This window comes from Dama dama, chromosome 17, assembly GCF_033118175.1.
Source record: "Dama dama isolate Ldn47 chromosome 17, ASM3311817v1, whole genome shotgun sequence".
NCBI classification, from domain to species: Eukaryota; Metazoa; Chordata; class Mammalia; order Artiodactyla; family Cervidae; genus Dama; species Dama dama.
The window spans coordinates 18170331-18285134 of record NC_083697.1 but is presented as its reverse complement, the minus strand read 5'-3'; the positions used below and the strand labels follow the sequence as shown (position 1 = coordinate 18285134).

Here is a 114804-nt window from a genome sequence, read left to right as displayed (position 1 = left end):
ATCTTTGTCTTTTGGTTGGGGCATTCAACCCATTTACATTTAGGGTAATTATTGATAGGTGTGGTCCCGTTGCCATTTACTTTGTTGTTTTGGGTTCACGTTTATACAACCTTTCTGCATTTCCTGTCTAGAGAAGATCCTTTAGCATTTGTTGAAGAGCTGGTTTGGTGGTGCTGAATTCTCTCAGCTTTTGCTTATCTGTAAAGCTTTTGAATTCTCCTTCATATCTGAATGAGATCCTTGCTGGATACAGTAATCTAGGTTGTAGGTTATTCTCTTTCATTACTTTCAGTACGTCCTGCCATTCCCTTCTGGCCTGGAGGGTTTCTATTGATAGATCAACTGTTATCCTTATGGGAATCCCTTTGTGTGTTATTTGTTGTTTTTCCCTTGCTGCTTTTAATATTTGTTCTTTGTGTTTGATCTTTGTTAATTTGATTAATATGTGTCTTGGGGTGTTTCGCCTTGGGTTTATCCTGTTTGGGACTCTCTGGGTTTCTTGGACTTGGGTGGCTATTTCCTTCCCCATTTTAGGGAAGTTTTCAGCTATTATCTCCTCGAGTATTTTCTCATGGCCTTTCTTTTTGTCTTCTTCTTCTGGAACTCCTATGATTCGAATGTTGGGGCGTTTCACAGTGTCCCAGAGGTCCCTGAGGTTGTCCTCATTTCTTTTGATCCTTTTTTCGTTTTTCTTCTCTGCTTCATTTATTTCCACCATTTTATCTTCTACCTCACTTATCCTGTCTTCTGCCTCTGTTATTCTACTCTTGGTTCCCTCCAAAGTGTTTTTGATCTCATTCATTGCATTATTCATTTTTAATTGACTCTTTTTTATTTCTTCTAGGTCTTTATTAAACATTTCTTGTATCTTTTCAATCTTTGTTTCCAGGCTATTTATCTGTAACTCCATTTTGTTTTCAAGATTTTGGATCATTTTTATTATCATTATTCTAAATTCTTTTTCAGGTAGATTCCCTATCTCCTCCTCTTTTGTTTGACTTGGTGGGCATTTTTCATGTTCCTTTACCTGTTGGGTATTTCTTTGCCTTTTCATCTTGTTTAGATTGCTGTGTCTGGAGTGGGCTTTCTGTATTCTGGAGGTCTGTGGTTCCTTTTTATTGTGGAGGATTAACCCAGTGGGTGGGGTTAGACGATTGGCTTGTCAAGGTTTCCTGGTTAGGGAAGCTTGCGTCAGTGTTCTGGTGCATGGAACTTGATTTCTTCTCTTTGGAGAGCAATGGAGTGCCCAGTAATGAGTTTTGAGATGGGTCTATGTGTTAGGTGTGACCTTGGGCAGCCTGTATGTTGATGTTCAGGGCTATGTTCCTGCGTTGCTGGAGAACTTGCGTGGTATGTCTTGCTCTAAAACTTATTGGCTCTTGGGTGGCGGTTGGTTTCAGTGTAGGTATGAAGGCTTTTGGACAGTCACTTATTACTTAAAGTTCCATGTAGTCAGGAGTTTTCTGGTGTTCTCAGGTTTTGGGCTTAAGTCTCCTGCCTCTGGATTTCAGTTTTATTCTTCCGGTAATCTCAGGACTTCTCCAACTATATAGCCCTGATAAGAAAACTTCTAGGTTAATGGCTAAAAGATTCTCCCCCATTAGGGACACCCAGAGAGGTTCACAGAGTTACATGAAGAAGAGGAGAGGGAGGAGGGAGATAGAGATGAGCAGGAGGAGAAAAAGGGGGACTCAAGAGGAGAGAGACAGATCTACGCAGCTGTCTGTTCCCAGAGTGTTCTCCATAGCCCAGTCACCTACAAAGATTCACAGAATTGGATTGGGAAGAGAAGGGGAAAGGAGGAAATAGAGGTGTTCTGAGGTAGAAAACAGAGAGTCAAGATTGGGAGAGATTAATCTTCGGTTTAAAAATAGGGCTTCTCTTCTTTTTTTTTTTTTTTTTTTTTGGTAAGGTTATAGTGTATTGAAAATGAAAATTAAGGAGTAGTAGAGGAGTACTAGAGGACTTTAAAAGAAATAAGAGAAAAAGAAAAATAGAAAATAGAAGAGAAAAAAAAGAAGAAAAAAGAAAAAAAAGAAAGAAAAAGAAACAAAAAAAAGAAACAAAAAAAAATTTCTTTTTTTTCCCCTAATTAAAAAAATCGTAAAAAATCTATGGAAATGAAAGTTAAGGAGTAATGGGGGAGTAATAGGGGATTTTAAAGGAAAATAAAAGAGAAAAAAGAAAAAAGAAAATAAAGAGAAAAATGTAAAATTATATCTGAGTTTCTCTGGAGCTGTTGCGGTCAGTGTGGGTTCGGCTCAGTTTCAGATAGCTCCTCGTTCCAGCTTACGCTTCTCGATATCTACGGGCCCCTTCCGGTGTAGTCGGTGTTTTCTAGAGGGATTTTAATCTGTTGCACCAGTCCCTTCTGAAGCGGTTCCCTTTGTTTATTTGGCTTCTGTTTGCCGGTCTCTTCAGAGCCTCATTTCCGCCCTGACACAGGCGGGCGGAGGTGGACTCTTATTCAGGTAGCTAGTTCCGTCGCTCTGCGGGGAGGGGCTTGCGCCGTGGGGCTTGCGCCGCGAGGATGGGCTGGGGCTGCCAGGAGGGGCTGACGCTGCTCTCTCCTCTGCGCTGCTCAGGCTCCCGGCTGTTCTATATGGAGCGCGCCCCGCGCTGCGCGAGGTTCCAGCCCTCGGGTGTTCCACAAAAGCGCGGAACGAAAAGCTGCGCCTGCTCTCTGTGCCTTCCCCATCAGAGCGGTCCAGGCAGCCAGGGGCTCGGTGGGCGCACTCTCCCCAGGTGTGGCGCGCCCACTCCCTTCCACGGACCCAGTCTCAGTTTCCGCTGGCGCCAGTCGGATGCCTGCGCCTTCCGCCCTCCGGGTCCCCAGCCCGAGTCCCCGCCCAAGCCGGTCGGTTGCCTGCGCCCTGTGTCTCGCCGCGACCTTCCCCTCCCCCCTGCCTCCGGCGGGGCTGGGCCCGTCTGCAGCCTGTGAGCTCTTCCCTGGATTTTCTCGGTCTCTTTGTTCTGCGAACAGCCGGCAGTGTGTTCGAGCCGGTTAATTTACTCTCTCTCTTTCGGTCTCCCACAGTTCAAGTTGGCAACTCACAGAAGCTCCCTCCGATTGTCCTCAGGGCACTCAGGCCCGGACCCTACCCCAAGCAATGCCGCCTAAGACTTCCCGGGACGGATCTCCGTCCTTAGCTCTTTTGTCTCACTTTTTATCTTTTTATATTTTGTCCTACCTCCTTTCGAAGACAATGGGCTGCTTTTCTGGGCGCCTGATGACCTCAGCTAGCGATCAGAAGTTGTTTTGCGAAGTTTGCTCTGCATTCAGTTATTCTTTTGATGAATTTGTAGGAGAGAAAGTGGTCTCCCCGTCCTACTCCTCCGTCATCTTGGCTCCTCCCTCCTAGACCATTATTTCTTTACAAAATACGTGTGATGTTTATCATCAACTACCTCTAAGAATTCTACAAATGATTAGTGAAACAATGATTTCAAAGATGTCTAGTGTTCTCTGGGGGGAAAGTACCTTGCATGAAATTAGCATTAAATAGAAGAACGCATCCACATACAAATGAGAAATAATGATAATCCTTACATTTTGTGTATTCAAACTTTATTTAGAGTCATCAGACTACTTTTATAATATTCTCTATCGATAGGGAAAGGATAATGATATGTAAATGTCTCTATATGTGTGTGTATGTGTGTTTTGAGGAGAAACTCTCTCCAGGGAGAATAATTGGAAAACACAGAGATTCTTGATGCCTTAATTTCAGTAGAGAGTACACACATGCAAAATGACACTGATTATAGGATACACAGAATAACCATACATTGTTCAATAATCAAATGAGGAAAAAAGACTCAGAAGGGGAAAGTTATTTTTACGGTCACACAAATAGACGGCCAAGAGAACACACTTTTCTCCCCTTCCAGATTAAATCAATAAATAATAAGCATGTGCCAAGCATCCTTTTTGAGAAATGTAGGAGTAAAGAACAGTTCCTCAGGGATATACAATTTAGTATGGTTTCTAGCTCTTCATACATTTATATGGTATTAAATGTATTGTGTTAAGCAATTTGAAGAAAGGCATGAACTGGGCGGGGTGGGGGGCCCTTGTGTTAAAAATACATCACTTTGACACATCCAGAGTGATGTGTTTTATATATATTATATATATATATATATATGTAGTCCTGCAGATGATACCACTCTAATGGTAGTGAAGAGAAACTGAAGAGCCTCTTGATGAGGGTGAAAGAAGAGAGTGAAAAAGTTGGCTTAAAACTCAACATGCAAAAAACTAAGATCATGGCATCCGGTTCCATCACTTCATGACAAATAGGTAGGGAAAAAGTGAAAGAAGTGACAGATTTTATTTTCTTGGGCTCTAAAATCATTGAGGACAGTGATTGCAGCCATGAAAGTAAAAACCACTTATCCTTGGAAGAAAAGCTATGACAAACCGAGACAGTGTATTAAAAGCAGCAATGTCACTTTGCAAAGTCTGTAGAGTCAAAGCTATGGTGTTTCCGGTAGTCATGTACAGATGCGAGAGTTGGACCATAAAGAAGGCTGAGCAGCAAAGAACTAATGCTTTTGGACTGTGGTGCTAGAGAAGACTCTTGTAGAGTTCTTTGGACAGCAAGGAGATCAAGCCAGTCAATCCTAAAGGACATAAATTCAGCTTTATACATATGATTAAGTTTTGCCTGGTTGCTCAGTGGTGAAAGAACCTGCCTGCAATGCAGGACATGCAAGTTTGCAGGTTTGATCCCTCAGCTGCGAAGAGCCCCTGGAGAAGGAAATGGCACCCTACTCCAGTATTCTTGCCTGGGAAATCCCATGGACAGAGGAGCCTGGCGGGCTACAGTCCATGGGGTCGTAAAGAATTGGACATGACATCAACTAAACCACCACCACACATATGATTAAAATAAACATCAGCAGAGCTCTGTGCAATACACTTAAAGGTTATTAGTTTTCACGTATGGATATTCTCCTATGTCCATTCTTTCAGATGGACTTTAGAATAATTTTCTTGAGTGCCAACACTCCTAAAAAAGGATAATATGCATCTGTTGTAATTAGCTACAATTATTATATTGCTACTGTTTCATTTTAACTACAGAATTCAAATCAAGGTTAATCTAAGATATTTCATAGAAACTTGTAATTACAATTTATAATAATTTTAAACATTCTATTATCTATAAAATTACTAGAACTATACAAATGCCTACAATCAACTTGCCTCAGTTTTCTCATTTGTACTATAAAACAATAAAATAATTGAATAATTCTCAATCTAGCTGGTGATCAAAATAAAATTGAGGTACTTCCTTGATGGTCCAGTGGTTAAGACTTCACCTTCCAATGAAGCAGGTGCAGGTTTGATCCCTGGTCAGCTGAGATCCCACATGCCTGTGGCCAAAAAACCAAAACATAAAACAGAAACAATACTGTAAAAAATTCAATAGAGGCTTTAAAAATGATTCACATCAAAATTAATCTTTAAAATAATAAAACTGAAATCTTTTAAAATTTTCTTGTTTTTTATCTAATGTCCTTCTTCTGTTTCAGGACTCTATCCAGCACACCTTATATTTAATCATTATAGTTTCATAGGCTCCTCTCTACTATAGTAGTTTCTTAGGTTATTTTTTCCAAGACCTTTATAGTTTTGAGAAATGCCAAGTATTTTGTAGAATGTCCCTCTGTTGGAGGTTACTTCATGATGATTACTAATGTGTTATACCTGATTAAACTGGGGTTGTAAGCTTTGAAAATAAGACTGAAGAATTTCTAGAATATACATTTCTGTATTTATTTATAATTTTGTGGATCGTACATGAGAATTTTTCAAAACCTCTTCAGGATTCAATCACTGCTTAAGTTGTCCTTCTGCCAGGTGCTATTTGCTCTGTTTAGTAACAATCAGACACCAGTTAAGGATTAAGATCTGAGAATCTATTTTCTTCAGTTTTTTGAAAAATTTGAGTATATTATTTCTTATTTCTTTTGATTGTCCCTCCTTTCTTTTCTTCTGAAACTCCAGTTACATGTAAAATTAAGTTAATATATTCCCCCGGACTCTTAACGTTGGTATGCACGTTATATGTGTCAGTCTGTCTCTCCTCCATCCTGAATTTCTCAGAACAATCTTTAGATTTACTAATTTCTCTTCACAAATGTGTAGAATGTATTCCTCACAATGAACTTTCAAGATTTCTTTTCCTTTTTCATGTTCAAACTTTTCTTGAGATGTTTTTGCCTTATAAATTTGAAATGAATTTATAATTTTGATTTTAAAAGGTTTGTCAAGTAATTCCATAAAATTAATATTATAATGTAATTAATATAATTTACAAAGAATCCATGCTTGGAGCACTGAGGTTTTTGTTTGTTTGCTTTTCTTAACTTTAGAGTTCTTCCTGTGACTTTAGTATACATTTTATCTTGACTGGAGAAGGACAGCTTTTTCCCCTGGTCTGGCCTTTCTTGTCTATAAGTTTTCAGGCGCCTGTGATTGCCTTCACCTGGCACTCCTGAACCACCAATCCAGAACCAAGTTTGATAACAGCATTTTAAGGTTCTTGCTCTGGGGAGATATTGGGGGTACAAACTTTATGCAACTAGAGTTAGGGAGCAGCTTGATTTGATTCCTAGTTTGGAGTCCACACCCGCTTTAGCTATCATTTTCTATGTAGCCAGGTTTTCAGCCTTTTATTCAGATTCCATTCATTCATTCCATCCACTCAGATTTCATTCAGTACTATATTAGTTATCTATTGCTGGATCACACATGACCACAAACTCAGCAGACTGAAACAAGACACTTATTATCTAACAGTCGTGGGTCAGGAATGTGAGTACCAATTACCTGGGGCTTTATGACCAGGGATTCTCAAGGCTATACACCAGGTGCCTTGGCCAGGTGGCCTTATGCCTGGGGAAGAAGACTTTAAAGTGCATTCAAAAGCAAGTATACTCCAATTAAAATAATCTAAAATAAATAAACAGGTACAATCACTTTCTTTAGACTGCATTAAAAAACGATGGGGGCATTAGGTTGTTTGCACAGCTCATTCCCCGCAGCCATATGACTGAGGACCCTGTTTCCTCGCTGGCTGTTGGCTGGAAGTCCTTGAAGGGCCGCAAAGCTGCCCTCAATTGTTTGCCACAAGGAATTCCTCCACGTGGCCGGTTATTTCATCAAGTTTGCAGGGAGAGTCTCTCCTCTCAAAAGGACCTTCTACTTCTTTTAAGAGTTTTCTCCTGATACCCTTAAAGTCATACACAGAATAATCTCCCTTTTGATTAATTCAACGTCACCAGATTTGGGACCTAAACTACATTTTAAAAATCCCTTTACATTTGCCACTTATGGGCTTGCCTTGTGGCTCAGATGGTAAAGAATCTGCCTGCAATGCAGGAGACCTGGGTTCTATCCCTGGGTTGGGAAGATCCCCTGGAGAAGGGAAAGGCTACCCACTCAAGTATTCTGGCCTGCAGAATTCCATGGACTGTATAGTCCATGGGGTCGCAAAGAGTTGGACACGACTGAGCATCTTTCACTTTCTTTGCCATATTATAGGGACCAGAAGCAAGTCAAGGTCCCACCCATACACAAAAGGAAAGAATTACAGACAGCATGATGTCAGGAGGTGAGAATCATGGGTCACCCTGGAGTGTATTTACTACAAGCACCTTCAGCTCCCAAAGCACCATTGATGTCCGGTCCCAGAAAACACAACTCTTGGCCCCAGCTTGGCTCTCTGCTTTGCATTTCTGTTCTTCCCCTAGCTCAGGAAGATGTTCACCTTGCTCCTTACTTCCTCTATGTCTATCAACTATTTTATCCTTTTATAGTCTATCAGGTGTAAGTTTTTGTTTGTAACAGAGAGGTTTTGCAAAAGAATAAACATACAAAGCCAACTTACCCCATCAAAAATGTTTACATTATCAGGGTTAGGACGGGTTTTTGAAACCTTGGTGTGTTTTAATGGTAAGGAAGTATTTAGCTAAATGACTTGGGGAAGATGGTTTGATGGAGAGGATTATTTTTAGTGTGAAAGGATAGGGAATTGGTCAATACAACTGGGGGCATTTAAAACTTTGCCATCACATTTCATTAAAAACAATTTTAAAAGTGGTCTATATCTGCTTTATAGCAACAACCTCAATTTCTAATTATACTCTGGAAAGACCCACACAATGTTGATATCTTCACACTATAGAAATAGCACTGTCAGTGACTAGGTTTTTTCCTACCTGGCTTTGTATGGGATACTTCATCAGACAATTTATTACACTACAGTTCTTTATGACACAAAAGTAAGGGAGGCAATGAATGAAAAATAAGGCAAAAAAAGAGATACTCAGAACAGGATTCCAAACATAAAATAAAATACACACTATAATGTAATGATCTGAACACTAGAGGAAAAGTCCTTAGTGCTTCTTGTTTTTCATTGATACAGAAACCGTCTTTCTTTGCAGACCTTGGGAGAGTTAGACTTAGGGCTGACACTTACAAACAAAAATATACTTAATAGTTTCACCTGGAAGTTAAAGCCTGACCTGAGTAAGTGACAATTTAAACACCATGATTTGAAGATAACCGTATGAAGTAAGGGTCACAAAATATTGCTTATATCAATCTGCCAGGGCAAGTCCCTTATTTCTTTTCTGAAAATAATTGGTTCTTTATGTTAAAAGGCAGAGGATATAATCCTAAAAAAAATGTTGATTCTGGGGATCTTTAACTCTCTCAATAAATGCAAGTTGACTAGGCAAGTAAATTAATGTTTACTTTGGGAAGCTCACAGACCATGGTACCAGGGGGATATATTTTAGACATATTCAAAATGGGTGTAAAAACTAATCCTTGCAAGATGAATGGGGAAGGAAGCTGCTGCGGCACGGGCTTAGCTTTGCTGTCATGTAGTACCACCCGATTCTCTCTCTTAAATCTTGGTTGGTGTAACTGACAGAGACTCAGTACAGGGCTCCATCGGAATACAGAATAACAAACTTCCCAGTTCTGAAAAGCCAAAGGCCTTAAAAGAGATATTCTGTCTCCATACATTTTCCACAACTAACTTTGAATAGAGTTTATCACAAAGTGTTAGAAATTATTTTAAAAGATTTTAACTGACTGGTATAGATTAGAGGGGGCTTCCCTGGTGGCTCAGTAGTAAAGAACCCACCTGCCGATGCAGGAGATGTGGGTTCTATCCCGGGGTCAGGAGGATCCCCTGGAGAAGGAAATGACAACCCACTCCAGTATTCTTGCCTGGGGAGTCCTATGCACAGAGTTCATGGGCTCGCAAAAGAGTCAGATACAACTGAACGACTAAAACAACAATAAACATAGATGAGAAAGCAAAGTTTTATTGAAGGCATTTTCTACTCATGAAAATAAATATTGCTTTAGAAAGACATAGAATAAACAATAAATAAATAAGGACATACAGAATAAGTTACATGATGTCTATCATGTAACCAAAATTACTAAAAGTATAAGCTTTTTTTTTTGACTTGCCCTATATATCGGATATTCCTTTAGACAATTTAAAGATATATTTTTTTATGAGAATAGAAGTTCCCCATGACTTCCACAGTTCTAGAAATCTCTGTTCCTCCAATCATTCTTTGTTACAATTTGACCCTCAGATCAGCATTTTTTAAAGAAGCCTATAATGCATAATAAAACAGAATTAAGATGAAAATTGCATGTATTAAGCTTATAAAAAATGAAAAAAATGTACATATTTTAAATGTGGGATACGACACTAAGTAGACTGTATAGTTAAACCTGAAAGCAGGAAGCAGATATTTGCAAGAAAATAAGAGATGATGAGAAAGGAAAGAGCCAAAAGGAGAAGGTGAAGATGTGATAGTGTGCCTGTTTTTATCATATGGACTCTGCATGATCTTCATTCTGTTTGCCCTCAGGTTTAGCGTTTTTACAGCAAGTCGAGTCCATAGGAAATAGGAATTAAACAAAATAATGGCCACAATTTTAAAGTAGATACACAGAAAATTAAGTGTCTCTCACTAGGTATGTTTGTAGTGTGATTGCCTATTAGCAGCTGTTTTGGGGTAAAACAGAAGATGCAGCTAGACAGACTGGGTTTACCTGTTTTTTGAATTCTGAGATTTCCCCAAATGGCCAGGCTGCCTTTGTGTACCTCAACATTTTCTCCAACCAAGTCTTAAAACCGCACTATGAGATCGTCTGAGTAGACATAGAGACTCAGGGCATGGTCTTTGACTCAGAATTCAGTTCCCAGTTTTGTCAATTTCCCTCTGTGAGCTTGCATGTTTGACTCCCCAGTGTTCTGCTACTCTACCTTCCACAGGGAAAATGATAGTATCTACCTCCAGGATTTTTATGAGGATTACATGAGATCACTCTTGTTAACTTCGCATTGTGCCTGAAATTACACTTTAGAAACTCAAGTAGAAACCATAATAATCATTATTATTAATAATATTATGGAGTGCAGGATCAAATTAAGCCTAAAGAGTTTTTATGTACCTTCAGACTCTCTGAGTACCTTAGAGCTCTAAAATACATAGTCACATTTCTCAGGAACTCAGCAGAGCTCAAGCATCTAATTTTCGAAGTCAGTGATGTTTTCACTCATATGATACCCCACTGTGATATATTCAGATATTTGGGACAATTAGCAAGGGAGTGTTGGAATGTACAGCCATCATATTTCTCCCCATGATTAAACTTAATTCCATTCTTTTATAATCTATATCATATGGTCTACATTACAAGGACAAATGATATAAAACTGTACCATTCATAACTGATTAAAATTCCATAGTTCATGGTTAATAATCACCAGGCTAAGCTAGCATCCCTCATAAGTTATTTTTTTTTAATCTCCCAATAAAATCATATGGACCCAAATGGTTGAAGAATCATGAAAAAAAATTAACATTAAAAAAAATTAACAACTGAGTATACTGATACACTTGATCTACTGAAATAATGAGGGAATTTTAATATTATTAAAAAAATTAACATCAAAAAAACATGAACAACTGAGTATACTAATACACTTGGTCTACTGAAATAATGAGGGAGTTTAAATATCATACTTCAGGGCGGCTGGAACTTATTTACTACAGATGTGCTATTCAACATTCTATAAACTAAAGCTAATGGGCGGAATTTCATGTGAATCTGGATGGGAACTTGGAAAATGGATTAAATATGAGAAATATGCATTCATCCTTCAAGAGAAGTAGCAAATGCTTTCATCATTTACTTTATCCAGCCATTCAGTCAATAATATTAAGTGTTAAATGCTGGTAGATCCTTAAAAAGGAGAGAAAGAGACTCACTGATTTTTTTGAATAATTTCAAGCTCCAAAAATGCAATTCAAGTATTTGTACAATGACTGACTTAATGTATTTTAGGTTATGGGATGTCCTTTGTGTGCAGAGAAACTCAATAATCATTATATAAAATTATTATATTATTATATAAAGAGTGTGGTAGGCAATGCAGAAAACAAACACAAACATGGATATATATATATATATATTCCCACATACTAGAGCAACACATTTTCTTTCCAAAAGTCTGACAAAAATGTTACTTGACAGTCAGTTTACATGACTTTATCAAGCAAAGGATTGTGACACAAATTTTTAAAATTTTTTCATGAAGTAAAATTGAGTATTTTTGCTTAATTTCTAGTAATCTTTTTTTGTACAAGAATTTACAAATGCATTATCCAAAAAGTAGCTTGCAACTGCTTGAACAATTTCTTAAAGCTTGACAGTTGAGAGAGTGGAATAAATTTTAAAGTAAATGCTTGAATTCTCTTATGTCGGATTGTTGTCCGTGTTTACATTATAGGTTTTTCTAATGAAATTAAATAGAAAATGATTATAGAGGTCAGTGATCTCCTTTGGTCAGGTACAAAGGCTGAAAAAATATCCCCTGTGTTTTCACAATATTGCAAATTTCTAATCTGCAAAGAAGGTAAACACATTTTTTTTGAAACCCACGTTTAGAAGTCTATCAGTGAACACTCTTTCAAATATGGACTTTGGACCCTGGTACTTAAACATAGAAACATAAATAAAATGCTAATAGCAGTGTATGCTAGTTTTGGTTTTTTTTTTTCTTTCCTCCTTTTAATGTTAAGTAATACTATGCACAATAAAACATAATTTCCGTTTTCTTTTCTAAGGGCACAAAGCCCCAACCTATTTCTGAAATTCGGTTTGGAGCAAGCAAAGAACGGCTTGACTTGGCATTTTTTAAAATTCCCGTGTTTGGCGTTTAAACGTAAAACGTTTATGTGCAGGGGCGGCATCTTGCCTTCTGCAGCTTACACCCTACATGATTTTTAGCTTTTCTGAAAGCTCTGTCGTATATATACACATTGAATACATAGCCAATCTCGCTCAGAGGAAAAGCGAACAACTATTAGATTTTCCAGGTTCCCAGGAGGACAGCACTCTAAGATCAGACTCTTAAAGGTCCTTGGCCTCTGACTGAGGAAGAGGGGGGGAAGGTGAGGTACCACAGCAGGCCTGGGTATGCAAAGCTGCTTCCTGGCTTTCTGGCCTGGACGCCAACTTGGCAAAGATCTGCTGCTGGCAAACACCGATCAGTCAGGATAAAGTCGCCACAGACTTAACCAAGCAAAGCATAAATGGCTCTTTTCAGCACGAGTCTGCGAGGAGGGATGTTCCTAAGCGCAGCAACCCAATTCCCTTTCTCCAAGATTCCCAAACTCGCCTTTTCTAAACCCTTTCTGACTTACAAGAAAGGTGGCTGATCACCTAAGCAACCCCCACGCCCTTTCCTTCACTTGTCTCCTTCACCTCCTAGCAAAAGTTCAACTTTTTAGTGGGTTCGGGAGTTCGGGAAGGAGGCAGACTAGCAGGCTGGGCAGGCGCGCTCCCACCACACCACGCAGATTCGAGCGGCGCTGGTGTGACGGAAAAGGCGGGCACGGGGACCAGTCGGGAGGTGGCCGCGAGGGCATAGGGCACGCCTCGCGGGGGCCGGGGGCGGGGCCACGTGCCAGTCCCAGGGTTCGCAGCTCCGGCGCCCGACGGCTCGCGCGCCCCAGCCCGCCCGCGAGCATCCCGGTCCCAGGACTCCGCGCTTCGCTCAGCCCGCGAGCGCGCGGCACGAAGGCGCGTCGGCATCCATGCCCCGGCCGCGGGAGCAGGAGGCGCTCGCAGCCCCAGGCGTGTAACGCGAGGCTGAGCGCGTGGCGGCCCGCGTCGTGCCCTGCGGAGCCAGGCGCGGGAGGTGAGGGGCGCACTCCGGCGCAGCTCGCAGCGCGCGGGGCGGGGCGCGGCTGCTGGGGGGGCCCGGCCGCCTGCGGGGAGCCGCGGAGGAGCAGGCGCGCTGCGGGCCCGAGGGAGGGCACGGTTAAAGCTTTGCCATCAATTCCGAGTCCAGAAAGTCCGTCCTAAGCTGACGCGCTAACTCTGCAGCCTCCCTCACGACCCCTAGCCACCGAAGGCGGCGACACCTGATCCGGTACACAAACACGGGTCCCTTCTGTCCCCGGATACAATTACGCGGCGGAGACACACTCAAGCTCACGCGCAGCAGCCAAGAGCCGAGGTAAGCGGACGGACCACGCGGTCGCAGCGGGCGGAAGGGGGTCGGGTTGGCCAGAGGAGAGGGGCGTTGTTTGATCCCGAAGGTGAGTGCTGGGCGGATGGCTGCGATCCCGGGCTGGGGGTTAGGGATCCGAAAGTGCAGTTGCGGTTGGGCTGAGGGAGTTAAGGGTTGGGGGTGGGTGGGGAGGAAGACCGCGAGCTGGGCGGAGGGGTGTGAAGGGGCGCTTTCCAAGCTGCCTCAGCCGCGCCTGTGCGCCCTTCCCTCCCATATGGCCCTCGATTGAGGGTCCTCTCGCGTTCGCGCCTGCAGGCTGAGAGGGCATAACCCGGCGCGGATCTGGCCAAGGACTTTGCACTTGACCCTGGAGGGATGGGCACCGCCGAACCCCAAGGCCACAGCCCGCTGCCAGCCAGGGATGGGGGCCCCAGGAGGTGCTTCTTCGGAAACTCTCCAACTCTCCTCTACTTCGTCCTCTCCTTGAGGGGGAGCTAGACCTGGGCGCGCTGGGGGCAGGGCGTGGCTGGGGGCTGCGCGCGCTCCGACCCAGGGACCTCTCAGTGTCCGCTGGCCTGTGCGACCCTGGGGAATGGACAGTAGTGGCCGGGTCTCCGCGCGGATGCGGGGACCATATGGCGTGCCCTTGCTCCAGGGAAGCGTGTGCGGTTGAGAGAGGAGTCGAGAGAAAGGACGCGCTGCAGGAAGTAGGGCGCCTTCCATGGACCGGAGGAGCGGCCAGGGGGCCTGGGATCTGCGGTTGGGAGTTGTACCGGGCAAACCGCACAGGGGGGCGCAAGATTAAGTCGTGCGACCCGGCAGAAGGACGGTCACGGGTGGAGAGGGGTTTATTCAGTCTGTTTGTGTAAATTCACTGGTTTAATTGAGGGTTTATTAAGTTGAGTACCGGAACGTGCCACTCTGCAGCACTTCCTTGAGAAAGGACCACCTCTCTACCTGTATGCTGGTTCCCATCACCTGAATTTAACTCTGGGGGCGAGGAGGGAATAAGTGAGAGAACTTGTGAAAGTCTGCAGACTAACTCAGTAGGCTGGGCTGTGTTAACTAGTCATCCTCAAGGGGAAGAGGGCGTATCACAAGAGTGAGGAGTGGGTAGCATTTTCATTTTCAACTAGGCATGACCCAAGAGTCACCTCTGTTATGAATCAGTGTTAGTGATAGAGGCAGCCTTTTATTTCAGGTGGATTCTATCCAGAAAAGGTAGAAAAAAACGCTACCCTGAACCTTCCGTTTCCCTCAGGCTGTCATCTTGTATAATGAGTTTTTCAAGATTAATGACATGAAGATGTGGTAGTTTGGCTAGATGCCAAGTGTGCTGTTGTTTCTATATCTGATAATTTCGTGTTCAAAGAAAAACATCTCCACTCAGAATTGGTGTAATTGGTGTGCTTTATTTCCACTTATTCCCAGAAAAAAAAATGCCACTTGAAGAAAGGAGGGAAAGTGCTTTTAAATGTTATTTTAATAGTATTAGAAGTAATCACTTTTATTCCCCGGAGATTTTTAAATTAATTGTAGAGTCACACACATCAATATTGTATAGTGAGGGAATCCGCACTTTGCATTCATTGGATCAGATCATAAATCGGTCTATGTTTTTTTCTCTCTCAGAGAAACAGTGGACTAGTTTTCTTCTATAGAAACATATCTCCAGCCAGTTTGAGGTTTGCTTTTGGAATGTCTCTGTTCAACTATTGTAGATAATTCCAGAAAAAAACACTGGAGTATTATTTGTTTTGCCTGCCACCCACAAGGTAAAATTGTGTTTTGTGATTTACTGCTATAGGAGTGTTTAAAAACTACAGCTGAAGCATAGTGCCCTGACATTTAGTAATAGCTTGATAGTATATTAGTAGCTTGGGTGTAATTGAGTAAAAACTGTACTTGTGACTTTCTCTTGATGATACTACTATAGATTATACTACTATAGAGATCAAACTCTTATATCTAAAGTTTCCAGAGCTTTCTGCTTATGGTGTTAATGCCTGGTGCACATATTAGAATAAGTAAAGCAATGCAGTAAATAAAAATACTTATAACAGAATTTGTCTTTTGTAAAGTCTTTTTTTGTGTGTTAAGAGTTTGATAGTTCACATTTGACTTAAATTGCTTAAAACATTTCATGGTATCTTATAAATAACCATCAGCTTTTTTACTATGTAAATATTGATGGCAAAGGAGCAAAATAACCACACTGTCAATTCTTAGACTCCTTTTCAAGGTTTTTATATACCTGTTTATCAGATAATATTGACTTGATGCTATTTAATTCACAGTAAGTTTCCAAAGTACACCGAGAGTAAGACACTTTGGATTGTTTTTGCAATATGTAATGAAACCTCATTTATTTGACACCATCTGGATTTTTGCTTATTTACATAAGCACATTTACTAAATAGCTGACCCCTCACACCATTCATTACTGAAACTTTAAATATTTAGCTATTAAAACAAGCAGTGTCTAAATGTTCCCCTCTTAGTTGGTCCCCAGGATGTAAGCTAAATTTTTTGTTGAATTGTCTTTATGAACATGAATTCATAAAGAATTGAATAGCGCTATTCCTTGAGGTGTATAGAGCTGTTTTTGTTTATGGTAAATGGTCTCAGCCTGCCCAGTTGAAATACTAGAATGGAGACATAAGTACTATTCTCTTTCTCTCTCTTTTTTTTTTTTGTGGTTTTTCTGGGTCTTCTTTCTGTTATCAGCTATCACTTTCTCCTGCTGTCAGACTGTAAGCGGGCCCTGCTGCTGTATTAGCTGTATTATCTGTTGTCTTTTTTTTTTTTTTCCTCCTGAAATGATGTGGGCTATTGCTCAAGTATAAAGCCTGTGTGATTTGTGACAGATAGATGCTGTTCTCATCCTCTGTTTCTGGGCTATATAGCAAGCTCAGTTGCTGAGGTTCCTAGATGGGTAGCTTCTATATAAGTGGATTTAAAGTGTTTTTTTAATAGAAAATTTGTGTATGAGATCTTTAGAAGAGTGTCTTAATTTCAGACATTCCGTCTTCTGGGAGATCTTTGCTTTTCTGAGAAATCGAAGTAACCCTTTAATAAAAGAGTTTACTTTTCTTATGGTAGCCCCAGGTTATCTTTGTGTAAGGATACTTATATGATGATATTTTACATCCTACTTCCTGCCACTGACATTGACTAGCTGTTCACAATGTTGACAATATTTCTCTTCTCTGAAAGCCAGGAGTAAAAAGTGTGATTTGATAATCCTGGTTCCCATACTTGAAGCTGGGTGAATCATTTCAATACTGTTTTGCATACCCATGTACAGAGGGGCTGCATAATCATATGAATTTGGATAAAGTTGTTTTAGTTAGTCTTGAAAACAGTGGTAATCATATCTTCCTAATTTAAAGCATTTTACAAACATCCTTCTTTTTTTCAATGAGTACTTATTACTTTCAATAAACGCTTATTAAATACACACTATGCGTTGGGCACTGTGGTCTTGTCCACTGGGGATGTGCAGACATAAAGACCATGGGAGGACTCTGGGTTTAAGAGAATTAGATAGACAGAAAACAAGTTAGTTTCAATATAGTTTTAATATAGTGCTGTGTGTTCTGAGAGTGTTGTGATAGAGGTACCCAAAGCGCCCTGAATAGGCATTTGGACGTGGCTAGTTCTCCATGGGGACAGAACACTAGAGAGGCTTCATAGGGAAGGTAACAGCAGAGGTTAACCAGATAAGGTAGTCAGAAGGTAACCAGTTATGGGCAAGATCATGGAAGACTGTTTGTCATCCTAAGATGCATAGACCATTTTCTCCTCAGTGTTGTTTTAAACTAAAGAATGATGAAAAGACAGCTCTCACAGCTGTCTAGCAGGATTGATCTGAGGTGGGAGACAAGAATAACAAGTCAGAAGGTATTGAGGTGATCTTGTTAAGAGAAGTTGAGGACCTTACACCAATATGGTGGCGGTGAGAAGGGCGTGGTCACACAGTATAATCTCTTGGATTAGATGACTGGTTAGATGGCGGGTGGTATGGGAGGACAGGATAGGGACTTTAAAGGAGAAGCAGGTTTGAGGACCAAGGATGGTAGGGTTCAGTTTTGGAAATGTAGAATAAGAAGTGCTTATAGAAAATCCAGCTGGAAATGAGTGTCCAATGGATCATTGCACAGAAGTTCGGAGCTGAGAGGTCTGGGCTGCATTTGTTGTTGTTCAGTCACTCAGCCATGTCTGACTCTTTGTGACCCCATGGACTGCAGCACACCAGGCTTCCCTGTCCTTCACCATCTCCTGGAGCTTGCTCAAACTCATGTCCATTGTGTTGGTGATGCCATCCAACCATCTCATCCTCTGTCGTCCCCTTCTCCTCCTGCCTTCAATCTTTCCCAGCATTAGGGTATTTTCTAATTAGTCAGCTCTTCATATCAGGTGGCCAAAGTATTGGAACTTCAGCTTCAGCATAAGTCCTTATAGTGAATATTCAGGATTGATTTCCTTTAGGATTGACTGGTTTGATCTTGCAGTCCAAGGGACTCTCAAGAGTCTTCTGGCTGGGTAGGTAGGTATGTAAATGGGTGGACTACTTTAGCCATTTTCAACATACAGGTTGTTGCCAAAACAAAGGAAGTCAGTGGATCTTCTAGGGCAGGTTCAGAGAGTAAGAGGGAATTAGAGGCCTGGGGAGATCCTAAAATCTAAGAGTTGGTAAAGATATAGGGAGTAGTAAAGAAAGAGAAGGTAAAATGCAAGTTGGGAGGAAAATTAAGGGAAAGTTGTTTTTAGCAACTGAAGGAAGGAAGAATTTCAAGATATTAGAAGCTGAGTACTAAGATAGGGGGGTATTAGACAGTCCTGGTTCTGCCCCTGACTATATCTGTGACCTTGAATTCAGAGCTTAGTTCCCTTTCCTCATTTACATAATGAAGATCAAAGTGTGACTTCCCAGGGCTACTGTGAGGATCAAATGAGGTAAATCAGGCTCAGTGACTGGAAGGTTACTGATTTGTGTTCAGTAAGTGCTAGCTGATTTTATGGAAAGCTCAGTCATGTTGGACTCTTTGCGATTCCATGGACTGTGGCCCCCCAGGTTCCTTTGTCCATGAAATTTTGCAGGCAAGAATACTGGAGTGGGCTGCAGGAAGATTCTCCAGGGACTCTTCCTGACCCAGGAATCGAACCCAGGTCTCCTGCATTGCAGGCCAGTTGTTTACCATCTGAGCCACCAGGAAAGCCCTTTATGGAAGCAGAACTTGGATTTGGTGGTTGAGCAGTCTGAAGATACTATTGCTTTTAGCAGTACTCCTTTTCAAGGTTTAGGGAGGTTGATTAAGAGATCTATTTAAAGGGGCTTCCCTGGTGGCTCAGATGGTAAAGAATCTGCCTGCAATGCCGGAAACCAGGGTTCAGTCCCTTGATTGGGAGATCCGCTGGAGAAGCGCATGGCAACCCACTCCAGCATTCCTGCCTGGAGAATCCCATGGACAGAGGAGCCTGGGGGCTACCGGCCTGGCGTCACAAAGAACCAGACCCGGCTGAGTGAAAACTCTTTCAGTTTATGATGGAAACGTGATTATATTTATAACCTTTGGGGAAGAAGCCAGTACAATAGGGGCAATTGAAAATTTTGAAGGGAGAAGAGAGAACTTTGGAACCTGTTCCTGAAGGGGTGTGGGTGGGGTTGGGTCAGGAGCTCTGGAGAGAAGTCAGTGTCCTCAGGGAAGGTCATGCTCCCACCAGCCTGCAGGGTCCATAGCAACTTTGCTGCTTTTTAAAAGCATCTGGTAATCAAGTCATAAACATTTTTAACATTCTCTTTAAAGTTTCTTGATATTTAAGTGAATTTAAGTGAGTTCTAATTTCTCAGGTAATCCAGTAAGGCCAACGATTATTCATTTTAAAAGACTCTGAAAACAAAAACAAACAAACAAAAAAGATAGGTGGCATTAAAGCAAGAAAATATAATTTAATGTTTGATTCAGAAGGCGCTTCCATGTCAAATGGTGGCTTAAAAATCAACATTGTGGAAAGCAGGTATTAACCTGTGTAGTAGAGAAAGGACTAATTTGTAGATTTCTCAAAAAATTGAGCTGACCATAGTAATATTTTAAAATATCTACTTTTTTCCTTAGGATTTTTTCTATTTGGATGAAGTAGTGCTCTATATTAGAAACATCTGAAATTAGATTTCTATTTTAATATGTATATGTATTTCTTTACCATGTATTTAGTGGGTATTTTGAAAAAAAAATTTACATATATGAACTGGTTTGGGAACCAATCATCAATAATGTAGTGCATACTGTTTACTAAGTGATTGTTAGGCATATTGGTGATTAATTAATTATCTATTATTCTTTTTTAGTTCAAATTAAGTCTGTTTCAAAACATACTTATCAATATTTACTCCTTATCATTTGTTTATATAGCATGTAGAATAGTACATTGTTTTGGGGACACCCAATAAATGGCTTTTGAGTAAAATGAAATTAAATGTTCAGTGTTTTTAAGATGAACTGAAGTCTATTATGTATGTAGTTTTTCACCTGTGATGACCTTCTTTCCCTGGAATTCTTTACCTACATTTTTGTTGTCGGGACCTCTGTGTTTTGGAGTTCAGTTCTGGTCTGTTGTGCTAACTCCGTCAGTGTATGGTCCTGCTCTTGCAAACCATAGTGGCCTATGCAGGTGATTTTCAAAGACTTCTGAAAGTTCTGTATTGTACATTCACAAACTCAACTTTGAACTCTATACTGTCCCGTTCAGGACTCCCTTACAGAGATGACAGATGCCACATTGAAATTGACTTAGATATGAGGTCAGCATTTGGGGGTTCAGAGCCCAAATGAAAATGGAACTTTTGCGTTTGTGAATGGCGGGGTGTATAGGACAGCCGGGTCAGTTCTCAGTCTCTGGCTATAAGTAGTAGAACATTTGGATTAGGTAGAAAGAATATGTGGTTAGGAACATTTCAGAGATACTGTGTACTTTTGCTAATAACTCTCTTCTGTTTGTCTGAATTTTTAATAATGGAAACAATCACTGTATTGAAGGTGTAACTTCCCTTGACTTGATTAAGATAACAGAAATGCACCTAGAGGTATTCCCTTTCACTAAATAAATTTATATTGTAACTGCTTTGGTAAATGTTTGCCTGATTTGAGAATATTATGAATACAAACGTGTGTAAAATCACTTCACACCTTTCAGTTAGGTTTAAAGAAATTTAATACTTGAAACGTTTTCAAGACACCAAGTTATACTTTTTTAGCTGTATATTGGCCATAACTTGCTTTAATAATAACCATGGGGCTGATTTTACTCCACGTGAGATGTTTTAGCTTAAACAAAATGTTCTCATGGATTAAGAAAAATTTTAAGCAATGGAATCAAGTGTGCAGATATGCCTTGTTTTTTATAATATGTTCCTGAAAAGTTATATAAAATTTAGTTTTTATAACTTGAATCATATTTATAGAATTTAAAATTTTCAAAACACTTGAAAGTGAGGCATGTATATGGAATTTAGAAAGATGGTAACGAAAGTAAGGCAGAATTTAAACTCTTAAAATTCAGGTGATGGGTATACAGATTTTTTTATATTAATCTTTATACCTTTTCATGTTTGAAATAGTTGACAGTCCAAAAAAATATGGACAATTATTTTAAAGCATATCATATTTAAAATGTACCCATTTAAAACAATCTCAGATTCCCTGATGGTTCAGTGGTAAAGAATCTGCCTGCCAATGAGGGAGATGTAGGATTTATGGGTTCGATCCCTGCATCGGGAAGATCCTCTGAAACAGGAAATACAATCCACTCCAGTATTCTTGCCATGAAAACTCCATGGAGAGAGGAGCCTGGCAGGTTACAGTCTGTGGGGTCGCAAAGAGTCGGACACAACTGGGCAACTAACACACACACACCCCAAGCAATTTCAAAGTACATCTCTCTCTAAAAAAAATCTCATTCTGATTAATCTGCTCTGCAAACTCAAACTTTCCTAATGGACTTGAGCGAACACACACAACAGCAACAAATCGTGAGGACACCTCTGTGCCACACTGTAAATAATATGGTCATATTGGCCATCTTAAACTTGTAAGATGAAGGCTTAATCTGATTCTCAGTCGTAACCACATTGTAATATCCCTTGTTCAGAAGAGAATGCATAACAGGATTTTTTTTTTTTTTAACTAGCAGTAGAGTGAGCCCTTCAGTGATGTTGCCTTCCCGCTTTGAGAGAGCTTCCCCGAGACTGGGTGGGTGGCACAGACCCTTAGCTGTGGCTTCTCCTCCTGAAGGCCATGTGCTTTACATAGCCTTTGCATTTGTGCTGCTGAACCTCTGGTTCATTTGTACTGTCGTCCAATTGGGAGAGCTGGACTTAGAGGAAAACTAGTCAGACAGGTTTGCCTGTCTGTTTAGAAAGGGGCGGGGGGAGCCAGGGGTGGCAGCGAAATTTGTGCATAAAGTCAAGGGTGAAGCTATTTTAAGGAATATTAATGCTAATCACTGGCTGTTTTTTCCTGGTTTTGAAAATACTTCAGTGGCATTTGTGAGACTATGTTAATACCTTAATGGAGCTAAAGTGATCAGAAGAGAAACTGGAAGGAGAAGTAGATAAGAAACAGGGAATTAGAGCAAGATGGAGAGTGGGACAGGAGACTATGTTGGAGGGGAAGGAAAAAAAAAAAAAAGCAGAAGAGAATGAGTGCTTCATTGGCCTATGTGGGCTTTGTGTGAACCTGGAGCATCGTAGCAGGAAACCATAGTATTGATCTGAGCATGAGTTTAATTAAAACCAATGCCTGTGATCCTTCACATTCAAAAGAAGGAACACCAGTGGCTCAGGGCTGAGGTTTACTAGGAACATTGGTGGGCAGATGCAGCTACCATCTTGGACACTATCTTTTGTTGAAATACTCACTTCCTTTGAGCAGTAGTAAAATCTTATGCTCATACAGCTTTTTTGTACCTTGCAAATTGCTTACTCATACATTCTATCATTTTTTACTCATTCCGTCCCTGAGCATTGCCTGTCCAGTAGCGTTAGTCACTCAGTCGTGTCTGACTCTTTGTAACTCCATGGGCTGTAGCCCACCAGGCTCCTCTGTCCATGGAATTTTCCAGGCAAGAATACTGGAGTGGATTGCCATTCCCTTCTCCGGGGGATCCCTACCCAGGGATCGAACCTGGGTCTCTGGCATTGCAGGCAGATTCTTCACCACGGTGCTGTGTAGGGAAGCCTGTCCAGCAGGTCTTCACATCTTCCAAACCATGGAGGTAAAGCGCTCTGAGGTCACCAGGACAGGCGTAATGTTTGAACCTGGCTCCTGGCCCGTGATTCTCACATGAGAATGCTGGCTCCCAGAGCTCTCCATCATCGGGCTCCCCCGGGCCCCCCTTGTCTCCTTCCCCCTGCCCCCGCACGGCTCTGTTCCCTGGGCTGCCTTTATCTCTCTGGGCGTTGGCTTCAGGATATCCTGCACCTGAACAGCTCTGCTTGCAAACTGCCGTCCTTCATGGTTTCCATACTCAAGTCCCAACTCAGACTGTTGTGTCCCAGTTTCTATTACTTCCCTTTGACTTTCATTTCTGTATTTGGCTGTGATAGTTGAACACTTGGTTATGTTCATTCTCCCTCTGAGAAGAGTATGTGCAGTTGGAGGGTGGACTTTCACTCTGGGTTTCCCCATAAGGCCTTGGGCAAACATACTAATCAGAGATAAGATATTTAAACATGGTTGAATGATACCTTCTGTGACTCAGAGCAGGAAAGGAGGTCAATTCCCTAAAATGCTGTATGCATATTGATACTTTTTTTCCTGTTTTTTAAAAAAAAACCACATCATTCAAACTAGAAACATTCTCTTTCTCTGTAAATGAACTGTTCTGCATAAACTGCTGTATCATTTAGTTATGACAGCAAAAAAAAAGGTTTGGTCTGTAGAAAGATCATATTATAGGTCTTTGAGCTCTTTATTATAAAATATATAATGGTTTGGTAGATTTTTCTTTTAAAATTTACCTGGGGCTTCTAATGGATGGAAGTACATTCACAGCTAATTTTAGGAAAGACTAATAAGAAGAAATAATGACATAGATAATTAAGTGTATTTAGTTTTTAATTTGTATTTATATTTGAATATGGACTTCCATGGTGGCTCAGATGGTAAAGAGTCTGCCTGCGATGCAGGAGACTCAGGTTGGATCCTTGGGTCAGGAAGATCTTCTGGAGGTGGAAATGGCAACCCACTCCAGTCTTCTTTCCTGGGAAATCCCATAGACAGAGGAGCCTGGTGGGCTACAGTCCATGGGTCACAAAGAGTCAGACATAACCGAGTCAGACATGTCAAGAAACAGTAGTTGGAGAAAATGATTACACATACTAGGAAGCTCTGACTTGAAGCAGTCAAATTGTTTCCTCTCTCTCTGACCCCCTGATAAGACCTTTTATATCAATTAACCAGAAGCACAGGGTGAGTTCTTTTCCCTCATACAAAAGTTTCTGGTTCAAAGTGTCTCCTCTTCATGTCATTACGGGCAGGGCAGTAGGAGTAGGAATAGGAATAAGACTAGATCTTAAGAAATCTCCTCGGCAACAACAAAAAAGGAAATTGACAGGTTAAGTAAGACTGTTAATAAGGACTGATGGCTGACTCTGTTATTTGCCAGTTTTAAATAATTCATGTGAGCTTTAAGAAGTAATTTTGTTTTGATCAGTTAGACTTTATCTGAACATATAGGCTTCCCCTGTGGCTCAGCTGGTAAAGAATCTGCCTGCAATGCAGGAGACCTGGGTTCGATCCCAGGATTGGGAAGATCCCCTGGAGAAGGGGAAGTCTACCCATTCCAGTGTTCTGGCCTGGAGAATTCCATGGATTGTGGTCGCAAAGAGTTGGACACGACTGAGTGACTTTCACTTTCACTGAGCATATGCCTGAAAATAGAATGTACTTTTTGTTCAAATTTCTAAATAATGAAGAGCATGCAGAAACAAAGTCCTCTGGCTGTCGTGCATCTTCTTTTTGCTGTCCCACTCTTTCTTTCTGCCCGCTTACATTGTCTTCCTTTCTGAAGATGATGTCCCTGCCTTTGTGTTGAGCTCAGGAGAGTGATCCCAGTGATTGGCTTACAAACTGTCAGGTAAGGATGCGGATAGAGGTGTGTGTGGAGAGGGGAGGGCTGTGGAGTCTGCCCGTTTCTAGAGTAGGATCTGGTCATTTTATTCAAATCATCCTGTATAGCAGTTACCCAGCCTCTGTATAAGCCCAGATGCTTTATGCTTTCTCATCAGTATTTTTACCAGTAAAGATCACTCAGCTTGCCATTTTGATACTAAGCAAATGCAGCCCTATTCCTATATCCCTACTCTGCTCACAAGAGCACGGAAGGGGAGAGACATTTTGAACCAGACATATTGAATTCCAGGAGGTTTGTGAGATGAGCGTCTGTAACAGAGAAGAATTGATCCAACCATTCATTCACAAGCAGCCTATTATGTGTTAGATGTCTCCTGCCTTAGAGCCAAAATACACAGCGTTTCTTTTAAATCTAGTATGACATTGAAAGGCTTTTTGAGTATTGCTGATTTGCTTTGTGTACCCCAGAATTTTTTTTTTAAAAAAGCCTATTATCTGACATGTGGCAGTGGCAACTTCGGAGAGTCTTTTTATGGTACAGGTAAGAGATACTGAATTAGGACCCAGGAAACCTGAGTGCTAGTTCCGACTCTGCCAATGAGTAACTAGGAACTAGCCAAGTGATGCTTGGCAACCACTGCCTGAGACCTTGTTCCTTTCTCTACAAATGAAAGGGTTTGGACTCAGTTATCTTTAGTTTTGAAATTGGGACTTTGATTTATTTTATAAAATATGAAATACATATTTAAAAAACATATTTGGCATCATTTCATAACAAATGTATTAGGTACCAGTGTTTAAGCATATTTATGTTTACAAGGCTGTCAGCAATGGCAGTGATATACAAAAGCCTTCTCTGGCCTTGCTTCATTCTGTTGAACGTCAGGTCTAATCCTAGATTCTTAGAAGCCACAAAATTACATTTTCACTCTCAGAGAATGCATTCTGTGTTTCTGTAGAACCTACTGAAATCTGCCTCGTCTGGGGACTAATACAGCTTTGCAGTTTTATCTGATACTCAATAACAAACTTCTCTTTGTGACTTCACTAGCGTTTTATGAGACTACAGTTGGGAAATGTGTTATTTGCTCACTCTCCAGGACTTTCAAGGAATTAAATAGGGAAATATCCAGAGTTATTTTAAATTGGTTTTTTGGTTATATTTGGTCAGAGATTTTTTATTTGAAAACATGTTAAAAATATCAATGGGGATTTATCTTTTGACTCTTAATAATGTTAATGTAGATAATGTTTACAATTTACTTAAACTAGTGATATTAAAGAAAGGATATTATTAATAAGTAGGAGGAAAAAATCCCATGATCTTTTGTGAACCTAGTACATTTCTGAAACTTTAAGATTCTCTAGGTGATGGTGTATTGAAAAGCTATCTTCCCCCACATGTGATTTTGTCCCATTGTGGCAGGAGATGAAAACTTGATCTGAATTTCCTCCATATTGACTGTGGTATTCTGCTAATTAAAATCCCAGTGAATGAGAGTTAATAAAAGCCCTAATGAAACATTTTAAAACATGAATCAAACGTCAGTCTTTTTAAGAAAGCAAATACCTATCAGAACTTACAGCCTCACACAGAACCAGTTGTATGATATATGAAGCTTTTCTCATTTGTTTAAGGATGAGATCAGCGTCAGAACAGAGCGTTTCCTTATTGCTGGCTGAGTGTTGAGCGCATGATACAGAAGCACAGAGATGACTGTGCCAACCTAGCAGCAAAAGATACCCCCGCTGCATCTGTGTGTATGTGTGAGAGTGCAAACTTTCTTCTCTGTTAATGATTCTCAAAATGATCTTTGGGCCACTGGAAACATCACCTGAAAATTTGTCAGATGTGCATCCCAGATCTCTGGAAACAGAAACTGTGGATAGGCCTCTAAGTCTGTTACAACAAGTTCTTCAGATGATTCTGCTCCTTGCTAAAGTTTGAGAACCGCTGATCTATGATAATAAATATAATCGTTTCCAATTTTCTCATGTAATGACAAATTTCTAGTCATTTTAGGGACAAAAGAAAAATCCAATATGAATTTCAAAATGTTTTCCTGCTTAACACTTCCTGGCTAGTTTTTATAACCTAAATTCATGATATTGTATTTTATATACTAATTAGTTATTTAGGAATAGTCAAGTATTCTTAGTTCTGCCAGCACACACATGTACATACACATACACACACACACAAGCTCCTCAGTTTATTAAAAAAAAAACAACAGAAAGTGGCTTGGTGGGAATGTAAATTGATATCGCCGTTATGGAGAGTAGTATGGAAATTCCTTAAAAAAACTAGAAATAAAGCTACCATATGACACACCAATCCCTCTATTAGGCTTATACCCTGGGGAAACCATGATTGAAAAAGACACGCATACCCCAATGTTCATTGCAGCCCCATTTACAATAGCTAGGACATGGAAGCAACCTAGATGTCTATTGACAGATGAGTGGATAAAGAAGTTGCAGAACATATACACAATGGAATATTACTCAGCCATAAAAAGGAATGCATTTGAGTCAGTTCTAATGAGGTAGATGAACCTAGAGCCTATTATACAGAGTGAAGTGAGTCAGAAAGAGAAAAGTATCTATTAATGTATATATATGGAATCTGGAAAGATGGTCCTGATGAACCTGTTTGCAGGACAACGATGGGGATGCAGACGTAGAACACACCCTTGTGGCCACAGTAGGTGAAGGAGAGGGTGGGACGAATTGAGAGAGTATCGCTGAAACATACATATTACCATATTTAAAATAGATAGCTGGTAGGAATTTGCCCTGTGGCACAGGGAGCCCAAAGCTCTGTGCCAATCTAGAGTGGTGGGATGGGTGTGAGGTCGGAGGGAGGCTCTGGAGGGAGGGGCCTGTGTATGCCCATGACTGATTCATCCTGGTACATGGCAGACACCAACACAATATTATACAGCAATTACTTTCCAATTAAAAATTAATTAAAAAAAGTGGGTTGGATTAGTTTACTTTTGTGTATTTTACTGTGACTTTGTGTAAATGTAACCCAGTGGTTCGCAATAGCATAATCCCCTGGGGAGTGTTAAAAAGAAAACAAAAGATGCTAAGACCTGGGTAGGCCTCGTCTCCAGAAATTCTAATTGATGTAGGTTGGGGGTGGCAGTTTTCAGGTGTCTCTAGTTTTCATGGGCTCCCCTGGGACTATAATGTGCATTCACATCTGAGAGCCACTGGAGGGTCACCCTGTGCTGGAAGATTGGCTCCCTCCCACCCATATCAGTTCCTTAAAAATAAAAAAATGTATATTAGGTTGCTGCTGCTAAGTCGCTTCAGTCGTGTCCGACTCTCTGCGACCCCATAGACGGCAGCCCACCAGGCTCCGCCGTCCCTGGGATTCTCCAGGCAAGGAGAATCCCAGAACACTGGAGTGGGTTGCCTTCTCCAATGCATGAAAGTGAAAAGGGAAAGTGAAGTCACCAGTCGTATCCGACTCTTCGCGACCCCATGGACTGCAGCCTACCAGGCTCCTCCAGTCCTTTAATTGTTTTAAGCAAATTGTGTTTTGTGTGTGATTAAAAAATAATTTGTTTTCCAGTAGGTTACATGTTTATTACTCTTCATTCTGCCTCTTGTCTTCACTCTACATCCTTGCTTGCTCACCGTGCATTGCACATAACCTGTAGCATCTCGTGTCACCAGAGAGCTTGTCAGAGATAAATCATCTGGGGCCCCACACCAGACGTGCTGAATCATAATTGCATCTTAACAGTATCCCTATGAAATTTGTCTTCACAGTAAAGATCCTCTAGAACATAAAGTTTAAAGTCAGGATAGATTTCATTCTTCTTTGTTTTTTCCTCAGCATCCATTGATCTGGTCTTAACTATTTTTATGATTCAAATCATTTCAATCTCATTAAGCCTAGTCTTAACCTCATTTTTCAATAAGCTTTAGACTATAAGCGATTTTCCAGACCATCTAATTTAATATCTTCACTGGCAGGTGAAGGAAATTAGGTGCAGAGAAATTAAATGACATGGCCTAAATTACCAAGACTGTGGATTTGGGCATCCATAGTTGCTTGCCCTGTGTGTGTGTATGTGTGTGTGTATTTTTTCCTTTAATTGTAGGGACATCATGATAGGGTCACTTATAACAATTTTAGTATCATAATATAAACAACTTTAAATGTGAACTACCTGAAAAGACAATCAGGTTACTCCAATATGACACATATCCAAAACACCAAAATTTTAAATACATGTTGACATTTATTTAAATTATATATCTAAAGTGACATTGAAATACTTTACTAATAAACTAATATTTCAAATTATAATTTGTGTAATTCAGTGGTAATGGGAAAGTAGAATATGTGATATTAAACTTAATGAAAATTGAAAGGTACATGTCCTTTTATAAGGCATGTCCTTATAAATTACTAAAACTGTATCCATGAGTTCCTGAGATATTGCAGGCACTTTATCACGAGACATTTAAAATATTTGGAAAGTGTTTATTTGTTTATTCTGGGTTCCTCAGGAACAGGGGATGGGCCTTATTCTTTTTCACATCCCCAGGAGAGTTAAGCTTTATCCGATCTTTAGATTTCAGATCCACACATCCACTGCATCACTTGTGTATCTCTTATTGCAAATAAGGATTAAGTGTGAGATCCTTGTCTCTCAATCTGATGGCTGAATTCGTGAAAATCCCCAGGGCATCTTACAATTGGCAGATTTGGGGATTTCTCCCAGACTTCATAACAGCCTGTGCGTTGAAAAGGTTGTGGAATCTACTTTTTTAGTTAGCACAGTAGGTGTTTCATTTGGATGCAAACATTTTGAGAATCGTTTCATTAGGGGATTGAATTTGTGTTTAATATAGTTAAATTTAATTGCCATCATTGAGCATTGAATACATATATTATACTAGGTACTGAGTGCCATGTCTGTTGGCATCTGTATTACCCTGTTTTTCTTTTCTATTTTCTTGCTGTTTTTAATCTTACTTTCCCACCTGATGATTTCAGAGAAGGATCCCAGGTGCATCTGGGCCAGCTGTCACTGATAAGCGAACAGCATTGAGTTTCTCCTGACAGCTTCCCCACCTGTACTGTAGATGTCTGCAAAGAGATAACTGCAGGCACTGGCAGTGTAGGAAAGTGGTAAGTGCAGCCAGCTTGGAGTGCTGTAACAGCAACAAGAACGATAAAGGACCACAAAAGCATTCCTTATGACTTCCCCTTCAAGAGGAGGTTTCCGCTGTACCCCTTGTGCTCATCAGAGTCTCAAGGGCAGACTTGATTTTTTTGAATGGTATTGCTAATGTTTTATTTCCTTGAGTAGTTTGCATTTCTCTGGTTGAGCTGTGTGTGTCCAGACAAATAAATGTCTTTAATTTTTCTGAGTGAATCAAAACTATAAATTAGATAAAGTAGCAGACTTTGGAAATCTGAAAATTACCTCTCTTTATTAAATGCCAGTTGCCAATCATATATAGGATTTTCACCCAGATTGCACTCTTAATTAATTAAAGATGCCAGATTGTCACCAGATCACTGCTTTATCTTTGGGGGGGTGGTGTGTGGTGGGGGTGGGAGGGAACATTCACCAAGAGTAAGTGACCTTAATTTTCTGAATTATCTCCCCACTAGCCCCCACCCCAAGTCATGGTGTTCCCATTTCATAGTGTGATTTTAGGAGTCTCCTTGCTTTAGTAGTTTACTTGCAAATCACAGTTCAATTCAGTCACTCAGTCGTGTCTGACTCTTTGTGACCCCATGAACTGCAGCACTCCAGGCCTCCCTGTCCATCACCAACTCCCAGAGTTTACTCAAACTCATGTCCATTGAGTCAGTGATGCCATCCAACCATTTCATCCCTTGCCATCCCTTTCTCCTCCCGCCTTCAGTCTTTCCCAGCATCAGGGTCTTTTCCAATGAGTCAGCTCTTCGCATCAGGTGGCCAAAGTATTGGAGTTTCAGCTTCAGCATCAGTCCTTCCAATGAGTATTCAGGACTGATTTCCTTTAGGATGGACTGGTTGGATCTCCTTGCAGTCCAAGGGGACTCTCAAGAGTCTTCTCCAACACCACAGTTCAAATCATCAATTTTTGGCACTCAGCTTTCTTTATAGTTCAACTCTCACATCCATACATGACTACTGGAAAAACCATAGCCTTGACTAGACGGACCTTTGTTGGCAAAGTAATGTTTCTGCTTTTTAATATGCTATCTAGGTTGGTCATAACTTTCCTTCCAAGGAGTAAGCGTCTTTTAATTTCATGGCTGTAGTCAACATCTGCAGTGATTTTGGAGCCCAAAAATATAAAGTCTACCACTGTTTCCACTGTTTCCCCATCTACTTGCCATGAAGTGATGGGACTGGATGCCATGATCTTAGTTTTCTGTATGTTGAACTTTAAGCCAACTTTTTCACTCTCCTCTTTCACTTTCATCAAGAGGCTCTTTAGTTCTTCTTCGCTTTCTGCTGTAAGGATGGTGTCATCTGCATATCTGAGGTTATTGATATTTCTCCTGGCAATCTTGATTCCAGCTTGTGCTTCATCCAGCCCAGCATTTCTCGTGATGTACTCTGCATATAAGTTAAATAAGCAGGTTGACAATGTACACTCTTGACGTACTTTTTTTCCTATTGGGAACCAGTCTGCAATAGATGGTCATAATTGACTTCAGAACACAAAATATTGTTTACATATGAGAGAGAAATGTTCAAACCTGGACTGTTTAACAACTCTATAGCAATAAAGCTGAGTATTCCCCCACTTTGTCCACAGTCACAATATGTTTTTTTAGCTTTGCTTTCTTCCTGTCTTCGAATGGTGGGATGAAAGTGGATTAAAAATGGATATGAAGCTCTGCAATATACTAGGTAATTTCTTGTCTCAGTCTTATTCTCCTCATCTGTAAATGGGAACAACTATTTTTGTCCTTATCTCAGTATAAAATGAGATAACGCTCATAAAGCCTGTGATGCAGAGAAGGTACATAGTACACAGTACAACTCTCTTTACAAGCTGCTGTTTACTGAGTTTTATGTTAAGATGTAGATTTTAAGCTGTGTCATGACCAGCTCCTTCCGGTTTGCCCAAGACATTCCCAGTTTTAGTGCTGAAAGTCCCACATCCTGGAAATGCCCTCAGTTCTGGGATGGTTGGTCACCCTACTGCTGGAAACAGTCTGCAAATAATAATGACTTCAGAAAGGTATCAGGAGTTTCTTCGTGGATGATGGTTACAGTGGGCAGAACAGACAGGGCCGATGCTCTGGTGGCACAGTGCTAACTGTCTTTGTTCCGACACGTTTCCTGGTTTGTGCTTCTGTTCTATGGTCCAGGATGTTAATCATTACCAAGTCCTCATTCCATCGGGCAAAAGAGCAAAAGTGAAAGCTCTAAGGGCGTAAATGAGAAATTGCACGTACTGCTCTGCTTCTATCCCATCCTGTTTACTAGAACTAACTTTTGTGGCTAAACTGGCTCCTAGAGAGGCTGGGAAATGGCTTTAGTCTTTTTGGCCATGAGCCAAGCTAAAGTAGAGGATTCCATTACTAGAAAAGAGAAGAAAAATATATGCCATGGCTATCTCTTATATGCCTATTTATGACATCCAGTTTCCTTTCATATTGTGATTATTTAATAAATGGTCATTTTCTTGGCCACTACAACATTGCTGTGAATGTGTAGGAAGTTAACAAATAACATGAAAAAAAGACCCCTAGACTTAAGGAAAAGCTGTAATGAAATCTATTCTTTGACTTGATAACTTTTTCCAATTGCAGTACACATTAGCCTAGAAATTCTCTCCGTAATTGAAGTGGGTAGCTAACTCCAGTGCCTCGGGCAAAGCTTTTGATTTAGAATTTTGTTCAGAAATAAGGCAACAGGTATAATTACAAGTTCATTCATTTCAGATTAAAGGACGAAAAAGAGTCCATTGGTGGAGGTGTATGTGATCCAACTATGTATCCTGGTTCAGAATCACAAGCACAGTCTTTCATTTAATAAATCTTTATTGAGTGCCACATGGTCACGCCATAGGGATAAAACAGTTGTCAACTTCTACTACAATTTCTACCCTTTGGGAACTTAAATTATGCTACAGGAAAATATATTTTTAAAATAAATTTGCATTTATTTAAAAGCACTGTTAATGATCCCCAATTAGTTTTTACTTTGCTGGATTTATTTTTCTTATTTTTGTTTTACTGGATGGCATTTTCTGAGGCTTAACTTGTAGAAGGTGCTTAGAAGAGAGGTGAAATTACTCGACAGTATTTCATATAGTACCAAGGTGAACCTGTGGTGGCAGTCATGATTGATATATTTTCTCTTCTTATTGCCATCCACATAATCCTCAATGCCAAGGAAACGTAAAAGCATGAAGAAATTCTGCTATGCAGCTTACTAGACTATATGATCTGTTTTGAGGACCAAATCACTCACTTTGTTTTTCTAAATAGCCCAATTCACCACGTACAGACATGATCTTAAATTTCCCATAAGCCCTGTTTTTCCTTTATCACTAAAAGATTTTGATTAATTCTTGTTTAGAATGTTAGACTATGAATTGCTGAGCTGCTGGGATGGTAGGCTGTCCAAACCTGAGTTCTAATTTTGTTTTGTGTTTTTCATATATTTTTCCTACATAATTCATCCTCGTGTATGTTTAGTTCAGAGTTATTAATGATTCAACTTTAAACAGAAAAAAAAAAAAAAACAGAAATGATTCTTTCAAGTGGTGGTCAAAAGTGATGCACCCTCCTTTTTTCTTTTTAAATAAGTAGATGGAAATAGAAAGGTTGCTGGAGGTCTAGCATGGTGTTACACTCTGATATTTGAGAAAATGGGATCTATCTGGATTCATAAAGTCTCTTGCTTATCTTTTAAAATCTTAGTGTTATGATGGGGTGTTCTTGTGTTGAATTTCTGCCTTTATTAACCATTGTTGCTTAGGAGCAGGAACAAAAGTTAGCTATTGATAATTAATCTTTTCTGGTACTCTTAAGGGGTTTACAAACATTTATGGAGTCTTGCAGGGATCACTTTTGCAAATGAGTGTCTTGTAGAGGCGACATGTAGGAGAATTCCGTGGGCAGAGGAGCCTGATGGGCTACAGTCCATGGGGTCACAAAGAGTTGGGACACAGCTGAGCGACTGACACACACATAGGTACACCCAGATATTCTTGTTGCTTTGCCCAAATTAATTCATACTTAAATGTTGGATGGTTTTCATATGGTGAGGGGTGGGCACACTTACTAAGACTAGCACTGTTTCTTATCTTGCATACGGCCCTAGAAATAATTTTTATATAACAAAATTTATGTAAAGAAGGAAGGGTGGATTGCTAGGCAACAGGAAATTTGTTTTGTTGTGTTCAGTCGCTAAGTCGTGTCCAACTCTTTGTGACCCCGTGGACTGCAGCACACCAGACTCCTCTTCTTCACTCTCTCCAAGAGTTTGCTCAAACTCTTGTCTATCGGGGCTTCCCTCGTGGCTCAGATGGTAAAGAATTTGCCTGCAGTGTGGTAGACCTGGGTTCCATCCCTGGGTTGGGGATTGAGAATTTGTTTAAAGACTTTGAATTTGGGATTTTCATCAGTATTCTGGCAGGGTGGTACAGTCAAGTAATAGTTGCATCTCAGAAGCCAGGAGAAAATTCGGAGCAGGTCGGGGATCAGTAGTATCTCATGTGAAAGAGAAGTCCAGTCAGATAAGTACTGGGGAAGAAAGGTATTTCAGTGAATATTAGGAGATATTTTGGCTTCCCTGGTGGTGCAGTGATAAAGAATCTGCCTGCCCATCCAGGAGACATGGGAGATGAGGTTTCTATCCCTGGTTCGGGAAGATTCCCTGGAGGGGGAAATGGCAACCCGGTATTCTTGCTTGAAAAATTTCACGGACAGAGGAGCCTGGCAGACTACAGTCCATGGAGTCACAAAGAATTTGGACACAGCTGAGCAACTGAGTACACATGTAGAAGGTATTTAGTGCCCTCGACAATGAGTGATCCGGCAGAGCTGGGGTGGAGTCAGTGGCAGACTGTAATCATTTGGGAAATAAGTGGGGCCCAATAAATAGAGACTGATGTTTTAAGACACTTGACTCTCCAAGGGGAAAATGAGAGTAAGACATGCTCAAGTGGCATGTACGTTGAATGAGTGTGTTATAAATACAATGTATTTTTGGTAGAAACCTTCAGAAGTCTGGAAATATATAACTAAGAAAGTAAGACAAAATCACTCAATCTGGCAATCCAAATTGACTACTGATAAGAGTTTTGATATTTACTTTCTTGTTACTATAATCATTTTGAAAGTGAAAGTAAAAGTGGTTGTTGCTCAGTCGTGTCTGATTCTTTCCGACCCCATGGACCTCATTGCCCACCGAGCTCCTCTGTTCATGGAATTCTCCAGGCAATACTGGAGTAGGTTACCGTTCTCTTCTCCAGGGGATCTTCCCGACCAAGGAATCAAACTTAGGTCTTCTGCAATGCAGGCAGATCCTTCACCTTCTGAGTCACCAGGGAAGCCCTATAATCATGTTATGTTTACATATACATGTGTATGTATGCCTGTGTGCGCTCAGTCGTGTCCAGCTCCTTGTGACTCCATGGACTGTAGCATGCCTGGTTCCTCTGTCCATGGTATTTTCTAGGCAAGGATACTCCAGTGGGTTGCCATTTCCTATTCCAGGGGATCTTCCCAACCCAGGGATTGAATCTGTGTCTCTTCCATCTCCTGCATTGGCAAACAGATTCTTTACCACTGCAATACCTGGAAAGTCCATATATATATATATAAAAATATATATCACATTGTGTTTCTTGCTTTCTTTTTTTTGTTTGTTTCTTGCGTTCTTATGTTATAAGCATTTTCTCAAATTAAAATTGTTTCTGAAAGCATGGTTTTTGATGGTGCTAGAGTTTTCCATAGTAAAATATGCTATACTTTTTCAAATTAATTTATTTTTAATTGAAGGATACTTGCTTTACAAAACTGTGATGGTTTCTGCCATACATCAGCATGAATGAGCCATAGGTATGCATCTGTCTCCTCCCTCTTGAACCTCCGTCCTACCTCCCACCCCATCCCATCCCTCTGTAAATGCACTATGCTTTCATCAGTCCTTTGCTGCTGGCTTCTTAGTGGTTTCTGGCTGTTAGCTATCAGAAGTGAATGCAGAGAATATCTCTGTAGATGCGTGTTGGCAATTCTGATTTAGGATCATTTCATAAATGTAAAATAATGCGGCAGTTGTTTTTCAGAACATTTGTGCCGATTTACATTTTTACATGGCGCTAGTATTACAGGACTGGAAAAGGTCAGTTTTCATTCCAATCCCAAAGAAAGGCAATGCCAAAGAATGCTCAAACTACCACACAATTGCACTCATCTCACACGCTAATAAAACAATGCTCAACATTCTCCAAGCCAGGCTTCAACAGTACGTGAACCGTGAACTTCCAGATGTTCAAGCTGGTTTTGGAAAAGGCAGAGGAACCAGAGATCAAATTACCTACATCTGTTGGATCATCGAAAAAGAAAGAGAGCTCCAGAAAAATATCTACTTCTGCTTTATTGACTATGCCAAAGACTTTGACTGTGTGGATGACAGTAAACTGTGGAAAATTCTGAAAAAGATGGGAATACCAGATTGCCTGACCTGCCTCTTGAGAAATCTGTATGCAGGTCAGGAAGCAACAGTTAGAACTGGACCGGAAACAACAGACTGGTTCCAAATAGGAAACAGAGTACATCAAGGCTGTATACTGTCACCCTGCTTATTTAACTTATATGCAGAGTACATCATGAGAAACGCTGGGCTGGAGGAAGCACAAGCTGGAGTCAAGATTGCCAGGAGAAATATCAATAACCTTAGATATGCAGATGACACCATCCTTACAGCAGAAAGCGAAGAAGAACTAAAGAGCCTCTTGATGAAAGTGAAAGAGGAGAGTGAAAAAGTTGGCTTAAAGCTTAACATTCAGAAAACTAAGATTATGGCATCTAGTCCCATCACTTCTTGGCAAATAGATGGGGAAACAGTGGAAACAGTGGCAGACTTTAATTTTTGGGCTCCAAAATCACTGCAGATAGTGACTACAGCCATGAAATTAAAAGACGCTTACTCCTTGGAAGGAAAGTTATGACCAACCTAGATAGCATATTAAAAAGCAGAGACATTACTTTGCCAACAAAGGTCCATCTAGCCAAGGCTATGGTTTTTCCAGTGGTCATGTATGGATGTGAGTTGGACTATAAAGAAAGCTGAGCATCGAAGAATTGGTGCTTTTGAACTGTGGTGTTGGAGAAGACTCTTGAGAGTCCCTTGGACTGCAAGGAGATCCAACCAGTCCATCCTAAAGGAGATCAGTCCTGAATACTCATTGGAAGGACTGATGCTGAAGCTGAAACTCCAATACTTTGGCCACCTGATGTGAAGAGCTGACTCACTTGAAAAGACCCTGATGCTGGGAAAGTTTGAAGGTAGGAGGAGAAGGGGACAACAGAGGATGAGATGGCTGGATGGCATCACTGACTCAATGGACATGAGTTTGAGTAAACTCCGGGAGTTGGTGATGGACAGGGAGGCCTGGCGTGCTGTGATTCATGGGGTCGCAAAGAGTTGGACACGACTGAGCGACTGAACTGAACTGAGTAGTAAAAAATTTGCCTGACAGTGCAGGAGACGTGGGTTCAGTCCCTGGGTTGAGAAGGTCCCCTGGAGAAGGAAATGGCAACCCACTCCAGTATTCTTTCCTGGGAAATGCCATGGACAGAGGAGCCTGGCGGGCTACAGTTCATAAGGTCACAGAGAGTTGGACACGACTGGAGCTCTGAGCAGGAAGCACATTTTTGCCAACTGCGTTTAACTACTTTGTACCTTTGCAGGGACTGAGCCTTATCTTTAAAAGTGACATCCTTGCTAATTTCATGAAGGAAAAAGCCTCGTTTTTTCAGTCATTCAGCAAGTTTTGAGCTCCTTAAGACTAACTGGGAGGCTGCAGTCCAGACTGCATGTGGCGGGGTGGCGTGTCTAGCGCCTGGTGCTGCCTCTGGGGTACATGGGTGTGGAGCCCTCTGCCACCTCCACAGGCCAGCATTAGGAGAGCTTCACCCTAGGTCACCAGTTCTAACTCCTCGTTGGGCAGATGATCCACTTTTCTGGAGAACTGGCCTTCGCTTTTACTTTTGGGGGTAAGTGCACCATCCCCTGCTTTTCCCTGAGAGCGCTTCCCCATCATCTCCTGCGCTGCCCCCTGCTCTTGCTCTTAGAGCGTCCTCTTCAGCTCTCAGCCATCTGGAAGCAATTTTCATCTCTACTGCAGTCTCCTCTGTGTGTTTTGGGCTGCGACGTCTTTCATCCTTTTGTATCCCTCAATAAGCGTTTCTCAAATTACTGACACAGACAGTGTCCACACTCCATTCCACTGTTGACGGTCGTCTTGCCCACGCCTCACTTCTTCATGTCCGTTCTCGGGGATTTGGGGTATTCATTCCGTTTAATAGACTTTACTGTCATTCCAAAGGCACTTTAGGAAGAAAGGACTAGAGACACCTGTGTTCACTTAGCCGTCCTGGACTGGAAGCCTCTGCTCCAGATGTTTTAAACATTCCAAAAATAGTTAATGATAGAGTAATAAAATCTAATAATAGTGGCTTTTTTTCCCCTTTGCTTTATACTCAGAATTATGTTTTTCCTTCCAGATATCATTTAAGGCTCAACACTCTTAATGACTTTATTAGAAAAAAAATTTTTTTGACACTCTTCAGTCTAATTTACTTTGGGGAAAGTCTAAGGTAAAAATTTTAGTGATTTTCTTTCTCCAATATAGAGCCATTTTATAACACTTCACAGGGAGTGCGTTCTTTCTTCATTTACTTGTGGTACTTCCTTCGTCTCATGTTATATTCAAGAAATTCTTATAGGCTACCATTGATTTGAATTAAGATTCTTGGACGAGTTCCATAGTGTTTTTTTTTTTTTTAATTTTTAATTGAAGTATAGTTGAGTTACAACATTGTATTAATTTTTGCTGTACAGAAAGTGATTCAGTTATATATATATATATATATATATATATATATATATGTACACACACATTCTTTTACATATTCTTTTCCATTGTGGTTATCTCAGGATATTAAATATAATTTCCTGTGCTATACAGTAGGACCTTGTTTATCGTTCAGTATGTAATAGCTTACATCTGCTAACCCCAGCCTCCCATTCCATCCCTCCCGCCACCCCTCCCCTTGGGAACCACAGATCTGTTCTCTATGTGTGTGAGTCTGTTTCTGCTTTATAGGTAGGTTGCTTGGTGTCAAAATTTAAATTCTACATATGAATAATATCATATGGTACTTGTCTTTCTGATTTACTTCACTTAGTATGATAATGTCTAGCTATATGCATGTTGCTGCAAATGGCATTATTTTGTGTTTCTCTTATGGCAGAGTACCATTCCATTATGTATATATGTACTACATATATATATATAATATATGTATATTATATATATATTTGTTTCTTTGTTTCTTTCTTTTTTTTTTAACAGCTCAGTTACAGCTCAGAATTTTATTTGGTCAACAAAAGATGGTACACCCCTGAGGCATGAGGGTGGGCCGACCCTGAAGGAGAGGCCAAGATAGTGTTTTAATTACAGAATTTTTACCTTTCCGTCCCAGGTCATTACTGTTTCATTTTCAAAAGTGAAATCTCCCTTTTCAAGTAAACATGGATATAGTTTGGTCAAATTCCAGACAAAACAAAGCCATCCATTGGAATTTTGAGATGACTTTATTCAGTCTATTTATCTTATGGAAAGGATTGACTTTTTTAGAATATTGTGTTCCATTGAAATAATATGGTACTGTGGTACACTTAGTATTCCTTTCATGTATATCTTTAGGGAAAAACTTGCCTTACTTAGAATAACCAACATATATGTTTTTTAGTTAACTTTAAAGGTATTTTATGTACTTTATTGTTACTGTGAATGAGATCTTTTTTATCACATTATTTAAAAATAACACTCATTATTTTTATTAAGAGAAGAGTAAGGTGACCAACGTAGAAAAAGTTAAATTAAAATCTCTAATAATTTGTACTATCCAGAAAAAACCGCTGCTGTTTGTGCGTATCACTCCTCTGTATGATATTTATATGTATATATCTTATATAAAGTGATAGTTCACATGGCGGGCTTCCCCAGTGGCTCAGCAATAAAGAATTTGCCTGCAATGCAAGAGACTTGGGTTTGATCCCTGAGTCAGGAAGATCCCCTGGAGGAGGAAATGGTAACCCACTCCAGCATTCTTTCCTGGAAAATCCTATGGACAGAGGAGCCTGGTGGGCTACGGTCCATGGAGTGGCAGAGTAGGACACGGCTGAGCAGCTAAGTGTGAGCCCATTACATGATCATGCTTAGTAACCTCATTTTTAATCGATAGTAAATCTTGAATGTCTTTTCATGCCATTAAATATTCTTTTACAAGATTATTTTAGGGGCTATTGTATGAATGAATCACAGTTTATTTTAACCAGTTTCCAACTGTTGGAGATTTAACATATCTGCAAATGTCTGCAATTAGTAGCAGTCTTCTCCTGCCTTAAACAGTGGCTTCATGAAAACGCTTATAGAGGTTAAATGTCTATTATGTATGTTGCAGGTTGTTTTTCTAGGGTATAATTTTCCCTTTAATTATGTTTACATTACATTTGATGCATCCACATCCCTCTTTTTAAATTGTCTGGTTGATTTTCTTTTCATTTTTTCAGGCTGCTTTACATTGTTCCCTAAAATAATAAACCTTACTTTTTAGAGCAGTTTTGGGTTCACAGCAGGAAGTACACAGAGCCCCCATATCCTCCCCTTACACCCATGCATACCGTCCTCCACCATCAACATCTTGCACCACAGTGGTCCGTTGTTAATGATCAATGAACCTGTCCTGACACATTAGCATCCCTTCAAGTCCATACTTAGAGCAGTGGTCCCCAGCCTTCTTGGCACCAGGCGCTGGTTTCCTGGAAGACATGTTTTCAGGAACTGAGGGTGGGGAGAAATGATTCAGGTGGTTATGTGTGCAATGGGGAGCAGCAGGTGAGGCTTCACTTGCTCACCGGTCCGCCACTCCCCTCCTGCTGTGTGGCCCGGTCCCTAACAGGCCATGGACTGGTACCAGTCCTCGGCCCGGGGCTTGGGGAGCCCTGCTTCACAGGGTTCACCCTTGGGGTTTGGATAGTCTCTGGGTTTGGGTAAATGTGTAATGACATTTATACACCATTGTAGAGTCTTACAGAATAATTTCACTGCCCTAAAGATCCTCTGTGCTCCACCTGTTCATCCTTCCCTCCTTTGCAACCATCGGCAATGACCAATATCTTTACTGTCTTCATAGATTTGCCTTTTACAGAAGGTTATATAATTGGAATCATACTGTATGTAGCCTTTTCAGATAGGCTTATTTCATTTAGTAAATATACATTTTAATTTCTTCCTTCTCTTTTCATGGCTTGATAGCTCATTTCTTTTTAGTGCTGAATAATATTCCACCATAGCGATGTACCACAGTTTTTTTTATTTATTCAACTAACTTTAGGTGCTGTACTTGGATACCCCCAAGTTTAGTCAATTATAAATAAAGCTGTTATAAACATTCATGTGCAGATTTTTGTGCAGACATCTGTTTTCATCTTTCTTCTGTAAATGCCAAGGAGCACAATTGCTGGGTCACATGGTAAGAGTATGTTTAGTTTATAAGAAACCTCCGATTTGTCTTCCAAAGTGTCTGTACTATTTTGCATCTCCACCAGCAATGTATGAATGTTCCTGTTGTTCCATACCCTCTCCAGCATTTGGTGTTGTCAGTGTTCTGGATATTGACCACTTTAATAGATATATAGTGGTATCATTATTTTTTTATTGCAGTATAGTTGCTTTGTTTTTTTTTAATAATTTTAGTTATTTATTTATGTTTGGGAGTGCTGGGTTCTCGTTGCTGCATGGACTTTGCTCTAGTTGTGGTGAGCAGCGCTGCTCTCTAGCTGTGGTGTGTGGGCTTCTTATTGGGATCGCCTCTCCTGTTGGGAAGCACAGGCCTTATTAGGGCTTCATTTGTTGTGGCTCCTGGGCTCCGGAGCACGGGCTCAATAGTTGTGATGCACGGCCTTAGTTGTTCTGATCTTTTCGGACCAGGGTTGACCCCACATCTCCTGCATTGGCAGGCAGATTCTTTACCACTGAGTCACCAAGGAAGTCCTCATTATTGTTTTAGTTTGCATTGCCCTCATGACATATGAGGGAGAAGGCAATGGCACCCCACTCCAGTACCCTTGCCTGGAAAATCCCATGGATGGAGGAGCCTGGTAGGCTGCCGTCCTTGGGGTCGCTAAGAGTCAGACATGACTGAGCGACTTCACTTTCACTTTTCACTTTCCTGCATTGGAAAAGGAGATGGCAACCCACTCCAGTGTTCTTGCCTGGAGAATCCCAGGGACGGGGGAGCCTGGTGGGCTGCCGTCTATGGGGTCGCACAGAGTCAGACACAGACTGAAGCAACTTAGCAGCAGCAGCAGCAGTGACATATGATGTGGAGCATCTTCTCATCTGTTTACTTCATATCTGGATTTTCTTTGGTGAGATGTCTGTTAAGATCTTTAACCCCTTTTAAATCAGGTTGTTTGTTTTTTTATTGTTGAGATTTGAGTTCCTTCCTTACATGTCTTGGTAGCAATCCTTTTTTTTTTTTTGCAATCCTTTTTTATATATATATTTTGCAAATGTTTCTTCCAGTCTGTTGCTTATCTTTTCATTCTCTTGACATTATCTTCTCAGAGAAGAAGATTTTAATATTAATGAAGTCCAACTTTTCAACTGATACATTGTGATTCTTCTGGACTAGCAAGGATCATACCATTTATTGGTAGTTGTGTTAGTCATTCTGTTATCCATAATGGTGATGTTTATGAGATTTAAGTGCTGTTGTAATGCTTCATAATTAACTTTGTATTTTAATAGTGAATAACGCACTTGTGCAAATGATGCTTCTTTGTTGGTAACCATTTCTTTTTCATGAAGACATATGACGACCTAGTAGGCATTATTTTTAGAAGATATTTTATCATATGAATATTGGTATTTCTTAATAATTTTATAATTTACATGTACAGAATGTATGTACATTTTCTAACCTCATTTTGTTATACGACAGCCACTGGTGGCTGAGATGGTCAGGTATCTGCCTGCAGTGCAGGAGACCCAGGTTCAATTTCTGGGTCAGAAAGAGCCCTTGGAGAAGGGAATGGCTATCCACTAAAGTATTCTTGCCTGGGAAATCCCATGGACAGAAGAGCCTGCTGGGCTACAATCCATGAGGTTGCAAAGAGTTGGATATGACTAAGTGACTAACACACATACATATTCAGTACAATACTAGTTTAGAAGTTCCTTAGTCACACTAATCACATTGGAATTGCTCACCAGAGGCTACCATATTGGATGGTAAGGAGATGGAACATTTTCATTATCACAGGTAGTTCTGTTGGACAGTGTGGTTCTAGAACATAAGCAGTTGTGATTAAACAGTCATTTTGTGTGATTTCTTTTTACTTTGCAGTAATTACTAAAATACTAAAAGAAAAAATTAAGAAATGCAGTGAAAGCATTTGTTTCCCTACTGTTATCTTTTGTTTCTTAGTGATTTATGTTAAAGTAACAGTTATAACTACAGCTGAAGGAGCTGAGTATGCTCACCATCTGCTCAGCTAAATGTGAAATACAATTGGCAGAGCAGTTGCCTAACATTGGTCCATCATGATGTTGGTCTTCTTGGACTTGCCAGCAGTAGCAGGCACCAGTAGTCACAGCAATGGGCGGTTCAGCTGAAATAACTTTTCTGCATAGTTCTCATTCTTAGAATTAATAACTTGTCTACTCAAAATTCCTAATTCTTTTCTTCCTTGGCAAGGGCAGAAGGCTGGGGTTCACTGGTGGCTCAGTTGGTAAAGAATCTGCCTGCAATGCAGGAGGGCCGGGTGTGATCCCTGGGTTGGGAAAATAAGCTGGAGAAGGAAATGGCAACCCACTCCAGTATTCTTGCCTGGGAAAGCCCATGGACAGAGGAGCCTGATGGCCTGCAGTCCATGGGTCACGAGAGTTAGATGCAACTTAGCAACTAAACCACCACCACCATTGGTGGAAGGCTACACCAGAGAGGCACATTTGGAGAGAGAACACAGAATAAAGGCCTGGAAGGTTTACTCCAAGATTGGCTACTTAATTTTCTTCTTTCATTGACATTGTAATTATAGAATGAACTTCATTGCTATAGAAACAGTGTTTGCTCCAAATTATTTTTTTAAAGGTCTCACATTAATTCAGGCAACATTTAACATAAGCTTTCATATGTTTATAACACATGTTACTTCAGTTTACTGTTATAGTAATGATAACTTAATGATATTGTATCATTTGGAATTGGTTTGAAAAGCATCTGGAAATATATTTTATAGTTTAATTTTGGTATTGGAAGAATCTATCATTTGTCTGCTATTGATTTCTTCTTTTTTTTTTTTTAGGTTTCTTGCAGTGTTTGAATGTTGAGAAGGTATAGTTGTTTAAACTGTGTTTAGATGGCAGGAATTTGTATAAGCAGGATGGTTAATATATGATGGGTAAACACATATTGATTTGGTGATTGCATATAAATCTATTTTGAGTTGTTCTTTGAAGTAGAAAAGTCCAGTTCTCATGGGTAATTATTGTTTAGGTCTTTCCCTATTTGGAGGCTAATTTAGAATCCAAGTGTAAATTATACTGGGTAGGTAGGGCAAGTTTCCATATTCAGTGGCCCACATAGATATTTCTTAAAAAATGGTAGAAGGTGACTCTAACTATTGTATATACTTTATTAAAGCAGAAGAGCAGAAGAAAGATTAGCCATCCTGTGCACAAGTGCACCTTTGCACCTGAGTTACAAGTACAACATGGGAAGTATAATCAAGGACGTAGTCACTCATCAGCCATCTCTTTCACAAGGATTTACTGAGATCCAGTTAACCCTCTTGAACTTTTGTATCAAAGGTTTCTCTTTTAGATAATGCCCTGAAATGAGTCAGCAAATTGATATAAATTACATAAACAGAGTTGGCCAGGATACTTAAGGGTATTTAGATAAAGGAGAAAGTCACACTAAAGGTCATTTTTTTCTCCTGTGGAAAAACATATTTTCTATAGAATTACTACTTGAAAGAATGATTTTCTGATACATAATCTTTCTTTGGTATGCTTTAGTCATAATTGGGGAGTGTTACTGCTGTGATAAAATGATTTAAAAAGAGACATACAGACTGATACACCCCCAAAAAAGAAGCCTTGGCTCTTCTTCCTGGGATTAACATTGATGTTCCCTTAAAAGATAAACAAATGTTTCATAGATGGCTTATAGCTCTTATTCAAAGAAGAGAGATCTTTTTTCAAATTCAGTCTTACAGGTTTTATTTCAAATTGAAAAAAAAAAGATGAGTTCTCTATTGTTGTTCCAAAGCTGATACATTTTAAATCTATTTCAGTTTATGCCAGTCTTACTGTCAATTCTGTATTTTAAGAGACACCTTTCAGAAATGAAGAGACAGAACATATACTGGGATAATTTTTTAAAGCCATCCTTAGGCAAAGTACTGGATCATCAGATCCTGTGAAAAAGCACCTTTGTGATGGTTTTGAATGGTGAGGATTACAGTCTGTTTTAAGTAGTTTTCTGGTTGTCATTTCAGCTATGAAGTCTTACACTCCGTATTTCATGCTCCTGTGGAGTGCTGTTGGGATAGCCAAGGCTGCCAAAATCATCATCGTGCCGCCAATTATGTTTGAAAGCCATATGTACATTTTCAAGACACTAGCCTCGGCCTTGCACGAGAGAGGCCACCACACAGTGTTCCTCCTCTCTGAAGGCAGAGACATCGCGCCATCTAATCACTACAGCCTCCAGCGCTACCCAGGGATCTTTAACAGTACCACCTCGGATGCTTTCCTGCAGTCCAAAATGCGGAATATTTTCTCTGGGAGATTGACAGCAGTCGAACTGTTTGACATACTGGATCACTATACCAAGAACTGTGACATGATGGTTGGCAACCACGCCCTGATTCAGGGTCTAAAAAAGGAGAAGTTTGACCTGCTGCTGGTCGACCCTAATGACATGTGTGGATTTGTGATAGCTCATCTCTTGGGGGTTAAATATGCTGTATTTTCAACCGGCCTTTGGTATCCTGCTGAAGTGGGTGCTCCTGCCCCCTTGGCTTACGTCCCAGAGTTTAACTCACTCCTCACAGACCACATGAACCTGCTGCAAAGGATGAAAAACACCGGTGTTTACCTCATTTCCAGAATAGGGATCAGCTTTCTGGTTCTTCCCAAATATGAAAGGATCATGCAGAAGTACAACCTGTTGCCGGGGAAGTCCATGTATGACTTGGTCCACGGGTCCAGCTTGTGGATGCTGTGTACAGACGTAGCCCTGGAGTTCCCGAGACCCACCCTGCCTAATGTGGTTTATGTAGGAGGAATCCTAACCAAGCCGGCCGGCCCGCTACCAGAAGTAAGGTTTGCTGAACTCCTTGGTAATCTTTTCTTAATATAAATGTCCATTTGTCAGCTTGGATTTTTAGAAGAGCGGGGATTGGGTATTGCTGGATACTAGATGCTATTCTAAAAAGTGGTTAAGACACAGAGCCTGCCAAGGTCCTTTTATTTGTGGGTGCCCCACTCCTCTGGAACACATTCCTGCTTTGAATGAGCATTTCCGTAACACCAAGAGGCCACTGTGCCATATGGTCAGTAGACTGTCTGAGAAGTAGATTTTTGATTAAGTTATGACTCTGAGAGGAATGGAGTTAGATAGTTCATTTTAATGAGTGTAAGTGATTTCACTTTTAATTAAATGCAGAGCTCCTTCTGATCTCCCCCAGAAAACACAAGCACATGTCTCTGCATCCAGGTTAGGTCCTGTGAACTCAAATAAGTAGGACAATGTTAGTAGTGATTCTTTCAGCAGTCGTGACCACTTAAAGTTTATGTCCAACAATGAAAATGAGGTAGTAACTTCCATCAGACTCGGATGCTGATTTAAAGTTAGTAAAATTATTTAAAGACATCATGCCTCACTGTGATTTCATGTCAAAGATGGAATTAATTACATTTAAACAAAACCTGTTTAGTCTCTGAGTCAAACCTAATTTCTTCTTTCTGGCTGAGCTGTCAGCAAATACACTTGGGTTCTATTCTTCATCCTAGTTTGGCTTTTTTTTTTTTTTTTTTCAATTAGGTATCTCAAAACCTGTAGATAAAAAACCTGTAGGAGCTATATTGCATATCTGTTGTAGGGGAATTTCTAGCCTCAGGTTGACTCTGGATTCAAACTCAACCTCTGATGGCATTTATCAGAAGTGTAGGGCCTGTACTGTTTTTCTCTACTGCAGCCGTTTCTACTCTTAAAATTCTTAAAGCAGCCACTCACAGCAATAGTCAAAGTCTTCATTTCTAACTCTGGTCACTACATTTAAAGAAATCTGCCAGAGTCTTGATGAAGAGTCAGTCTAGATTTTCTCCTATAGGTGTCAGATAAGTGCAATCTCTGGGCAGAATTTTCTCATGGGAAAATAAGGTGATTGGAATATATAGCCTGTAGATTCCTCTCACACCTCCATTAGAAACATATTTAATAAATAACACTTTATATATTTCATGTAACATGAAGAAATAGAACTTGCCAGAACTTTGACCCATAAACCCTAGATTGCTGTGAAGACTGTGAGAGAGAGTGGTGGTTCTTTCTGACATCAGCTGTGAAGGATAAAGGTTAATCTCAGGCTGTCTCAGCCATTATCAAGCCCACTTTGAAAATTTGATTAGTCTCTTTCAGAGTCATTGTGTGATGTATTACCCCCTTCCTAAAAGTATCTAAAAATCAAACTTCAGAAATAGCTTCTAAAAGTCCCAGAAGCAAGTTTATCTCTACCTGAACTGAGCCATTCCTGATGTCAGGCATATCAGCCCTGCTCCCCTCAAGTCTTCATCTTTTCCCAACCAGAGCTCTGCCATTTTGCCTGTTCCTTTGAATTTTTGTTTGAATACTGTCTCCCCTGGTTATACGGAAGAAGGAATTATTGACATTCATTTTTCCTGTACTGTAGCAGCTTGAACTATAAGCACAGAACACTATTGTATGCTTAGTAAAATAGCATGGGTCCTTGTGGTTTCATTACAGTAGTCCCTCCTTATCTGCAGCTGAGTTATCCTCGATCAACCATAGTATGAAAATATTAATTGGAACATTCCATAAATCAACGATTTGTGAGTTTTAAATTGTACATTGTTTTGAGTAGTGAAGTGTGATATCTTACATGGTCCAGCTCGGTCCTGCTCCACGCTGCCCCGAATCCCCATCCATCCACGTGGTCCGCTTCTGACCTACAACCGATGATGTCATCACGGCTCTGTATTGTAATGCCTGTGTTATTCACCTTATTCCATCTGATCATGTCTCATCTCATGTCATCACAAGAAGGGAGAGTAAGAGCCCAATAAGATATTGAGAGAAACCACATCACATAATGTCTCTTGCAGTGTATTGTGATCTATTTTATTTTTAGTTATGATTTTTGATACCCTACTGTGCCTGATTTGAAAATTAAACTTCTTCGTAGGTATGTATAGGAAAGAGCATGGTATATATAGGGTTCAGTATTATTCAAGATTTCAAGGATCCACCAGGGGTCTTGGAACATACACCATGTGGATAAACTGGGTTACTGTATACTTTGTTTTACTTTAAAAGCAGCTTTTGCATGTTTTTATCTATATGTTATTACCTATAATGTTATTACCCAGGATGTTTTCTGAGATGCCATGATTTCTAGTTTGGCACTGGGTTGACCCACTTTGTGGGCCTGTTCTTCTTTTCCTCTCTGGGCATTTTGTAATTATTCTTTTGAATATGTGCTCCTTATCTACAATTATTGCTTTGGCTCTGACGGTTAGATGCCACACTCAGAAATATCACATCTGGCATGAGTATGTGTTATGTATGTGAACCTAGATAAGTATATTGTGTGTGTGTGCTCAGTCGTGTCTGACTTTTTGCATCCTCTTGGACTACGGCCCATCAGACTCCTCTATTGCTGGGATTCTCCAGACAAGAATATTGGAGTGGGTTGCCATTTCCTCCTCCAGGAGATCTTTCCAACCCAAGGATCAAACCCGTTTCTCCTGTGTCTCCTGCATTCAGGCAGGTTCTTTACCCACTGAAGCATGAGGGATAAGTATATCATTATCATTGAAAATCTGTGAGGTTATAAAGTGTGAAGGGCCATTTTCACTTCAGTGTTCCATTTACAAAGTTCTTCAATAGGGAGAATTTTGAAGAATGGTGGGTCTTATTCATTCATATATTCCCTACCCTAGTGAGGTTTTATGTGCTTTGGAACACGTGCATTTCTATTGAGATTTCTCTAGTAGATTTGATAAAATAAACTGTACCTCAGCATACTAAAAGTTAATGAGTTTCTGAAATGCCTGTATTATTTACAGGTCATAGTTGTGATGGTAAGATAACAGAGACCAGCGAGTGGCCTCTTAGAACACACCATTCACTAATAACGGCTTAACTGTTAACTGCCTTGGTGTCTTACACTGGTAGGGGATTAAGTTTTCCAGATGTCTAGAAATGATTTGACAGTGAGATTTCTTTTCACAACCTGGGATAAAAAGGTAGAGAAAAATGTCTAAAGGACATTTTTCCGAAGCATTCACAATGTCTGAGCCTAAACAAACTCTAGAGAGCATCTAGTTCAGCTGCACTTTTCCACCTCAAAATACAGGAAGTGACCCATTCATTTGTCACATATGAGAGTAAAAGAATTTGAGTGTCTCATCCAGGCCACAAAGCCAGGTGAAACATGGATTGTTTTGCCATGAATTAGATATTTTGTCAAGATGCCTGTATCTCTCGTTACTCATTTACGCATTTATAGCTTATTCAAGGAACTTCCCTGTAGCTCATACCATAAAGAATCTGCCTGCAGTGCAGGAGACCTGGGTTCAGTCTGTGGGTCGGGAAGTTCCTCTGGAGAAGGGCATGGCAGCCCACTCCAGTATTCTTGCCTGGAGAAGCCGGTGGACAGAGGAGCCTGGCGGGCTACAGTCCTCGGGCTTGCGAAGAGTTGGACACGACTGAGCGACGAAGCATAATTTATTCAAAATTATGCAGAGACAATTTCACTAATCTTTATTTGATAGCTCAAAGATTGTGAGGACTTAATATGGGAGTCAGATCACGCCATTTGTACCCATCCTTGGAGAAAGAAATGGCAACGCACTCCAGTATTCTTGCCTAGGAAAACCAGCGGACAGAGGAGCCTGGCGGGCTACGGTCGGTGGATTGCAAAGAGTCAAAGAGTCGTGCGTGACTGAGAGACTTGCATTTGTGTTTCAGAGGTTTAATGATAGAAATCAGCCAAAATCCAAATCCTTTTGATTACAAAATGTTGTCTTGGTGTAGAGTGAAGAAATTGTCTGCACTCATAACATAATGATTTCTAAACGTATGTGCCTGACTCATCACACCACTTCTGCAGGCGGTATGGGCAGGGAGTCACGGTGAGGCGGAGTGCCGGCCGCCGAGCGGCTTCCTTGGGGGGCACCGGCGGGAGTCGGGGGGCCTCGGGGCCTGGCCTGGCTAGCGCGACCCCGCGTGTGGCCAGCGCTGCCCGCGGCTGCTGGAGGGGCTGGGGGACCTCTGCTGAGGGGCTGGCTGCACCTGGGTACGCGTAGGCACGGGGTTCCCCTGCTCTGCCGTCGGCCGGTTCGAGCCCCTGGAGCGGGAATACCTCTCCAGGACTTGTAAGAGATCCCGCCGTTTCCACGGAGCTTACCCAGATCTCCTCATTCAGTGGCGATTCCAAGTGAATTTCTCACCACTTCGCCTTTGGACCGTATCTTTGATCTGAATCGCTCCTTTAGTTCTTTGTGAGCGCGGGATATTTTCCTAAGTTAATTGAAAGGAGCGTGTGGTCAAACATTTTAACAAGACCCATGGCAGCCCACTCCAGTGCTCTTGCCTGGAAAATCCCGTGGACAGAGGAGCCTGGTGGGCTGCAGTCCATGGGGCTGAGAGTCAGACACGACTGAGTGTCTTCACTTTCACTTTTCACCTTCATGCATCGGAGAAGGACATGGCAACCCACTCCAGTGTTCTTGCCTGGAGAGTCCCAGGGACGGGGGGCCTGGTGGGCTGCCGTCTGTGGGGTCGCACAGAGTCGGACAGGACTGAAGCGACTTCGCAGCAGCAGCGGTCTACAGTAGGAGTGATGCCCTTTAGAGGAAGAGGTTTAGAGTGGACTGTATCCATATTGTGGCTTATCTCTATCGTTACAGTGTGGTAGAGAACACAGGAACAATTTTTTTTTTTTTAAAGGTTTACTTCCTCCAGGAAGGAAGTCTGTAAATAGTTCCACATTTGACTAGATCCTTCAAGTATTAAATGTGGATGAAATAAATAATAACATCTAATAGGGGGTGACTGTAGCTTTTAGTAGTTTGACTAGGAAGTAATAACAATACTACTACCAAAGAATTGTACATTTACTAAGGGAGTCTTTTGATTATTAAAATTGACCTGTTTGAGGTGATAATTTTTAGATGATTTCCCATTGGCAGAAAGTGGTCTAGCCCTGCTAAACTGCTGATCTCTGCCACTTTTCGGCTTCTACAGCCCTGAACTATCATTGCACCTAACAGATTGTATCTTAATTATTGGTTTTTCACATGTTTTTCTCCCCTGCTAGGGTGTGGATGCCTTAAAGGGTGGACAGCAAGGTGGATAACCTTTGTACCCTGAGTGGCTGGAAAATGATAGTCATTCAATAACTGTTTAAAATTAAGCAAAATGCATCAAATAGAAATAGTTGCCAAAAAATAGGTGATTCAGTTAGTATAACAATATTGTTAATATTATAACCATTATTTGTTTATTCCAAATTTATGTTCAGATGCCATTGAAGCCATTAAAGCCATTAAGTAACCTGACATTCCAGATTATTGTAATGAATTAAGATAGCTACTTAATGATACTGATATTGAGAAAAGGCGATCACCTCATTGTTCATTACCCAGTTGGTGAGCTAAATGATCCCCACTGTGTTCCAGATGCACATGGGCAGGGCCAGCAGTGCTCAGGCACTATTGCTGTGTTAAGATGGCTTGGGAGGGTATGACCCTCATTTGGTTGGACTGCAGAGGGGCTTTATTGCCAGGCTAGGGGTATGAAAGGCATTTTCATTGCACCATTTGTACAGACATTTTTTTAAAATTAGGGAAACAGTCCTGGGGAGAGATACAGATGAGATAAAAAGATGAACAGAGATAAGAAAGAGCCAGAGAGCAAGGACAGGGTCATGAGATACTCACTGCTGTTCATTTTGTCATTTGCCAGAACTTCCTCACAGAGAAAGGCTTGGGCGGGGGAAAGAGACATTGTGCAACAGATTCATTAGATTAACCCACTTGTGAGCAGATCAGGTTATGAGAAGAATAAAACTGAGGAACAAAACAGTGGCTTTTTACATGTAGTTTTCTTTGAGTCACCTAGAAGCCTTTTCTTATTATTACATATGGAAATGAAAAGCTGACTTCCTCAAGAGTGAATGAATGTCTAGACTGAGTTATGGGACCACAGTCCCTGGGGCTAACAGACTGATCCAGGGTTGCAGCAAATATGAAAAATCATGGAGATGGACAGGGAAGCCTGGCATGCTGAAGTCCATGGGTCACAAAGAGTCAGACATGACTGAGCGACTGAACTGAACTGAAGGCTATTTAAATAGTATGTTGCTTATAAATTATTTATTGAAATATAAAGCTAGACATAGGATGATAACTATTATATTGATTAAATTGTCCTCTTTTAAGTAAGTATAATTTAATCTCTTTCTCTCTCTCTATATATATATATTTTATAGTTGGTTCTTAATTTTGGATACTGTTGCTTACAAATAATTTTTTAGGGTGTCTTTATTCCTGTGCTATATTGGTAGCTATGCAGGGATCAGAAGATTGAGAACTATAACATTTGGAAGAGATGGATGATTTAGTTTCAACTACTAATTCTTAGAGGAAAGATTCACCACAGCATGATATTTGGGCATAAATAATAGATTCCCTATGGGAATTCATAGGCTTCCTAGGTGGCTCAGTGGTAAAGAATTTACCTGCCAAATACTGGAGATGCAGAAGACGCAGGTTCAGTCCCTGGGTTGGGAAGATCCCCTGGAGGAGAAAATGGCAACCCACTCCAGTATCCTTGCCTGGAAAAATCCCATGAACAGGGAAGCCTGGTGAGTTAGGTTCATAGGTTCACCAAAGAGTCGGACACAACTGCGTGAAAGAGTACTCTGCACCACCACGGTAATTCATTAATGTAAAATGTTGCAGATACTTCTTGCAGAAGTGGATCATATATTTTGTCTTTATTTTGTAGTGAGAAAGCAGATTACCTGACTAAGTGAATATATCCAGGAAGTGAATTGGGCAGTGTTGCAACTATCAACAAGTTACTGTTTAGTTCACTGATACGGTGGTTTTCTAAGCAGCACTGTAGTTTTGAATAGCTTATCAGTTGCTTCTGTAAGCATTTTAGGCTTGCAAGAGTTTCCTGATACTTTTAGAGACCCAAATATAATGGAATGTGCACTCTGACATAATTTTTAAACACCTTTCTTCCTCTGCTGTTGAGTATTTAAGCTTTAAGATGCCCAGCAGAGTTGTTCATTTAGATGTTAAACAGTGGCGACGTCAAGGAAAATATTTTTTAACTGATCATTTTTACAAATGGCAATTCTCACAATTAAATAGTTGCACCAGTTTTTAGAATAATATTTTTCACAGATACTCTCATTCCATGCCAAACAGTTCTAGTTTGGAAATGAAAATCGCTACTGTCCATGAGTTTGTCAGATCTATTCCTGAGTGCAGATTTTGACACAAAGGACTGAGTGAGCCTGAGCTTCTGAGAAAGTGGTGGCTCTGGAGACAAGCTACCTATTTCATGGTATTGTTTACAGAATTTTTTATACCAAAATGTCCAGGGGCTGTGGCAAAGTAGCCGGATGGAAAAACATGGGCTTTTTCAGCCAAATGGCCCTGGGCTTTAATCTTGGCCTTAAGACTGTTGGAGAGGGAGGGTGTCAGCCTCCTTAAAGTGAGGATGGCAGTGCTTACTTCAGAGTGTTTCGGGGAATGAGAGCCGTGCAATGCCTGGTAGGGATAGTTCTTGTGCTTATTATTATTCTGTTAACTCTCATTACTGAAGATGAGCGCTAGTTACTTATCACTCTCACCCGCTGTCTTCCACCTGGCAAATAGAAAAATGGTTTCAGAGTTGGAGGACGTGTCTGGCATCACCCCATCTCATTTCAGGGGTTGGCCCTTGGTCCTTCTGCCTCCATCTTGGGGATGTTTATTTCCCTTTCCTTCATCCTTTCTCACTGAAGTAGAAGGAAAAGAGCATGTGAACTATATGGGATTAGACATCCGAGCTTTAAGAAACAGCAGAGGCTGACAAGCTTGTCCTGTTAGGGAGTGCCCTCCTGGTGCTTCCAGATGCTGGCTTCTTTAAGCTCATGATGTTATCTGTGGTTTTTCAGTCCTTTAGACGGAGGAGTAGCGACTCCAAACCCTGTTCTGCGGGCTCCATCCTTGTTCCTTCTCCTCCTCTGTGCTTCTCATTCCTGTCGGACCTAAGGAGACGCTCCAAACAAATAAATACCTGCCTCCTAGCCAGAGATTGTATACAGCATTGGATCAAAGCAGGCTGTGATTTTAAAGTCATATTACATAAACGCCTTTTTCTAAAATTCTAAAAAGTCATGTGCTAAGATACTTTTAGCTTTTATGTGCAATCTTTTGTCCAAAATCTAGTAACAAGTAGAGTGTTGTTTACTATATAGCATTCTGTAAATTCTCACTACCCATCAAACATTTTTTTGTATTTATAATATGTCAGTATATCTCTTATAAATACAACAAAATGAGAGTTTGGTTTTTAGAGTCAGTCTTTATATTAGCTTGCTTATTCAGAAAATACAGCTGACCATTGACAACCCAGGGGTTGGGATGTTGACCCTCTGTGCCCTCAAAATCCACGTGTAATTTATAGTAGTATCTGTATACACAGTTCCTCTTTATTCAGAGTTCCTCATTTGTGGATTCAACATGGATCAGCGTGGATCATGTACTATGATAGTATTTAGTATTGAAAAATATCAGTGTATAAGTGGATCCATGTAGTTCAAACCCATGTTGTTCAAGGGATAGCTGTATTTTTTATACTGTGACAACCACTTTTATCTTTTTACTTTGAAGGCATCTCTCTCATAAATCAGCAAACCCTGAGCATGCACATAAGCCAGAACTGGTCCCTGCCTGATAAACCCAGTGTTGTCCTGGGCCAAGAGTGGCTTTATAATGGGTATTTTTGTAGCAAGCAAACAGGACAGATAGCCAAAGAGAGATCGGCACTGAAGTAGTGGGGTGGACTTTTCCAGGTCCTTCTTAACCCAGAATATACTCTTATTCCCCTGAAATCGTAGAGTCTAGAAAACTCCCCGCACAGTGTGGATGAAGCGTCCGTTCACGGGGCACAAGGAAGAAGGTGGCAGGAGCGCTCCCAGTGCCCGTACCCGGGGGTGGGAGCCGGGCACCAAGGAAGAAAGGATAAAACCGTATAGACCAGAAGCCTGCGTGCTGGTGCTGGAAGGCCTGTTCTTTAAACCCCGAGAATGAAGCAGGTGCGGCCCAAGAGGCCTTCTGCACAGTTGAACACCAGTGCTGCTAGCCGCACACTGCAGGGACCGAACAGGGTGCACATTCCTCCGCCTTGTCTTTCGGCTTTCTCTCAAGGTATATTTTACAGCGCCATTTATCACTGTTGCAGGAATCACTGTTAGGAGGAGAGTCAAGATTTCTGATTCTGTCAGTATAAATGCAGTCAGTTAATTAGCCTTTTAGCAGGGCATTTGTTTTAGAAAGTGCTGAGAGAGAGAGAGAGAGAGAGAGAGAGAGGCATGAGATAGAAAGCATGTCTGCCTTTTTCCTAAAAATGTTTGTCCACCTGAAACAGAAGAGTGCCTGTTAAAACGGTTATTTTCTTAGATTATCTCATATGGATGACTTTTTGTCAGAGTGGCTTTTGGAAGAGTTACAGTGTTCAAACGCAAGAGGGGCAAACTTAATGTCATGAATATTTTCCCTCAATGTGTGTCTCTCTTTTCCCCCCTGGATATATGATACAGTAAGACTAAACCTGGCAAAGTAAGCTGACCTGATTTTATACTTCTTTGAATATAGTAACTACTTAATAATTGTCTGCTGCTTTGAATTGCTTTATGCTCAATTAGATCTAGAGAAAAGTCCTTTTGATAGTATCTGAAAAGATTTCAGCTGCAGAGATCTCTAAGAAAATCACTAGGTTCTGAAAAACTGAAGACCTTTCAGAAAGAGTAGTGGGAGAAATTCTCTGAGAACAGGGTTCCCAGTTTAGTGATCATTTATATCTCACCCACTTTCATACCTAGTTCTGCAGCGCTTTGCAGAGCATAGGCCCTTATACATATATTTTGAATTAATATAATTTCAAGTTGTAAAAGCTGGTGCATTTGCCCAGGTTATTTAGCAAAACTGGGATAAAATGTTTTTAAATGGTTAAATTGCCAGAGCTTTTATCAGTAAAAAGCAGCTCAAATGGCTTGATAAATATTGTTAAAATCCTGAGGCTAATAATTAGTTTCCTTGCCTACCATTGTCAGCCCAGTGTGAGGAACAGTGAAAACAGCTTACAGTTTTCTTTCTCAATGGAAAGTCCATTGAGAACTTCTTCTTGTGTGTGGCAGGGCAAACGATATGCGAAACACAAAGGGATGGCCACTCATAGAAAGAGTAGATAGCTCTTTAGTTATATATTTAGTGTATGTGCCTGGCACCAGGTTAGCAATGTTAAATGCAAATCATACTTTCTTCATTTGTGCTTCTTGTTGTTCAGTCGCTAAGTCATGTCCAGCTCTTTGCAACCCCATGGACTGCAACATGCCAGGCTTCCCTGTCCTTAACTGTCTCCCTGAGTTAGCTCAAACTCATATCCATTGAATCAGTGATGCCATCCAACCATCTCATCCTCTGTCACCTCCTTCTCCTCCTGCCCTCCATTCTTCCCAGTATCAGAGTCTTTTCCAATGAGTCGTCCCCTTGCATTAGGTGGCCAATGTGTTGAAGCTTTATTTTCAGCCTCAGTCCTTCCAATGAATATTCAGGGTTTATTTCCTTTAGGTTTGACTGGTTTGATCTTGCTATCCAAGGGACTCTCAAGAGTCTTCTCCAGCACCACAGTTCAAAGGCATCTATTCTTTGGTGCTCAGCCTTCCTTATGGTCCAGTTCTCGTATCTGTACATGACTATAGGAAAACCATAGCTTTGACTATATGGACTTTTGTTGGCAAAGTGATGTCTCTGATTTTTAATACACTGTCTAGGTTTGTCATACTTTTCTTTCAAGGAGCAAGCATCTTTTAATTTCATGGCTGCAGTTACCGTCCATAGTGGTTTTGGAGGCCAAAAAAATAAAATCTGCCACTGTTTCCATTTTATTCCCCATCTATTTGGCATGAAGTGATGGTACTGAATGCCATGAATTTAGGTTTTTGAATGTTGAGTTTTAAGCCAACTTTTTCCACTCTCCTCTTTTACCTTCATTAAGCGCTGCTTATAGTCTAAGGGGAGAAATGACTAGTAAAGATGTAGATGGATAATATTTTGATGCTGAACTACCAGCAAGGAAACCAGTGGGGCACAATGATAGAGAACAGAAAGTCTTCTTGGGGGACTGGGTAGGGCCTCAGGAGAAGGTGGAACCACGGGGAGGAAAGCTATCCCGGCAGGGGACCCACCTGTCCCCAGGTAGGGAGACGCACTTCGAAAGATCAGTAAGCCTGAAGCGCTGAAGGCCTGAGGCTTGGGCAGGTGGTTCAGCTGGGTTTGGAGAGGTGAGCAAAGAGCCTGTCACTACAAGGGGTATAGATTTCACTGAATAGTCAAAGTGTTAGTCGCTCAGTTGCTTCTGACTCTTCGTGACCCCATGGGCTGTAGCCCACCAGGGTCCTCTGTCCATGGGATGCTCCAGGCAAGAATACTGGAGTGGGTTGCCATGCCCTCCTCCAGGGGATCTTCTCAACCTAGGGATTAAACCTGGGTCTCCTGCATTGGCAGGCGGATTCTTTACCATCTGAGCCAGTGGATGTCACCAAATGAGTTAAATCCTGATTGGGTTTGCATTTAGAAAGACTCCCTCTGGTTGCTTTGTGAAGATAGTGTTCTAGAAGAGAAAGAGAGAAGCCGGGAGGACCAATTGAGTGCATGTTGCTGTAGCTCAGGAAGGAGGTGGGTTGATGAATGTGGCTGTGGTGAGAGAGATGACTCCAAGTGCACTGGGAGGTAGAATTAACTAAGGTCCAATGTGGGGAGTGGGGACACTCAGACAGCCAGGTTTCCTGCTTAAATAACCAGTAGTTGGCATTTGCTGGATGGAAAGAATAGGGAATTAACAGATTTTTGAGGGAAAACATATTGTTCCGTTTGGGACATACTGAATTTGAGAAACCTGTGGTTTTCTGAACATGGATTTGACGGGAAAGGCCAGGCTTGCTATTCAAATGTGGGGATGATCTTCAAGCAGACTGTACCGAGGTGGTGGGAATAAATGAGATTACTAACAGAGAGGTGTAGAAAGAGAAGAGGACTTAGGTTTGAGCCCCCAGGCCTCTACCGTGTAGAGGTTGGTTAAAGGCAGAGGAACCTCCAAGAACTCTGACAAGTCATCACCTGAGATGTGAAGCATAACCAAGAAAAAGCCATGTTTTAGGATCCAAGGAATGGGTGTTTCTGGAAGGGAGGTCCATCAGTTATCATTGCTACCAAATCAGGTGTTCCCATGTGTGAGTTGGAGGCATATACACGTGGTGGTGTATATCACTGGACAGCTTTAGTTGTTGCTAAGTAGATGATTGCTTAATCAATATATAAGAACCTACGATCTCTTTGGGGCTTCCCCATGACTCAGTGGTAAAGAATCCGCCTGCCAATGCAGGAGATGTGGGTTCAGTCCCTGGGTCAGGAAGATCCCCTGGAGAAGGAAATGGCAACCCACTCCAGTGTCTTTGCCTGGGAAATCCCATGGACAGAGGAGCCTGGAGGGCTACAGTCCATGGGGTCGCAAAGAGTCGGACGTAACTTAGTGACCTAACAACAACAATAACAAGTAGATAATAGCAGCAAAGTACTTTTTGTGTTCATCTCTAACAATCAGCCTTGCGTCTGCTGCATCAGTCCACTGGTGCAGTTGAAAGGGCACCCTCAGAATCAGATGAATATATACAGCTGACGAGTGAACAACAGGAGTTTGAACTGGGTGGCTCCTCTTATGGCCCGATATGGAGGAATCAGAGTTACAGAGAGCTCACTATAAAGTATACTGGTCCTATGGACAGCGGGGATGTTTCGGGGTCAGAGGTCAGCTGAATATCCAGCGTCCAGCGAGGCCCTGGGGAGATCCCTTTCTCATGGTGAGCTCCCCTTCCTTTATCACCAAGCTGTGGGTGGGTGAGTGGATGAGGGCTGACCTGGTCTTTAAAGTCTTCTTCCACTTCAGTGATGGTGGGAAAGAGAACACTTTGAGCACCATACATACATTAAAATCCAGACTTACATTCTTAACTTAAAACATTTTTATTTTTGGTGAATTAGTGTTGACAGAATCAAAGTCAAGCAGACCTCTCTGTAGGTGTATTTTAAGTCTTAGATCATTAAAGTGTAGGCTTGCAGAGAATGGATGAGACATAGGTACGGAAGAGGATTGAATTTACAATTTACATATGGTGAAGCTTTGATTTTCTCGTAAATCATAAAGAATAGTTATTAAGGGAAATAATTTTTGTGTTTTTCAACACTGATTAAATTTTTAAAATTAAAAAACTGATAAAATTCAAATAATCATTTGGTTTTATTTTGTATAATACACAGAATGCATTTTTCCCTTGGGAATATGATTGAATTACCACTTTTATTGAAGGATTCTTTCCCGAACTGAAATCTTAAGGAGAATTTTAGAATATCTCAAACCATGCACATAATTTGATTTTTCTTGCTTCAAAGATTATATCTTTTAGCTTTTTTATGATAATTTGTGAATGGATTTTGTAAAATATTCTTCTCAAAGGCAAAAATTGAAATGATAGGAAAATGCTGAAGGCCTTTGCAACTTGATTTCGTTTTGGTAAAGTTCATACTTAGTTGAATATTATGTAGAGTAGTAAAATGAGGGAATTTGGTCATTTTACTGCCAAAACTTAGATGCATGAAAACTTGGGTTAGTTATATGTAGAAATACATATAAGATTAATAATTAATCATCTGAGGCACGAAACACAAACTTATTTTCTGTTAAAAATGCCTAACCAAATTAGCTTTTTTTTTTTTTTTTTTTACAATTTATTTCAGTTGATTTTTTAAAGGTAACTTACTTCATGACTGAAAGTTCAAATGAAGTTTATTTAATGGATCTTTACAGATGTAAAGGGTAGAAATTTATGCTGATATGCAGTTTGGATCACTTTTCTCTTATAGAAAAGTCTCCATTGTTTTAAACTCTTTTAGAAAAGTGTTAGATGTTAGGAGGACTAAAGTTGGGTAAAGATAAAAAGTGAAGTTATTTATCTACTACTTTATTATGTACAACTTATTTTTAGTTGAATGCTGAAAAGTTCATTTTTTATCAAAAAATATATGGGCTTCCTATAATAATTTTTGAATATAGTTTATCCCTCTAGGCTTGCTTAGGAATAAAGTATTTTTTAAATTATGAAGATTTAATGGAAATCATATATAGTATGTTATTTATGGGTCAAACCAAACCAGCTACCTAGCCTAGGCTTATTTTTTTTTCTAGTCCAAATAGCTTTTTAACAGAGATGAAAAATATTACATAGCTGTTAGCTTTACGCACATGTTATACATAATCAGTGCCTTTATTGATAACTTTACTTCTTTCAGCTGAACAGGGCCTCAAAAGTTTTACATTCAGCATTTGAGTACTTTTGTTTTTCTCTTTAAAAGTCAGTATTAGGCACTGCTGGTTCCTACCAGCTGAAGCCTCACACAGCTGTGTCTTCAGCATTCAATCATGCTAAGAATTGCTAATTTGAACATCACACTGGACAAAGCGGACTCAGTGGAGTTGAGACAATACCATTTTTGTTTGTGAAACATAAATAAATGATCTTTACGCAGTAGTCTTTTCATTAATAAGCATTTGTGCCGAGTATGGAAAGTAGGTGATCTTTAGCAAAATGTTTTAACCCGCTGGGAATGCTCTATCAATATCACCCTTTCACAGTACTCTGCAATCTCTGTAAAATACGGCCAGCCTTAGTCAGGACTGTCAAGCTTGCATGTGGCTTTTCCACTCCTCTCTCAGTTCTTCACTTTCCTTATCTTGCTCCCTGTCAGCAGCAGCCCCTCCCAGCCTGACACCCACCCCGCTAGGGACACAGGCCTTTTCCCGCCTCCCCTTTGCCTCTCACTTGAATCTCACTGCATTTTCCGTCAGCCTTATCAGGCTCAGGTTGCCCGGTGCCCCCAAATCCCCTTCTCCTTTTCTTTTGTTAAAGCCACCTTGTTTCCAGACGTTAGGTGCAGTTAGTTAGCTGTAGTGTAGAGGAGGACTAATTTATTCAGTGCTGTGTTAATGGCTGATAGCAATTTAACCTATTACCTTTCTAGGAGTAGTGAATATTTTATGCTGAAATCGAAGGTCTAGTGGCAGTAAGGCATTTGTCAGAAGAATCAATATCAGCAGCATAATTAGCTTGGTTAGGAAAAGGGGAAGATAATGGTTCCAGAAAACCTGAGGTGCACCCTGGGTGTCCCTAATACCAGTTCTTATTACCCACTCCCCTGGGTGATTATACTCTCAAAGGGTCTAACTTATGCTGGCAAGGCAGCAATTTAGCTTTTTATGGCATCAGATCTCACAGTCCTTGTGAGTTAAGAGGTAATAGGAATGTTGTGGGGTCTGACATGGTGCTTATATAATGGGTGCTTAACACTCTTGTAGATTCCACGGATTAAATAAGCCAGACAAATAATATGTGGAGAAGTTAAGATGTGCAGAAAATATTTAAATGCACTGAAAGCGTTTAAGTGGCACAGATTTTGTGGAAAACACTTCCATGCATTTGGGAAAGTACTGAAGTAGTGGTTGTCTGAAGTTCAACAAATACCGACTTAGTTTTTTGTGGTGGTTTGCCGTGAGTTGGTGTAGACTAGCGCCACTCCAGTAAGTCACATTATCAAACCCATGTCCTTGTAGTAACAGAAGGCTTCAGGGATTCGAGAGACTGAGGTGTCCCATGTCTGCCACTTAATAACTTTGTCATCTTGGGGGTTGTCACCCAAACTTGCCAGTTGCACTTATCTTATTTGTAAAAGGAGGGGGATAATAATGTTTTTGTCTGTATCAAAAAAATGTTCATTGAAGATCTGTTGAAATAGTATTTGTTTTATATAAATGACAGAGTATTATGTAAAAATAAAAGATAATTGAGATATTACGTAGGAACCATACATTATGAATTTTAAAAAAACCTATATTAAGATGAGCTGCATTTTTCAGAGGACGTTTAGTGGAGACCCAAAGGTCAGAGTTTTAGTGCCATTTCTCCTACCAACTTCAGTAACAAACAGGTTTTTTTCTGGCAGTATTGCTTATCTGGATGAAAACCAGGAGCTAAAATCTCAGTCAAAAAGACATTTGGGAAGCCACAGTAAACGCCAAAATGTCCAGGAACTAAAATTCATGTACTCAACTCACAGTAGATACCTTTAGACCTTCTTTCCTCATAGTGAATTCATTCTAATTATATACCTTTGAAACAGCTTAGTTATTTTATTTCTAAGACTCTGGAAGATTAAAAAAGCAAATAACTTTTTCATGTTGGCATGCTAAAAATCATGAAAAGTAACAATTAAATAATCTGATAGAGAAAGGATACCCTTCCGGAATAACTAGAAGAAGAATATAAGTAACTCCAAGAACATAGCCCTCTTGGGCTATTTAGTGTTGCATACCCAGGACATCACTCTGTTATAGTGACGCAAAAACATAATTGAGCTCATATGTTATAGAAGTAGCTGTATAATCAACGAATAAGTGTGCCTAGCACCTTTTATGAGTCCATCCATCAACAATATGCTTTAGCTATCATGTAAATGAAAATACTCAGAAAGATGCAAATTCACAACAGGCTTGATAGTTTGTATTTTAATTTAAGTTAAGGGATCCAGAATACTTCATCAAGATAGGCCCAGTGTATTCATTTGCAAGGGCTTCCCAGGTTGCGATAGTGGTAAAGAACCTGCCTGCTAAGCAGGAAATGAAGAGATATAGGTTTGCTCCCTGGCTTGGGAGGATGCCCTGGAGGAGGGCCTGGCGACCCACTCCAGTGTTCTTGCCTGGAGAATCCAATGAACAGAGGAACCTGGCAGGCTACAGTCCAGTAGGGTCTCACAGAGTCAGACACAACTAAAGCAACTTAGCATGCACATTCATTTGCAAAATAAAGAGCTTGGGCTAAACTAATCTTTAAAATTACAGGCTAAGATATGTAGCTGCATATATCTCTTCTATCAGAATAATATTATGCATTTTAAAACAGCCACATTTCTTGAAATCAATTTTTCCACAGAATATATCTGATAAAGACATAGGATGACATGCAGTACTTGCTTTATTCATGTAAAACCACTAAAAAAAGCATTTATCTTTGAGATCTTAGCACTTAGAAATTAAATTATAAATATTCATTTATTTAACAAATATGCATGCAGCACTTTCTTAACTCCAGAGACCTTGTCAGCTCATGGGAATAGAAGATTTAGCAGTGAGCTTGTGCCCTCAGGGCACTTAAGTGCCATGGAAAGACAGATACTAAACTTTTAATCACCTTAAATGACATTTGGAAGTGCTATGATGGAAAACATGGGTAGGGGCCCAAAGAGTGTGGCATTAGAACCTAGGAATTGCAGATAGTGTCCATGAAGAGCTTTTCAATTGGAAGCCCCAAGGATAGTCCATTGCCCTTTTTCTAGTTACTTGGGTGCCAAGGATAGTCCACAGTCATTTTCTAGATCTGTGCTATGGGATGCTTACAGGGTAAGACCACTGACTTAATAAGACCCTCTGGGAACCCGGAACTAAGGCTTTTTCTAAGGAGTAGCAAATTTGGGGGCATTCATTTCTCCTTCCCTCTCTCCTTCTTTCCTTCTGTCCCTCTTTTCCTTCCTCTGCCATTCTTTCCATAGTAATTTATTGAAGGTCACCGTGTGTGAGGCACATTTTAAAACTCATCTCATTTGGCAGGGAGCAAGGACCTCCTTCTGCCACCCCCGTGGCTGACATTTTAGGTCATTCTGATCTTTGGTTCATGCTGGGTGTTCTCTGCTGATTGGAAAGTTCCTCTCTCCCACTAGCTGCTTGTTTGTAATTTTTCAGTTTCACTAAGCTTTACAGGTTGGCTGTCACCAGCACGGCCATGCTCGGGTCTAGCTGCCATCCTTAGACATCTCTCATTGCAGAAGATCTTCTCAAACTTCCATCCCAGGCTCACCCAGGATTTATAGGACTCATAGACTTGCCTAATCTGATGGGCATCTCAGCTGAGAACACTATTCATCCCTATAAAAAAACGCCCAGTCCTTCATACTTATGCCCTTCGTTTGTTCACTCACTTATTGAGCAATGTTTGTTGAGCTCCTGCCTTGTGCAGGATACTCCATTAGATGCTAAGGATTCAGAGTAAAACAACATAGTCCCTCAATCTCCAAAGGGTCTTACGCATAATCTCTCAGTTTTATTGCCCATTGGGATTTCCATCCAAAGAAAACCCTAAGTGAAAGTAAAGGGACAGCAGTCTCTAGCTCTCTGCCACCTTCTGTATCAACTCCATTCACTTATATCATCATTCATCTGTTCTGTCTGCAGATATTTATTGAGATTTAGAGGTTATCCTAAATGTCATAGTCAAGTAGTGTGTGAACCATGGTCCGCATTAAAGGAAACTGGAAGAGGCTGATCCCCAAACCTGACCTTCTGGCATTCTGATGTCCTGGCTTTCTTGTTGAACGAGGACTTTCAGATCCCTGTCATGCCGAGGTGTACAGCCAGAAAGTGCCAGGAAAGGCTGCCTGCCTCCTGTTAATATGGAATGAAGAATGGTTCTGTCGTCTTTACCATCTCTTTGCTTTGCCTTTTTAAAAAATTTTATTGTCCCTTGACTTTCCCTGTAAGATCCAAGTACCCTTCCTTTTGGAAACCATCTTGATAGAACCTGATATGAGGAGCCCAGCAGTACGGGAATGGACACGGGCTTTAAGGCTAGGCAAATCTATGTTTTACTCACGGATTCCCTAACTAGCCTTAGCTTATTGGGCAGATTATTTATTTCTCTGAACCTCAACTTTTTTATCCATGAAATAGGAAAAATAATTCCATTGTAAAAATAAACATGATGAATTGTAAATACCTGGCACATGTAGACTTATTTTTCTTTGGTTGCCTAGCATTATCCTTAGAGCGGGTGGGAAGAAAAGGGGGTCACAGGTAAGCACTGAACTGGAAGGGAGCTGACAGGTGCTTTACTGGATGCCTGAAACACATGCCTGACTATGCTTTCATGTGGCATTTTCTGCACTTTGGTTTTCACTGTTTGATCTCATAGATTGCTCATTTTCATGTGAAGAGACATTAGAAAATCTTCTAAGAGTATTCCTTAGAAGAGAAACTTTCCTCAGGTTTCTACATCTGTAACATTCTTCAGGATGAATACATTTATAGTTATTTACTCCAGTAGCTGCTAACTGCCATCCAAAATAAATTAGAAAATATTTTTCAAAATAATTTTAAAGTTAAAGTAATTATTTTCTATATAAATATATTTATCTGTATGATATCTTAGAGTCATATATTTCTTGATTATATTTAATTCGAAGATATATTTTAGGAAATATCACCACAAGAACAGGATATTCTTACCTTAAAAATGAAACCCTGATTTTTCTGGCCCTTCAATCATTGTTGTCAAGCTTAGAGTAATTTCTGTGGAGAAATTCTGGTAAATGTTTGACTGTCACTGTGTTCAAACATGACAGGCAAAATTCTAAATTTAAAAGCTAAGTTAATAGCCTTTGAGAGAGCTAAGGATGAAGTTTGAACTAAAAATTTGCAGTGAATCATTGTCAACTGATAATTAGTTACTAAAAAAGGAACCACAAAACCCCACTGTTAGTGGGATTATATTCATAGGTGATAATGCTTCTTTAAAATACAGCATTATTTTTAGTTTATTCCTTCCCTTTCTTCTGACCATGTAAGAAATCTTTCCCTCTTTGATCAATCTCACTTTATTTCTATTGCTATAAGCAAACTTGAATTTGGATTATATTAAATTTTGGTCTGGTGACTGTTCTCCATGACCCAGTCATGGATTCCAGTTCATATGAGTGATGAAAAAGCTATGTCTTATCTAAAATATTTGGTATAGAAAATTTTCATAATATAATGTTAGTTAAAAAGAAGAAAAAAAGAATCTTTGGTGTGTACAAACCTCAGTGGATATTGTTGTGGTGGCTGTTTAGTCACTAAGTTGTGTCTGACTCTTTGTGGCCCCGTGGACTGTAGCCTGCAAGGCTCCTCTGCCCATGGCATTCTCCAGGCAAGAATACTGGAGTGGGTTGCCATTTCCTTCTCCAGAGGATCATCCCGACCCAGGTATAGGACCCAGGTCTACTCACTGGCGAGCAGATTCTTTACCCCTGAGCCACGAGGGAAGCCCCCAGTGGAGGTCAGTTATACCTTTATTCATGTGTTCAGTTCCTAAGTCTTGTCCGACTCTGTGACCTTATGGACTGCAGCACCCCAGGCTTCCCTGTCCTTCACTACCTCCCAGCGTCCGCTCACACTCACGTCCGTGGAGTCAATGACACCACCCAACCATCTCACTGTGTGTTGCCCCCTTCTCCTGCCCTCAGTCTTTCCCAGCATCAAGGTCTTTCCTAATGAGTCAGCTCTTCACATCAGGTGGCCAGATTATTGGATCTTCAGCTTCAGCATCAGTCCTTCCAATGAATATTCAGGGTTGATTTCCTTTAGGATGGACTGGTTTGATCTCGCTGTCCATTTATATGTTTGGTGTTATAATGAGAGTAAGACCTCAAGTGTTTTGACAGTATTTACTGATTTATAAAATGAGAGATTAATTACTGAAGTAGATTGATAGAAAATGAGAGAGGAGGATGGAGAAAAAATATTATTGCCTTTTTTAAAGACAGTTTTTAGGTTCACAGCAAAATTGAGAATTTGCATAAACCCCTTGCTCTCTCATTATCAACATCCCCCACCAAAGTAGCACATTTGTATCAACTGATGAACCTGTGTCACCTCGACACGTCATCATCACACACAGTCCACGGTTTACATTAGGGTTTACTCTTGGTGCTGCATGTTCTGTGGGTTTTGGCGAATGTATAATGAAGCGTGTTCATCACTGTAGTGTTATACGGAATAGTTTCACTGCCCTAAATCCTATGCATTCCCCCAGTCACCCCTCCCCACCAAGTCCTAGCAACCACTGATCGTTTTTTACTATCTTTATCATTTTGCCTCTTCCAGAATGGCATATAGTTGGAATCATGTAGTATGTAGCCTTTTCAAATTGGCTTCTTTCACTTGAGAATATTTATTTAATATTCTTTTATGTCTTTTCATGACTTGACAGCTATCTTCTTTTTTAATGCTGAGTAATATTCCATTGGCTACGTATATCACCATTTGTTTATTCATTTACCTATGGAAAGACAGCTTGTTTGATTCCAAGTTTGGGAATTATGATTAAGCTGCTGTATATGCTTATATGCAGATTTTTGTGTGGTTATCTCCTTTCAGCTTTTTTAGGTAAATACCAAGGAGTTCAGTTGCTGGATCATATAGTAGGAATAGAAACTGTCAAACTCTTCCGAAGTGGCTGTACCACATTGCATTCTCACCAGCAATGAATGTGAGTTCCTTTTGTTTCCACATCCTTGTCAGGATTTGGTATTGTCAGTATCTGGCTTTTGGTAAGGACTTGCCTGGTGGCTCAGATGGTAAAGAATCTATCTGCCTGCAATGTGGCAGACCTGGGTTCGATCCCTGGGCTGGGAAGATCCCCTGGAGGAGGCTTGTGATAAGCATGTAGTGGTATCTCATAGTTTAATTTGTATTTCCTCGATAGTGTAATGTGGAGTGTCTTTTTCTTTTTTTTTAATTTATTTTTATTAGTTGGAGGCTAATTACTTTACAATATTGTAGCGGTTTTTGCCATACACTGACATGAATCAGCCATGGATTTACATGTGTTCCCCATCCCGATCCCCCCTCCCGCCTCCCTCCCCATCCCATCCCTCTGGGTCTTCCCAGTGCACCAGCCCCGAGCACTTGTCTCATGCATCCAACCTGGGCTGGTGATCTGTTTTACCCTTGATAGTATACTTGTTTCAATGCTGTTCTCTCAGAACATCCCACCCTCGCCTTCTCACAGAGTCCAGAAAGATAAAGGCCAATACAGTATACTAACGCATATATATGGAATTTAAAAAGATGGTACCGATAACCCTATATGCAAGACAGAAAAAGAGACACAGATGTACAGAACAGACTTTGGAGTGTCTTTTCAAACGCTTCTCTACCATCTGTGTATCTTCTTTAGTAGGGTATCTGTTCAGGTCTTTGTCGCATGTTAAAATCTCATTGTTCATTGTATCACTGAGTTTTAAGAACTCTGCATATTTTGGATAACATTTCTTTATCAGATGTGTCTTCTCCTTTTTCTCTTAGGCTGCAGCTTGTCTTCTCATTCTCTCGGAATTGTTTTTCATAGAGCTGTTAAGATTTTAATTTTAAATGAAGTCCAACTTATCAGTTCTTTCTTTCATGGATCATATCTTTGTTGTTGTATCTGAAAAAGTCAGCAATACACCAAAGGTTTATCTAGGTTTTCTAGGTTTTCTCCTATATTATCATCTAGGAGGTTTTTTTTTTTTTTTTCCTGTGCTTTACATTTATGCTTGTGATCCATTTTTTAATTAATTCTTGCCAGTGGTGTAAGGTCTGTACCTCGGTTCATCTTTTTGCGTGTGGATACGCAGCTGCGCCAGCACCGTTTGTAAAGAGGATGTCTTTGCGCCGTTGTCCTGCCTCTGCTCCTCCGTCAAAGAGCAGTTTGTGCATCTGTTTTTGGCTTGTCTGTTCTGTTACATTGACCTATTGGTCTATTCTTTTGCCGATACCATGCTGTCTTGATTACTATAGCTTTTAAAGGAAGTCTTGGGAACTTACTTTACTAAGCTCCCAGTAACTGGGAAACCGGTTTTCCAATTTTGTTCCTCTTCTTAATATTATTAATATGTTGGCTATTCTGGCTGTCTTACCAGGATAAAGACCAGGTGGCACCAGTGGTAAAGAATCCGCCTGCAAAGCAGGAGACCGGGTTCGATCCCTGGGTCGGGAAGATGCCCTGGAGAAGGAAATGGCAACCCACTCCAGTACTCTTGCCTGGAAAAACCCCATGGACAGAGGAGCCTGGCGGGGTACAGTCCATGGAGTTGCAAAGAGTCAGACACGACTTAGCAACCCAGCAGCAGCAACAGCAGCATAACCTTTAGAATCAGTTTGTTGCTGTCCACAAGAGAACCTGCTGGAATTTTTATTGGATTTCACTGAATCTAGATTAAGTTGGGAATAGCTAACATTTTCAAAATATTGAGTCTTATCTGTCTGTGAACATGCAGTATTGCTCTATTTCTTTAGTTTTTTGATTTCATTCATCAGAGGTGCATACTTTTTCTTATTTAGATCTTGTATATATTTTGTTAAATTTATACCAAAGAATTTTTTGGAGATGCTAATTTAAAAATATTGTTTTTAATTTCAAATTCCACTTGTTCATTGCGGGTATATGGGAAAGTGATTGGCTTTTGTGTATTAACCTTGTATCCTGAAACTTTGATATAGTTACTTATTAGTTCCAAGGAGTTTTTATTTTATTGTTGTTACTCTTTTGGATTTTCTAATCATGATGTCATCTGTGAAAAAAGACAGTTTTATTTCTTCCTTCCCAATCAATATGATTATTTCCTTTTCTTTTCTTAGCATTGCATTCCCATACAACGTGGAAAGGGAGAGGTGAGAGGAGACATCCTTGTCTTGTTCCTGATCTTAGTTAGAAAACTTCTAGTTTCTTTCAATTAAATGTGATATTAACTGTATGGGGTTCTATAGCTGTTCTTCATCAAGTTGAGAAGGTACTTCTCTATTTACTTCTCTATTTCTAATTTTATCATGAATGGGTGTTAGATTTTATCAAATGTCTTTTACTGTGTATATTGATATCCTCATTGTGATTTTTTTTTTTATTTTAGCCTGTTGATGTGATGAATTATTTTATTTCCTAATCTTGAACCAGCCTTGCATACCTGGAATTTTATTAGATTTTTGTGAACCTAAAATAGATGCAATTAAACTTAAAGAAATTATAGGGTCTCAATTTCTCCATTGCTTAAATCAGTCTTTTCATCTTCATTTGCATTTGACAGTAAAAGGAAAACTTTGTAGTCATTTTCCATCCATTTGTACACTGAAAGATATTACAATATGACTAATAATTTAAAAAGTGAATTTGAAATGTTATCAGATTAAATTTAATATTTTTTCAGTGTATGGTAATTTCTATTAAAGGGAAATAAGCATCAATAAGAGGAGGAAGTGGACTCATTATGTCTTATAAGGTAATCTATATGAGGGTTATTGCTACCTTTACGCTGAGTAGTGTCAGTTGTTAACATGACCCCATGGATTTAAATAGGATTGTGAGACCAGGTACACTGATGGCTGGCAGAATATTCATGAACTTTTTCAAAACTTACTCTAACCTTGTTGGAATTTTTTAAGCCATTTGTATCTTCGAGATATTGGGACTTTGAGCCGGCACGTATTTCGTCTATATAAAGGGGAAACTGTCTACCTTATAGTTTTAGGTTTTGCAGTTTAAATAGGGCAATAGAGTAAGTAAAGCACATTATTCAATGCCATAGTAAGGAAAATATTCTGTTATATTTTTAGTTAGAATTGTATTGATGTGTTCTTTTCAATATGAGGTTCTTTAATTAAACCTATTCTTTTTACCAACTTACTAGACGATGAATATTTTGCTTCCTGAATCCACTTCTCTATTTTCAGTTGAATGAGCAGCTGTAATGACTCACCCAGTATGGACAGCTGAATAAACTAGCACTCAACAAGTCAGTAAATAAAACATCATTTTATTTATTTCTCTTTTCTTTTTCTCACAGCTGCTTTAGTTTGTAAGCAACAGAATCTAAGCTTGCTGTTTGACTTTCTGTTGGTGTAAGATAAAAATGTATTTATTTAAAAAAAAAAAAACTTGCTGTTTTAAAGTCCTGCAAAAAGATAGAAAAAATTAATAGAATGAAATTCTCTAAAGTCACTATTTTTCCCCTTGCATTTGGAGAAATTATTTTTAATGAAAAATATAGTGCTTTTCTTTTGTATATTACATGTGTGCCTCTGAGATAAGATGTGATCTCTGATAAGCATCATGCTTTAATCAGAATAAAATTAGAAACAAGTAGCCCTTTAAAGGGTTATTTTTCCTCCAAGATGGAAAATCAATTTGAGGCGGGGGTGCTTAAAAGGAAAACAAAGACTCTTGGGTTTCATTCTTTCTCTTTTAATGGTGTTTCGGTTTGTAAAATTTTGGCTTAAGGTCCGAGGTAAAAACTGTGAAATGGCAGGACCCAGTACTTAAGATGCACAGTCACATTCTCTCTGACTTTTTGGTTTAAACATTAAGTTGTAAAAACAGTTCTGGATGCAAGATGAAGGCAGTGGCATTGAAAGCCGCTTCTAGGCCGTTAGGCACTTGTGTTCCGGAGGATGGAAACAAGCACTGCAAATGTTAAGTTTAAATTTTAATAGTTACACCGTATTGGTGAGTGATAAAGCTCCTAAGTACGGTAGGTGACACCTAACTACAGTTAGCACAATTAGATGGGAAAATTCTTGGGGGCCAAAGAAAGTCCTAAGCCGTATCATAACAGGTAGAAGTAGTTTTGTGGTATTCCATTCGGTACTGATAAAAAGGTACTTGTAAGGCTTAGAAAAAAAAGTGTTATCAGATTTTCCTGAGTGAGGTTAATATTTCTTGACCTTTAAATAGCTTCTTTGGGACATTATTGTAGAATAATGCACCATTTCAGAAACAAATCAATCATTCAAATTTATTTCCTTCTGACAGCTCAGTATTTGGCATACACACAGTAGGTCCTTGGGAATCTCCATTGGATGTGTGAATGCATTTGTAACTTTTATGTTAGTTGTTTAGATGAAAACCACTAGTTGTTGAGACTTAACACATAATACATACGGGCTTTCCTGGTGGCTCAGATGGTAAAGAATCTGCCTGCAATGTAGGAGACTCAGGTTCAATCCCTGGGTCAGGAAGATCCCCTGGAGAAGGGAATGGCAACCCACTCCAGTATTCTTGCTGGGGAATTCTATGGACAGAGGAGCCTGGTGGGCTACAGTCCATGAGGTCACAAAGAGTTGGAAGTGATTGAGCAACTAACACATATTTACATATTAATATTGCGGTTAATGTTGTTATTAGCTCCTTAAAGTCATGTTCAGCTTCTGCTGTAACTAAGTATTTATTAAACACCCACTGTATACAAGGCTCTGGAGAAGAAAGAGGCAACCCACTCCAGTATTCTTGCCTGGGAAATCCCATGGACAGAGGAGCCTGATGGGCTACAAATCACGGGGTCACAAAGAGTCGGACTTGACTGAGCAACTGAGCAGAGTACACGAGGCTCAGAGATACAGGCTTGCTAACCATCTTTAAGAATTGAAAGTGAAAAAGGAGACTTTGTGGGAGGAATTCAGACTGTATAGAGGAAAAAAACTTAAGGAGCAATTAAATTAAATTTAATGAGCAGTTAAATTAACAAGTCTGTGAATTGGTCAAAATTATTAGGAAAACCACATTGTAGAATGTCTTGAATGGGAGTAAACATCAAGAATTTCACTACGAAGTTTCCTTGAAAATAATACTGGTTGATGTCGCTTGGTGTGGGCTTACTATGAAGAGGCATGGTGGTGAGTGATTTACAGGCACCATTTCATTTCATCTTCATGCTTATTACAGGACAGAACTGTGGGAGACACATGAACACAAGCAGATAGCCCAGGTCATGCAGAGTGTAACATTCTTACTTATGATTACAGTTTTGTCAGGTCAGTGTCACTGGTTTGCCCACTGGGGAAGTTTTCTACCATGAAAAATCTAAAATATAATGAATTTAACTATTCTTCCAAAGTCCTTTGCCTATTCTATACCTGGGCATTTAGAACAGAACATTTCTTGGTTTGATTCCCTTTATTTATCTTCATTATATAAGACAGGATGTGAAAAGGGAGAGTATGCACTTCCTATCTGTGGTGAGGAAGCAGGATGGTGTCATGAACATGAATGTTTAGTAGCATCACTTACATGAATCTTCAGGCACACAGATAACCTGTTTTGTATTCTTTATACTTTTCAGTCAAATCAAATCCAAGGTAATACTTAGGCTGTATGTAACAGTTTTGGGGAAAGGTCTTCTTTTAATCTTTCCATTATGACACAAGACTGAGATTTGACATATGTGAACTTTTAGTCCAATTTTGCCATGTATTTAGTCCAATTTTATTATGAAGTTCCGATCACTTGAGTCCCTAAGTTGTGTCTGACTCTTTGCAACCCTGTGGACTGCAGCACACCAGGCTTCCCTGTCCATCACCGACTCCTGGAGTTCACTCAGACTCATGTCCATTGAGTTGTGATGCCATCCAACCATCTCCTCCTCTGTTGTCCCCTTCTCCTCCCGCCTTCAATCTTTCCCAGCATCAGGGTCTTTTCCAATGAGTCCATTCTTCGCATCAGGTGGCCAAAGTATTGGAGCTTCAGCTTCAGCATCAGTCCTTCCAATGAATATTCAGGACTCATTTCCTTTAGGACGGACTGGTTGGATCTTCTTGCAGACCAAGGGACTCTCAAGAGTCTTCTCCAGCACCACAATTCAAAGGCATCAATTCATCAGTGCTCAGCTTTCTTTATACTCCAACTCTCAGACCCATATATGGCTACTGGAAAAACCATGGCTTTGACTAGAAGGACCTTTGCTTGCAAAGCAATGTCTCTGCTTTTTAATATGCTGTCTAGGTTTGTCATAGCTTTTCTTCCAAGGAGCAAGCATCTTGATTTCATGGCTGCAATCACCATCTGCAGTGATTTTGAGGGCCAAGAAAGTAAAGTCTGTCACAGTTTCCATTGTTTCCCCATCTATTTGCCATGAAGTGATGGGACCAGATGTCATGATCTTAGTTTTCTGAATGTTGAGTTTTAAGCCAGCTTTTTCACTCTCCTCTTCCACTTTCATCAAAAGGCTCTTTAGTTCCTCTTGCTTTCTGCCATAAGGGTGGTGTCATCTGCATATCTGAGATTATTGATATTTCTCCTTGCAGTCTTGATTCCAGCTTGTGCTTCCTCCAGCCCAGCATTTCATATGATGCACTCTGCATATAAGTTAAATAAGCACAGTAACAATATACAGTCTTGACGTACTCCTTCCCCAATTTGGAACCACTCTATTGTTCCCTGTCTGGGTCTAACTGTTGCTTCTTGACCTACATACAGTTTTCTTAGAAGGCAGGTAAGGTGGTCTGATATTCCCATCTCTTTAAGAATTTTCCACAGTTGGTTGTGATCCACATAGTCAAAGGCTTTGGCATAGTCAATAAAGCTGAAGTAGATGTTTTTCTGAAACTCTCTTGCTTTTTCAATGATGCAGGGGATGTTGGCAATTTGGTCTCTGGCTCCTCTGGCTTTTCTAAAACCATCTTGAACATCTGCAAGCTCTTGGTTCACATATGTTGGAGCCTCACTTGTAGAATTTTGAGCATTATTTTACTAGCATGTGAGATGAGTGCAGTTGAGTGGTAGTTTGAACATTTTTTGGCATTGCCTTTCTTATGAAGAAGAAGCAGCTGGAACATTTTAAAAAGCTTCATTGACTGTGCTTCAGGTGGATTAATATGTATGCACTAAAGCCAAAAAAAAAATTAAAGAAAAAACTAATTAAAAGTGAAAAATAAGAAACACAGTGTTTACCAGTAGCAAAATGAAAATTCTTTTTGTTTTTTTTCCATTTCCTGTTTTTCACTGCCTTCCACTGCACTGCAAAAGGGAAGATAAAATGCAGTTTTGGAGGACATAGTACAGCGTTGTATCTTTTCAGTGAGCAATTAAAAAAATTTCTTTATGGATTACCTGGATTAATACCTTTGATTTACATAACGCTGTTCTTCTGAGGAATTTAAAATAGTCTTTGCGTTGTCTCATAGAATAAATGGCCGTACGACGATTTTATAATAGAGAGCACTGGAACTTAAGGCTGGAACTCAGTTCCAGCTTGCTTCTGATTTCCTGCCGTTGGTTTCTGTCTTTCTTCAGTTTCTTCAGTTGTAAAATAGCTTAGTAGGACGACATGAGTTTTAGCTGTTCAGACTTTGTGATGCTGGCATGATGTTTGATTTTTCAGGTGCAATTCCTGTTCACTGTGGTACCAGAGACTGATAATATAGTACAGGTAGAACATTCTGGTTTTAAAGCAACCCAAATGATCCAGGAATTAGCATTCTATAAAAATTTATACTGCAGTATATCTCAAACCTGCGCCGCAGTCACGAGTTTGTGCACCGGGCGATGCTGGGAAAGCATGTGCAGTCAGCCAGAAGCATGGACATTTATTTGAAGTCTCCTATTTTGCCTTTTTCATAGTTACATTACTTAAAAATTATATTCTAATTATATTTATAGTTTAATGCAAAAGCAGAAGACAAATAAATAGACCCAATGGAAGTTTATTTTTGTGTCACAAAAAGGAACCTCTAGGTTGGCTACTGTGAGCGGTCAGCAGGGATCCAGCCATTGGCAGGCCCCTTACTTCGACATACATCTCATTGTCCAGAACATTGGCTGCTCACCTGTTCCTGCTCAGCTTCAGCTAAGGCTGAAAGGTGTCCTCTTTACTTGGGCTACAGTATGCCCAGCTAAAAGCTGGGGATTGTTACTAAGGAAGCTGAGAAAATAGATATTGCTAGGCAACTAGCAGTCTCTCCTACAATCTTATACCTTCATTTGTTTTATTATTTTTAAAAAAAACTTTAATATTATTTGTGATTAAAATTAACATTCCAGGATGTTGTCTTTATTTTATGGCTTTATGATGTGTGTATTCCTTCCTACACCTGGGTGTTTCCTCACTTTGAGAAGTACAGATTTTTATGTGAGTATTTAAATTCAGTAAACACTGACTTAAAGTGATGGGTGGACTGTTAATTAAAAGCAGCGGTGTTTTGGACCAGTGGGTCCTGAGTTTGGTTGTTGTTTGTTTTTTCCTAACCTCACTGGGCTGGCCTGCAGAGATGTCTCCCAGGCTGAGCTGGAGGTTGCATTTGCCCCGAGGACCTGATGTGCATGGGGGCCACTGGTTCCTCTTCTCCCAGGTGCTGAATTCTTCACTGTGACCCGGCTATGTGGTCATGTTAGTTACCTCTGGAGTTGTATTATTTCCAAATGACTGGCAATTGGCCAGCCTTGAAATCCTTTTTCTTATCAGCTTATCTACATCTTCTCCTGGAGCAGATTGCAATATTACAAATGACAATTGTTGGTAATATCCCTACATTCACATTTCTCTTATGTATGAACTACTTTTTATTAAGGATGCTATGCTTTGAAGCTGTCTGTATACAGCTGCTACTTACAATTAAAGTTAATTCATCCTTTTTTTTTCCTAAGTTTGTTGTAATTTTTTAAAATTAATTAATTTATTTTAATTGGAGGCTGATTACTTTACAATATTGTAATGGTTTTTGCCATACATTGACATGAATCAGCCATGGGTGTACAAAATTAATATATGTATATTCTCATTTTTTGGTCATACTTAGTCTAATATTATGACTATGATTTCCAATTCCATGAAAAAAGTTTCTTTCTTTGTGTTTTTGTTTGGTTAGTTTTGTTTTGTGACTTTTGGTTGTTGGTTTTTCATCTATTTTGCGGTTATTCAGTCAGAATCAACTGTCAGGTAACAGGAATCCAGGATGAACTCATCATAATATTATTTGATTAATCCTGGAAAAATCTGATCTCTGCTTTACTTAGCATTTCTTCTGTACTATCGTTCTCAGTTTGCCCAATCTTAGACTTAGATAAGATAGTTGAGATCTCTGCCAGCAAACTTCCTTGAAGCTGTTAATCTGGAGGAAAAAGTTGTTTTCCCCTTTTCTAATTTTTCATTCTAGTAGATAATCATCATACAAGTTTTCTTTTGGAGTCACATAGTGAACTAAATCATGTATATCAGGAAAATATGTGAACAATTTGCCTTAAAAGATTTGGCAAGTCTTTATTCTTTCCATTTTTTCTCAATTGAGAATGCTAGGAGAACCTACGTCTAAGAGAAGTATTACTTAACCCCTTTTCTTTAGTTATGTTTTTCTTTTATAAGATAAAAGTATCACATCTTTTAATTTTATGTAAAATTTGAGACAGTTCCAAAATTATAAATAAGAACTGGCTGATTTTCCATATATACATCATTTCTGCTATCTTGCTGAAATGCTGTTATGCTTTTCCTTCATATCCCCTCTCTTACAAACATATTTCAGAGTCATAAACTCTTTAAGATACTTTTAAAATATATAGAGAAATGATTTGTTTTTAAAGCAGGTATAGCAAGTCCATCAGTCACTGATGCCCCAGAATAGGAGTAGAGAATGTAAATTTGTTGTCCCAAAATTCCCATTGGAAAATGTTATCCATCACAGCTAGGTTCTTTTGGTATCTCCCAACTGTCTTTTAAATTAATAGTTGATCCATAATATCTTTGAAGTACTGAAGTCAACTTCAATTATCCTAAATTACCACCTATAACAATAGCATTTTGTGAAAATCAATAGATTTCAGAAAAAAATTTCTAAACGAACCTTAAGAATAAACCCATTTATAAGCTGATGGATGTTTGCATGGGTTTGATTTAGCAAAACAGTAATGAAAATATAATGTAATTCATCAGATAGATATATATTCAATGAATGTTTATTGAGTTTAGATGAGTTATGAGAAATACACTATTTTGGTTACTTTAATATTCAAGGAATTTATAGTCTGCTAAAAGATATTACATATATACACAAATAATTTTATAAGAAGTTCAGATGTGAATGGTACCATACCAGAGATGTAAAGCACTATCAAAGAAGATAAATAAAGAATAAATTCTTAAACTTGGCAAGATCAAAGATTGATGTAGAAGGTGATAGCTTAAAGATATGCTGAATTTGGATAAATCAAAGTACCTTAATGCAGCAAGAACAGAAAACCCAGTTACCAGTGTGGGCAGGGTGGAAGAGGCTAAGAGAATATGGAATGATCTGATATGGTTCAATGTTAGAAGTGAGAAACAGATTGGCTTCGCATTGTCAATGACAATTTTAAGATTTTTATGGGTAAAGTTAAGAGAAAGTGAGAACTTGAGCCCTGAATGGAGAGTACTTGTATAAGACTTTTTAAAATATACTGGTTTAGGTTGGGCAGAAAAGTTTTGAGAGGGCCCAGGCATTAGGATAAAAAGAAAATTGGTGAGAAAGGGAATTTGGAGTTGCTTGTTCAGAGATTTCCAGTGCAGGCTTCTCTAGAAGCCCAGTAGTTAACTGTATCAGTTGAAGGAGCTCATGACATTGGTGAATTGGACAAGAAGATCAACCCAAGTTTTTGTTCCACAGAGTTGACCTGAGGGAGTGCTTCTGTCAGAGCAGTGCCTGGAGGGAGGCTGAGAGGCAGAGCAACCCCACTCAACTTGCCCTTGATTTTCCTTCTTTGGCATAGCCTTTGCTGGGCCCAGCAGGATTTTCATCTTATTCTGATCTTCCTGTTCTCTATCCAAGCAGAGAGTGAGATTTATTTTGTAAACTGTCTTTATGTAGGGTAGTACATGGAAATACATGGAAGATTATACAGTCTAGCAGTCACTGTTACCATGGTTCTGCATGCTCTTGCCCCAGGTAGAAATGCTTTCCCTGAGATGACTCACCTCCTCATCTGAGGATCAGCGCACTGTTGCCCAGGCCCTTCTGGGTCATTGGCTTTGTTGCATAGGCGGATATGTACTTCCTGACGAGTTATAGAAATAGATTATCTACAGGGGGAGAGAGATGGAGGGAAAGAGGTGGGTCCGTTTTTCGTTTTCTAGTCTGTATAGTCTCTTACCCCAAGCTGACAGTAAAAGTAAACCAAAAACTCCTCCTGCCTTCTTTCTGGCCATGTGCACCATTTATGGTCAGCATGGGAAGACACAGGAGTTAATGGAAATATCAATAGGTGCTACTTGCAGTTTATTGCATATGTTGGTCTTTGTCTAGCTTTGTATTTATTTCTTTAAGCATTTGGGAGGAGCTGCCTCCAGCGCACTCTGATACTGTCGTTGACCTGGAAGGATCTAATCGAATGATTTATGCTGCAAGTGAAATGAACTAGACTGATTTTAGCTAGTTTTTGCATTTACTATTCTTTTATCAGGTTTATAATCTAGAAACTAATATCAGTATTAATAATAGCATAAAAAGAGATTTTTTTCTTTTATTTAGGGAGGGATTCTTTAGTTTCCAAGGAAATTTTTTGACATAGTATTTTATTGAACTATCAATATATTTCCAATTGGTTTTGAAACTGTTCAGTTCAGTTCAACTGTTCAGTCGTGTCCAATTCTTTGTGTCCCCATGGACCACAGCACGCCAGGCCTCCCTGTCCATCACGAACTCCCGGAGTTTACTCAAAACTCATGTCCATTGAGTCGGTGATGCCAGCCAACCATCTCATCCTCTGCCGTCCCCTTCTCCTCCTGCCTTCAGTCTTTTCCAGCATCAGGGTCTTTTCAAATGAGTCAGTTCTTCACATCAGGTGGCCAAAGTATTGGAGTTTCAGCTGCAGGATCAGTCCTTTCATTGAATATTCAGGACTCATTTCCTTTAGGATGGACTGGTTGGATCTCCTTGCAGACCAAGGGACTCTCAAGAGTCTTCCAACACCACAGTTCAAGAGCATCAACTCTTTGGTTCTCAGCTTTCTTTATATTCCAACTCTCACATCCATACGTGACTACTGGAAAAACCATAGCTTTGACTAGACAGACCTTTGTTGGCAAAGAATGTCTCTGCTTTTTAATATGCTGTCTAAGTTTGTCATAGCTTTTCTCCCAAGGAGCAAGTGTCTTTTAATTTCATGGCTGCAGTCACCATCTACAGCGATTTTGGAGCCTGAAAAAATAGTCTGACACTGTGTCCACTGTTTCCCCATCTATTTGCCATGAAGTGATGGGACCAGATGCCATGATCTTAGTTTTCTGAATGTTGAGTTTTAAGCCAACTTTTCATTCTCCTTTTTCACTTTGATCAAGAGGCTCTTTAGTTTCTCTTTGCTTTCTGCCATAAGGGTGGTGTCATCTGACTCCTTTCCCTATTTGCAACCAGTCTGTTGTTCCATGTTCAGTTCTAACTGTTGCTTCCTGACCTGCATACGGATTTCTCAAGAGGCAGGTCAGGTGGCCTGATATTCCCATCTCTTTAAGAATTTTCCACGGTTGGTTGTGATCCACACAGTCAAAGGCTTTGGCATAGTCAGTAAAACAGAAGTAGATGTTTTTCTGGAAGTCTCTTGTTCCATAATAGTCTGGCAGTTTGATGTTGGCAATTTGATCTCTGATTCCTCTGCCTTTTCTAAATCCAGTTTGAACATCTGGAAGTTCACGGTTCACATACTGTTGAAGCCTGTCTTGGAGAATTTTGAGCATTACTTTGCTAGCTTGTGAGATGAGTGCAATTATAAGATAGTTTGAGCATTCTTTGTTGTTGCCTTTCTTTGGGATTGGAATGAAAACCAACCATTTCCAGTCCTGTGACCACTGCTGAATTTTCCAAATTTGCTGGCGTATTGAGTGTAGCACTTTGACGGCATCATCTTTTAGGATTTGAAATAGCTCATCTGGAGTTCCATCACCTCCACTAGCTTTGTTTGCAGTGATGCTTCCTAAGGCCCACTTGACCTCACACTCCTGGATGTCTGGCTCTAGGTGAGTGATCACACCATCGTGATTATCTGGGTTGTGAAGATCTTTTTTGTATAGTTTTTCTGTGTATTTTTGCCACCTCTTAATATTTTCTGCTTCTGTTAGTTCCATACCATTTCTGTCCTTTATTGTGCCCATCTTTGCATGAAATGTTCCCTTGGTATCTCTAATTTTCTTGAAGAGATCTCTGGTCTTTCCCATTCTACTGAAACTGTTAGCATACAGCTTTTCATTGCTTGTTGCCACACTCTTCCATTGGAAAGTCAACTCTAAAATGAAGAGAAAACTAACTTATAATTTACAGAAATTTAATGTAAAAGAATGTTTTGAAATTATTTCCTGAGTCTCCACTTCCCCTGCATGGAAGGAAGACATGGGGCAAAGGCTGTATTCATGTAATGAATGAACACTGTCGTGTCACGATAGTGAATGAAGTCCACGAGTCCACCCTGGATTGTGATGTTCTGGGCAGAGAACCGTATCTTGCTCTTTTGTATTCTGGGCCCCTGTTACGTGGAGCATAGAAAGTGATCAGTAATGGTTTAACTGTTATCTGATTATTGATGACATGAATATGCCTGCAGGTTAGTTAAGGGCACTCCACGCAGACCCTTGTCAGTATCAATACACATCAAAAGGGAATGTGGCTGTAAGAGTTATTTTGGAAAAATACAAGGTAAATATAGTTTTTTTCCAGTTGAACTATTGATGAGTACCACAAGTCCATGACTCAGAATCAGGTTCTTTTGTTATTATTGGGCCCCACCTTTATTCATTATCTCTTTTTCTTAGAAATAATTTTAGATGGGTTGATAATCACAGAGTAGGTATTCAGTGATGGACAGTTAATCCCTATTCTCCCAGTCTTTTCTGAGAAGAAAAATGTTATGCCAGGAACTTCACATGGATCTCTTAGCCCTGTTTTTAGAATCCACCTGGGACTCTTGAGAAGCTAACCAAATGAAGATCTGTTGAGACATTCCAGTTATTGCAGGTGTAAGGACAACCTTAGTGACAGTTAAACAGCCATTCATTTGGCCCACAGAACCTGTAGATGAGGAATTCAGGAAGGACATAGTGGAAAGGGCTTTCTAGTGCTTCCATTTTCTGCAGCCTCAGCTGGACACCTTGAAAACTATAAGGTGGCATCATTGTAGGTACAGACAGTCACATGTTTGACTCTTGGTACTGGTGAGTGGCTGAGACCCTACTTGAAGCTGTTAGTTAGAACACCTACTTGTGGCCTCTCCATGTGGTGGGGATTTATTATAGAATGGTGATTGACTATCAAGGTTCCATGTTCCAAGAGAGAAGCAGGTGGCATGTGTATCCTTTTTTTGACCTTCTACTATATCAGATGATCAGGAGGGTCACAAGCTTGCCCAAGACCAAGGGGTGTGGATACAGACCTACTGTGATGGGGGGTGGTGAGGCTCAGAAAGCACATGGGCTTCCAAGTTAGCACAGTGGTAAAGAATCTGCCTGCCAATGCAGGAGACCCAAGAGATGCAGGTTCGATCCCTGGGTTGGGAAGATCCCCTGGAGTAGGAAATGGCAACCCTCTCCAGTATTCTTGCCTGGGAAATCCCATGGATAAAGGAGACTTAGAGCTTACTGTCCATAGGGTCGCAAAGAGTTGGACACGTCTAAAGCAACGTAGCACGCATGCACGTGTTGATCAGATATTGAAATTGATGGAGGGAAGTTTAAATTTAAAAAATAAAAATGACTAGATCATCTAGAATTTTTGATTTGTATTTCCCAGTGAGGCAGTTACAGGTTTGTTAATACTTTGGAGAGCAGTTAGGATTTATAATAAAATTTGATTGTAAAAGGAATAAAACTATCCCATCCTTCTCTTGCACAAGTAAATAATGAATAGTCAGCTTCTAGGTAACTTTTTCCTGTTTCTTTTTGCTATATGCTATTTCACTTTTCTCTTGCCTTGAATTTTAATCAGTTTTATCTTAATTCAGGTATATAGCAAAGACGTACTTGTCAGCGAGCCACCATGTCTATTTTCTTATGGTCCTAAGCTATATTTTGTGATAGCACAGGGAATTATACAGATATCTCATGCAGGAATTTCTCAATGGAAAATCATTCTAAGAAAAATAAAAATAGATGGGGACTCCCTTTCTCAAGCTTCCTTGTTTTGTTTTACATCACCTCCTTTTAGCCCAGGTGCTGGTTTTGCTCAACAGGAAGTCATTGCTTTTCCTTCTTTATCAGCGCTGAGTTCAGTGAGTTAGAGGTAAGCCCAGTTGCTTCTCGACTTGAAAGAGGGTCTGGAGAGCCTAGCTGAGACGTCCAGAGATTTAAAGCCAGCAGATGAAGGAGGACTCGTTCTGGAGTCAGAGTAATGGTTATTCCATGCCTTTGACTTGCTTTGGGATCCTCCCTGAAGGAACCAGATTGACTCTAGGGCCCAACTGCCCTCTTGTGGGGTTCGCTGGGTGGGGTGCTGTGGGTTCTCTGCCTCCTGCTTACTGAACTATAGGACCACGTTCTGACCCGTGCTCTGAGCAGAAATGTAACTAATTTATTCTGTCAGGTATTCGAGACCCAGAACCTCTGTTTCTCACTTATCTTTCACGAGGCCACTGGTCACCATTTGTCCATAATGCTGACATGCTTCCCCTGAGGCAGTCAAGTGCTCTCCAAAGCTGTATCTGCAGCCCAGTTTTCTATTTGCTCCTGCTTTCTAGATAGCTCCACATGTATATTACACAGACATCTCAGATTCATTATGTTCAAATAAAAACTCTTCTTCTTCCCCTCACCCCCCAGATCTGCCTCTCCTTATAGGTTACTTCTCTTGGTGGATTATAAAGTTTGATCATGCTAGCCCCACATTCTCCCAACCCCTCACTAAGTCTTTGGTTCTAATAAACACTGGCCTGCACCCCCTTCTTCCTCTTCTCAGCCTTAGACCCTCACCTTGTCCCCTCCCAGTCTCCTCACGGTTGTCTCCCATCTCCTCTGAAATGTCCTGGGATAATCTTCTCCTATATGAATCTCACTTTACAATAGCCATTTCCCGTCCTCGCCTTTACACTAGGAGCTTCCCTGATGGCTCAGTAGGGAAGAATCTGCCTGCAATGCCAGAGGCCCCGGTTTGATTCGTGGGTCGGGAAGATCTGCTGGAGAAGGAATAGGCTGCCTACTCCAGTAGTCTTGGCCTTCACACTAGATAGAAAGTTTGCTTCCTTCCTTGTGTCTTTGTGGCATCAGTCAGTTCAGTTTATTCGCTCACTCGTGTCCGAATCTTTGCAACACCATGGTCTGCAGCACGCCAGGCCTCCCTGTCCATCACAAACTTCTGGAGTTTACTCAAACTCATGTCCATTGAGTCGGTGATGCCATCCAACCATCACATCCTCTGTCGTCCCCTTCTCCTCCTGCCCCCAATCCCTCCCAGCATCAGGGTCTTTTCCAATGAGTCAGTTCTTTGCATCAACTGGACAAAGGATTGGAGTTTCAGCTTCAGCATCAGTCCTTCCAATGAATATTCAGGACTGATCTCCTTTAGGATGGACTGGTTGGATCTCCTTGCTGTCCAAGGGATTCTCAAGAGTCCTCTTCAACACCACATTTCAAAAGCATAAATTCTTTGGTGCTCAGCTTTCTTTATAGTCCCAACTCTCACATCCATACATGACTTTTTCACTCTCCTCTTTTACTTTCATCAAGAGGATCTTTCGTTATTCTTCACTTTCTGCCACAAGGGTGGTATTATCTGCATATCTGAGGTTATTGATATTTCTCCTGGCAATCTTGATTCCAGTTTGTGCTTCATCCAGCCCAGCATTTCTCATGATGAACTCTGCATATAGGTTAAATAAGCAGGGTGACAATATATAGCTTTGATGTACTCCTTTCCCAATTTGGAACCAGTCTGTTGTTCCATGTCCAGTTCTAACTGTTCCTTCCTGACCTGCATACAGATTTCTCAAGAGGCAGGTCAGGTGGTCTGGTATTCCCATCTCTTGAAGAATTTTCCACAGTTTGTTGTGATCCACACAGACAGAGGCTTTGGCATAGTCAATAAAGCAGAAATAGATGTTTTTCTGGAACTCTCTTGCTTTTTCGATGATCCAACGAATATTGGCAATTTGATCTCTGGTTCCTCTGGTTTTTCTAAATCCAGTTTGAACATCTGGAACTTCATGGTTCACGTACTGTTGAAGCCTGGCTTAGGAAATTTTAAGCATTACTTTGCTAGTGTGTGAGATGAGTGCAATTATACATAGTTTGAGCATTCTTTGGGATTGCCTTTCTTTGGGATTGGAATGAAAACTGGCCTTTTCCAGTCATGTGGCCACTGCTGAGTTTTCCAAATTGGCTGGCATACTGAGTGCAGCACTTTCACAGCATCATCTCTTAGGATTTGACATAGCTCAACTGGAATTCCATCACCTCCACTAGCTTTATTTATAGTGATGCTTTGTAAGGCCCACTTGACCTTGCATTCCAGGTTGTCTGGCTCTAGGTGAGTGATCACACCATAGTGATTATCTGGGTTGCGAAGATCTTTTGTATTCTTGCCACCTCTTTTTAATATCTTCTGCTTCTGTTAGGTCCATACCATTTCTGTCCTTTATTGAGCCCATCTTTGCATGAAATGTTCCCTTGGTATCTCTAATTTTCTTGAAGAGATCTGTAGTCTTCCCATGCTATTGTTTTCCTCTGTTTCTCTGCATTGATCACTTAGGAAGGCTTTCTTATCTCTCCTTACTATTGTTTGGAACTCTGCATTCAAATGGGCATATCTTTCATTTTCTCCTTTGCCTTTCACCTCTCTTCTTTTTACAGCTATTTGTAAGGCCTCTTCAGAGAACCATTTTGCCTTTTTGCATGTCTTTTACTTGAGGATGGTCATGGTCCCTGCCTCCTGTACAATGTCACGAAGCTCTGTCCATAGTTCTTCAGACACTCTGTCTATCAGATCTAATCCCTTGAATCTATTTGACACTTCCACTGTATAATCGTAAGGGATTTAATTTAGGTCATACCTGAATGGTCTAGTGGTTCTTCCTACTGTCTTCAATTTAAGTCTGATTTTGGCAATAAGGAGTTCATGATCTTTGTGGCATCGCATTCTGATTATCACAAAGAAAGTTTCACTTTGTTTTTCCAAGAAGAAAAGAAGGCAGACAGGTACACTAGCTGGCAAGCCCACCTTTATTTTCTCGAGGCAGGACATGTGGTTAAACTTGACTTTAAAATACCGAACATTCTGTTAGCTCAAATTCTAGGGGAGGGACAGTGTTACTGAATGGAAAATTAAAGCTATTTATTGTTTATACTTTGAAGGCTGTAAGTTACTATTGGCTTTCTTGATTTATTCAAAGACGTAAGTAGTGAGCACCTACTATGTCTCACAGCCCAGGAAGACAGAAAATCCTGTGCCTAAACTCACACACTGCAAGCTGTGTGCTGTGTGTCCTGGGAGATGGCACATCTCACAGAAAAGATAGCACAGAGTCACTTCAGTCGTGTCTGACTCTCTGTGACCCCATGGGCTGTCGCCCGCAGCTCCTCTGTCCGTGGGCTTCTCCAGGCTGGAACACTGGAGGGGGTTGCCCTGCCCTCCTCCAGGGGATCTTCCCGACCCAGGGATCGAACCCACGGCCCCTGTGCCTCCTGCACTGGCAGGCGGATCCTTCACCACTAGTGCCGCCTGGGAAGCCCATCCTTTGTCATGACTTTGACAGTAACTATGGGCTGAGGAGGAAATGGCCAGCACCCCGGGGCAGGCTGTGTCTGAGGAGTGAAGAGTAGATGAGGTGTGGAAACCTGATAGAGGTGAGGGTAGGAAATTAGGTTATGGCCATGTTGTTGGCAATGTAAACTCTCTTGATAGGACTTTTTGGTCATCAATTTATTCTTTGATATGTCTCAAATGTCTGGACGAATGCCAGGTATGGTACACAGCAGGTACTCAGTAATATTTACTGAATCCATGAATAGACTCTGAAACCCTCCTCACTTGCTGGGACACTATTTAATAAACAAGTATTTGATAGCCTTGCACCCACCGCTTTTTTCCAGCAGAAATGTGAATATTTAGTTGACAGCAGATTGTTTTGGAAAGAATGCTCCAGGATCACAGGTCTGAACACTACACTCACATGTGCAAGGAAAAGTGTCCCCCCTTCCTGCATCTTTATCCGTCCCCCCCCCCCCCCATCCCCATCCTCCTTGTCAGTTACAGATCAGCATGTTTGGATCTCTCCCCAAACCTCTGCATTCTTAATTTCCTTTGGTAACATAAGAAAGATTTAGATGTCATTTTTGGGGACTGATTTTTTTTTTGGGGGGGTGAGATTTTCATCTCTTTACATTCAGTAAAAAGGACATCCAGTACTTTCCATAATGCCTGAATCCCTTGCCATAATCGCATCCTTGGGACATCCTGACTGTGTGCGGTTTCTTGAAGGTCTTAAGAACCTTGAAAACTTAACTCTCTTCACAGTCAAATCAGGGTTTCAAATTTTGCTTACTTCTTTTCATTATAACTGTAATGGCAAAAATTTAAAAGCCTTATGAGAAAGAAAAAAGATACTGCAGAATCTCAGTGGAAATGAATACACCCTTCTAGGTGCCTATTTCATTCTCCTGGATGTTCACTGTGCTAAGGAAGGCATCTTCTGAGAGATTTTTTGGGTTTTGTTTTTAATAGAACCATCAGCTTGACATTGGTCACTGACATTGGTCATTCTTCAGGTTAGTTGTGACAGAACCTCTTTGGATCATCTTAGAAATCATTTGAATATTCTGAAAAACTGACAACTAGATATAAAACATGTTTGTGTTATTTCTTGTTTATGTGTTTGTTTTAATCAGCTTTATTCTGAAGAATAAAAAACATGACGAGGAGAGTAATATAATTGAGAGAAAATATGTTCGTGCAAATGACTTTTTTTCTTCCTTTTCTCAGTGTAGCTAATCATTTCAGTCCACCATCTGTATATTGTTTTTCAGACTTCCTGCTCTGGGAAAATGACATTGTGATTTTTATGTGACAAAGCACTTTTATATATTTGATCTCATGTAATCTTTCCAATGTCCCTATGAAGTATTATCAGAACTTCTAGAGAAGAGAGAGCTGGGTGTCAGAGAGACTAGACACTTGATGGGGATTACATGGCAAACCATGGATTTGGAGATTTAAACCAAATGCTTTCCCAGTTAACTCAGTGACAGCAATGGTTGGTGCATTTCCATTTTGAATGGTATCTTCTGTATCCTCGGTGGTATTTTTTTGTTATTTTTTGTTTACTGTGTCTTGGTTAACTATCATAGCAGCAGTCAGATGATCACATTTGATGTCCCATGGTGTTTCTAAAACATTTTATATTAGAAATGTTCAGTATTATCTTATCTGTACTGGATTTTGCAGAATGAGTATTTCAGTTCTGTGCAGCCCACCTGACCCAATCGGAACATTCTTTGTATCAGGCCCTTGAAAATGGGAAAAGAGAGCTATTGATACTGGTGTTGGAAACGAGAACAGAGGTCCCAACACCCACCCCCCTCTTCTCCCGTCACCATCTCTGTGTGGGATTCTCTCACAGGCCAGGCATTCTTTGCCTCAGAATGCATGGGGCTGACAAAGGATGCAGTGTTTCTGGTGTCTCCACTGCGCTGGCCCCCTCTCAAGGCTTCTGTTTTGTGGGGAGAAGGGAGTAGGTTCGGGTCATAGGCTGCCGTCAGGACAGATCTGGTCCTCACCTCGGCAGCCCCATCTGTCCCCAGGGTCAAAACTGTGAAAGACTTCTCTGGGGAGGAGGGGGTCTCTCCACATCCTGCGTCCTCACAGTGAACCCTAGACAGGAGAGAGGTGGGCCTGCCCCATCCACCTTTGCACTGGATAGTCTTCCCTTGATTCTGAAGTGATTATCCTTTAAAGATCTACTTTTGCATTTCTGAGCTGGGCTGTGTTTTGCATCCGTAGTTTCTCGTTGTTTGTGGGTAGGAGGCCTGACTCTGTGAAAAGGGGGTCACTGAGTGACTGCCTTCTCTAGAAGTCTCAGAACCTGCTTTCTGCTCCTTCTTTGAGTGTTCCATTGGTCCACTCTCTTCCGTTTCTCGACATTCACCATGTCAAGACATTACTTGAAGTTACTGGAATTTTTACACTTTGGGAGCATTTGCTGCCTCAGTGTAACTCTGGTACTTCTCTTGTACATCCTGTTTCACACCCACCTGCGGTCTCCCCGGGCCAGGCTGTGTACCCGCCCGCCCGACCAGCGCTCCACAAGGACAATGTTCTTTGTGTCGCCTTGTTCTTCCGGCAACCAAATCAAGGCACGTGGTGTATAATTACTCTCGGGAAAAGAATCTGGCCATACCAGAAAACATCATGCGTAGCAGTAATGGTCTTTTATTAAAAAAAAACTAGCAAATATGTAAATATGTAGCACTTGAATATGATAAATATATTATCCATGTTTCCCTATCATGCTACCCTTTTCCACAAAGAGTTTAAGACACTTCCCTATTTAATGCTACAGGAAGATAAAATGATTATTCTTATTGTAAGGTTGCCTTTTCAAAAGCTAATATATTGTATATTATAATTATAGCAAAATACAAGTATGTATCTAAATTGGTTACATTGCATAGAAATGTAATTATTCATGGTAATATAGCTGGAGAAGGAAATGGCAACCCACTCCAGTATTCTTGCCTAGAGCATCCCATGGACAGAGGAGCCTGGCAGGCTCCAGTCCATGGGGTCGCAAGAGTTGGACACAACTTAGCGACTAAACCACCACGTGGTAATATAGTGAGACCTGTGACTGTTGTTGCTTTTTTCTGCTCAGTACTTAACCTAGTACTCTGAGGACTGTGCTTTTACGTACATTGTGGAAATCACAGAGTTCTTCCCCTGGACAAATAGCAGGAAAAACCATAGAGATAGGCTGTGGGTTTGGGCCTTTGCAGAGCCCAGACATCCACGCTCCGTTCCTGCCCTGCCATCTAGTGGAGCTGCATGCATGCAGTGCTGGCCGTGTGTTTGCTAAGTCGCTTGTCATGCCCAACTTTCTGTGGCTCTGTGGACCTTAGCCCACCAGGCTCCTCCATCCATGAGTTCTCCAGGCAAGAATACTGGAGTGGGTTGCCATTTCTTCTTCCAGGGGATCTTCCTGACCCAGGGATCAAACCCGAGCCTCCTACATCTCCTGCATTTACCACTAGTGCCACCCGGGAAGCCGCAGTCCTGCTCAGTTAAGTATAAGGGACCGAATGCATTTCTCAACTCATATGATATGTGAAATGATGTGTTTATGCTGTACATATATGCATAAATATCAATAACATACATGAGAAAGTGGCACTGCTAATAAATGGTGAAAGTGAAAGTTGCTCAGTCATGTCCAACTCTTTGAGACCCCATGGACTCCATGTGACAGTTCCTGAGATTCTCCAGGCCAGAATACTGGAGTGAGTAGCCTTTCCCTTCTCCAGGGGATCTTCCCAACCTAGGGATCGAACCCAGGTCTCCTGCATTGCAGGTGGATTCTTTACCAGCTGAGCCACAAGGGAATCCCAAGAATACTGGAGTGGGTAGCCTATCCCTTCTCCAGCAGATCTTCCTGACCCAGGGATAGAACTGGGGTCTCCTGCATTGCATGCATTGATGTGTTAAAAAAGCCAAGTCCTTACATGGAAAGTAGTAAGAAATTTAGCAGTGCGAATATTAAAATGTTTTGTACCAGTAAGTACACCTCTTTGACACAGGCACAGAAATAGATGGATAGGTCAGTGGAACAGAATAGAATTTAGAGAGAATTCTCTGGCAATCCAGTGGTTAGGACTTTGCACTCTCATTGCTGAGGGCGTGGGTTCAATCCCTGATCAGGGAACTAAGATCCCACAAGTCATGAGGCATGGCCAAAAAAAAAAGAAATAGAATTTAGAAATTGACTGAGAGGGTGGCATTTCAAATAAATGAGAACAAGGTGAAATACCTAGGAGTGTTGAAAAGGCTGGATATTTGGTTTAAATGGATCCCAGTCTCATTCTTTCTTCAAAAAAAGAAAAAATATCTAGATGAGGAAAGGTTAAAAATTAAAGAAGCAATATAAAATCACTAAAATGAAGTAGAACTATTTAAAAGATAATCTTAAAGTGGGAAAAGTTTGCTCAGTAATTTGAGAATAAACTCAGACACCACTTAGGAGAAAGCATTTATCCTTCTGGCAAAAAAAAAAAAAAAAATAGTTGACGGAAAATTATAAAGCTAGAATACTTAAAGAGAAACGCTACATTCAGTTCTGAAGTTAAAGTGAATCAGGTGATGCTACGTTGGCAGCATCTGCTAAGAGTACTGTACAGAATGCTGGAGAACAAGAGATGAAAGCGACTTGAATTTGTGTTTCTCTGATTTTCCATCTGAGGCTAAGCAGCTTTCTGTGTTATACCGTCTGCTTTTCTTCTGTGGAATAGGTGTTTTCTCAAGTTGTTTGGCGTGGGGTTTCCCCATTATTTAAGTATTTTTTTTACCTGTTTATTCTGTTTTGAAGTATAGCTGGTTAACAAAGTTGTGGTAGCCTCCGGTGTCCAGCAGAGGGGCTCAGCCGTGCGCACACACGTGTCCATTTGCCCCCAGCCTCGCTCCCGTCCAGGCTGCCAGGTGACACCGGCAGAGTTCCCTGGGCTCTTGTGGGTTACCCATTTCCTCATTATTTTGTTCTACGTATTAATTCTTTATTTTGTGTGTTACAAATACTCTGCATCCACTTATGGTTCTGTGGCTTTTTATTGATAAAATGTCTTCCGTTCTCTAGATGGGTATTGTTCTGTGGTCGTATCTGTCCGTCTTTTCTTTATGACTTCTGGGGCATGTGACTGGCCCAGGAAGGCCTTCCCCATCCAAATACAGTGAAACTATCTTTGGGTTTTTTTCAAGTACTTCATCTATTTTAATTTAGTTTAACTTTTTAATCCTTCTCCGGTTTGTCTTAGCGGAAGGATCTAGCTCACTATTTTTTCTGAACCCGTGGCTGGAGGCCTCACTTTCATGCTGATAAAGATGCTGACTCCCTATCCACAAGGCAGTCTATCTTGTCTGCCACCTCATGGATCTCTCTTCTGCTAATACTGAAGACATGCATTGTGATGCTTCTAGATTCAAGAGTGCATTTTAATATCTTGAAGGGTAAACTCTGGTTTTTTCAAAAGTTTTTTGGCCTTTTTTTTTGGCCTTTCTTATACATTTTCTTTTCTAGATAAATTGTAGGCTCAGATTTTTAAGTTCTGTAACAGTCCTTTTGGAATGTAGGCTGAGGATGCATTGAACTAAATTTTATAAAGGATCAGCATCTTAATAACATTGATGTTTCCTTCCCAGCCCATGTTACATCTCTCCATTTGAATAGATTTTCTTTTTTGTCCTTAAGTAAAGTTTTCTTATTTTCTTTCTGTGGATCTTGTATATTTTATTAATAAGTTCACTCTAACTCTTAAATGTGTATTATTTTTGTTGATATCTTGAGGGTTTTTTTTTTTTAGTCCAATTTTTTAAGTTAGTGTTTGCCACAGGCAGGGGGATTCTAAAGTATCTATAATTTTAATAATGGTAAGTTTCTGGAATTGGGGAAATTTTTTTTACATTAATTACATTTATTATGAAGGGTGGAGAGCGTTTTGTGAAGAACTGTTATTAAAACAATTTACATGTTATAACCAACGGAGTCTTAAATTCTAGAAAATGCAGTATGTGTACATAGAGTTGAGATGCTGCCTGGCCTCCGAGCCCTTTGGCAACCTAAGCACACTTTTCAGTGACGTTTCAGTTCCAGAGTCTTCACCATGAGCTGAGCAAATGCTAGACCCCCTCAGTCTCTAGCTCCTGCATCTACTTATATTACCTGAGGGTCACTGAGCCAGTCAAACCCCAAACCCAACCCCTTCTGCGTACTTGTAGGACATCAGTCACACCAAACCTTTTCTGAATTTACGCGGCAGATTGGAGACCTTGGGGAGGGGTTCCATCCCCCGGTGGCCAGGTGGCCCCGGCCCCTCCCTCTCTCCACTCCAATCTCTCACTGTCCTCTTCTCCTCCCGCTCAGGACAGAGAGTTGGGAAATCACCTTGGGCCTCGGTCCCCACATTAAGCCAAGGGCAGTCGGTACATGTACGTAAATCGCTTCAGTTGGGTCTGACTCTTTGCGACCCCATGGACTGTAGCCGGCCTGGCTCCTCTGTCCATGGGGTTCTCCAGGCAAGAATACTGGAGTGGGTTGCCACACCCTCCTCCAGAGGATCCTCCTGACCCAGGGATTGAACCAGTGGCTCTTATGTTTCCTGTTTTGACGAGAGTGTTCTGTACCACTAATGCCACCTGGAAATCACAAGCCAAGTGCAGTATTACCTTCTAAAAATTCTGAGTATTTCACCTGGAGGGAGTGAACCATAATGAATAAAAGTTTTTCTAGTCCCTTACATACCAATAAAGACAATATACTTGAATATATTCTTCTTATGGCTAATGACTATGATAGGAAAAGCTGGAAAAATAGGTTTATGATTTCATTGTGTATCAAGCAAAACAGAGAACAAACAACTGAAGAAGTATCTGTAACTTTATATGTATCCATAGAGTCAGTTGAAACTTAAAGACCTTCTAAGTCCTTGGGAGACAAAAATTAAATAATGTTATTCCCATCAGTTAGTCGCTCAGTTGTGTCCAACTTTTTGGAACCCCATGGACTGCAGCATGCCAGGCTTCCCTGTCCATCAGGAACTCCTGGAGATTGTTCAAACTCATGTGCATCAAGTCGGTGATGCCATCCAACCATCTCATCCTCTGTTATCCCCTTCTCTTCCTGCTTTCAATCTTTTCCAGCATCAGGGTCTTTTCTAGTGGGTCAGTTCTTCACATCAGGTGGCCCATAGTATTGGAGTTTCAGCTTCAGCATCAGTCCTTCCAATGAATATTCAGGACTGATTTCCTTTAGGATGGACTGGTTGGATCTCCTTGCAGTCCTATGGACTCCCAAGAGTCTTCTCCAACACCACAGTTCAAATGCATCAATTCTTCCACGCTCAGCTTTCTTTATAGTCCCAACTCTCACATCCATACATGACTGCTGGAAAAACCTAGATGGACTAGACAGGACCTTTATTGGCAAAGTAATGTCTCTGCTTTTTAATATGCTGTCTAGGTTGGGCGTCTTTTAATTTCATGGCTGCAGTCACCATCTGCAGTGATTTTGGAGCTCAGAAAAATAAAGTCTGTCACAGTTTCCACTGTTTCCCCATCTATTTGCCATGAAGTGGTGAGACTGGATGCCATGCTCTTAGTTTTCTGAATGTTGAGTTTTAAGCCAACTTTTTCACTGTCCTCTTCCACTGTCATCAAGAGGTTCTTTAGTTCCTGTTTGCTTTCTGCCATAAGGGTAGTGTCATCTGCATATCTGAGGTTATTAATATTTCTCCCGGCAATCTTGATTCCGGCTTGTGCTTCATCCAGTTTGGTATTTCACATGATGTACTCTGCATTTAAGTTAAATAAGCAGGGTGACAACATACAACCTTGACATACTCCTTTCCCAATTTGGAACCAGTCTGTTGTTCCATATCCAGTTCTAACTGGTTAAGTTGCTTCTTTACCTGCATACAGATTTCTCAGGAGACAGGTAAGGTGTCCTGGTATTCCCACCTCTTTAAGAGTTTTCCACAGTTTGTGGTGATCTACATAGTCAAAGGCTTTGGCATAGTCATACGTAAATATTTTTCTGTAACTGTCTTGCTTTTTCTATGATCTAACAGATATTGGCAATTTGATCTCTGGTTCCTCTGACTTTTCTAAATCCAGCTTGAATATCTGGAAGTTTACGGTTCACGTACTGTTGAAGCCTGGCTTGGAGAATTTTGAGCATTACTTTGCTAGTGTGTGAGATGAGTGAATTCCATGGGCAGAGGAGCCTGGTGGGCTACAGTCCATGGGGTCACAAAAGTCAGAGAGGACTGAGTGACTAACACTTCACTTCACTTGAACATTCTTTGGCATTGCCTTTCTTTGGGATTGGAGTGAAAACTGACCTTTTCCAGTCCTGTGGCCACTGCTGAGTTTTCCAAATTTGATGGCATATTGAGGGCATCACTTTCACAGCATCATCTTTTAAGATTTGAAATAGCTCAACTGGAATTCCATCACTTCCGCTATCTTTGTTCATAGTTATCACACCATTGTGGTTATCTGGGTCATGAAGATCTTTTTTCTATAGTTCTTCTGTGTATTCTTGCCACCTCTTCTTAATATCTTCTGCTTCTGTTGGGTCCATACCATTTCTGTCCTTTATTGTGCCCATCTTTGCATGAAATGTTCCCTGGGTATCTCTGATTTTCTTGATGAGATCTCTAGTCTTCCCCATTCTGTTGTTTTCCTCTATTTTTTTGCATTATTTTTCCTATAAGGTTTAGTATTTTTGAATGTAAACATTTTGGAAATAGCATTGGCCCTGAAATTTTTGGCTTTAGAGAACTGGATAGTTGGTGAAAAATTATTTGAAGACAAACCATAGGGAGAAAACACCATATGTATGCAGATCATTTTACTGTGCTATGTTTATATTTGTTCTAAGTACTCCTAGCTTAAGACAGTATATAAAATGTAAATTCTGAATCAGTTTGCTGTGTTTCTTACTTTGAATCTTCAAATTTCACTGTTAAATTTTTGGCACATGTGACATTCTTGATAAATGTGGTAGCATATAAGTTAAAAGCTTTAATCTACAGTTGATATATTCTGTTTCTTTTATATATTCATTAATAAGTAGAGTTTCCTGGAAAATGAGATATTTTGATAAGATTTTCTTCCTTTCCAAATAATGATAGCCTATTTTACTCATTCAGTAGCTGGAAGGATGTACTTCCTTTCCATCTTCATTCTTGGTCATATAATGACACTATTCACTAATTCATTTGGGGCATAAAATGTAGTCCCCTCTTCCCTGCTAAGAAAAAGTGTAATAGAGCCAGTTAACACAGATCCCATTAAGTGAGAGGCAGGAAAGACAGCAGAGAAAAATCAGAACATATAGAGGCCTAACATTCCTGATAAATGCTTCGTATTGAGCTCCATGGTGATGCCATTGTGATGGTACTTCATACTGCACTTCTTACCTCTCAGCTGCAACTCAAATTATGCCAGGAAGTGGTGTGCCATAAAGAGCCCAGACGACACAGTCATCTTCTTCCTCCTGAACCAGAGACCTCCCAGGTCTGCAAGACGTAACTGAGACAGCTCACGCTGCCTGTTGTGACTGCAACATGGGACTGTCCCCTGTCTCCATGACTGTAATAGGGCCTAAGTGTTGCCAGTGGGCAGGATATTTGTTTTCCTTACCGTGGAATTACGTGTTCTTCAAAGCACTGTGGCTTTATGAATTTTCATATGGGAAACTGAAGCTCAGTGACAGAAGACTTAGTCAGAGGGGTGCCCTAAAAACAAGCTGGTGCCTATAGAATAAAATGCTGCCAGGGTAGTATTCCTTAAAACAAACTGCTTTCATCTTTAGCACAAATCAGTGATGCTGGCAGAAGGGTGTTAATGTGTCTTCCTATGAAATGAGTAATTCCTGCAGTTTGACAGTTTCCTTATTTAGTATCATATTTGCTATGGCCCCGTATCTATTAGCTGTAGATGGACATGTTTGATAATTTAGTGTTTTTCCACACAACAAGGGAAAGCTTCTGCTCAAAGATTTCCAGAACCCTGGGATGCCTCTGTATACAGTACATATGATTTCTGTTCTGTGTGAGTGGAACTTGAAGAAATAATTAGAGAAACAGTAAAACTTCTTAGGCCTATGGTTCTGTGCCCCTATCAGCTAATTCCTTCTCTTTCTCTGTTATATAATACAGTGCGCTTTTCAGAAATGAAAATTATCAAGCTTAGACCAAGTAAAATCAGCCTCCGTTCAGATCAGTTCAGTCGCTCAGTCGTGTCCGACTCTTTGCAACCCATGGACTGCACCACGCCAGGCTTCCCTGTCTGTCACCAACTCCTGGAGCTTGCTCAAACTCATGTCCATTGAGTCAGTGATGCCATCCAACCATCTCATCCTCTGTCGTCCCCTTCTCCTGCCTTCAATCTTTCCCAGCATCAGGGCCTTTTCCAATGAGTCAGCTCTTCGCATCAGGTGGCCAGAGTATTGGAGCTTCTCCCTGGATTGGTGTGGCAGTAGTAGTTTTTATTTTTGTCATATGTCTAATCTTTTAGGTATATCCTCATACAGATTTATCTCTAGCCATGTTTTAAACATAAGTTTCTTTTTTTTTTTTTTTTAGTTCTGTCTGAGATCTTAGGCCATTAATTGCTGATATTTTGTTGTTGTTTATTAATCTTACCAAATTAACTATATGTCCTCCTTATTTTAGTTAGCATCAGCAGGTGAAATATTTGAAAGAAAAGCATTTAAAGGAAAGTATTATATCCTATTTAGGTTCTAGTTGTTTAAGAAAATTATCTGAATGCTTTTTAAGAACAGAGCTATGATGACACTGATTATAAACTCTATTACTCCTTCATAAAATTAACAGCCGTGTTTTGACTTGCAGGATCTCCAAAGGTGGGTAAATGGTGCTAATGAGCATGGTTTTGTCCTGGTGTCTTTTGGAGCTGGCGTCAAGTATCTGTCAGAAGACATTGCTACCAAACTGGCCGGAGCTCTGGGGAGATTGCCCCAAAAAGTGATTTGGAGGTAAAGTAATAATATAGGTTGTTTCTTCACCACTGATTTTCCGTATCCTCTTGCTTAGTCCGCAGGTATAAATAACCACAACACACTGATACCTTGGCAACATCAGCAGGATGCCCTGACTTCATTTTGTTTCATAGTGTGTTGAAATCTAGGGATTAATTTATACAGTGCTCTGTGATGGATAGAGACATCTAGTCTATCGCATAAAAAGAAGATATGTGCATAGTGATGTGTCCTTGTTGATGTGCATTTTTACGTTACCCTGCTTTTGATGTCGTTCAGTCGTGTCCGACTCTTTGCGACCCCATGGACCCTTCTGTTATTTATCATCATTTAAAAATGTATAATTGCATGCATTTCTATGTGTGTGTGGGTTAGTCACTCAGTTGTGTCCGACTCTGCACCCCCATGGACTGTAGCCCACAAGGCTCCCCTGTCCATGGGATTGTCCAGACAAGAATAGTGGAGTGGGTTGCCATTCTCTTCTTCAGAGGATCTTCCCGACCCAGGGATCAAAGCCAGGTCTCCTGCATTGCAGGCAGATTCTTTACTGTCTGAGCCACCAGAGAAGCCATTTCTATATATTCCTTCAAATCAGTGTTGGAATGAGATTAGAAACTGATAGATGAATGATTAAATAGGTAAAATATTTCATGGAACTTTTCGGGCTCCCACTTTGTTTATAAATGCTTTCGATTCCTTTCATCCGAGAGACCAGGCCTTTAAAAATACCGTGACTTGCCAGTTAGTGCTGGTCAAAACAGACCCCGCTTCTTTTGGGAGGCACTGCCAGCACATGTCTGTCTCTGGAATTTCTTTCTTTTAATGAATTATTTACCTGTTTTTATTTTTTGTTTCGCTGGGTCTGCGTTGCTGCCCTCCGGCATTCTCTAGTTGCAGTGAGCGGAGGCAGCTCTTCGTTGTGGTGTTCGGGCTTCTCGTTGTGCGGGCTTCTGTTTTTGGGGCGCGCCCATGGGTTCTAGGGCACACGGGCTTCAGTAGTTGTGGCACTCGAGCTCACTGTGGATCCCGGGCTCGAGAGCATAGGCTCAGCAGTTGCGGCGAATGGGCTCAGCTGCTCCGGGGCATGTAGAGTCTTCCCGGACCAGGGATTGAACCCACGTCCCCGACATTGGCAAGCGGATTCTTAATCCACTGTACCAGCGGGGCAGTCCGGTCTCTGGAATTTCTAACCCGGTGTCTAAATGTGGCCCTGAGCGCTTACTTAGTGCATTTTTATTTAGTGCCTGCCCCCACCATTGAGCGTTAGGGATACAGAGGTCAACAAGGTCAGCCCCACACTGTTGAGCCTTTACAAGTATGCTGTAAGGAATGTGGTTTTCTCCCTTGTACAGACTGTGGGAGAATGAGTTCGCACTTCTTCTGGTGCGGCTCGGATGGGAAAGAATCTGCCTGCAATGTGGGAGACCCGGGTTCAATCCCTGGGTCAGGAAGATCCCCTGGAGAAGGGCATGGCAATCCACTTCACTGTTCTTGCTTGGAGAATCCCATGGACAGAGGCTACAGTCTCTGGGGGTTAGAAAGAGTCGATACGGCTGAGGGACTGACACTTTTCATTTCCTCCTGGCTAAGCTATGAAGTGGATGTTGGGTTTCCTGTGTTAGGCTTAACCCAGAAAGCGCCCCTTCTGTTAATTATTTGGGCCAGTTTGTATCTGCCCATTGCAGCCTCGTGCCTTTCGCTCAGTTGATGAGCTTGTTATGGTTTGTGTTTCAGAGACCAAGGCAGGAAACAGCCTGCACCTTTACCCCACAGCACCATCTCTGGGGCCCAGCCAGAGAGGAGTGCTTCCTACTTTCTCCTAGCTCTCGAGCCTCTCCTCGGGTTCTGGGTGTCCGGATGGGAAGTGGTGACTGCTAGGGGTGACCGTCCCTGCCTTCCTCTTTCACCTTCTGGATGCTCGTAGAAAGTTGACTTTCTAGCAGAGGTCCATGTGATTGCTGTTTTCCGCAGTTCTTTGAGAACTGCTGAAGGAACATGGATCTCAGTATAATCCAGAATGTTTCGTATTTGTCCCTCAATCAATGAAAATGTGAAAAAGTAACTAAAATGTTTGTTGTTATTGAAGCATGGCTTCTCTCTTAAGAATATCAGCAAAAGATCATGTAACGTTTATTTTAAACCTAGAAGTTTAACCAGACAGCTCATGCCAAGAGTCAGGTTTGATTTGTTGAAAGATTCATTGTCTGGTGTACATTTCAGGTTTTCTGGAACCAAACCAAAGAATCTGGGAAATAACACCAGGCTCATAGAATGGTTACCGCAAAATGACCTGCTGGGTAAGTCAGTGACCCCTGGGTGCTTGCTTGGCTTTTTGATTTTAATTGTGTAAATGTGAATTTTACACTTGAGTGGCTTCGATAGTATATGTGTGGTTTATAACAGAATCATTATATTCTCTTGCGTGCTAAGTCCTAGATTTCAGACCAACAAGTCAGATCTCCAGTTATTGGCAAATCATTTTAAAGTGTAACCATTTAGGCCTATAAATTAAAATGGTTAGACCAGTCACAATTTTGACTTTCTGAAAAATATACTTAACACTACATAAACTAGTAGGGGTAAAGCTATACCTAGATTGATCAGCTAAAAGTAGTCAAATTAAAAACAGTGAAAATTTAAGTTTGTCCTATAGTTTTATTATAGCTGTATCTAAGAAACCAGAGAAAGCTGAAGTTACTCATTTGTTTTAAACCACAGTTAAGCAGAAAGCCAAAAAACAGTCAATTTATTTCAACTTTATTTGAATCGTCTGACTAAATTTACTCCTAAATCACTGGGCAATTTTGAACACTTTATTTCTTTTGATTGATTTATTTATTGGGGTTCTGATCCTCAACTCAAAATTAAAATGCCAATTATATGCATATCTCAAGATTTGAATCTAAATAATTTAATTCTCTTTGATAAATGTAAAATGTAACTTGCTTTATTCATTAAATCTCTAGGAAAACATAATGCCATGTTATCCTTTAAGATAATACTTCCTAAGGAAATTATAAAAATGTTATTGATTTTGGCAATATCAACTCATTTATTTGTTCAATAGTACTAATCTTAACAGATTATATGAAAGTAGGTAAAAGCTATATTCTTAAAAATAGACTTTTAGAGAGTATCTTTTAGAAGCCGAATGGACCCTCTAAAACCCTGCAAATTGAATTTTGTAACTATAAAACAGCAAGTATAAATAATTCCTTTTCATCTAGTTTATTATAAATATTATTCTATAAATTATAAAAATGATGGAAAAAAAGACAATTTATCTTTTTTGATATTTTCATTTTTTTCTGTTTCTTATCTTTACTGTTATGATGTCAGATGCCATAGGAAGTAGGAAGGAAGCAGGAAATTTAAACATCTCCATATCTTGACCCTCAGCCATCTCGCCGCAACAGCAGACGCTGCTATCTGGGGTCATCAGAATTGGCTCCATGCGGTTTTTTCTCTGAGGCTACACAGCAAGGTGCAGCCGCACCCAGGGCCTCCCAAGTTCCCATCTCCTCCAGGCTCCTCGGAATCTCAGCTCCCTGCCTTTACTGAGATTAGAATCCTTTCATCTCCAGCCATGACCTCTGTGGATCCTCTGCTGGTTTCTAACTATGTTCAGAAGATTCCTCCAGGAACAGAAGTAGGAACCAAATCAGTGTCCCCTCCTCTCTCAGCGCATGCCCCTTGCCCTCCACACACCAGTTCTCTTTACTTTTTCACAGCTGACCTTGCTGGTGGTCAGGTTTCACTCAAAGAAAGAGAGTTCTACTGCTGAAAAGAAAGTTTGAAATGCACTGCCAGGGCAGATTGCTTAGTTGGGCTGAGATGAGAAGCCCCTTGAGGATCAGGGCCAGAGACACTGAGTGACCAGCCTGCTAGATGTTGGGGGTGGAGAGTCCTGGCGCCCCTTTGAGACCTAGGTTCATACGTGACATGTCTTTATTTTAAAGGCTCGTAGTTTTGCAAGCTGTAATTTCTCTCTGGCCATCTAACACCCATCTCAAGTGTCGTGTTTTATGTCTTATGTTCTTTATGCAAGTCTCTCTGCTCACAGGGAGATCTGGAGTTTGAAATACCTCACTAACTTTGATAAATTATCTCTTTTATCTCCATGCCAAGCAGATGTTACCTTATGTCCTGTCTCTTAGAACTAATTTTTGTATTTATCTGTCCCTGCTTGTTTTTATTCCTAAAATGTAGAGTTGGACCCTAAGATTGAGAAGTGCAGACCCTGCAGACATGGCTTGGATGTTGTGCATACTGAGCACTGTGCAATGTTCCCCTTGGATAAGCACAGAAATGTTTCTTGAACATCTGGAGTCCAGCCTCACATTTTTACATGTTTTTTTTTACAGGGTGTGTTTGACTTTAACATAGATAAGTGTTTGAGTAGCCAGAGTGGGTGTCTGTATTTAGTAGAATGTGGTTATAGTCTGGTATTTTTGGTTATTCCTTACTTTCATTGACCTCTTATTAATTACTGGCTATTTGAATGCAGTTGGTATTTGTGTTTTGAGAGAAGATATCGTAATATACTTCTTAAAGCTATAAATGTTAGCTACTTAAAATGGCTTTTAATTGATATATACAAATCTGATAATTTTGCCTTATAATAAACATTGTAATTGGCACAGAGTAGGAATCAGTGAAACTGTGTCTTTAAAAAATCTTATATCTGAAATGCATGTTTATAATGTCAACTTTTAAGAAATTTCTGGAAAACATCTTCCTAGGATAATAAACAGTATTCTAAGTGGTTTTCTTTTTTAATCCTTCTTTAGGGCATTCCAATATTAAAGCCTTCCTCAGCCATGGTGGTTTGAATAGTATTTTTGAAACTATGTATCATGGTGTGCCTGTGGTGGGAATCCCACTGTTTGGAGACCATTATGATACTATGACCCGGGTACAGGCCAAAGGCATGGGGATACTGCTGGAATGGAAGACAGTAACTGAAGGAGAGCTGTATGAAGCCCTAGTGAAAGTTATCAATAATCCCAGGTAAGGTTTCAACTAACATTAAAGCAGGTAAACTATATTTACCACAGCATATTGTCAATAGATGATAATTGCCAGCAGGTCGTCAATAAACTAAATATAGAAATATCCTTTAGATTCCTGTGTGTAATGTCATTTGAAAAATAAAAATAGCAAGTCCAGCTGTGTATGACCGCGAATAATATTCCACCAAAGTTTGCCAAACTGGGGGAGAAACTACCAAGGGAACCTTTGGGTCCCTAGAGTTTGTCAGTTTTTGTGTCCTTTATCTCATTTTAATGCTCATAAAACTTTATATCACTATTTGCCTCATTTCCATTATAGAGATGAGGCACTTAAACTCGGAGAGCTTCAGTAATACACCCCTAGTTACACAGCTTTGGAGTAGGAACTTGAACCAGGACTGTCTGATTTCAAAACAGGTGCTCTTGCTACTGCCGGGTGCTCAGTTTCCCTAGCACTGGGCATCAATGAAATGCCAAGATATATTTACTCAGGTGAATGACTTGGTCAGAACCTTTTGTCTTATTTTGTTTCTTAAATTCTTGATGTGTCTTGAGTTAACCCAGTTCACAACTGAGCCTCAAACGGTAGAGAGTTGGCCTGCATAGTTTTAAAACAAAGCATAGGTTGTCCCATTTTTATGTGACATTTAATTGATCCTGCATTTCCAATGGCATTAATGTCTGGAAGAGTGTGAGCTTTTCCTCTTTATACCCAGGATACAACATAGCTTAACACTGGATTGAGAAACATTGCTATAGTCTCAGAAACAATGCACAATAAAGAAAAACTCTTTCATATAAAATAATGTTTCTTTTATGTAAAAGACTGGATTCAAGTGCCCTGGGGTTCTTTATGCTGCTATATGAGCTCAGAGGCAGCCTTTATGCACTGACCCCTTAGAGGATCCAGGGTCTTGGTTGTAATTCTTGGCACTTGGAGCAATACGTTTGATCATCCGAGGTGTCGGAGTAGGGGACCCCGTTGTCTGTGTTCTATAACTTTCCTTTGAAAACTGTGTTCAGATGCTCAGTTGTGTCCGTCTCTTTGCAACCCCGTGGACTTAGCCCACCCAGCTCCTCTGTCCATGGTATTCTTCAGGCAAGAATACTGGAGTGGCTTGCCATTTCCTTCTCCAGGGGATCTTCCCGACCCAGGGATGGAACCCATGTCTCTTGCATCCACCTGCTCTAGCAGGCATATTCCTTACCACTGGCACTATCTGGGAAGCCTTTTAAAAAGTATCAGTTCAGTTCAGTCACTCAGTCATGTCCAACTCTTTGTGACCTCATGGACTGCGGCACACCACGCTTCCCTGTCCATCACCAACTCCTGGAGCTTGCTCAAACTCATGTCCATTGAGTCGGTGATGCCATCCAACCATCTCATCCTCTGTCGTCCCCTTCTCCTCCTGCGTTCAATCTTTCCCATCATGAAGGTCTTTTCCAAAGAGTCGGTTCTTTCCATCAAGTGGCCAAAGTATTGGAGTACATCAAGGCTCTAAAAGTATAGTGTTTTTCAAAATGTAATATTCTTATGGAAAATGACATGTGTGTCTTGCCTCCAATCCGTAGCTACCGTCAGAGGGCTCAGAAGCTTTCAGAAATCCACAAGGATCAACCTGGTCACCCCGTCAACCGGACTGTCTACTGGATCGACTACATTCTCCGCCACGATGGAGCCCATCACCTGCGTGCCGCCGTCCATCAGATCTCTTTCTGTCAGTATTTTCTCCTGGATATCGTCTTCGTGCTGTTGCTTGGTGCTGCCTTGCTTTACTTCGTCTTGTCATGGGTGACAAAGTTTATCTGCAGAAGAGTCAAAAGTCTGTGGTCAAGCAGTAAGCACAGCACAGTGAATGGACATTACCATAATGGAATCCTCAATGGCAAGTGTAAAAGAAATGGCCACATTAAACATGAAAAGAAGGTGAAATGAGCCAGCAGCCCGCCTGATAGTAACAAATCGATCCCGTCATTGAATTTTTATTGCTACAAGTTAGTCTAACAACTACTAAATTACAAACCTCAGTAAACAATTCTAACACTCCCTTATCTGATCTTATTAATGAAATTCTGTGGGATTAAGATGGCTGTAAAAAGCACAAACCTAAAATGCAAAAATGTATTTTATTCGAATACTGATACAGGTAGTTTTGGCACTGAACCTTTTAGAAGCCTTAATTATTTAAATCAATTAAGTGACTATGTCAGACTTTAGTTTTAAGTCTTGATATAAGTGTGTCCCAGATGAGGAATGGTTTATTTTCTCTTAGAAAGGTTTGTCTGTGTGTGTCTGTGTGTATGTCTGTGTGTGCGTATGTTTCCTAACTGACAGACTTTCAGCCAGCTGCTTGTTATATTTGTTGACAGTACAGCACATCTAAGAATGAAATAGAAAGACAGTTAGGATCCAGATGTTTCTCTTCTAGAACTTAATATATGGGGACTCAGAAACAGTACCACTTAAAAGTGAATGCAGAGGAAGAAAACGCAAAAGATAAATGGCACCTGTTTTTATACTTTTGGGTTTTTAGGTTTGTTTTCTTTCTTTCTTTTTTTTAACAACTGTGGATTCTTCTGGGGGGAAAAATACGTACAATTAAGTAAATGTATAAATTTGTTGTCATAGTTTATTTTTATTTCCCCCCTACCAATAATTTGCCTCTGGGAGAATTTTATAGTTTTTTTTTTTCTATTTCATTTTAACGACTAACATTATCTTAACTATATAATTCAGACAAAGCAACAAAGCTCTAATTTTTGTTCAAAGTACTGAAGACTGCTGCTTATCTGGCATCTTTAAACAGGGCCATTGTTTGATGACTTTTCTATAATGTAATTTTTGAACGTTCAGATGTGATATTTCCAAAGTTTTAACTAAAAAACCACCTTCTTCATCCCCTTTTGGTGTCTGGGCCACACAATCTGTTATATCGGTGCCAACATTTCATTCTTTTCATTGGATCATTTGCTTTTCTCCATATCGGTACCTGCTTTGTCTGAGAGGTTTGGGATCTGGTTACCAAAGCCAACTTGCCGTGGCACACAGAAGCGACAGAGAAGCTGTCCCCCTTGTTTTTGAAAGTGAGCCCCACCTCCTCCCTCCCTCACCTCTCTCCCCTCTGCTCTGGCTCTGCGGTCCGTTGTGGCTGCCGTGGGACAGTGACAGTGTTCATTTGAGAATGGGGTGCAAGTCGCAGACATCAGAAAATCAGGACCCCCCCCCACTGAACCAGGCACTCCCTGGCATCTAGGACTTCATTCCAGGCACTCCCTGGCATCTAGGACTTCATTCCACGTCATTCTGTTTACTTAGCATTTGCACTGCACATGTTGAGTGTATGCTTTATTTATTTGTAGTTCGAAGTCTTATGTCTCTGACAGCTGAAAGTAGAAAACTGCAGCATTTACCTAATGACTTTCACTAACATGGGAAGAGTTGTGAAAATTCTAGAATGCTGTAAATCCTTGTCATACACTATGACATACGACTTCATCACACTCCCACCAGGAGCCACTCTCCTGTACCTAGAAATAATGCCACAAGTAGTTTTCTAATGTACAATGCAGGGAAATACATTGTTCTCTGAATACTTGAAGAAATGGTATTACACATATAAGCCTATTAGTTATACCTTTTCACAATCTTATAATATTGCCGTTAAAGGGAAAGAAAAACACAGGCAATGAGTGGTGGGATGGCAACAGGACTTAGAGTGTATGACTGAGTTGATTTTGCTTTTTTGGAATTGGATGAAGTTGACAGTAGGCATTCACTGGATGATTAAGCATAAGTTAATCTCCACTGTGATAAGAACTTAAACAATAAACATGATTTAAAAATAGAGAAATGTTGTTGGAATAAAATTTTTATTCAGATTTTATTTCACAATATTATGTATATCCATTATAAACATGTTTCTGAGACAGGTCTCCCAACTTTTATATGTGTATATGAGTGTGAAAACATTGTGTTACATGTGAGAATGTTTTTTTTAATTATTATTAAACACAGGGATTTACCTTACAAATACATCAACATGGATCATAAAACTGTCCCATAATTAAGAATGTTAAGTGTAGGTATTTACTGATCATTGTTGTTGTTGTTTTTTTTTTTTTAGTAAGCTTATTGTTAGCCAGTTTTGGTAAATAGAGTGATTTTAAATTTTCCACACTTGGGCTAGATTCTCTAATAAAGTAAAGTTTTCATGAAGGTATTTATTCATTTATTTTTTTAAAAAACCTCTGCAAGTGTTTCTATAACTGGTCATCATCTTGTCAAATGCAAATGAGAATTAAGACATCAATCATTTTTCCTCTAGAGTCATAAGTTTCAATATCCCTCCACATCGACATAGAAGCAGAGTTTGGATGTCCAGGATTGGAGGGAAGCAATGTTTGGGTTAAAGCAGTGGTTTATGATTAAGACTGAAGAAAGCTGGAGATTCTTTCTTGAGGATGTAGACACTTTGTATTACAATCTGGGGACATTCTCAAATTCCTAAGTACAACTGTTGGTATTTTCTGGTAAAGTTTCCACTGATGTTTATCAACTTAGATTTGAGAGTATTGTCCTTAAAAGAGTCACCTCTGGACCTCTCCTACCCAACCACATATTTGCCACCTCCCCCTCTCCATATTGTGATATGCAACACCCTTCTGCAGCTGCACTGGAATCCACCACACTGGATCCTCTGAGGACTCCAATTAAAAACAAAATTTAAAAAAACCCTTCATGTGATCTGGTTCCTGTCCCTGCCATCCTGTGCTGCTAGGAACCAGCAGTGGTGAGGTGCTGCTGAGACAAGATGAACCTCTTGGTTTTTTCCCACCCATATCCTGTTTCTGCCGAAACTATGAGAATATTTATGCCCAGATGACCTGCTTCAGTGCCCTACCCCCAGCTTTGCCTGTTACTAGACTCACATGCCTGCGTGCTCCATCGCTAAGTTATGTCCAACTCTTTGCCACCCCATGGACTGTAGCTCACCAGACTCCTCTGTCCATGGGGTTTCTGAGGCATACTGGAGGAATACTGCAGTAGGTTGACATTCCCTCCTCCAGGCGATCTTCCTGACCCACAGATTAAACCCACCTCTCTCGCGTCTTGTCTCCTGCATTGACAGGCTGATTTTTTTTTTTTAACCACCCAGCCACCTGGGAAGCCCAGCAATTAAGTATATTAGACATTATAATTAAACATTGTGGAACATAAAACTTGCAGTGAAATTAACATGAAAAAATGTTCAGCTGCTTGTTGTGAAAATTTTGTGGACCATTGTTATTTATAAACGGTAAGTACCTCCTCTGAAATACACATCTGTAGTGAATTGAAAGAATATTTATCCACCAGAACTTAGGAGTTGCTGTGAAGGGGTAGGGGTAGAAATTGTTTGATATTCCGTGGTTGTTACCTTCTTCCAGACAATAAGCTGGATACCAGGGGAATTTACAGATGATAAGGACAGTCTCTCCTTCAAGGAGCTTGTGATCTATTGGGAGACATGGACATATAGGTAACTATAAAATACCGGCACCTATAGTCAATATATGCGCCGGGTTCTGTGGGGACACTCAGAGGGCAAGAGTATGTGTCAAAAAAGCTTTTGTGTGCACCAGAGTTCACTCACTACTCTTTGTCTTATGATACAGGGTGTCCATGAATTGCCTTATCAGGAACATCCTCATGAATTTATTTAGTTTTTGAATCATGTATTGGACTCAAGCTCTAACTGTCTAAGGGTTCTGACTTTGAAAGCTTACCCCAACATCTACTAATTTTAACTTTTTAGTTTCTTATTTGTGTGATAATGGTTACCTCACTGGCTTATCTTGAATACATATCACACACACACACACACACACACACACACACATTCTGTTCTGCACACTATACTAAATGTTTAAAACACTGTGTGTTGAAAGCGTTTAGCATAATGGCCAGCACAGAATGGGCCCTCAAATTCACAGTGTTAATCATGGATATACTGAATAGCGCTGGAGAAGGACATGGCAACCCACTCCAGTGGTCTTGCCTGGAGAATTCCATGGACAGAGGAGCCTGGTGGGCTACAGTCCATGCGGTCACAGAGTTGGACGTGACTGAGCAACTAACAAATACACACACACACACACACTGAATAGACCAACTTCTTTCACATTATTGTGCCTTCGGGTTTTGAAAGTTATTGTTTAAGAAAATATGCTTTATTCATTCATCCACCAACTATTTATTAAGGCTTCTGTTCACCAGCTGGTATTTCAGATGTGCATTTGGCCATCACAGTTACATCGTGCCCTCTCTCTTCATAGCTCAACTCTGCACCAGATTCCAAAGTGCCACTGAGATGGAATGACTCCACTTTGACAAGGTTTAAACATGAGAAAACCAAATTGAAGTGACGAAACAACTTCAGGTCATCTCATCTGTTTTATTATTGAAAATGTTATTTTTCATTCTAGTTTCTAATTTAGCTGGCTTGTAAATATAAAATCACATTAGAGAATGCTTATTTGCAATTGATATTATCAAAAACAATTTGAAACAAAGCTTTTAAATCTTATATTACAAAGTTTAAGAATTATATGAATTTTATTAGAGAGCTGCTTTCTTACTTCTGAGAGCATAATTTTTAGCCAGCTATTTTTCCCAACAAAAGGTCTCTCATATTTATTACTAAGCCAAAGCACTAATGTGTGTGCATGTGTATTAGTTGCTCAGTTGTGTCTGACTCTTTGCAACCCCATGGACTGTAGCCCACTAGGCTCCTCTGTCCATGGAATTCTCCAGGCAAGAACACTGGAGTGGGCTGCTGTTTTCCTCCTCCAGGGGATCTTCCAGACCCAGGGATCAATCCTGTGTCTCCTGGTCTTCTGCACTTCATGCAGATTCTTTACCAACTGAGCCACCAAGAGAGCCCCCAATTATAGTGTAAATCTACTCTAAGAAGTCTAGCACCAACATTAAATATTTCAGGTATTACAAAGCATTTTCATGTATTAATAAAATCTGAAGTCCTCAGAATTTTATGAAACTAAAAATATTTTATTGCTATGTTAATTTCTATCTACAATTAGTTAATTACTCTTTCAGTAACATATTTGTGTGGTAAGTGATCATTTCTTATTACAAAGGCAGAATTACCGTGAATTCAACATAATATCTACACTTTTAAAAGGTAATTTCTACCAAGCCATATTAGTCCTAATATTAAGATCAATTTTCCATACAGGGCAGAAGCAAAACACAACACAGAAAATAGTTACTTATTGAGATCCTAGATAAAAGCAATTTTGCTGTTGAAGGATATATTATTCAGCACAGTGCTGCATTAGAATGTAAATTACTAATATGTTAGAAAGGAAGAAATTTATGTATTTATGCTAATTTTGCTTTAATTACCCTCATGGGACTGTAACTGAAGTCTGTGAGTATTTCTTTTAGCAGAAAATGGTGACTTTGGATATAAACATATTAGGTAAATTGAATGTAACATCCAAATTTCACATTAATGATGATAATGTGGTGTTATATTTCTGATTGATGTCTATACATTTTTTTCTCGAATCGAAAGAGCTGGTAGGTAGAGACCAGGCATTAAGAAAAGCCCAAGGCTATGATATAAAAATCATCAGTTCTGCTTCCAATTCTGATTCTGCCCTCTGGACATAATAAGTTTACCTTATGAATAAGAAGGTGGTTCTAGATGCTTAAATATGCCACTGTGAACAACTGGTTAAAGCTTGGTCAATAGAAAAAAAGCAAATACAAATGCCTATATACATGGAAAAATATATAAGACTGTGCATGTGTGTAGTTAATACTTAAATTATACTAAACAATTCTTTAGATTATATAAAAATGAATTCAAATCAATAATTCTTCATCTATTTTTTTAAATAAAGGCAGTATTTTAAACAAATTTTATTTTAAAAAACAAAAACTTCTTTGAAACTGAATGATAGTCAAAAGAAGTAGAGCATTTTAGCATCTAAGTCAGATGTACCTCTGTAAAACTTATGGCTGAAATATTGCAAAAAATAGGATGAAATAGTTGTAAAATGAAATCAAGCTACTGCTCTGAATATAGTCTTCTTTCTGGAACTTCTATCTTCTTATTTATTCTAGAATAAAAATAGTTTGAGCTTTAGAAGTTTAAACTAGATTCTAGTTATAACATTTTCTTTTACAATGAATTCAGCAGACAGACAGTTTTTCTTTTTTTTTCTTTTTTTTGAGCTAATCCTCATCTGAGTGATTTTATTTTTTTTTTCCAATTATTTTTATTAGTTGGAGGCTAATTACTTCACAACATTGCAGTGGGTTTTGTCACACATTGACATGAATCAGCCATGGATTTACACGTATTCCCCATCCCGATCCCCGCTCCCACCTCCCTCTCCACCCGATTCCCCCGGGTCCTCCCAGTGCACCAGGCCCGAGCACTTGTCTCATGCATCCCACCTGGGCTGGTGACAGACAGTTTTTCATTTGGGAACACAAGGAGATGAGGACGAGGAAGAAGTTTATTCATGTACCTCTGAATCCATTTCACAGATCCAGGATAGTGGATAAGTCAGCTTCACCGTTTGTGAAAGCATAATTAACTTGAGTGGCGTGTGTTGGTTTCCAGTTACAGATTTCATCCTACGTGTTACACAGTCTGCCTTCTTCCCTTTCCTGCTTCCCATCTTCTTGCTTCCAAGCTCTCAGTTTCCTCGGCTGTTCAGTGTTTTCTAAGTTGCCTTAGCATTTCCCAGTTTATGGTGCATAGATTGTGCTTATGTGTATAATAATGTCTTTGTTTTTCAACAGAGTATGGAAATCCAATTGGATGTTCAAGCATTCCACATTACTGAAGGCCAAGTTGAGAAAATGTTCAACTGTGTTAAAAAATATTTTGCATGCACTAGCTGAATGTCCTTTAGGATGTAGTTTCCATCAAAAACGGTTGAATGTACAGATGGTGCTTCCTCTTAGGTTTGGGAGGAATTGGGAGGAAGGCTGCGCTGAGCAGGGGACAGCCGGGGTGCCCTGTGATCTGGTTTGGGGCATAGATTAGAGATCTTTCAAACTGTCAAGCCATGTATTCCCTTTTTTACCTCCTACTTGGTAATCAAAATTTTAATACAGTTGGTTTCTACAAATACAGACCTGACCTTTCTCCAGTGAGAACCTGCCTCTTTTCATTACTGGAACTTCTAGAAGGATCTTCACCAGGATGCATTTTATCTCTGATTCTCTAACTCTCAGTTATTTAGCATCACTCATGTCCCTGATATTAACAGAAGATGCTGGAACTGCAGCCAGCTGTCAGGCTAGAGGCAGAGAAAGGCCCAGGCCTGATAGGAGGCACTCATTCAAGAACTTAGCCTAGGATGGCGGCATGTTCATCTTCCCTGGAGCAATAGACAAAAAGGTGTGAGAGTGAAGCAAGGGTGACCTGGGAAGGAGGCAGCATTTTCAGATCCAAATCTGCCTCAGAATGGCTCGCATGCTTTGGGTGAATGGTTCCTCCAACCAGGCAATTTGTATTTTGGAATGCTAGCCTATCTTTTTTGTTTGTTTTTTCCTTCCAAAAATGATGCTGGGATGGGGCAAAATCAAGCAAAGATCTTTAAAGTCTTGAATATAGGACCCAGGGAAGTCAAGGGGATCTGGCCAACAGTGCAGGACTTTGCAGTATCCAGGCATCTACAGCCCTGCGGGTCCTGTTATTTTGTAGATGTTTCCACATGCAGCAGATGTGATCCTTGAGAGTGGGCTGACAGCACTGGGAGTCAGCTCCTGCGTGTCCATGCCGAGATGGGGAGGTGCAAAGCATCTCTCTGCTGGCTATTTTTTTCTCATATGAGGGAAATGACAGCAATTTAATAATTCATTATTTTCCAATTTTGAAAGTGGGCTTCTCAGGTGGTGCACACAGTGGTAAAGAATCCACCTGTCAATACAGGAGACGCAAGAGATGCACATCTGATCCCTGGGTCAGGCAGATCTCCTGGAGGAGGAAAGGGCAGCCGATTCCAACATTCTTGCCTGGAGGATCTCATGGACAGAGAAGCCTAGTGGGCATCCCATGCGGTTGCATAGATTTGAAGACAAATGAGCAACTGAGCATACACACACACAATTTAAAAGGAAATAGGTTAAGTTCAGCATTTGATTAGATGGAATTTTGTTTCATGGCCAAGTACGTTATATTAATCTACCAGCTTCAGATGTCAGCTCTAACATGTCTTCAAAAGAATTAATACCTCAAAAAGTCTCCTTTTTTCACATCAGAATTTCCTCCATTTAATTGATGAAATACTTCTTTTCCATAGCCATCTGTATTTCCTTCTGCTGTTGCTCATATCACTGGTTAAGAAACTGCCCCTAGATATTTACTGCATTTTTAAATTTTTTACACCATAGAGTCTGTGAAAACTAAATAGAAAATAAGCAGGTGAGCGAAGTCGTCTAATTTTAAAAGGTATTTTAGATTCTGTAGTATTTCCTATGTAGTAACATATCGCCTTAACAATTATTCCATAAAATGAATAGTAGCCATCTAGTTTTGTTTTTACCTCATCACTTTATACTACTCAGCTTTAAGTTCTAGTCTTAAGAGTGTCGTTCTAAAATCCTTTAAGCAAGTACAGAGGAAGGCATTACTATGCTTTCCCTTCACCTCCAGAAGATATAAACCCTCTCCTCATGCAATTGGATTGAATGATTTGTTACATGATCACTGCGTTTGGCATGGGATGCCATGTTTTTTTTAATTCCAAGGTTTTCTTATAATCTTTGCTTTTGGGTTCAACTGTAAGCTAAAAATTTTAAGTCGCAGGTTGCTGAGTTTGGGACTGTAAGTCACAACACTGTCCAAGGCTACCTGTCCCTGGGCCTTCATCTGTGCACCAGCCTTAAAGACCCTTTACTAGCCAGTCCAAATTCTCTTATTAGTCCAACACAGGAGAACACCTTGTTCTCAGCAGTAAACAGCTCCAATTGCTCTTGTTCTGTGTTTTTCTCCTAGTAGACTCTCTATTTCATTGTAAGTCAAAAATCCACTGGCTTCGTGGTCAGCACCATAGAAAAAGATTTTAAGATCTATGGAGATGAAAGATTTCATATATCCCAACTCAGATTTTTGCTGTTAATTCAAATATCTACCACCCATCAGAACAGTGCTTTGTCTTCTTTGGGCTGGTGTTTCTGTTCCTCAGATATATCTATGTCATTTTTACCCCTCACCTGTATATACAGCTGTATATATAAGCTGTATATACAGCTTTTGCTGTATATCTCTTTAACAAATCAATTGTTCCTTACATTCCTTTTAACACCAGCTTATCACTTCTCTTCATTCTGCTGAAATATCTGTTTATTTGCATTAATGCTTCCCTTCTGATATCTGTGTCTCATACTATTTTATAATTAAACCATAAACCTCAATGTTTTTATAGTTTTCTATTTGCCTCATTCATTAATATAAGCATCTTAATGAAATATTCTGCTTCATGTATACTAGAACATTTGATACATCTATTAGATCTTTAACTAAAGCTGTTATGAAAAACATCCATCTGACTACATTGTAATGATCTTTTTATCCAAAAGCCTTGGCTTATTTGCTTATATTCACTTTATACCTCCTATTTTTCTAACACTTCTTAATGTTACATCACAGGTAGCCTACTTTTTTGCTATCAATTCTGACCCTACTGACATCTCTAATGCTAAGTTGGATGTAATCTATAACATTTACTTTAATTTACACATAATCAAAGGTTGTATCTTCATTTACAACACCACAAAATAACATTTCTTTGTCAGTATTCTTATTATCTTCTCCATCTCACTGCTCTAAGTACTGCCTTTATTAAAACACAATCAAACATTGTTTTCTGTGTTTCT

The 114804-nt window shown here is 40.2% G+C and overlaps 1 protein-coding gene across 2 annotated transcripts; it reads left to right on the top strand.

The window, feature by feature from the left end:
• The first annotated feature begins 13301 nt into the window (after positions 1–13301).
• Positions 13302–107118, top strand: UGT8 (UDP glycosyltransferase 8). Of its 2 annotated transcripts, XM_061164142.1 has the most exons (7): positions 13302–13580; positions 44305–44333; positions 45502–46325; positions 97745–97887; positions 100111–100187; positions 102681–102900; positions 104475–107118. In XM_061164142.1, the coding sequence occupies exons 3-7, from the start codon at positions 45504–45506 to the stop codon at positions 104836–104838; spliced, it is 1626 nt and encodes a 541-aa protein (XP_061020125.1). In that variant the 5' UTR covers positions 13302–13580; positions 44305–44333; positions 45502–45503; the 3' UTR covers positions 104839–107118. The 2 variants fall into 2 exon arrangements, with proteins under 2 accessions (XP_061020125.1, XP_061020123.1); XM_061164140.1 differs by lacking the exon at positions 44305–44333 and having other exon boundaries at positions 13303–13580.
• The last annotated feature ends 7686 nt before the right edge of the window (positions 107119–114804 follow it).

Excerpts from the sequence above, each read along its gene's own strand:
- UGT8 (XM_061164142.1), top strand. The coding sequence starts at position 45,504 with ATGAAGTCTTACACTCCGTATTTCATGCTCCTGTGGAGTGCTGTTGGG. Across the intron at positions 100,188-102,680 it reads ACCGCAAAATGACCTGCTGG|GGCATTCCAATATTAAAGCC; the intron begins GTAAGTCAGTGA and ends ATCCTTCTTTAG. Across the intron at positions 102,901-104,474 it reads AAAGTTATCAATAATCCCAG|CTACCGTCAGAGGGCTCAGA; the intron begins GTAAGGTTTCAA and ends TCCAATCCGTAG.